The sequence below is a fragment of the Sus scrofa genome, chromosome 9 (assembly GCF_054392235.1).
Source record: "Sus scrofa isolate SSC_HxYL_T2T_F1_AM1 chromosome 9, Sscrofa_HxYL_maternal_Yorkshire_Landrace_v2.0, whole genome shotgun sequence".
NCBI lineage: Eukaryota > Metazoa > Chordata > Mammalia > Artiodactyla > Suidae > Sus > Sus scrofa.
In genome coordinates, this window is record NC_139391.1 from 70888075 (window position 1) to 71005218 (window position 117144).

Sequence of the window (117144 nt, forward strand, 5' to 3'; positions counted from 1 at the left end):
TTCTTGGCCGCCCTGTGGCATATGGAGTTCCTGGGCCAGGGATCAGATCTGAGCCACAGCTGTGACCTAGGCCACAGCTGCAGCCACACCAGAGCCTTTTATTTTTATTTATTTATTTATTTATTTTTGTCTTTTTTTTGCTATTTCTTGGGCCGCTCCCGCGGCATATGGAGGTTCCCAGGCTAGGGGTCTAATCGGAGCTGTAGCCACCGGCCTACACCAGAGCCACAGCAACTCGGGATCCGAGCCACGTCTGCGACCTACACCACAGCTCATGGCAACGCCGGATCGTTAACCTACTGAGCAAGGGCAGGGATCGAACCCGCAACCTCATGGTTCCCAGTCGGATTCGTTAACCACTGCGCCATGACGGGAACTCCAACACCAGAGCCTTTTAACCCACTGCGCTGGGCCGGGGATTGAACCTGCATCCTAGCATGGCGGAGATGATGCCGATCCCATTGTGCCACAGTTGGAGATCCAACAGATTTATTTTTACTTTATATAGGGAGACTAAATAGAAATAGCCATATAACCTTGTTGGAAGTAGGCCGCGGAAGATTACATATGAACTAAATCCTCATCTTTTTGCTTTCTAGGGCTGCACCTGAGGCATATGGAAGTTCCCAGGCTAGGGATCCAATCAGAGCTACAGCTGCCGGCCTACACCATAGCCACAGCAACGCCAGATCTGAGCCGTGTCTGTGACCTACTCCACAGGTCACAGCAACACCGGATCCTTAACCCACTGATCGAGGCCAGGGATCGAACCTGCGTCCTCATGGTGCCTAGCTGGATTTGTTTCCCCTGCGCCACAGCGGAACTCCTAAATCCTCCTCTTTCATAGTTATACATCAATAAAGATGTTTTACATGGAGAAATCTGGAAACAGCAGCATACACACATTATTTAGAGATATAGCAGCCACTCCCAGAATGAAGAGCTAGAAGACTTAGAAACAGTTGCCTCTGGGAGCAGGGCTAGAAGGAAAAGGAATGAGGTGGCACTGTCACTGGAGGCTCTTCTGTTCTACTTTATTTTTAACCGCATACATGAATTACTTGGATATAAAAATTTCAGGACATCACAAGATAGATGAACGCTTATGTGGCTGCAAATGAATTCTGGGGGCCAGATTCAAACGAATTAGACCCAAGGTCATGAAATACCTTGCAGGCAGGACAGAAAAACAACCTGGGTAAATGATGAGAGCCTTCAAGATAAGAACATGTTCTGATTTTCACAAAGAGACAGAAGGTATTTCTGGAAACTATAGACCAAATGGCTCAATATAGAATCCTGGCAAAATTCTAGCACAGATTATTAAACAGATGGCTCGGGAGGGCTTTGTGATTTATTTATTTATTTATACTCTGCCTCCTTCCAAAAAGAAAGATTTGTAGCAGCTTACAGAGATATAAACTGTCAGCTTAAAAAAAAAAAAAAAAGCACAACCTCAAAGTTGAGAATTAAGGGGTTTTTTTGGTTTTTGGTGGTTTTTTTTTTTGCCTTTTTGCCTTTTTCTAGGGTGGCACCCTCGGCATATGGAGGTTCCCAGGCTAGGGGCCTAATTGGAGCTGTAGCTGCCGGCCTACGCCACAGCCACAGCAACGCCAGATCTGAGCTGCATCTGCAACCTACACCACAGCTCATGGCAAGGCTGGATCCTTAACCCACTGAGTGAGGCCAGGGATCGAACCCGCAACCTCATGGTTCCTAGTCGGATTTGTTTCTGCTGCACCACGACGGGAACTCCAAGAGAATTATGTTTTATTTGGGGCAGAGGACAGAGCCCAGGAGGCAGCATTTCAGATAGCTCTAGTTTTTCAGATACCGCTCCAAAGAGGTGACGGGAGAAGGTCAGTATATATGTGATTTTGGTGAAGGGGGAAGCACATGCAACCGTGCACACATTTGCTGCTGGTCTCATGAAGCTTTACTACTAGTCACGAGGAGCAGATATTTATGGCCAGGGTCAGAGCAGGTATTATTAATCGGCCAGGTGAGAGGATTCCATCTAGTACTGTCAATAGGACTGTACGGTACTGAGTTTTCTTACTTCTAAAATAAATTTCCCAGGGAGTTCCCATCATGGCTCAGCGGAAACAAATCTGATTAGGATCCATGAGGATCCATGAGGACGTTGCCATGAGCTGTGGGGTCGGTCACAGATGCGGTTCAGATCTGGAGTTACTGCGGCTGTGGCAGAGGGTGGCAGCTGCAGCTCTGATTTGACCCCTAGCCAGGGAAACTCCACATGCCTCAGGGATGGTCCTAAAAAGACCAAAAAAAAAAAAAAAAAAAAATCCTACAAAAAATAAATAAAATAAAGGAGTTCTCATTGTGACTCCAACTAGAAACCTTGAGGTTATGGGTTTGATCCTTGGCCTCGATCAGTGGGTTAAGGATCTGGCATTGCTGTGAGCTGTGGTGCAGGTTGCAGATGCGGCTTGTATCCTGCATTGCGGTGGATGCGGTAGGCAGGCAGCTGTAGTTCTGATTCGACCCCTAACCTGGGAACCGCCATATGCCATGGGTGCAGCCCTAAAAAGCAAATAATAATAATAATAAATAAAAGAAAATAAATTTCCCAAGGGCTATGAGTCAGAGCCTCGGAGGGGAGAAATCCACCAAGGTAAACTCAGAAGTACTAGACACAGGTAATTGACCACAAACCCAACAATTGGATTGATTTTTAAAATTTGCATAGGATCGTGCCCATGACAGAAAAACATTTGATTCCTATGCAAACGTCCAAGAAGTCAAGAGAATCCTATAAATCATCACACGAGTCAGGTCCAGCATTGTGGGTCAGCTGTCTGCTTCTGATGTCGTCCTCTTTTTCCTTCATTCGTGCATTGTTTTAAGGTGAGTCTGAGGTCAGCAGACCTCTTTATAGACCAGTCCAGTGCAGGGGCCCATTTTATCTGGAGTCCAGTAAGTTAACTCGTGAATATATTGGAAAATGGGATACTGAGCTCCAAACAGAGGAAGAGGCTTTCCCTTTGGGCTGAATCCAGAGCCTTCTATTGGAGTCAAATTTTCCTCCTTTCTGTTTCCAAGTATTCTTTTCTGATTTTGGTGCCATTTCCTGAAAATTTAACAGAGTGTAAGTAAGGTTACAGGGAGGCTGGCAAGAGAAAAGAGGTGTTAGTTGACTGTTACCTTTTTGCAGAGCTGCTATCTTGGCGGTATGTTCTGCTAAGGAGTTCCCTTTTGCTTCCGTGGTGTCAGTCTTTGAGTGACTGGATACCTTAATGACAGCCAATGCACTGGTAGCAGAATTGCCTCCAATAATTCTGCAACTTGTCTTCCATTTTAATTTTTATCATTTTATTTTATTATTTTTGGTCATATAGAACTTCCCTCAGCATATGGAAGTTCCCAGGCTAGGGGTCATATTGGAGCTGTAGCCGCTGGCCTACGCCACAAGCCACAGCAATGCCAAATCCGAGCTGCGTCTTCGACCTACACCACAGCTCACGGCAACGCCGGATCCTTAACCCACTGAGTGAGGCCAGGAATCGAACCTGCACCCTCAAGATTGCTGGTCAGATTCGTTTTCACTGAGCCCGGACAGGAACTCCATGGTCCCATCATTAATAGGCTGTCCTGAGGATGTTAACAATCCCCTTTGTTTCCACAACGTGCCAAAATCATGTGCTACCCCCAAAGTGCAGCAACTGTCAGTGTAATTGTTAGCAAACTTCCCTTTTGCCAAATGGCAGGCTCTTGTTAGTGCTAATAATCCAGCCGGTTGGGCAGAAGCGACATTAAGCAAGGGACAATTTTCAAGGACTGTCCCTGAGAAGCAGTGGCATAACCAGCCCGCTATTTCCCACGAGGTCCTTGCAGATATGAACTGCCTGCGAATAACAGAAAATCAGGATTATTCCTGGGACTCTCTTGGAGATCAATCCTGGAAGAGAAAAGAGCGTCATTTAAAACAATGCAATCGTGTTTTTCATCGTTGAGGTCTGATTCCTTTGGTAGCAAGGTGGCTGGATGAAGCTCGAAGAGTTATACTTGGCGAGAGCAAGACAGTTTGCTGAATAATGTTGTGTGTGTTGAGAGTGTAGTAAGGTCTCCACACAGTGGGGACAAAGATAGGGAGAGGGTGACTCGTGGCTATCTCTTCTGTGGTCTGACATAGCAGAGCTGTTGCTGTGACAGCCCAGAGGCAAGGCGAGGGGCCTCTGGCTACCAAATTTAACTGTTGACTATAACATCTTGTTGGTCCTTAGTAGCCACAATGTTGCAGTCTTGGTACTCCTAGTGCAGTCTCTTTGTTTTTGTGAACTAAGAGGAAGAAGGGTAGATGATAATTTGGATGCCCCAGGACTGGTGACTTGGCCACTTTGGGGGTTTTTTGTTTGTTTTCTTTTTATAGCTGCACCTGCGACATAGGGAATTTCCTGGGCTAGGGTTGGAAACGAAGCTGCGGCTGCCAGCCCACACCACAGCCCAATCCACATGGGATCTGAGCCGCATCTGTGACCTACTCCATAGCTCATGGCAACGCTGGCTCCCTCACCCACTGAGTGAGGCCAGGGATGGAACCTGCATCCTCGTGGATACTAATCGGGTTCGCTGAGCTACAGTGGGAACTCCTAGATCAGCTTTAAATATCTGGGAAAAGTAGGTGGGGCTACTGTGGAATTACTGTTTATGCAAATTGCTGTTCATTCCAAGGAAAGGCAAAGACACTCGTCCTCAGAAGGTACAGGGCTACTAAAAAATGTGCCACAGAGATCTGTCACCGAAAAGAAGGCACCGTTTTTAGCATTGATAGATCTCAAGTTCTGTATGATTCTCCAACCCTTGCCATTAGGTTTTTTAACGAGCAGAATGGGAGTATTGCAAGGACTGGTACAAGGCACAATAAACCCTTTCTCCATGTAGGCTGATATTAAAGGTTTTTTTTTCCTTCTTTGGCCTCCTGCCTTAATGGTTATTGATGGGTATTGGGCAGGGGCTTATTCTTGTCCACAGCGATTTTAACAGGTGATGCAGAATGTATCCTTCCAATGTCAGTAGAACCAAGTGTCCATAGTTCTTTAGGTACTAAGCTTAGCAATTTGTCTTGTCCTGTATTGTTCTCATCATGGGTCACAAACATTATGTGATGGAGGAAGTCTGATTGATCTTTTAAGTCTAGAAACATTTCTCCTTTAAGCAAGAAGGAAATATGGGCTTCATAAGCTTCTAGTAAGTCTCTACCAATCAGGTGAACAGGAGCACATTCTACTAAGAAAAAAAAAAGTGTCTTTCTTTAAGTGTCTTTGTGTTTTCTCCCCTAAGTAGGATTTGAAAGGTAATGATTTAAAAGCTCTAGTAGGCATATTTAAAATCCTCTACATCTGTACTGAGGTATTACTCGAGGGATAGAGCCCTTAATTTTGGTAGGTTCAAAGCTGAGGAGGTGGTCCCTGTATCTATTAAGGTTTGTATTATTTCTCCTTGGTTTTTTTTTTTTTTTTTTTTGCCTTTTCTGGGGCTGCATCTGCGGCATATGGAGGGAGATTCCCAGGCTAGGGGTCCAAGCAGAGCTGTAGCCACCAGCCTACACCACAAGCCACAGCAACGTGGGATCCGAGCTTCGCCTGCGACCTACACCACAGCTCATGGTTGGATTCGTTAACCACTGCGCCACGATGGGATCTCCCCACGATTATTTCTCCCTGTATAATCATTTCTACTTCTCCCAGGGCGGCAGAGAGGAGCAGCCCTATTCTTGTTTTAGGTCAAACTTCTGGTCTAAAATCCAGTTCTCCTTCTTGGTTTCTCCTTCTTAACTTCCAGTTCATTTTTTTGATGCCCCGGTTTTTGGCAATAAAAGCAAATGTTACGTTTCTCCACTGGTGGGGGATAATACAGGGGATTAAACTTTGACTGGCATTGCGTATGCGATTGGCGCAATTGAAGCTTCATAATTTTTGTAGCTGTCCCCTTTGCTTTCTTTTTCATGGTTTTGAAAAGTTGGTCAGCCAGTGTAACAAGGGCGTTTGTAGGTAACGTGGATGAACCTAGATGGCGTCTTTTCACTAGAGTAGTCACATCCTCATCGAAAAAGGCAGAATTAAACAAAGGATCATTTTGGGTGATGAGAGAATGATTCGGATGTCAAGCCAGAATATTGTTTAAAAGTTTTTTTTCAGGGAGTTCCTGCTGTGGCACAGCGGAAACGAATCTGACTAGTATGCATGAGGATGTGGGTTCGATCCCTGGCCTCGATCAGTGGGTTAAGGATCTGGCGTTGCCATGAGCTGTGGTGGAGGTCAAAGACATGGCTTGGATCCTGCGTTGCTGTGGCTGTGGCGTAGGTCGGCAGCTGTGGCTCTGATTCGACCCGCAGCCTGGGAACTTCCATGTGCCATGGGTGCGGCCCTAAAAAATGGGGGAAAAAAAAGAGGAGAAGGGTAATCATAATATACCACACAACATGCTATGGATAACATTTGCAGGGAATCCTGAATGTTGCTCTAATCTCCATCGATAGAATTCTCTTGGGAGTGTGGGTTTTAGGGACAGGATGGAGGTGTCCCATGGCGGGGGGGGGGGGGGAGTGAAAAAGAGCTCAGGCTTCACAAACTTTTATGGCGGGAAGCTGGTAGACCATGCTTTAAAAAAAAAAAAGTTTTTTCATACCTTTCATAATAGCCTAGAATTGATTCATCTGGTTTTTCCTGCATTGCTAAATCTTTGTCCAGTCTATGGTTTTTGGATAAAGCTCAGCGATAATTTTGAGTAATTTCTGAGCTAATTCCTTACATTCATTGTGAGTTTGTAGACTATGTGATTCAAAACTCACTAAGGGCCTTTCCATCCTGCCTTGTCTATCCCTTCTTTTGCTTTGCTTTCAGAAACTAATAGGTGTATTAACTGATAACAATTTGAAAACCCCAGCTCCCAGGGTGCTTCCTGAGAGCTTAACTCCTCTAGGTTTTGCTCAGAGTTGCTTCAGCCCCCTCTTAAGTGTCTCAATTCTCCCAGGAGCATACAGGACACCATAAGTGCTCAGATCGCAGATGGCTAGTCCTTATTCGTGTCCTTAGCTGAGCAGGTTTTAATGAATGAATGGGTTTCCCTACGGGACCACTGCATGGCATGGGGACTCAGCCTCCATCTCGCCCATAAATTTCTTAGGAGCCTGAGAAAGCTGTAACTGACCAGGAGGAGTTTTTGTCCCTTTTCTTCAGATCCAGTGCTTTCAGTAATAACTTCACCTTTATCCCAACAAATTCTATTAAGGCAGCCAAAGTGAGGAAAAGCATCAGATCAGCCTCTTACCTAACCACTCAGCTGAGACCACTCAGTCTCTGGTATATTTCCACCATCGCTGTTCCCCGCCCCCCCCCCCAGTGTTTCCACTGAGGGAGTATTCTCTGGTATCTTTCAGCCAGGCCCCCTCCAGTATCTTTCAACTGGGGAGGGGCAGGTACCTGCTACACACCAACCAATAAAACTTAGGGTCATCAACCAATATGGGAGATCCAAGAACCAGAAGAGGCTCACCCAACTTCATCTGGACTTCCTAAGGAGGCAGATGGGCAAAAGGTGCCTCTGCTGGTACCAAGGCTCTGGTTCCTTGCAGAGTTCAGGAGAAGGACAGGATTCTGCTCTGGGTCCCTTCTTGGTCACCAAACCCATTGACTTAAATGCACAACCTAAATGTTGAGAGTTGGGTGTTCCCAATGTGGCTTAGCAGACAATGAACCCGACATATCCATGAGGATGAGGGTTCAATACCTGGCTCCCCTCCGTGGGTTAAGGATCTGGCATTGCTGTGAGCTGTGGTATAGGTCACAGATATGGCTCAGATCCCATGTTGCTGTGCCTGTGATGTAGGCCGGCAGCTGCAGCTCTGATTCAACCCTTAGCCTGGAAACTTCCAAATACCATGGGTGCGGCCCTAAAAATAAACAAACAAATAAATAAATAAAATAAAAGTGGAGAGTTAAGTTTTATTTGAGGCAGGAGTTCCCACTGTGGACCGGTGGTAATGAACCTGAGTAGTATTCATGAGGATGAGGGTTCGATTCCTGGTCCCCCTCAGTGGGTTGAGCTGTGGCGTTGCCTTGAGCTGTGGTGTGAGTTGCAGATGTGGCTCGGATCCTGCATTGCTGTGGCTGGGGTATAGGCCATCAGCTGCTGTTCCAATTTGACCCCTAGCCTAGGAACTTCTATGTGCTGCAAGTGAGAACTTGAAAAAAAAAAAAAAACAAAAGCATAAAAGTTTTATTTGGGGCAAAATGAGGACCATAGCCCAGGAGGGAGCATTTCAGAGAGCTCCAAAGAGGTAGGAGGGAACATCAGTATATATATAATTTTGGTGAAGGGGGAGGTACATGCAACCATGCACACATTTTATGCAAGTTAGCTGCTGGTCTTGTGAAGGTTACTACTAGTCACGAGGAGCAGATATCACCATGAAAGATTTTAGTGTTTTTCTAGATACGAGGAGGTGCAAGAATTGTGCTCATAATATCTTCTCCTGAAAAGATTTAACTATCTGAAGAGCTGTTCTGCCAGTTTTCCCAGGGCACAGAGTGCCTCACTCCCAATCTCCACCCTCAGCTCCTTTCAGGGGGTGTCGAGGGACAGCAGCTGCAGTTGTTCATGATTTAATCCATGTAGAGGCAGATGGCAAGTGCCAAACTCCAGTTCACAATACAATATGATATAATACAATACAATAAGACATAAAAATTTGTAATGCGAAAAGATTTTCAAAAAGTTAAACGCAGAAGTACTATACAATCCAATAAATCCTTGGGTAGGTATATACCCAAGAGAACTGAAACATGGTCACATAAAAACTTGTAAGTGAATGTTTGTAGAAGCATTTTTCATGATAGCCAAAAAGTAGAAACCCAAATGTCCATGTGGTCCATCCACATGATGGAATATTATTCAGCCATAAAAAAGGAATAAAGTATTCTAATGTGAGAGAACCTTGAAAACATTATGCTACATCAATGAAGCCAGACATAAAGGGCCACATAATTATAATATTCTGTTTATATGCAATGTCCATAGATAGAAAGTTGACCATTTGTTGACCTAGGCTGAGGGGAGGCGGGGAATGAGGAGTGACTGCTAATGGGTAAAGAGTTTCTTTTTGGGGTGATGAAAATGTTCTGGAATTAGATAGTGGTGACAGTTACAGTAGTGATGTGACTATACTAAAAACCACCGAATTTTACATTTTGAAAGAGTGAATTTTATAGGATGTGGATTATCCTTCAATTAAAAAGCATTACTATGGGGGAAAATGAGGAAAGGAGAAGAGAAAAAAGACAGAAAATAAAGAGGAATCAAGTCAGTATACAACACAAAAACCATAACATTCTATGCAGGTGATAAAAGTGGATCATGATTTTGACCATGAGCTTTCTAGCAGCTACTACAAGCTTAGAAAATAGTGTTAACTGATTGATTCCCAGAACCCATAAGATAAACATGATCTGGTTGTTCAAGGGAATCACAGCTTTTCCTGGTGGCAGATGTCCAATAAAAATCTCTCCTGTGTGTCTTTGCAGAGCCGTCCATTAGCAAAATCATCCCCACCATAACTCCAGTCACATATCTTCAAGTTGCTCAAACTAGGTATAAAACCCAATGATAATTCAATAAAGGCACTTTAATGAGGGGCCTAAGTCTTGTGGGATATGCAAGCAGCTCCTGTTGATAATAAAATGTGGGCTCGCTGGAGCAGTGGTTGTGGCTGGGCATTAGAAAGCCCAGGGGAGCTTTTGTAATATGCCAACGCAAGACACCATCACCCAGAAAGTCTGGCTTTTGTGATCTTCTGGGTTATTCTAACACACCTACAGTCCCCAAATTATGACGGTTTGATGTCTGACATTTTGACTTTACAATTTTGTGCAAGTGATATGCACTCAGTAAGAACCATACTCGGAATTTCGATTTTTTTTTTTTTTTTTTGTCTTCTGTCTTTTTTAGGGCTGCACCTGCAGTATATGGAAGTTCCCAGGCTAGGGGTCTAATCAGAGCTACAGCCCCCGGCCTATACCACAGCCACAGCAATGCCACAGCAATGCCAGATCCGAGCTGCGTCTGCGACTTACACAAGAGCTCACGGCAACGCCGGATCCTTAACCCACTGATCAAGGCCAGGGATCAAACCTGCAACCTCATGGTTCCTTGTCGGATGCGTTTCCGCTGCGCCATGACGGGAATTCCAGAATTTTGAATTTTGATCTTTTCTTGGGCTATCAATACACTGAGAAAGTATAATACCTTCTCGTAATGCTGGGCAGCAGCAGTGAGCCAAAGCTCCCAGGCAGTCACAGGACCACCGAAGTAAATAACCATTGCCACAGTTGGCAATGCCAAGTATTGACAAGGAAGTGGAGCAAATGGAACTTTAAGAGGTGTGTATACTGATACAATCACTTTGGGTAACTGGCACATCTCCTAAATCTAAACCTATAAACATGACCTGGCAGTGTCCCTTCTGGGCACGATCTCTGTAGAATGCGAGATTATGTCCACTAAAAGATATATATGTGAATGTACCCAGCAGATTTATTTATAATAGCTCCAGACTGGACACAACCTGAATGTCCCTCAATAGGAGATGGGATAAATTTTGGGGTATGCATGTAATGGACTCCTACTTAGCAATAAAAAAAAAATGAGCCACTGCCGTCAAGGACACAATGCTGAGCAAAGACCCTACTTCTTCTGGGGTGGATGCTGCAAGGGTTCTATATCCTGATTTGGATCTGTAAAAATATGTAAAAATTCAATGTGTCCACTTAAGGCTTGTGCATTTTAATGTATGTAAATCTAACCTCAAAAAAGTAAACAAAAAGTTATTTTACGTCATGTTCCTGGCGCAGAGTGGGCACTCGACAAATAGAGAAAAGGAGGCAGCAACCTCCTTGCACTGCATGCTGCTTTGACCTCTCAGGATGTAGTGCTGAGAGGCCCCTCTTTAAGAGGGTCACTGATAATCGGAGCATAATATGATGTGGAGATAGAGGTGGCCAGGGACCTAGAACACATGGCAAAGGAGGAATGGCTGAAGAAAGTGGGTAGAGGTTGAGAACAATGGGACACAGGAAGAACATGAAGAAGGGCTTCAAATAGCTGATGGCTCTCTGTAGAATGGGGAGTAGACTTTCCCTTTTAGGTTCTAGAGCAGTGATTCTCAAACTGCAGATATATCTGAACTTCCCGGAAGGCTTAAAACAGGTTCCTGAGCTGGACACCAAGATGGTCTGATTCAGCTGGTCTAGGCTAGGACCCAGAATCTGCATTTCTAACAAGTTCCTAAGTCACACTGCTACTGCTGATTCTTAGACAAACTTTGCCAGTGTAAATAAGCAAAAGGGTTTATGTGCCTTTGGGCCAAAAAGCCAAAATGATGGTGGATGTTTGCAGAAAAGTAAGGGCCTGTTTTAGGGCACCAAGCAAGGAAGTGGGAGATAAGCCTCAGATCCACTCCACTTGGTCTTTTTTTGCTGTTTTTTTGGTCATTTTGCTTTTTCTAGGGCCACACCTGCAGCACATGGAGGTTCCCAGGCTAGGGGTCGAAACAGAGCTGTAGCTGCTGGCCTACGCCAGAGCCACAGCAACATGGGATCTGAGCTGCGTCTGCAACCTACACCACAGCTCACAGCAACGCCAGATCTTTAACCCACTGAGCGAGGCCAGGGATCGAACCCGCAACCTCATGGTTCCTAGTCAGATTTGTTAACCACTGAGCCACGACAAGAACTCCACAACTTGGTCTTTGAGTTAGGGTTGTGGTTTTTGTTTTTTTGCTTTTTTTTTTTTTTTAAGGGAAACAAAAATAAACTGGGGTAAATCATCATCTGTGATATTTCTTAATTGTAGTTTGGGGAGTCAGTATGCCTGAGGTTTACGAGTCTCTGATCTAGTGATCCATGGCTTGTTAGCTCCTCTTGCCCTGCAGAAAAAAATTGAGTCTGTACATTAATGATGTTATGGACAACAACAGATTTAGTCCTCTGACTCTGGGTGATCAGTATTCAGTTAGCACAGGATTGATGTCAGAGGGGACAAGACAGGGAATAAACTTTTGTATAAAGAGGTTAATCAGGAGTTCCCGTTGTGGTGCAGTGGAAACGAATCCGACTAGGAACCATGAGGTCATGGGTTTGATTCCTGGCCTTGCTCAGTGGGTTAAAGATCTGGGTTGCCATGAGCTGTGGTGTAGGTGGAAGATGTGGCTCGGATCCTGCATTGCTGTGGTTGTGGTGTAGGCTGGCAGCCGTAGCTCCGAATGGACCCCTAGCCTGCATACCTCCATATGCCTCAGGTGCAGCCCTAAAAAGCAAAAAAAAAGAGGAGTTCCCGTCATGGCTCAGTGGTTAATGAATCTGACTAGGAACCAAGAGGTTTCATGTTCGATCCCTGGCCTTGCTCAGTGGGTTAAGGATCCATCGTTGACGTGAGCTCTGGTGTAGGTCGCAGACGCGGCTTGGATGCCACGTTGCTGTGACTCTGGCGTAGGCCAGTAGCTACAGCTCCAATTAGACCCCTAGCCTGGGAACCTCCATATGCTGTGGGAGTGGCCCTAGAAAAGACAAAAAGACAAAATAAATAAAGCAAAAAAAGAAAGAAAGAAAAAAAAAAGAGGTTAATCAGCAGAGGAACTTGGTTTTTGTGTACTAGGTTTCAATCCCTACTCCTGTTTTGACTTTCCCCAAATTATCCAAGGAATAGGGCAGCAACTGCTCTGGCTGTTTTCTGTAAAAGGGGGCAGAGTCCTGCCTCAGTGTGGGGAATGGAAACACTGTACAGAGAATTGGAATATTCCCAAGTTCCAGCTTTTCAATTTGAATCTTGCATGATTAAATTCTTAGTCCTTTGGTCCACCCATTTTGCACAAAAATTTATAGCACATTTTATACTCAGGTGACCAATTTAGAAGAAGGAAGAGGAGTGACAACCTGAACTTTTTTTTTCTTTTTTTTTTTTGTCTTTTTTTTTTTTTTTTTTCTTTTTGCTATTTCTTGGGCTGCTCCTGTGGCATATGGAGGTTCCCAGGCTAGGGGTCCAATTGGAGCTGTAGCCACCGGCCTACGCCAGAGCCACAGCAACTCGGGATCCGAGCCGCGTCTGCAACCTACACCACAGCTCACGGCAACGCCGGATCGTTAACCCACTGAGCAAGGGCAGGGACCGAACCCGCAACCTCATGATTCCTAGTTGGATTCGTCAACCACTGCGCCACGAAGGGAACTCCTTTTTTTTCTTTTTGAAACCTGAACTTTTTTTTTTTTGTTTTTCCTTTTAGGGCCACACCCAGGCATGTGGAGGTTCCCAGGCTAGGGGTCAAATCGGAGATAGAGCGAGGCCAGGGATCAAACCCATGACCTCATGGTTCCTGGTCGTATTTGTTTCCGCTGAGCCACAATGGGAACTCCTTGAAACCTGAACTTTAATAAACCTGGGAAAATAGATCTCATTTCCTGAGGAATTCAGTTTGGACTTAGTACTTCTGGGGAGACTTCTTGTAGTCAGTTGCCTGGTTTTATCTAGGTTAAGTTGTTGTGGTTTTTTGTTTGTTTGTTTGTCTTTTTAGCGCTGCACCCACAGCATACGAAATTTCCCAGGCTAGGGGTTAATTTGGAGTGGTAACCATTGGCCTACACCACAGCCACAGCAATACCAGATCAGAGGCACGTCTGCGACCTACACCACAGCTCATGGCGCCGCTGGATCCTTAACCCACTGAGCAAGGCCAGGGATTGAACTTGCATCCTCATGGATATTAGTCAGATTCATTTCCACTGAGCCACCATGGGAACTCCATGTCTAAGTAAGTTTTAACTTCAGATGTAGTATTAACATATAAATAACAGAGGCTGCTGGCCACTACACATATGGTTCTTTTTTCTACTAAAATCTAATCTAAAGGTCCATCATGTCTCTTGTAGCTGGGCCTTTTTCTGCATGAGTATGTGTGTGTGTGTGTGTGTGTGTGTGTGTACACACACACATATATATATATATTCCTCGTTACCTACGTTAAGGGAAAATGTACTAATCAGACATAATGAGCAAGCTCTGAGGTATGCTAATGGGGAAACATTTTATAGACTATACATTTTATCAATTAACCTAAATTGTCGCACAAACATTGTACATATGCTTCTAGCAGTAGACTTAAAGCAAGGAGTGATATACATTGTGACAACTGCACTAGAGAATTTTCCTTCTCTCCTGAACTTTGGGGGCAACAGTATGGTTAGAAGTAAAATAATAACTTTCAATTTTGATAGGGAGACAAACACTTGGTAAACAGTTCAACCGAACTAGTAGGATGGGCTTTACAGGCCTGGTCTGGATTCTTGGGTCACCTAGGTACCACTGCTGTCATCATCTTCTGGTGATGGTGTCATCTGGGGTCAGCTGTCCTTTCTAATGACTAGTCCAGGGCAAAGTCCTGTCTTAAATGTGAAATATGAAGTCAAGAGTCAATTCCCTTTAGTTTTACTGAGCTTGAGCTACTTAAGACTACCTATTGAAGGGTCATTTTTCTAGGTTGGAGATAGTCCTTTTCCATAGGCATAATCTCTTGGTTGCAGCACATGAGGCAACTGATCTTCATCCAAAGATAAATGGCTATGATAAGCCTCAGAAACAAACTTAAGAGTGTCCTTTTAAAAATTCAATTACAGGGAGTTCCCATCGTGGCGCAGTGGTTAACGAATCTGACTAGGAACCATGAGGTTGCGGGTTCGATCCCTGCCCCTTGCTCAGTGGGTTAAGGATCCGGCGTTGCTGTGAGCTGTGGTGTAGGTTGCAGAGAGGCTCGGATCCCGCATTGCTGTGGCTCTGGCGTAGCCGGTGGCTACAGCTCCGATTAGACCCCTAGCCTGGGAACCTCCATATGCTGCGGGAAGCGGCCCTAGAAATGGCAAAAAGACAAAAATAAATAAATAAACAAATAAATAAATAAACAAATAAATAATAAAAATTCACTTACACTTTACGATAATGTAACATACCGACAAGGAGCTATCTGGGAAGTGAGACTTAGTAAATATGGATGTCAATGAACAAAACTAGAATTTAATATCCACTGAAACATACTCCTTTTCTCTAAGTTTACCCTCATTTCTACCAAATACAGCCAAATTAAGGTGAATTTTTTGCAACCTCAAGTCAAACTTGGCTTGGTTACTTACATATATGTACTTGATCAGAAGGCTCTCATAAATTTGCTGTGGTGGAATTTTTCATAAGGAATCTCGGATTGAACTTTTTAAAAGCCTGGGAAAACGTTCTCAAGGCTGGGAAAAACATGACAAGTGTTTGTCATCAGATTCCACCAGCAATATCTATAGATTTGGGTAGTTTCCTCTCTTCTCAAATTCCCTAACGTATCTTGAGAGTCCTGCACTGGTCACCTAATAAGACTGTTGAGAACCAAAGAGTTTCCAGTTTCTAGAGGGATCAGGTAGAGGGAAAAGGTAATTATTTCAATTCTGTTTACAAAGGAATACAAACTGCTGCAAGTCAAATTAGCTTGAGAGGTGCAGACTTAAAAAAATATGCACAACTTAAAAGTTGAGAGTTCAGTTTTGTTTGCAAAATGAGGACCATAGCCCAGGAGGGAGCATTTCGGAGAGCTCTGCAATATGGCTCCCAAGAGGTAAAGGGAAATGTCAGTATATATATGATTTTGGTGAAGGGGGAGGTACATGCAACCATGCACACATGTTACACAAGTTAGCTGCTGGTCTTGTGAAGGTTGCTACTACTCACGAGAAGCAGACATCACCATGAAGGATTTTTAGTGCTTTTCTAGATATAAGGAGATGCAAGAACTGGACCCATAAAATCGTCCTCTGAAAATATTGAACTATCTGAAGAGCTGTTCTGCCAATTTTCCCAGAGCACAGAGTGCCTCACTCCTGATCTCCACCCTCAGCTCCTTTCAGGGGGTGTTGAGGGTCAGCAGCTGTAGTTGTTCATGATTTAATCCATGTAGAGGCAGATGGCAAGGTCTCAACTCCAGTTCACGGGTGAAAGTTTTCTTTATATATGGAAAACACAGATTAAAAGCTTTTTCCTTCTTCTTTTTTTTTTTTTTTTGTCTTTTTAGGGCCACACATTTGGCATATGGAGGTTCCCAGGCTAGGGGTTGAATTGGAGCTGCAGCTGCCAGCCTACACCACAGTCACAGCAATGCCAGATCCAAGCTGTGTCTGCGACCTATACCACAGCTCACAGGAACGCTGGATCCTTAAGCTACTGAGCAAGGCCAGGGATCAAACCTGAGTCTTCATGGATACTGGTCAGATTCATTTCCACTGAGCCATGATGGGAATTCCTAGCAATATTTTAGACCAAGGAAAATTTAAGAATTTATAACCATATGCATCAGACAACTCAGTCCTATGTAACTAATCCTTTTTATTAATAGTTTGAGGAAGCCATTGGGTTTTCCATTTGAATTCTTTAATTTCTTACCCACTTCAGCAGGATGATCTGAAAGTTGTCAGAAAACTATACTTGTCAAGATTTTACAAATCTTCTTAAACAGGAAGCGTTTGAGTAAAACAATAACTGTCTATGAATGACAGAAGGCTTTAAAAGGTACAGTGAAATATCTAATTACATTGCAGTTGACAAAGAAATCTGATTTTTTTTGTGGCATGATATAATGATATTATATTAAAATAACATAACATGCCAGGACATATTCAAATCTTAGAAATTTCATATAATTTCTAGAAAATTTATATTAATGACATTTAACCTATACAATATAACCAAAAGTTTATCATCACTCATTTGACAATGTTTCTCATGTAATTTAACATGTCAAATAATCCCAAATTAGTTTAACATATCTCTCTGTCAGATGCCCCAGAGGTCTTCTAAAATATTACAAAATTCGTTGGAGGTCAAAGGAACTTCAATTAGAATTTTATATTTGCAGAGTTCCCATTGTGGAGCAGGGGAAATGAATCCGACTAGGAACCATGAGGTTTCGGGTTCAATCCCTGGCCTCACTCAGTGGGTTAAGGATTCAGTGTTGCCGTGAGCTGTGGTATAGGTCACAGGTGTGGCTTGGATCCTGCATTGCTGTGGCTGTAGCTGTGGCTGGCAGCTGTATCTTTGATTTGACCCCTAGCCTGGGAACGTCCATGTGCCAAGGGTGTGGCCCTAAAAAAGACAAAAAAAAAAAAAAAAAAAAGAATTTTATATTTGGGAAATTTGTCAAAAATATTTAAACATTTTTTAAAAACTTGGTCAAATAAAATCATAGGTCATTGTGAAACAATAATTATTCACTGAGCCAAAATGATTGATAGCAAAAGATTTCAAAGGCAAATACGAAAGTTACAACAGATCACTTAAAAGGTAAAGAAACGTAGTCTGTTAGCAAAAGCAGCTCAATATTCCAAGAAAACTTTGTTCTCAACATAGGGGAAACAAATTCTAGTTGGCACCATTATACCTTTAATATCAAAATTCACTTAATCAGGGAGTTCCCATCATGGCACAGCAGAAATGAATCCAACTGGGAGCCGTGAGATTGCAGGTTCGATCCCCGGCCTAGCTCAGTGGGTTAAGGATCTGGTGTTGCTGTGAGCTGTGGTATAGGTTGCAGATTCCGCTTGGATCCTTTATTGGCTGTGGCTGTGGCGTAGGCTGGCGGCAACAGCTCTGATTAGACTGCTAGTCCAGGAACCTCCATATGCCTCAGGTGCAGCCCTAAAAAGCAATAAATAAATTTCGCTTAATCATTCCTAATCTTAGACCACACATACAGTTCTCTTCTAAAGACTTTCTTTTTCTTATTAGCCTTCGACAATTTTCTGCATCCATATTAATTTGCCCTTTATTTCCTTTCCCATTGAGAAATAATCAGGTTTAGGATAAAATTACTTTCTTTTCACTTAACAAAATGCATCTCCATTCCTTATGGCCTCTTTTTCCTTGCATACAAAGATGTTTTCCTTTAATTACATACATTAATTGAATTCTTAACCTTTAAAAACTTTAGTTTCCAGCACAAACTAAAAAGTAATGGATCATGAACTTTTTCATTAGCATTCTGTAGGTTGACAAACTTGTAAATATTATTTATGGTTTCCAAAATACACATGCTTTCCTACAGAAAATGTCTCAGTGTGGCAACAAAAATATTTATTAATAGCCCTAACTATCTTTAGTTTTTCTGTAAGAGGAAGCCTACCTTCAGTAATTAATGGTCCAGCATGTTATTTTATTTGGGAATGACCTAGATATTTAATAAACTTCCATCATTTAACTTAATTTGGCAAAACTCTAAAAGCTACCAAAAACCTGGAGAGACTATTTTTAAGTAAACATTTCTAAAACATAATTATTCTGAAAGAGGTTACCTAAAAGCTCTCATTTTAGATTTAATTTACTTATAAAAATGTTATTATATCGAGTTATTTTTCTTGCTGACAAATTTTTGTAACAAAAATAATTAGATCCCTCATAGACATAAACTAGTGGTTACCAGTGAGGAGAGGGAAGTGGGGAGGGGCAAGATAAGAGTAGGGGTTATGAAGTACAAATGACGACATACAAAATAAATACACAAGGCTATATTGTACAGCACAGGGAGTATAGCAAATATTTTATGATAACTATAAATGGAGTATAACCTTTAAAAATTGTGAATCAGTATATTCTACATCTAAAACTTACTTTATATTATAGATCAAATACACCTCAATTAAAAAAAAAAAAGGAGTTCCCGTCGTGGCGCAGTGGTTAACGAATCCGACTAGGAGCCATGAGGTTGCGGGTTCGATCCCTGGCCTTCCTCAGTGGGTTAAGGATCCAGCGTTGCTGTGAGCTGTGGTGTAGGTTGCAGATGCGGCTCAGATCCCACTTTGCTGTGGCTCTGGTGTAGGCCAGCAGCTGCAGCTCTGTTTCAGCCCCTAGCCTGGGAACCTCCATATGCCACGGGAGTGGCCCAAGGAATGGCAAAAGGACAAAAAAAAGAAAAAAAAACAACAGAAAGGAAGAAATAAGATTTCATTTGACTTTCAGTAAACCTAGGTAAAATAAAAGTATTATACTTAATGCTGATGACCCTAAAGACATGTTTATATTAATTAAACCAACAAGCTTAACTAACTTTAATAGCAGATATTAATTTAATACTGAATATTTCATGGGACACATGAACCGAAATTCATTCAGGTTAGTTTTTTTCTATAGTTCTGAGAATTTATATATAAGTGCTTAATTTCCTTTAAGCCTATTAAATAAAGCTCATTTACAAATTAACTTCGATAATACTATCCAAAGGTAAAGACCTATGTTTGTAATGCACACATAGCCCTAGAGACAGGCACAACTAGAGATCTCATAGCTTCATTCTAAATCTTTTTTTTTTTTGTCTTTTTTTTTTTGTTGTTGTTGTTGTTGCTATTTCTTGGGCCGCTCCTACGGCATATGGAGGTTCCCAGGCTAGGGGTTGAATCGGAGCTGTAGCCACCGGCCTACACCAGAGCCACAGCAACGCGGGATCCGAGCCACGTCTGCAACCTACACCACAGCTCACGGCAACGCCGGATCGTTAACCCACTGAGCAAGGGCAGGGACCGAACCCGCAACCTCATGGTTCCTAGTCAGATTCGTTAACCACTGCGCCACGACGGGAACTCCTTCATTCTAAATCTTAATGGTGAATCAGGGAGTTCCCTTCATGGCTCAGCAGAAACAAATCTGACAACGGTTCATGAGGACACAGGTTCTATCCCTGGCCTTGCTCAGTGGTTAAGGATCCAGTGTTGCCGTGAACTCTGGTGTAGGTTGCAGACGCAGCTCAGATCTGACATTGCTGTAGCTGAGGCATAGGCCAGTGGCTGCAGCTCTGATTCAGCTCCTAGCCTAGGAACCTCCATATGCCATGGGTGTGGCTCTAAAAAGGCAAAAATAAAAAATAAGAAATATAGTACAATATAAAACTTGCTAATTATAAATAACAGTTGGGATAAGTTAAGTTTAAAAGGATCTCTTGGAGTTCCTGTCGTGGCTCAGTGGTTAATGAATCAGACTAGGAACCATGAGGTTTCAGGTTCGATCCCTGACCTCAGGCTCAGTGAGTTAAGGATCCAGCGTTGCCGTGAACTGTGGTGTAGGTTGCAGACGCGGCTCAGATCCCGCATTGTTGTGGCTGTGGTGTAGGCCGGGATCCCCGGCCTTGGGCTCAGTGTAGGCTGACATCTTCGGCTCTGATTAGACCCCTAGCCTGGGACCCTCCATTTGCCTCAGGCGCAGCCCTAGAAAAGACAAAATAAATAAATTAAAAAAAAAGGATCTCTTCTCCCCTTTTCCCCCTTGGAATTGAAGGTGGTCTAGAGAAGAGTAAGAAGAAATTTCCTGAGAGCCCTGGTAGAATATTTACATCCCAAAGGCACAAGTAGAGATAAGCAAGTCCCCTCCTAAAAGGACTTGTTCCCTAGGGTCAGAATTCTGAAAAGATGATTTATCAAGTTAGCAACCCAGTTTGGGAAAGTCAAATGAGTCCCATCTTAGGCATTTTTCTCCAGAGTCTAAAGAGTCTTGTGGCACATAGTATATATATAGTTTTGCTTTAGTCATGGAACCCTAGTCATGGTCTAATTTTGCAGGATGTATCCTAAAAGGCTATTTTTTAGGAACTGAAATTTTGTTCCCCACGCCTGCCAAATAAATAGACTACTGCACCTTTAGGAGTTCCCTGATGACCTAGCAGTTAAGGATCCAGTGCTCTCACTGCTGTGGCTCAGGTTCAATCCCTGGCCTGAGAACTTCTGCATGCTACGGGCATAGCCCCCTGCCGCCCCCCCCCCCCCCAAATTCACCTTCTTTAACACAAATGTATACTCACACACCCACAAGACATGTCAAACCAGTTCCAAAAGGTTTAAAGTCAAACCCATTCCAAAAGCAACCTTAAGCTCTTTTATCAAATCCAATACCCAGCAATGGGTCTAGGAGGGCATCAACATATAAGCCTAAAAGTTTCAGAAGTTCCCTGGTGGCCTACCAGGTTAGGGAACTGGTATTGTCACTGCTGTGGCTTGGGTCACTGCTCTGGCATGGGTTGGATCCTGGGCTTTTAAATGCCACAGTAGCAGCCAAAAAAAAAAAAAAAAAAGTGTTTAGCTCACACCATTTTGCTGGCTGCTTACAAAAGACATCTTCCAATCCAAAAACCATTCGTTTGCTATAAGCCTAGAATATTGCCTAAGCTTGCTGATGCTTGGTTAAAAGGGGCATTCTCTGATTTGATCTCCAGGCCCAAATGGCCTGGGCAGCTGTTGGATCTACTAAAGCAAAGCTCTTGGAGTGGATTAGCAATGAGATCCTGCTGTGTAGTGCTGGGAACTATGTCCGGTCACTTATGATGGAGCATGATAATGTGAGAAAAAAGAATGCATACATGTATGTGTAACTGGGTCACCATGCTGTACAGTGGCAATTTGACAGAACACTGTAAACCAGACATAATAAAAAAATTACATTAAAAATAATAAAATAGGAGTTCGAGTCGTGGCTCAGTGGTTAACGAATCTGACTAGGAACCATTTGGTTGCGGGTTCCATCCCTGGCCTTGCTCAGTGGGTTAAGGATCCGGCGTTGCCGTAAGCTGTGGTGTAGGTCACAGATGAGACTCAGATCCCGAGTTGCTGTGGCTCTGGCGTAGGCTGGCAGCTACAGCTCCCGATTCGACCCCTAGCCTGGGAACCTCCATATGCCGCGGGAGCAGCCCAGGAAAAGGCAAAAAAAGACAAAAAAAAAAAATAATAATAATAATAATAATAAAATAAAACAACATCAAAGCTCTGCACTGTCAGAGGGCCAGTAGACCACAGGCAATAAATTCAGAAGAGCCTGAGAGGTCCCTTCACAGTAGCTAAAATTATAGCCTCGCCAAAGAGCTCATGTGCCAGCCACACAGAAAGCCAAACTCTGATGCCAGGTGTTTGCAGCAAAGTCAGGGCTAAGCAGGGCACCTAGATCCACTCCAACTTGGTCTTTGAGTTAAGGGTTGTTAGAGGGGAAGAAAAAGAATCTGGAATGAATCATCATCCTGCGACATTTCTTAACTGTGGTTTTGGGAGTCAGGATGCCTACGGTTTATGAGTCTCTGCTCTGGGGGGTCCACGACCCAGGGGTCTGTGAGCTCATCTTGCCCTGGAGAAACAAGCTGAGTCTGTGTGTTAACAATGCTATTAACAGCAATTTTAGTCCTCTGATTCTGGTTGATGGTATTCAGTTAGCACAGGATTTGAGGTCAGAGGGCATAAGATGGGGATTAAAGTTTTGGCTAAAGATGTGCAGCATAAACTCAGAAGAGGGACTTGGTTTGAGGGAGGCTCCGTGTTACTGGTCACTGTTCTAGTGCACACCACCAGGAGATCCGTTTATGTTCATGACAGTGATAGTAATAGTAATAATGATAAAAATTATTTATTGAAAACCTAGTATATGAGTTCCTGTGTTGTACACACTGTCTACATTTTCTCGCAGTAAAGGAGGTATGATTCACCCCATTTCAGAGAGGAGAAAACTGAGGCTCAGGGGTGTTTATTTTTTTTTGTTATTTAGTATTATTATTTTTTGCTGGTGGGTTTTTAAAATTTTTTATTACTCAAATGAATTTATCACATCTGTAGTTATATAATGATCATAACAATCCAATTTCACAGGATTTCCATGTTGCTTTTTGTAGGGCTGCACGTGAAGCCTATCACGGGCTAGGGGTTGACTCAGAGCTACTGCTGCCGGTCTGTGCCACAATCACAGCAGGGCAGGATCTGAGCTACAACGCCAGATCCCCAATGCACTGATCGAGACCAGGGATTAAATCCGCCTCCTCATGGATACTAGTCGGGTTCATAACCCACGGAGCCACAGCAGGAGCTCCCAGGCTCAGTTTTTTCACAGGTCTTACAGCTTAGACTAGATTCTTCTGGCTTCAAGTCTGAGCACGCATAAGCTGAGGTGAGTAGCTACCTGCGGGGATGCTGTAAATGAAATTCCGTTTCCGAGTGGGAAGTTAGATAACCAGACAATTTCAGGGAATCTCAAAGTTGGACTAGCTTCAATTAGCACTTTTAAGCACCACCTAAACACCAGGGGCTATGCACCATTCCCTGTGGGATACATGCAGCCACCGGTCTCTCTCTTTTTTTTTTTTTTTTTGCTTTTCAGGCCCACGCCTGTGGCATATGGAGGTTCCCAGGCGAGGAGGTGAATCGGAGCTACAGCTGCCGGCCTACACCACAGCCACAGCAACGCAGGATCTGAGCCGAATCTGTGACCTACACCACCGCTCAGGGCAACACCGGATCCTTAACCCCAGGGAGGCCAGGGATCAATCCCACATCTTCATGGATCCTTCAGTCAGGTTCGTTAACTGATGAGCCACAAAGGGAATTTCCTGATCTAACTCTTAAGATGCTTCTGGGCCGCCTCAGCTGTTCCTCCTGCCCCTCTTAGCACCTGCAATGACCACCTCCGTCACCCTCCATGCAGATGAGAACACAGCTCACCTGGCTATTTGCTAAAGAAGGCACTAACCCACCTCTACTGTTTGGGTTCATGTGTGGTAAGGTGGCCGGGTCATCTGGGTGCAATCCTTGGCACCAAGCTGTCTGCCACTCGTCCCATGCCAACGCCAGACAGAGCCTGTCAATCCACTCTCCACAGTCTGGCCAGCCAGGCAATGATGCAGAGGAGAAGACAAAATCCGGAGGTGGGGGAGGGGCAGCCTCATGCCCCAGAAAGGCCAGAGGAAGGGCAGGATGTGCTTAATGATCTTGAACTGGAGATTTCACTCTTCTGCTCCCGCCTGGCCTCCTGAGAGTCTGGGAAGCTGAGAGTAGAGGGCCCTGGGGACCAAGGGCAGGCCCATGGTCACTTAGAAGATCATGCCGAGCATGAAATCAGGCCCAAGTCCCAGGGACTCCCCTCTAGGTTGCTATAATCAGACCTTTGCTCTTTGTCCTTTTTTTTTTTTTTTTTTTTTTTTTTTAATTTAGGGCTTTCAATTCTAACAGAAACAGCAACAGAAGCAAAAATATAGATCATGAGTTTATACACTAAGGAATCTGGGCAGCTGTGATGCCTGCAAAAGAATTGTGGCGTGGGTATCTGGCTCTCAAACCACCCTGTGTTGACATTGTCCTGTTTGCTTTCTCCTCAAGTGTTTCCAGGATGTAGATCACTCATCCAGAATCCAAGACAGCAGTTGATTCATTGCTCATAAACTTCCAGGTGTAAGCAGAAGTCAGTGTAGGGCCAACACCTCCGGCAAGGAGTCAATCCCCACACAGTGTGGGGCAAACCCCAGGATCATTGCCTTGAAAGAGCTGGAGCAAACAGGTCATGAGCAAGCCCCAAGCAGAAATTCTTGGAAGAGGAGAGAAAGCTGCCTGGAGGAGGTGCCACCTGAGGCAAATGAATAGATTTCAGGCTACAGCTTGAGAACCCTTTACTCTTTGAGGTGTTTTCTGCCAGTCTGTCCCATCTTTCCGTATTTGGGGGTGGGGGCGTCTCAAACTGCTTTTCAGAGATTTCGAGAGGGCTAATTTCCTTCCAATTTACAAGAAGGGAAATCGGAGAGTGGCTAAGGGACTACCCAAGGTTTTCTTTCAAATTTAAGAATGACCACAGGGTGCCCAATCCACAGCACAAAGGAAATATAAAACAGACTCTGCCCTTGGGAAACGTGTTCCTACTGGGCATAACCTATGTAAATGAAAATAAAAAAATAATCATAAAGGTGTTAGGCAAATAATTCCGTCCCCAGCTCTTTATCTGGAACTTGCTATCTGCAAAGGCGGTCTGTAAGGCTTGGCTAGTGGTGGGGAGAGTTAGAAATATCGATAATTATAGCCCCAGTCCTTAAGAACTCACAGTTTAACTGGCTGCAGGGGAGGCAGGGTGGCCAGAACAGGAAGCTAACCATTGGTGGAATATACTAGCTGACTCTTTGAAGACTGTAGGGAGAGGGGGCTGCAGGAATTTGGAGGCTGGATAGAATTTTTCCGGGAAAGCCTGCTGGAGGAGGTGGGCAATATGATGATGATGGAAAGCAGAGGAGATAGGGAAAGAGAAGAAGAAAGAGCACGTGAGGAGTTCCTGTTGTGGCTCAGTGGTTAACGAATCCGACTAGGAACCATGAGGTGGCAGGTTCAATCCCTGGCCTTGCTCAGCAGGTTAAGGATCTGGCATTGCCGTGAGCTGTGGTGTAGGTGGCAAACACGGCTCGGATCTGGTGTTGCAATGGCCCTGGTCTAGGCCAGTGGCTGTAGCTCCGATCAGACCCCTAGCCTGGGAGCCTCTATATGCTGTGGGTGCAGCCCTAAAAAGAACCATGAGGTTGTGGGTTCAATCCCTGGCCTTGTTCAGTGGTTAAGGATCCAGTGTTGCTGCAGCCATGCTCCGAATAGACCCCTATCCTAGGAACCTCCATATGCCGTGGGTACGGCCCTAGAAAAGACCAAAAAAAAAAAAGACAAAAAAAAAAAAAGAAAAGAAAGAGCATGTAAGCACAACCTTTTCACATATTTGCCTTTCCAGATCTAGCTCAGTAACCACCTCTCCCATGAAGCCTTCCTAGGCAGAATTAGACACTTCCCCCAGACTCTCAAAGCACGCCTATTACAGGATATACCTTATTGCTTGTTTCCTTATCTGTCTCCACTCAAGGGCCCTGCACTGAAGGAAGGAAAGAGGGAGGGAGAAAGGGCGGGAAGGGGGGGAAGAGGGAGGGAGGGAGGGAAGTAAAGGAAAGAAGGACTCTGAGGAGGCTGGGTAGTGCATTCACGGTGGGGTGTCTCATTTAGTCTTTGTTTACCCTTTTTTACTTTTTACTATTTTATCAAAGTCTAACTTAACAGCGAAAGGCACATATCATAAGCATACAGCCCAAGCAATATTTACATGTTTACAGTTGTAAAGAACCCAGATCAAATTATAGACTGCTTCTAACATTCCAGACACTGTTGGGCTCTCTCACTGTACCAGAGTCCCTGCCACTGTGGCCAGAGAAGCTGAACCTGTCGGCTGATGTAACTAGCTTGAGCACCGTCTAAGAAAATTATGAAAGAATTTCAGGCATTTGGGCTGGAGAAGCCAAGGGCTGGGGTGAAGTGGTTATGTGTGTGAAGGGCTACTATGCACAAAGCAATTAGACTTGTCCTGAGGGTGGCAGTGGAGCCACAGGGAGAAGTAGTTCAGTTCCACACAAAACCCTACAGCCATGCTGGAAGCAGACCCCCCAGAAAATAAGTCAGGTCCCTATCAGTAAGAGGAATCCGTTAAGAAACTGGTGTCACCCCAGCTGTGGCATATGTTGCAGCCAGGGCTCAAATTCAATTCTTGGCCCAGGAATTTCCATATTCCCCAGGTGCAGCCCTAAAATTAAAAAAAAAAAAAAAGAATGGTACTGACAAATATTTATCAGCAATGATAGGGTGGGTAAGGATAGGGGACTCAATTGGGGATGGCACCTTGCAACTCTGAGCTTCTGTCGTTCTAGAATTCTTTGAGAGTGGCAGAGAAGACTTAATTAAATGTTTGCGGTTATTTTCTATTTTTTTCTAAATTTTTTTAGGGCCGTACCCGAGGCATGTGGAGGTTCCCAGGCTAGGGGTCAAATAGGAGCTACAGCTGTCTGCCTATGCCACAGCCACAGCAATTTGGGATCCGAGCAGCATCTGCGATCTACACCACAACTCAGGGCAACGCTGGATCCTTAACCCACTGGGCAAAGCCAGGGATTGAACCTCTGTCCTCATGGATGCTAGCCATATTCGTTTCCGCTGAGCCACAACGGGAACTCCAAATGCTTGCAGTTATGATAAATCATAACTCCCCTAGAGGATAACATTTTACTTAATTGCAAGTACTGTACTGGGTCCATCATTATCGCCACTGAATAAGTTGCTGTCATCACCATCAGAGGGACTGTGGGGCCTCCCTCCCTGGTGCTCACAGCCTAGACAGGATGGAGCAGATGCTGGGGTGCCCCTGTGAGATGAGACCAGTACCTGCGGGAGAAGCTGGTTGCTCTCACCACATGTCAAGCTGTCATAGGGACACCCATGCCCTTTCAGGGATGGTCCCCTTCATGGGCAGGTGGTCATGATGCCGTTGCTCCTGCCACTAGATCACCTTAGCAGAGATGACCCTGAAGGGCCTTTTTGCTCCGCCTCCAGGGGCCAGTGCAGGAAATGTGTCTGGCGCCCCTAGAGCAGGACCACATAGGACCCAACAGCCTGGTGGCCACCTGGGGGAAGTAACAGCCTGTGTCAGCTGCAGGTTCCTGGAAGGACTCCCAGTCTGGAGGCTAACACCCTCCCACGCCACCCCCTATCCGGCTTTTTCCAGCAAAAAAAAAAAAAAAAAAAAGGGCAATTTTCCTCAGAACCCCCCCCCCCAGAGGATTATTTCAGAATTCCTCCAGAAATTCCTCCAAGTCACTGCCCTTCCTTTCCCGCCCTCTCCCCACCCCTCCTCCGACTAGGAGGACAGGAAAGAGATGGAGTCTGGAAGAACCAGGACATCTTTCTCCATCCCGCACCTGTACGGGGCGCCGGTGAGATGCGGCAGGTGAAGACCAGCTCTCAGGCCCTTCTGTGGAGCAGAGTGATCACCTTTCTGATGAAAGCCATGACTGTTCTCCCAAGGAAAGAAAGTATGTAGATTTTGCCTTTTATTTCAAGGACAGGTGGGGCGCTGTCAGCCCCCTGAAGTCCATCTGCGAAGCCCCTAGGTTTAAGGGGAGGGGGAGGGGCTTCCTCCACCGCCCAGACGCAGGCTGGCTCGGGGTTGGGGAGGGCTTGCAGCTTCCCCAAGCCTCAGCAAAGCTCTGTGAGATCCCGCTCCGCAGCCTCTCCGTGTACTTACAGGATGTCTCAGGCTCTCAGTTTGCCCAGCTCTGAAATGGGCGCCCAGGCCCCGCCGACCCTGAGGGGGCTGGATAAGGAGGCTGGAGGGATGCGGAGCTGGGTGGGAGAAGGGGGTGGGGGTGAACAGCGGCTCCCGGTTGGTCTCCCGAAGCCGGGGGAGGGTGAAAACGTGAGTTCGGGAAGCCGAGGAGGCCGGCGCCTGGCACCGCACGAGGAAGCCGCTGGCCCGGACGCGGTGCCCACGGGCAACCCAGGCGCCCCGGGCGCTCCCTGGGCCCGAGGGCGGGGCCCCTAGCCAGGCGGCCCCTCCCCGCCCCTCCCCGCCCCTCCCCCGGCCCCGGCCTCCCCAGCTCTACCGGCCCTCCCGCTGGCGAAGCGGCACTCGGGCACCCGCGCGCGCCCGGACCAGCAGCCGCGAGCCCGCCGGCCGGGGCCATGGGCTGCGACGTCCGCGTGTCGGGGCTGCTCCGCCGCAACCTGCAACCCACGCTCACCTACTGGAGCGTCTTCTTCAGCTTCGGCCTGTGCATCGCCTTTCTGGGGCCCACGCTGCTGGACCTGCGCTGCCAGACGCACAGCTCGCTGCCCCAGATCTCCTGGGTCTTCTTCTCGCAGCAGCTCTGCCTCCTGCTGGGCAGCGCCCTCGGGGGCGTCTTCAAGAGGACGTGAGTGCCAGGCTGAGCGCCGCAGTCCCCGAGCCCCCCACCCCTCGACCCTTCCCGATCCTTCCCGCCGCCCTCTGACCCCATGGGGGCTCCGGCCACAGGCTGTCCCCAACCTCTGGCAGGCGGCGATCATCCCTCCCGGCTCAGCCAGCCGCGCTGCACCTTACCAAAGGGCTGCCTCCCCCACCCGGGCTCTCCCTGCAAAACTCTCTCCGGAGACGGAAGGTGACTTCTGGATTATTTATTTGCCCTCACTCACCCCTATGAAGGCATTAACCCAGCTCCCACTCGGCTTCTCCCACCCAAACCCCTGGGGAATGGGGTGATGGAGTTGGCGGAGGTGGGAGGGTTGCCCTCTTGCACGCTGCGGGTCTGAGGTTTGTCTTTAGCCCGTGCTGCTGGGGGCGGAATTAGGAGTGGGGTGGAAGGAGAGAGGGAGTGTCAACTCAGGGGCCGTGCCCAGTGCCAGGGCTGCCTGCGGCTGGACGGAGTGCCCTGGGGCGGGCTCCACTCAGATCCTTAGCTCCAGATCAGCTGACAGAGAGTGTCCTTTCCCGCCCCCCCCCGGGGGGGTGGCCACCGGCATGGTGGGTCCTGTGTGTTCCTGCTCCTGGGGGATCCAGGGTTCCTACCTTGGCCCCTGGAGGCAGCACCCAGAGGAGACACACAGGACCTCAGGGCTAGGTCCATGTAGGTGAGAGGATGACTCACGCATAGCTTAGTGAGGTGACCCTCCATCTCTGGTGCCAGGGTCCCCCATCTGCTTCCCCTGCCCCACCTCCCTGGCCTTTGCCTGGCCTGGCCCCCAGAGATGCCCCTCGCAGAGCCTCACTCTCCCGGCTCAAATTCGGCAGGGCCACCTCCGCAGAGCTCTTTCAAACGGCAGCAGGATTCACTCTCCTGGTGCAGCTGGGAGAACAGACCCGAAGCAGGGGGTAGATGACTTGCAAGTCGGAGGCTGCTGGAGGTTTCCCCAGTCCTAGCTCCTGGCTGGGTGGTTTCCTAGACTGCGTGGACTCAAACAAGCAGATGCCTGGGTCGAAAACCACAGTTGAGTTATCCCAGAAGCCTCTGGGGGCCATTCTGGGCCAAGGGCTCTGCCCTTTGGCTCACTGCTAGAGGCATCCATCCGTGAGGTGGGTTTTCTTCTCCACCTCACTACTAGTGCACAGGTGTCACCTATATAGACCCCATAGCGGACAGAACATGATCAATTAGGGAGTGATTATCCCCACGACCCAAATCCTCTTGCAAACCGAATAATTTTCCTCTTCAGAAGCAAGCCTCCTTGGGTACACTAGTGTCTCTGTGGGTTGGGACCGGATTGGATCTGTGGGGGACGCAGAAAATCTTACGAAAAAGCGCAAGATCCTTTCCGATCCTGCCTAGAGGTTTAATTAGAAATCTATCAGGGTGTTTTTCTGTTTTTGTTTGTAAGTATTTCGACTTGCAAAAGCTCCCTTGCCTGGAACTTTTTAGGAACATGTGTAGTGCAAGGAACAGGAAGGGGAACGAGGATAATTAGAAATGACAGGTTGGCAAGTCAGGCTTCATGAAAACAGCAGCAATACTAACCCACCTGGGCCAGCTCTAGTTTGCTTTGTGCCTCCCTCACAGCTCCTCGAGGGGCTCTGAGCAGGCAGACGAAAGGGTCTGGCTGCAGGAAACCAGCTCACAGAAGAGAAGAGTAAAGGTAGCAGTAATAACTAACTTTATGGACCATTTCCTCAAGGCCAGGCACCGTTCTTCCTTGGTATTTCACTTGTAGCGACTCCTTTAACCTTCATGACAACCCTGTAGAGTAGCCCTACTATTCCCATTTTGTGCACAAGGAAGTTGAAGCACAGGGAGGTTAAGAAACTGGCCCCAGGCCACACAGCTCTTAAGAGGCCTAGCCAGGATTTGAACCCCCACATTTGTGCCTAGAACCAGATACTTTGGAAATGCCTCTTGCTTTTTCATTCAAAAAGCAAGCTGACTTATAGTAGCTTCATTACTGCAGGGTGCAAGTTATACCCTATGCTTGTCCAGCAGTGGAGTGGCGTGAGTCACTCTGTGAAGACTTGTGAGCTGAGTATTCCTGAGCTGGCCAGGCCTCTGGGGCTCCCTGTTGGGATCTGAGGGGTGGGATGCGATAGGGGGAGTAAGTCCTGTCAGTGGTTTAGGATTAAAATCTGAACCTCGGGGGAGTTCCCTTCATGACTCAGGGGTTAATGAACCCAACTAGGATCCATGAGGACGTGGGTTCCATTCCTGGCCTGGCTCAGTGGGTTAAGAATCTGCCATTGCCATGAGCTGTGGTGTAGGTCACAGATGTGGCTCGGATCCCGCGTTGCTGTGGCTCTGGTGTAGGCCAGTGGCTACAGCTCCGATTAGATCCCTAGCCTGGGAAGCTCCATATGCTGTGGGTGCGGCCCTAGAAAAGACAAAAAGACAAAATCAATAAATAAAAAAGTGCTTTAAAAAAAAAAAAGGGAGTTCCCGTCGTGGCGCAGTGGTTAACGAATCCGACTAGGAACCATGAGGTTGCGGGTTCGGTCCCTGCCCTTGCTCAGTGGGTTAACGATCTGGCGTTGCTGTGAGCTGTGGTGTAGGTTGCAGATGCGGCTCAGATCCCGCGTTGCTGTGGCTCTGGCGTAGGCCGGTGGCTACAGCTCCGATTGGACCCCTAGCCTGGGAACCTCCATATGCCGAGGGAGCGGCCCAAGAAATAGCAACAACAACAACAACAACAACAACAACAACAACAAAAAGCATCCAGTGTTGCCATGATCTGTGGTGTAGGTTGCAGATGTGGCTCCCATCCCGTGTTGCTGCACCTGTGGTATAAGCCGGCAGCTGTAGCTCCGATCTGACCCTAGCCTGGGAATCTCACGGGTTCAGCCATAAACAAACAAACAAACAAAAACAAAAATATAAAAAAATAAAATCTGGACCTTGGGAGTTGCCTTGGTGGTGCAGCGGGTTAAGGAGCTGGTGTTGTCACTGCTGTGGCTCAGGTTGCAGCTGTGGTGCTGGTTCGATCCCTGGCCCCGGATCTTCCACAAGCTGCAGTACGGCCAAAAAAAAAAAAAAAAAAAAAAAATTTAATTAAAGAAAACAAAACAAAATCTGTACCTCAGTCCCACTCCAAGACAAAATGTCTGAAAGCACCTTTTCCTTTGGTTAAGAGCAAAGTAGACTTTGGTGGAAAAAGACATCACGGGGTGTCCTGTGTTTAGAAGGAGGTCATTACTTGGCTAGGACTGGACAGCTCATCGCAATCTTCCATCCCTCAAAGCAAACAGAACCTCCACCAGCCCTGAAACCAGCCTCTAAAGCTTGATTCCTTATGGCCTCACCACCAGTTAAAATGCTAATACCTCTGCTAGTGCTTTTCAGCTTAAGTGATTACTGCCAGTGTGCAAGGCTGGTACTGCGAGTGGGGGGTTGGTTGGACAAATCTGGATGGGAGCGCCAGCTGTTGCGAGGGTGTGGGGGAAAGTGTTGGATGACACACACGGGGGAGAAGAGAGTCAGGGCAGCGCCTCTTTCTCTAGGGTTCCTGCTCAAGTCCTGCCTACTCCTTGGCCCAGACCGAGAATCAGGGCTGAATAGGGTTTCTGATGCTTCCGCAGGGACATGCATTGGAGGGACTAAGCGTGGAGAGCCCAAGATGTTAGAGTGGGTGCAGCGGAGCGTGGAAGCCCTCTGCTCGGTGTGCGATCAGCTTTCTCTCTTTTAACGTAGATAGAGATTTTGAGGGAGGCCACCACATGCAGGCCAAGAGGGGAGAGGGGTGCAGTTAGGGCCAGAAGAATCTGGACTAGACCTTCCTTAGAAAAATCTTGCTTATTGAGAGCAGGAAACCTTTCAGAGAAGAGAAAAACCCAAAACCACCTGGTTGTCAGCAGGTATAGGTATATGCTTGGTCAAACAGCAAAAAGGAGGTGTATTTAGTCATGGGGACCAGTCTAACCTCTCTGGGCAGTTTGGGAGACCCTCCCCTTATCTCAAAGGCATCAGGGTAGATGAACAGCTTTCAGAGTTTCCCTCGTCTTTATCAGCCTCGCCTGGGCCTCTCCTCTGCATGCAAGCTGTTACCAGAAGGCTTGAGTTCTTTTCTTTCCTCTATTAATTATCTCTTTCCCTATCTTTTTTATTATTATTATTATATTTTTTATTTATTTATTTTTTTGTCTTTTTTGCCATTTCTTGGGCCGCTCCTGCGGCATATGGAGGTTCCCAGGCTAGGGGTCGAATCGGAGCCACAGCTGCTGGCCTACACCACAGCCACAGCAACGCAGGATCCGAGCCGCGTCTGTGACCTACACTACAGCTCACGGCAACACCAGATCCTTAACCCACTGAGCAAGGCCAGGGATCGAACCCCCAACCTCATGGTTCCTAGTTGGATTTGTTAACCACTGAGCCATGACGGGAACTCCCTCTTTCCCTATCTTTCTTTGCTTTCTTGATTTCCTGCAAGTCCTGTCCTCCCTACTCCCAGCTCTGACTTTCTCCTGCCCCCTGTGTGAAACCCAGTCTTCCATGCAAGCTTTCCCACACTGCGATCTGACTTACTTCCCTAGGATGCTGGCCCCCTGCAGCCGGTTCCCTTCTATGAGCCAGGCCCTGGTTGGTCTTCCATCTAGAAAGTTTCTGCCTCTCCTTCCAGCCACTTGGCCACTTTTCAGCCTGCAGCAAGCCTGGCCTAGACATGGTTCTTGCTTTAAACACCTATCTTCAGGAGTCCCCACTGTGGCTCAGCAAGTTAAGAACCCAGCTAGTATCCATGTGCATACGGGTTCGATCCCTGGCCTCGCTCAGTGGGTTAAAGATCTGGTGTTGCCACAAGCTGCGGCATAGGTCACAGATGCACCTCGGAACCAGCGTTGCTGTGGTGTAGGCTAGCAGCTGCAGCTCTGATTCGACCGTTAGCCCAAGAACTTCCATATTCCATAGATGCAGCCCTAAAAGAGGAAACAAAACAAAAAAACCATCTCTACATGGAGGTAGCCCAGCAATTCCACTGCTAAGTATATTCCTCAAAGAACCGAAAACATGACCACACAAAAACTTGTATGTGACAGAGTTCCCACTGTGGCCAGTAGGTTAATGATCCACCTTGTCTCTGTGGCAGCACTGGTTTGATCCCTGGCCCATATTCCTGCAGCTGCGGCATAGGTTGCAGCTCCAGCTCAGATTTGATCTTTAGTTCAGGAACTTCCATGTGCTGCTGGTGTGGGCAAAAAGAAAAAAAAGAAAACTAGAACATGAATGGTCATATCACCATTATTCATAATAGCCAAAAAGTGGAAACAAACCAAATGTCCATCAACGGATGGATGGGCAAACAAAATGTGGTCCATCCATACAATGGAATATTATTCAGCCATGAAAAGGAGTGAAGTACTGACTCATGCTGTTACCTGGGTGAACCTCGAAAACATTATGCTAAGTGAAAGCTTCCAGTCACAAAAGATCACATACTGTTATGATTCCATTTATGTGAAGCTCCAGAGTATGAAAATCTATAGAGACATGAGGTAGATGAGTGGTTTCCTAGGGCTGGACGTGGGGTGTGGAGAGGAATGGGGAGTGACTACTAAGGGTTAAGGGGATTCTTTCAGGGGTAATGTAAATGCTCTAAACTTAGATCACAGTGACGAGTTTATGATTCTAGATATACTAAAAAAAAAAAACCATTGAATTGTGCACTTTGAACAGATTAATTTTATGGCATGTAAATTACAGCTCTATTTTTTAATTTAAAAAAATCTCAGAGTTCCTGTGGCTCAGTGGTTAATGAACCCAACTAGCATCCATGAGGATGTGGGTTCCATTCCTGGCCTCGCTCAATGGGTTAGGGACCCAGCATTGCCGTGAGTTGTGGTGTAGGTCACAGATGTGGCTTGGATCCCTCGTTGCTGTGGGCCAGTGGCTACAGCTCCAATTAGACCCCTAGCCTGGGAACCTCCAAATGCCACAGGTATGGCCCTAAAAAGAAAAAAAAAAAAGAAAAAAAAATCTCGAAACTCATCTTATCTTTTACTTATTCAACAACTATCTCTTGGGCTGGACCCTGTTTTCAGGGTGAGTAGGACAAAGATCTCTGCTCTAATGGAGCTTACATTCTGGAGGGGCCATTTTAGCGACATGAAGGAAATAAAGCAGCAGTAGGGATGGTGAGTGACAGAGGTGGGGGTTACTTTAGCTCGGTGGTCAGGGAAGGCCTCTCTGAGCTGACACTTGAATGACAGGAAAGAGCCATGCCAGCATGGAACGGGGGGAGAGGTGTTCCAGGCAGACAGAGCTGCAAGTCTCACCAAAGTGCAAAGAGTACTCGCTCCCTGTGGGCCCAGCACCCACTGGGCTCAGGGAATATGGTCAAGCGAGGGTGCCGCCCTGACCTGAGTCTAACAGGGCAGTCTTGCCAAGGGCAGCGAACAAGCCAAGGTGTCCGTGTGGGGTGACCCAGTTGGGAGGGGGCTCTTCCCCTGCCCCCTACCCTCAGCCTGTCACCCCTTCCCTATGGCCCTGGCTTATGCTGCAGTCTCCAGCCTGCCCTCGCTCCCAGAGGGTGTCCTGTCCTAGATCCTTCTCCTCTATTGAGATGCTACCTGCCCCTTTGCAGGGCGGAGAGGGGCTTTGGGGTCGCCTCTGACTCCTCCTGGTTCTGCAGTCTGCCCCTGGGAAAGAGATCATCCAGGGGGGACAGGGGAACCTCCAAGGTAAAACCGCCAGGAGAATGCGGTGGCATGCGGCTGGCCCTGGGCAGCTTTCTTCCGCACCTCTGGGGAGTGGTGGGCAGGACGGTTGGCTGGCATCTTACTGTTTGCTCAAGCCCTTCCCCTCTTTTGAAGCCAGGCAGCGCTCCTCTCTCATCACAGAACCAGGAGGGCCCGGGCAGGTACCCACAGTGAGACAAGGAGATCACATGCGCCCTTGGGGTAGGGCAGAGCACCTGGGCAAACAGGTCAGCCATGTGCTCAAGGTCACACAGCAAACTGGCGGGACAGGCACCTCCAGCAGAGCCAGCGCAAGGCTGGGGAGGACCTGTTCCCTGCTCTCCCTCCCCATGTGCACCTTCCGTGTGGCGCTGTTAATAAGTAACTTGGACGTTTCTTGGGTTCCCCAAGGAAGGGTTCCCTAGACTGTCTGGGCTGCTCCTGGGTCTCCCCAGGCCTTGAGGGAGTGGAATCCTTCCTCTCATTGGCCTGAATTAACCTCTGAACCCAGAGCCAGTGGAGGGACGGTCAGTGACACAGGCTGGCCTTTTCCTGGATTGGGCATCGAGACTCTGGGTCCCTGTTCAGCATGGCTCGCTCTCTTCCCCCCACTCGGGGGGCCCACTTCCTGATCTGTAAAATGAGGCATAGGACTCTTAGGTCCTTGCTGCCACTCTGGCAATTCTCAGCTGGCTTCCTAGGATCATCCCAGAGGGCCTGGCAGCAGGAACAGAGGCGGGGTGCATGGAAGAGTCAGAAGCTGTCTCCAGTTCTTGGATCCTTTCTGCCGAGTATGCGTCTCTGGGTCTGGCGATGCTCTTTGGGGCAGCCCAGGGCCTGCAGGGAGGGGGTGAGCTGCAGGTGGCCAGGGGGAAGCTTCCAGTGAGTACACAAAGAGAACTGGCTGCGGAGTTCCCTTTGCGGCACAGCAAAAACGAACTCAATTAGTACGCATGAGGATGCGGGTTCGATCTCTGGCCTCGCTCAGTGGGTTAAGGATCCTGTGTTGCTGTGGCTGTGGGGTAGGCCTGCAGCTGTAGCTCTGATCCGACCCCTAGCCTGGGAACTGCCAGACGCCTCGAGAGGCAGTGCTTACTATCAGCATTTTATAGCAGAGAAACTGAGGCTCAGAAGAGCTAAGTGTAAGTGGTTTTCCCCGAGCCACCCACTGGGAAGTGGCAGAGGTGGACCCAGGCCCAGTCTTCAGTTGACAAATCCCACTACATTGCTGCCAAAGCTACATGACATTATGATTCTATAATCTTCAATTACCCACATTCCTGGAAGGGGCCTTTGACCAAACCATTAAGTGACCAAGCCAATTAGTGTATTTCAGTCTGGCTCTGGGATGTATCTAGGACTCCTTTTTTTCTTGGCAACGACATGTCATTCTAAAGAAATGTGTTCAGGCTGATCTTTGGAATGCCAAGCGACAGCCCTGCTGAAACAACTGGGTGGGCAGCCTGGGATCCAAACCCAAGGTTTGTTGTGGTACAGCTGTCCCCCTTTACTGGGAACAGGTCTCCGAGCCACTCCCATACCCGTGAACCCAGCTGACAGGCTGCAAGCTCAAAGCCCAGCCCAGGGGTTGGCAGGTGTAACAAGGAAGGGACTTCCTAGACCAGCCTCCCTCTAGCCTCTCCTTTCCTTCTGCTCTATTTTCATCCCTCCTTCCTGCCTGTCACTGGGCCTGAGAACAAAAGAGCCCCCTTTGAGCATTAAATGTCCTTCTCTGGAATAACAAGGTGAGAGGGTACCAACTAGGGGGAGGAGAGGCCAGACAGGGCTGCCCACTGGCCACCAGCCCTTCCCCAACCCCATCTCCTTATCCTCCTGCTCTTCCACTCATCACCTTTCTGGCAACCTGGCTCACTTTATTCTTTCTCTCTTTACCTCTGGCTCTGGCTCCCTCTCTCTCTGTCACCCCCATACAATCCCACGTCAGCCCCCTACCAGCCTCTAGTCTCTTTCTCCAGGCCCTGATGTATAGGGGGATAAGATAAACCTTTCTCAAGCTTTCCCATTTCACTGGCAACATCCAGCAACCCTGGATCAGACACCTCAGGGCCAAGCACAGTCCAGGCACAGGGTCCCTTCACGAAAAGGATGCAGCAGATACCCCGGGAAGCTTGAGATGGAGCCAACTGTTATTGCTGAAGCAGTTGGAACTCCTGTAACACCTGCAGAGGATCCACTTCCAGCTCCCGTTCTAGCAACTGCAGCTGTTTGCCATTGCTTCCTGAATCTGGCCTCCTGCTCCAGCCTGACTGGGTCTATGGCCCAGTGTCAGCCTTTTACACACATGCACACACACACACACATGCACGTATGCATGCACGTGCACATGCCTCCACAGCAAAGCAGTAGGGCATAAGGAACAGCAAGTCAGAAGCCCTGGGTTTGCATCCAGGATGTGTCCTCCACTTTCTCAGCCTCACTTTGCTCACAGGTCACGTGAGGCACAGTTATAAAGTCTAACACAGCATGGTCATATGCACCAAATGTTAGTTGTTATCCAGCGCCCTGTCATGTTAGTTCTCTCTTTTTTGTTGTTGTTGGTTTTGTTTTTTGTTTTTTGTTTTTTTTGTTTGTTTGTTTGTTTGTCTTTTTAGGGCTGCACCTGCAACATATGGAGGTTCCCAGGCTAGAGTTTGAATCGGAGCCACAGCTGCCAGACTACACCCCAGCCACAGCAACGCCAGATCTGAGCCTCGTCTGTGAGCTGCATCACAGTTCACGGCAACGCCAGATCCTTAACCCACTGAGCGAGGCCAGGGATCCAACCTGGGTCCTCATGGGTGCTAGTCAGATTCGTTTCTGCTGCCCCATAGTGGGAACTCCCACTTCTCTTTCGTTTTCCCCACTTTCCCACAGTTCCTGCCCATCTCAGGTCACTGATCCCGGGTCCCATTCCCTCAGGACTGTGCTGCAGGACTGATTAACCACGCTCATCCAGGGTTTTCAGGGCAGTAATGAGAATGTATTAAATGTTCAAGAGAGCATTTTTGAACTTGGGGTGCCCGTCCTTCACTGCCAAGTGGTAAGGTGGGGCCCGTGTGCTGGCTCAGTGTCAGGGGGGGACATTTGAAGGGGCGATGGGGCCACTTGTTATCCCCAAAGTCAGGCCACCCAGGAAGCTGCCTAGTCCATCTCGTGCAGGGACAGGAAGGCAAAAGAGAGAGCTGTTCTGAGAGACCTGTTGTTTTTCTCAGCCCGTGGGGGTGTGGGCATCTCCTCTGTGCCAGGACCAGTGAGACAGGCCACCAAGGAGCAGGAAGCAGAAACCCTGGAAGCGGGTGAGCTGCCCAGGCTGTCAGGGCTGGAGGCCTGCAGTGCAGGGATGGGGGCCAGGGAGCAGGGAGGGGGTGCTGGAGGGACCTGAACAGGGTTCCCTGCACGCGGCGACCCTCTTTGGTTCCTTCCTGGGGGCCGGGGTGCAGTGAGTCCCACTGCCTCCCCACCCCCAGCTCTGAGCTGGGATCAGGCAGAGGTCATGATCGGTAATCTCCACAGCAGATCAGTCTGAAAATGAGAAAATAACGCACTGCCGCTGTCAGCCGAGCCTTTCTGATAAAGGATTTAATCAAAGGACGGAGAGGAAAGGCTGAGAGCCAGTGGGATCAAAGGCGAGAACCTTTGGGAAAAGGCATCCCGAGAGGGTCTCCTGGGGGCTCTCCCTTTCCTTCGAGGAGCTGGAAACTCAGGTCTTGCCACATAAACATCAACACCTCTCCCCCCACCTCTCCAGGTCCCGAGGTGAGGCTGGAGGTGCCTGGGGCTCTCTGGCCTTTCACAATCTGAAACCGTTCCTCTACAACCTCTCCCTTCCAGAACCTTCGTGCTGCCCACTCTCCTTGCCCCCACATGAGCCTTCCAGACCAGTCCCAGAAAATACAGGGCTTCCTTCCTTTCTCCGAGAGGCTGGTTATTGGGCCGACTGTTCCCGAAAGGCCCCAACAGAGCCTTAGTTCTTCATCCCATGTTCACACATCCATGCATCCCGCCTGCCTGCTGTGGGCTCCTCGGGGGGGAGGGGACCGCTTGGCTGAGGGCCTCCCTTCTGGACAGTTGCCAAGCACAGAGTCCAATACCATTTTCCGTAGAGGGGTCACCAAATTACCCAGATACCTCGGCTGTGGGCTTTGGTTCTGGCAGCTCAGGCCTGGTGCTCGCAGAGGGCCTGGCATGTTCCATTCCTGTGTGGGGAGGGCGCACTGCAGCCCAGCTCAGGGGCCTTCCTGGGCCCCATCTCCAAGCTCCTGTGAATGGCACTGATCCCTTGAGGTGCTCAAAGCCCATTCCCCTCACACCTTCCCTGAGGGAGATGGAAATATTTTTGCACGGAATTGTTTAGAAGTGGAGTTCCCATCATGGCACAGTGGTCAACAAATCCACCTAGGAACCATGAGGTTGCGGGTTCAATCCCTGGCCATACTTAGTGGGTTAAGGAGCCAGCATTGCCGTGAGCTATGGTGTAGGTCACAGACGCGGCTCGGATCCTGCATTGCTGTGACTGTGGTATTGGCTGATGGGTCCAGCTCTGATTAGTCCCCTAGCCTGGGAACCTCCATATGCCGCAGAAGCGGCTCAAGAAAAGGCAAAAAGACAAAAAAAAAAAAAAAAAGAATTGTTTAGAAGTAAACAATTGCAAGTTTAGGTAAACGATACAAAGTAGCAGTTATGTTTTGGGAAGGGTCCATTACATGGAATCTTTTGTGGTGGATTCAACACCAGATCCTTTACCCACTGCGCCGCAAAAGAACTCCCATCACATAGTTATCTTGAGTTCCTACAACCACCCTGTGCCATAGGGATTGTTACCTGAGGAGACCGGCAAACGTCTTGCCCAGGACCCATAGTTAATAAGTGACAGAGCTTCTGTCACAGCACCCTTCCCCTTTCCACCAGAGGGTGACGGGAATGGCTCAGCTTCCCAAGGGCCACCCAGAGAGTGGGCTGGGGGCTCTTCATTCTAAGGCCCTCCTCCCCTGACCGCCCCCCTCCCTCGGCCCCTGCAGGCTGGCCCAGTCGTTATGGGCACTCTTCACCTCTTCTCTGGCCATCTCTCTGGTGTTCGCCGCCATCCCCTTCTGCCGCGACGTGAAGGTGCTGGCCTCGGTCATGGCGCTGGCAGGCCTGGCCATGGGCTGCATCGACACCGTGGCCAACATGCAGCTGGTGAGAATCTACCAAAAGGACTCTGCGGTCTTCCTCCAGGTGAGCTACAAGCAGGTGTGGGGCTGGGGGCGGGCTGGGCCCGGGGAACCTCCCTCAGCCTTCTCCCAGGGCCAAGGCAGTGACTCAGAAAAAGCAGCAGAGTCAAGTTCAGTGTGACTGCTTCCAGCTGGGCCAGCCAAGGACTTTATCTCTTTAACCTTCTTTTTTTTTTTTTTTTTTTGTCCGCTTTTTTAAGACTGCGCCCACGGCATATGGACTCCAGGTTAGGTGTCAAGTCAGAGCTACAGCTGCCAGCCTACACCACAGCCACAGCAACGCGGGATCCAAGCCGTGTCTGTGAACTACACCACAGCTCACGGCAACGCCGGATCCCTGACCCACTAAGCGAGGCCAGGGATCAAACCTACATCCTCGTGGATACCAGCCAGATTCATTTCCGCTGAGCCATGATGGGAACTCCCTCGTCTATTCATCTTTAAAGTGGGGTGACTGTCCCTGCCTGCAGGTGTCACAGAATTTAAGTGCTAATGAGAAAATGTTCTTTGTAAGTTGGAAAGGGGTGTGATGGGAGGATCAGTGGTTCCTCATGCCTCTCCTCCCTCCTTGCTCTGTTTCTCCTTCCTTCTCCTAGTCACCCAAGATTCTGGTCCAGCCCTTCCCTTTATTAAGCCCCCTTCCCTTCGGGGTGTCGACTGGTAGATGCTAACACGTGAACAGCCCCCAGCTGGGGGTTAAGATTTGAGAAAGAAGAGAGAGGGAGGGAGGGGTGGACCACTGTCATCAGGTTATTCCAGGCAGGAAGGAGGTGACAGGAGTGTCACTCCTCACCTCTCCTGCGCCTACTCCCTACTGCTCCCAGGCAGGGGCTCCCCAGGCAGGACGCAAGACTGGGGCAGGGGGTGTGAAACCTGAGCCCTGCCTCCACCCATCCCAATTCTCCTCCCTCCCCAGGTTCTCCATTTCTTTGTGGGCTTTGGAGCTCTGTTGAGCCCCCTCATCGCCGACCCCTTCCTGTCTGAGGCCAACTGCTTGCCTACCAATAGCACAGACAACAGCACCTCTGGCAGCCACCTGCTCCATACCTCCGGGGTCCTGGGTCACCACCACGCTGCGGCCCAACCTTGGTCCAACCAGACACTCCCTGGGCTGCCCTCGCAGGACGGGGCAGGGACCCGCGTGTCCTATGCCTTCTGGATCATGGCCTTGATCAATGTGAGTGGTGCTGGGGCAGGGCTGGGTGGGCACTCGTGAATCGTCACCCACATTCGTCCATGCCAGCTCCCAGTGCAGATTCGTCTGTTCCTGAGAAATGTGCCAGGGCTGAGTTGTACCTACAGGGAAGAACAAAGATGGGAAAACTGACCCCTGGGGATTCATCTGAACACAGGGGGCTGCAGGAGACCACCTCTAAGGGCCTTCATTTGTGACATCCTGGGGTTGCACTTCTCAAGGGAGGTAAAACAGTGAACAGGTTTCATGCGATGAGGTCAGGGTCAACTTCCAAGTCATTGGGGTTCCCTGGGGAACTAGCTCTTTTCCTCCAAGGTCAGATGAAGTGCTGGGACGGAGCGCTGAGGGACATGCCAGGCTCTTCTCCGGGTCCTCAGGCACTGGTGCACCTGCTGTGAGGTGGGCCCCTCTGGAGGCTGGGGGATAGACACGATGACCTCCGAGGGACCCTGCCTGCCAAGACTGCCCTGGGGGTCACCTCACTGTGACTGGCTCAGATGCCGAGGCCCTCTGTACCCCAGCTCTTGTCCTCTGCTGCTAAGTCAGGACTGACTCTGGTCTCTGGCTGGAAACCTCCTCCAGGGCCCTGCCAACCAAATTAGACCAGGGATGGGGGGGGGCACTCCCGGGAATAACAGGAGCATGCCCTGGAGGTGGGGAGTATTCCAAGTGGCCATTCGCCTGGTGCCACATTGTTTGTCACCACCCCTCCTGAGGCAGGCAGGCAGAGCCTCAGAATAATTCCGAGCAGCAGGGCAGGGGGTGTCATACCATCACTGACTCAAGGGACTGATTAGGGCTTAGCCAGAGGCTTGGCCGAGCTGGAACCCTGACTCCCAGCACAGATGCCTCCCAACGGCCCTGTGATCCCTGCTCATTTTCCCTTCGCTTTTGTAACTTGCCCTGTACCAGAAGCTTCCCCAGGGGCTCTCAAAAACGCACCCCTCTCCCTCTGCGTCTTCCCTGTTCTGCCCATCATTGTCTTGGAAACAATGCAGCTTTGGTCCTGCCCCCCAAGGGGGACCTATAAAGGCAAAGAGCACTGTCAGTACAATGTCAAGGCTGAGGCTCTGGGACCAGGAAGCAGGAAGGTCCAGCTTAAGCCTGAGATCTGTTTTCTCTTGCCCCATGAGGTACAGCCTGGAGGTACTTTGCTGCAGGATTTCCGGACTTTTTCCATTGGTTTGTGTCTGAAGATAAACAGTCCACCCCAGAAGAGAATGGGCGCATGTGCACGCACACACACACACACACACACACAAGCACACACACACGAGGCCAGGCCGCCTGGCATTCTCTGAAGTGTAAGGTGGAGCCTGCTTTCTTTAACTGGCCTCTTATAAAGATTCTGTGTGTTCCTGCCCAGAACAGCAGCCAATCCGCTGTCAGGTCCTTCCCCCCACCCACCTCCCTGGAAAGCCCGAGCTGAGGGAGCATACCTCTTTTACAGCTGTTTCCCCTTGGCCTTCACCCAGGCATTCTGCTGCCACCGGCCTCTGTGTGTGGGTTTCCTGTTTCCCCCATCAGACTGGAGGGAGGGCTTCGCCTCTGGCGTCAGCCCCAGGACTCCTGAAGGCAGGGCCATCTCCTCCGTTCAGGCCCGATCTGTGGCTCTGATGCCACTGGGGTGTGACTGATTTATTTCTAAGTGGAGGGAGGTTCCCAAGGTGCCCACTGGGAGGTGTCAGCCCAGGAGGTGGCGTTCAGGTGACTGGGGCAAGTGCCTGTGTGAGCAGGTGAGGGGGGAGGCTCCCCCAGAGCAGCACCAGGACAGGGTCCTGCCTCCTGTCTCTACCGGGCCAGCTTTACCTGCCAGCCCAGAGGAGCCTCAGTAGCCCCTGGAAACGTCCACAGGTCCCTGGACGTCCTCTCCCTCTGAAAAGGCGCTGGGATAGAGTTGCAGCAGGAAGGGCAGAGGTTAGACTTGAAGAGCTTTCTGGCAATGAGGCGGGTCAGACCCAGGCAAGCACCTGAGGGAGGTGGCGGAGGCTTCTCCAAGCAACCTCAGGAGCAGGAGGCATTTCTCGTTGCTCTGGGGAGTTCATGAAAGCCAAGCTTATATTTACAATTATTCGTGTAAATATCAGCAAACGAGACACCGGACTGTGTGTGTGTTGCTAGCAGTGTGCAATTTTCAGTCTGAAGGATTCGTCGTCTCTGTTTTCCGAGGTCAGCCTCTGTATGTCCATAAGGTACACTGTCACCCAGACAGCCCTTGACATGGAGGTAGCATGTGGAGACAGAGTCAGGAAGCCTGGGTGCCGGTCTGGCTCTGCCACCCGTCAGCTGTGAGACTGGCACTAATGCTCTCAGGTCTCTTCCAGTTGTGACAGGTTTTGACTGAGGGAGAACTTTGGGCCTCAGTTGCCCCATCTGGAAAATGGGGGTAAGGACTTAGCCTGTTTCACAGAGCTCTGCAGAATGAAAGCCAAACTCTTTGGTGAAACATCACCTGCTCTACTGGCATAAAGGAGTGTGGGGGCCATGCTCCGGGTCTGCTCAGGACAAGGAAAGGAGTTTATCTCTAAACACTTTTTTTTTTTCCTTTGGTTTTTTGCCTTTTTCTAGGGCTACTCCAGCGGCATATGGAGGTTCCCAGGCTAGGGGTCGAATCGGAGCTATAGCCACCAGCCTACACCACAGTCACAGCAATAGCAACAAGGAATCCAAGCCACATCTGCAACCTACACCACAGCTCACAGCAACGCCAGATCCTTAACCCACTGAGCAAGGCCAGGGACCGAACCCACAACCTCATGGTTCCTAGTCAGATTCATTAACCACTGAGCCACGGCAGGAACTCCTCTAAGCACTTCTTATGCCAGCAGAGGCCTGGGGTGTTTGCATATGACAAGATGTGACAAGTACCTGTGGTTAAAGTTGAGCAGCAAGGACACCAGGCTGGCCCAGGGTCAAGGCCCCCAGCCACATTAGCTGGTAGGTGGGCACTCTTGGATAAGAGCCGTCTTCTCCCAGGACCATGCAGATGTTTGCCACATGGCCGTGTGGAGGTGTATGCGGGGACCTGGGCATGGGAAGTGGGGAGCCTGATGGGAACCAGACTCTCCTGACCCTCTGCCCACCCTCAGCTCCCGGTGCCCATGGCTGTGCTGTTTCTGCTGTCCAAAGAGAGACTGCTGACCTGCTGCCCTCAGAGGAGGCCCCTGCTCCTGTCTGCAGATGAGCTCGCCCTGGAGACACAGCCTCCTGAGAAGGAAGACACTGCCTCGCTGCCCCCAAAATCTCACTCAGGTGGGGGCTCCCATGAACTCGCAGGCTCACGGCCCCAGGCTGAGGTTTCCCTGGTAAGCCCTCCCTCCCGCCCAGAGGGAGAGCATAGCGCACAGGTGGTAAAGGTTGGGGACAAACCCTTGGCACTGCTGGCCTCGGGAAGCAAGAGATGGAGCACACTGGCCGAGAGCAGGAGGCAGGTGGACCCCTGACTCCAGCCTCCATTCCGCCTAACCCCGCCTGTGTGACCACGGGCGAGGTACCTGACCTCTCTGAGCCTTGCTTCCAACAGCGCTGTGAGATGGACAGGGGCTCTTCCTACTAGACATTTAGGAGCTGGAGAAGGTGGGAGGCGTACGTGGTCTCCCACTCTGCCAAGGCTCTCGCGGCTGTTCTGACCACCGGCCACTTTTCCTGGGCATGCAGAGGGACAGAGCAGGAGCTGAGACGGGTCCTTGCTCTTCTCTCGTCTCATCCAGGCCATGAGGACCTGTTCAGCTGCTGCCAGAGGAAGAACTTCAAAGGAGCCCCTTCGTCTTTCTTCGCCATCCATGTCACAGCCGCCCTGGTCCTGTTCATGACTGATGGGTTGACGGTGAGCCTGCCCTCGGAGGGGGCCCCTAAGGGAGCCCCCCCTGGATCCCCTGAGCCTCAATCCTGGGGATGGTAAGAGAAGGGAGGAGCATCAGGTTTCTTAGAGGCCTCACCTGTGGTCCAGTTGATCCGAAAGTAATAAACCAAGTCCCGCGGAAGCCTCTCCTCAGGGTTTAATACAGCCCCTTGGAACTGTGGTCTCCTGTCTTGTTCAGTTGTTTTCATTGTCACAAACTCTGGAGATGGGGGACTCTGGTTTGATACTGAGGGTAGGCTCCCCAGATTTATTTTTAAAGGGGCAGTGCCCTGTTCACCCGAGTAGAGGTCACACCATAAAAGCTCCAGGGCACCCTGCTTCCTGGAATATGTTCCAAACCTGGGCTTTGCAAGCCATGCGGTAAACAAGTTACAGGCAGGATCTGGCCCCCGCTCTTCAGTCTGCTAGTGACCTCTGTTACACTCCTTAGTGCTTTTTTTTCCCCCAGAAATCTCTAAGGATTAGATTCAGACAGTTTTGAATGGCTGATTGATTAACTGATGGCCATTTAAGGGACTCTCCAAAGCCAGGGCCCTAAAGAACTAGATGACCTGGTGGAAAGTACTCGTGCCAGTACTGGTTGACTTCCAACTCTGTGACCTTGGGCAAGTCACTTCTCTCTGCCCTCTCAGCTGTAAAATGAGATGCCTAGACACACCTTTTTTTAGCTGTGGCTTTTTTTTTTTTGTCTTTTTAGGGCCGCACCTGAGGCATACGGAGGTTCCCAGGCTAGAGGTCTAATCAGAGCTGTAGCTGCTGGCCTATGCTAGAGCCACAGCAACACAGGATCTGAGCCACATCTGTGACCTACACCACAGCTCATGGCAATGCCAGATCCTTAATCCACTGAGCAAGGCCAGGGATTGAACCTGTAACCTCATGGATACTAGTCGGGTTCGTTAACCACCAAGCCACAACAGGAACTCCCTAGCTGCAGCACCTTTCCTTCAACAACAACAACAAAACCCTTCTGTGGCATCCTTGTAAATAAGACATGCAGCTGACTCTGCTCTGGTTGAAGTGGGGAGTAATACCTGCGTGCCCAGACTCCTCAGGGCTCCTGTGGGGACCCAGAGACACCTTTCTGGAACCCTTGGCCCCTGCAGGTACCATCTGTAAGCTGTGGCGCCCAGGTTCCACTCTCAGCTCGGGCCCATGTGTGCCATACCTCCACCCCAAGCCCACACCTAGTTGAGCCACTAGGAGCAGGACGGGTCCCCACCAGCCCACCCACACCTGCCCCAGCTGGGCCACCTCTGCCAGGGTACCCTGCACATATGCTCAGTGAGCCCTGTCTCCCCGCAGGGGGCATACTCCGCTTTCGTGTACAGTTACGCAGTGGAGAAGCCGCTGTCTGTGGGACACAAGGTGGCCGGTTACCTCCCCAGCCTCTTCTGGGGCTTCATCACCCTGGGTCGGCTCATCTCCATTCCCATCTCCTCCAGAGTGAAGCCAGCCACCATGGTTTTCGTCAATGTGGTAAGTGGCCTCCTTTCACTTCTTGGAAACTCAGAAGAGCCATTCACTCGGGCCCCACCATTGCCCCAGGACATCTGCTTGGTACTAGACTCTGCCAGTGGTGGTAGTGGGGGGTGTAGGAGCAGAGGAAGGAGAGGAGAGGGGAGGGGAGGGGAGAGATGCTGGTGGGGAAGGGAAGCAAATCTAAGGGGTGGAGCTTGCTTGCGCCATCTTGGAAATGTTCTTTCTTCTCTCTGGGCCTCTAATCTTGTGCCCATTGAAGGAAGGGCTGAAGGACATGATTGGTGCTGTGTCTGGAGCAGATCCCAGACGGCCTGCCAGGAGTAGTCAGGACCAAGTGCTGCCCTTGGTCCTGCCTTGTTCACCTTAGTGCCCAGCTGGTCAGAGCCCTGTGGCCAAGGGTGGCCAAGGATTTCCCCAGTCTTCATCTCTGGGCTGGGGCCTGGGAATTTGCATCTTGCATCTCTCCCAGGTGGCTCAAGTAGCCAGGCTGGCGTGTAGAATGGCCTTCAAGGAACTGGTCTGCTCTGGAGGCAGGAGGTCAGGGCCTGATGTGTGTCCATGTCGCCATGGATGACAAAGAGTTAGTGTAAGGTCATCTAGCCCAATCTCCAACCAGGGCTCCAATTACCTCTATAATATCCCCTCCCAGGGATCCAGGGTCTGTTTAAACACCTCCAGTGACTGGAAATGCACCACTTTTCCAGCAAGTCCCGTCCACTCTCAGAAAGTACTTGTTAGAGTTGAGTTTCTAGGGGGGTTAGGAAATAATGTTGGGGCTACAGAGGCCAAAGATCATGGGCCCCAAGAAAGGCCCTTGAATTTGGCCTTTGTGCTGGTTGATGACTTTCAAGAAGGAAATTTCCTTTCAGTGTAGATGGGAGGTCAGGAGGGTTGAATCCAAACCTCAGGAGTTGAGAATGAGGAGACCAGAAGTGGAGCTGTGATGTCTGCAAATGATTCTGAGCTGGAGGGAGTTTTGTTTGACAGGAATCAGGTGGGAAGAGTCTGTTTGAGGGCAGAGGAGGAAGGGAGGAAGCCTGTGAAGATCCCTCGTCAGAGTGAGTGAGGAAGGCCTGGGGAGGGGGCGGTTGATGGGCAGTGGGGGGTGCTAGGCTCAGTAAGAAGAGGGCCCCTGTTCAGGGGAGTTAGTGTGATGCAGGCGGGAAGCCTCTGAGGGTCCGAGAGGTGGAGCGAGGGTGCAGGTGTGCTGGTGGCCGGCCTCTGTAGCCCGGCAGGCCAGCTCTTGAGAAGAGAGTGGGTATGACTCGGGGTTTGAGAGAAAGAACTCTGGAGCCTCCATAGGAGTTGGACACTGATGAGAAACTCCCCTGGGATGCTGGTTTTTCAAAAGGAAGGTCAGATTTCTGGGTTCCAGCCTGGACGCCGTGAATCAGAATGTCCAGGGGAGGGACCTAGGCATCTCTATCATCAACAAACACCCCAGAGGTTCATATCATCAAGCAGGTTTGGGAAAACACTATCCTAGAGCAAGTGATTTCCAAATACATTAGACCTCCTGGAGGGGCTTTGGAATATACAGATTCCTGGGTCTCTACCCTAGAGATTCTGATTTGGAGGGGTGTGGAGAGGAACCTGGGTGTCTGGGTGATTTTAAAGCATTTCAGGAGTTCGCGTTATGGCTCAGTGGTTAACGAATCCAACTAGCATCCATGAGGATGGGGGTTCAATCCCTGGCCTTGCTCAGTGGGTTAAGGATCTGGCATTGCCGTGAGCTGTGGTGTGGGTCACAGATGAGGCTCGGATTCCTGGTTGCAGTGGCTGTGGCGTAGACCAGAAGCTACAGCTCCAATTAGCAGTCATCACTTGCTCTAGGATAGTGTTTTCCCAAACCTGCTTGATGATATGAACCTCTGGGGTGTCAAGCCTGGGAAAAGAAAGGAAGAAAGGAAGAAAAGAAGGAAGAAAAGAAAGCATTTCAGGTGCTTTTAGTGGTCAGCCTGTTGGGACTACAGCTAAACAGCCCTGAGCAAGCTTCCCAGTGCTGCAGCTGCCAAGTGATTCTCTCACATTCACTGCAGCTTCTTCCCAGATTCGGCTCATTTTCTTTGTTTGTTTATGGCCACACTTGCAACCTACGAAAGTTCCTGAGCTAGGGGTCAAATCGGAGCCACAGCTGCCAGCCTGCACCACAGCCACAGCAGTGCCAGATCTGAGCTGCATCCTCGACCTACGCTGTAGCTTGTGGCTACCCTGGATCCTTAACCCACTAAGTGAGGCGGGGAATCAAACCGCCATCCTCACGGACACCATGTCGGGTTCCTAACCTGCTGAGCCACAACAGGAACTCCCGCTCAGTTTATAAGTAATAGCCACCCTGTTTTTGATGTTCTCCTGGGTCCCCACAACCATCTGCTGGTTAGTGAGTACACACTCAGGGTGGGGGCAGGGGTGGGGCCTATAGGGAACTGCTGGGGTGCCAGGTTCTATAGGGTGAGGGCTCTGCCTTTAAGGAGCTTACAGTTGGCTGGGGAAGAAGATGGGCAGGGGAGAGGAAGCATGTGCCCTTGCAGGAAGGTGAGGATGAGGGGCCGGTAGGCAAGTGGGAGGCAGGCTGAGAGCCAAGCTGCGCCACAGACGGTGGCAGGGGTTGGGGGGGCGCATGCTGAGTGGGAGCAGAGTTGCTAATTCGCTGTGGGCATCCTCCATCTTCCCATCTTCCTAACATCGGAGTCAGGTGGGTTGTGTTCTTTTTAGGGCCACACCTGCAGCGTATGGAATTTCCCAGGCTAGGGGGTCGAATCCGAGCTACAGCTGCCAGCCTGCGCCACAGCCACACAAGATCTGAGCCGCGTCTGCAACCTACAGCTCACGGCAACGCCAGATCCTTAACCCACTGAGTGAGGCCAGAGATGGAACCCGAGTCCTCATGGATACTAGTCGGGTTGGCTACCACTGAGCTACGACAAGAACTCCCGAGAATCAGGTGTTTTAAAAACTTCCCAAGTCTAGAAATTTTCAGGGTGACTCTTCAAGGCTTGGTTTGTAAATGGAGTGGCCAAGTGTCTGCAGAGGAGCTCAGTGTTTCTTCAGCATCGAGGCAGGGTAGGTAGGCGGTGTGCAGAGATGTTGGGGTGGGCTCCCCTCCAAGCTTTGTCCCTGTCTCCGGCTTCCTGGGCCAATAGGACTGCGGGGAGGTGCAGTTCCCATATTTTCCACAAGGTAGCGCACTGGTCACACAGCGCTGCCCCTGGGGCCGTAGCAGAACTTGCCAAAGTCTGGAGACTGGTTTTTCCTTTCTCCGTGGCCACCCAGCTTCTCCCCCATTTCTAATCGCCTCCATCTGGGCTGCGACAGGTTGGCGTGGTGGTGACGTTCCTGGTGCTTCTCGTTTTCTCCTACAACGTCGTCTTCCTGTTCGTGGGGACAGCCAGCCTGGGCCTGTTCCTCAGTAGCACCTTTCCCAGCATGCTGGCCTACACTGAGGACATCCTGCAGTACAAAGGTGAGTGGGTGCAGAGCCAAGAACCAAGGGGCACTCCCGCCCCCAGCCCCCTCTTCCTGGGCTCTTCCAGCTAGAAGATCCCAGCTCCACCTCCTCATAGAAATAAATGCTTCCTTCCTGACTCTGGTGGGAACAGGCCCCCAAACGGGAAGGGGAAGGGAGCTGACCCCGTGGCTCCCTGCACTCAACATCATACCTGTATCATTGCTCGCAGGGGGCCCCTCTTTCCCATTTTCTTTTTCCCCAGAGTAGTGTCCGCTGACCCACTGCTGGCATTTTGTGTAACACACACATGCTAGAAATTTCAAATTCGCAGAAAAGCAAATTTGCATGGGAAAAGTTATGGCATAGGATAAGGGTTTTATAACTTGTGAGTAAAAGTACCTCCTTGCTTTGTTCTTATGGATGTTGTTTGAAACACAGAGGATTACAATGATGCCACACCGGATTTGGGGCTGTGCCTGAGCTTCTTTGATGTCAGAAACCTCTAATTGCCATCCCTTTCTGCACCCTCCCAAGTTCGTATAGGAAAGATCTTTTTATTTGAGGGAGTTCCCGTTGTGGCACAGTGGTTAATGAATCCGACTAGCAACCATGAGGTTGCAGGTTCGATCCCTGGTCTTGCTCATTGGGTTAAGGATCTGGCATTGCCGTGAGCTGTGGTGTAGGTCGCAGATGCGGCTTGGATCCCACGTTGCTGTGGCTCTGGCATAGGCCGGTGGCTGCAGCTCCGATTAGACCCCTAGCCTGGGAACCTCCATATGCCTCAGGAGCGGCCCAAGAAATGGTAAAAAAAAAAAAAAAAAAAATCCTTTTCTTTGAAATAAGCTAATTAAGGGAGTTTCTGTTGTGACGCAGTGAAAATGAATCTGACTAGTATCCATGAGGATGTGGGTCGTATCCCTGGCCTCACTCAGTGGGTCAGGGATCCGGCATTGCTGTGAGCTGTGGTGTAGTCCCAGACATGGCTCAGATCCCACATTGCTATGGTTGTGGTGTAGGTTGGCAGCTATAGCTCCAATTCGACCCCATCCTAGGAACCTTCATATGCCACAGGTGTGGCCCTAAAAAGCAAAAATAAAATAATTAAAAATAATTATGTTTTGGGAGTTCCCTGATGGCTCAGTGGTTAAGAATCCGATGTGGTCACTGCTGTGGTTTAGGTCACTGCTATGGTGTGGGTTCCATGCCTGGCCCAGGAACTTCCACATGCCATGGGCACAGCCAAAAAAAAAAGATCATGTTTTGAACATTTAAAGTTACCCTTAGAAGTAACCAGAGACACCCTAGAGTGTTGGAAAACCAGCATTAAAGATGAGTGGTTTCTTTAGAACAGGAGTGGGAGAAATTGGGATATGGGGGTGGTGGTGTGAGATCAGAACAATTAGAGCTATGGCCCACTCAGTTATCCCCTGAGTTGATCCCCAGACCTGGATGCTTGAAATTGAAGGCTAAATCCCCAAACCTCAAACAAGTAATTGAGGTAAAGAGGCAAGATTGAGATCACATGTCACATAGTATATCCCACAGACTTTTAAGTGATCAACAAATGTTAGAGTTTGGAGTTCCTAATGTGGCTCAGCAGTAACGAGCCCAACTAGTATCCAATAGGACTTGGGTTCAATCCCTGGCCTCACTCAGTGGGTTAAGGATCCAGCATTGCTGAGAGCTGTGGTGTAGGTCACAGATGTGGCTCAGTTCCAGCATTGTTGTGGCTGGATTGGACCCCTGGCCTGGGAACTTCCATATGCCACAGGTGCAGCCCTAAAATGAAAAAAAAAGTTAGTTTAATAACAATAATAATGTTATGTTGGTTCATTCTGCTGCAAATGATCACTCAAATCCATCCTCTGTTCACCATCCCTGCCTTGGTTCAGGCCTTTATCACCACTTACTGCTTGGAGTGGTTAATGGTGCCTGGCTTTTTTCTAATCACCTCCACCCCTGCCTTGGCAGGTCTTGGCTTGTCTCCTGACTCTCAGAATTGCCTCCACCAGTGGTTTCCAATGCCGGTTCCGCATTAAAATCACCTGGTGCCCCCTTGTAACAAAGCCCAATGCCTGGGCTTCCTTTCCGCAAAGTCTTGTGTAACTGGTCCAGCACGGATCACGTGGAGCGGATCGCAGCCTTCATATCTGCCTGTGGTGCTCTTTCCTTTCTTCAGCCTTCTCCCTTCCAGCTTCCCTCGGAGCCCGCATTCTGGCCTTGTTGAATTACTTGCTATTCTAATGGCACAAAAGCCCTTCCGTAGCTGCACACTTTGGCGTAGGGCGACCCCTCTGCCTGCAATGCCCTCTCTCTGCCTCCCACCCTTTACCTGCCTGCTCAGGTCCCTCCACATGCCCCCCCTCTGGGAAGCTTCCACTGGGAAGGCAGGTACCTGCCTCTCGTGTTTGTCCCACCTCAAGGCTTTTGTATCTATGTTAGCTGTGTCCTCTCCTTGCTGATGCACTCCCAGTGGGCACCCGCAAGGGACAAGGGCAAGGGCATGGGCTTTGAGGTCATCAGCAGCCCTGAAGGTCAGTCCTGCCTCCACACCTTCTGGCTTTATGCCCTTGTGCAATTCAATTTCCCCTCCCATCTTGGAACCTCCTCAGTTTTCTTATGTGCAAAATTGGGTGACAAACGCCTTCCTTTTTGGCGTGTTCTGTGCCTTGGAGGAGATGGAATGCTCTGGACTTAGCAGCCTAACTGGCTCACAGGTGCTCAGTATAAAAGTGAACTCTATTCACCTGAATGCCCTCAGGATTCAGTCCAGTACCTGATGCTTGGAAGGTAAGGAAAGGGTTTTGAATGTTTGAGTCGAATAGACAGGGGCTGCTAGTGACCAGTGTTGACGCTAGAGATAGCTTCATGGAGGGGATGGGACAGGAGCTGGCCCAGGATTTGGGAAGTCAGAAAGAGCAAGGAAAGGCATTTGGCCAGGGGTTGGGGGGGGGGTGGGTGGAGGCAGCCGTGAACACAGAGGCCAGTGTAAAGGTGAGTGAGATAAACAAGGAACTTGAAGGCCAGAAGTGATGATCTCTATTGGATTCAAAATACACTAAGTGGGATTTCCCATTGCGGCTCAGTATCCGTGAAGATGAGGGTTCGCTCCCTGGCCTCGCTCGGTGGGTTAAGGATCTAGCATTGCCATGAGATATGGTATAGGTCACAGGTGCATCTCGGTTCTTGCGTGGCTGTGGCGTAGGCTGGCAGTTGCAGCTCCAATTGGATCCCTAGCCTGGGAACCTCCATGTGCCACAGGTGTGGCCCTAAAAAGCAAAAAACAAAAAACAAAGGAACAACACTAAGTGTCTCCCATCTGTTGGCCATGGTGGTGATAACCTGCAGTAGCATATGCCACTGGGCTAAAACTCAAGGCACAGTCCTCTGATGGGCTTCCAGCCTCGTGGGGAAGCCTGGTGAACAGACGGGGGGTGGGGGTGGCCCATGAACATGAGAGTAGGGGGCAGGGGGCTGCGGGAGCCCATGGGACAGACCAGCAGCTAACCCAGGTTCAGGGAGGATGGATTCAGGAGGGAAGAGGAAGGCTATCTGAACTGGGGCTTGAAAGATGCACAAGAGTTTGCCAGACAAAGAGGAGGAGTGCCGTCGAGGAGGGAGGGAAGTCGAAGGAGAAAGTATGCAGACTCAGGAAACGGAAGAGAGGTTCTCCTGGCTGGAGGGTAGACGGTGCGTGTACAGTGTGACAGAGGAGTCTGAGCGCTCCATGGGGGTGGGTTGTAGAGGGCCCTGCGAACCCCATTCAAACTTTTGGACTTGATCCTGATAGCAGCACTGAAGGGTTTCAGGAGAGCACTGGCCCGGTTTCCAGGGTTTGCTGTGTGCCAGCGCCGCTGAGCGCTGTCACATATTGTGTCAGAGTTGTCCACACAGCAGCCTGTTCAGCATAGTCGTCCTTCCTGTTTCACAGAAGGAAACCAAGGCCCAGAGAAAGGACTGGCCTAAGGTCACATGGCCAGGAGGGGACATAGTGGGCTTGGAACTCAAGTCTGATCTGAAGGTCCGTGCCACGTTGCCAGATTGATCAGGGGTGTGGCTGGTCAGTGCAGTGCTGCCTAGCAGAGGGCTGGCCTGAGAAGATCAGGAAGTCTTTCTGGACAGGTCATTGGCAGTCAGATTGGGAAAGGCCTTGAATGCCAGGCTAAGTCACTTGGAATTTACCCTAAAGACAGTCGCGAGCAATTGAAAGTTTCAGAACAAGGAAGGAACATCATGACAGCAGAAACTTAGAGTTCCCAAAGCAAAATTAAGAAATCTCAGGAATCCAACGTCATCCACTCAGGCAGCCATACCATTTTCTAGAGACTTCCCAGAAACAATCAAATTATGCCAGTGGACTTCTGTCTCCCTACCTTTTTTCACTAAGCCAAATCCTCCTCTTTCGGTTAGGTTGTGCGACCACAGTGCTGGTGACAGGGGCAGGCATTGGCGAGATGGTCCTCCAGATGCTGGTCGGCTCGGTATGTGGGGAAACTCGGGGCGGGGGGGTGGAGGAGTCATGGGGACGTGCCCCTCCGGGCAGGTGAGAAGATGTGCCAAGCCCCCTTCTGAACCCAAGCTGCCCCTTCCCTCAGGCTCCCGCAGCAAGCGGGGCCCCACTCTGGCTGTGTCACCTGTTTCCCCCGTTTCCGAGCCAGCCTTGAAAGCTGAGCCTCCAAATGTGGGGCCGGCGGATGTGGAGGGATGCAGGGTATTATCCAAAGCAAACACAGGCCACGTCCAGCAGCAGGGCCACAAGGCTCCGTGGGAATGTTTAGCTCTCAAAAAGCCCAGGATGGGTTTGGGCTGCAGGCAGAGTTCCTTTCACCCCTCTCAACCCACCACTCCCTGCCCCGCCCTGCCCTGCCCTGCCTCGGCCCACCCTACAAAGGGCCCCGCTTTCCTGCCTGACTCCTGCCTTGATCAAGGGCCAACTCGCCCAGTTTGTTTCAAACATACCCACCTTTCCTTTGTTCATCGGGTGGGGAAAAAGATCTATTTTTTTTTACTCTGGATATTTGGTGCCCCTTTGTACAAAGGAAGATATACCGAAACTCAGAGAAATTAAGCAAATTGCCTTGGGTTGCACTATCAGGAACCAACAGAGATGATGTTCAAACCCAGGTCTTTCCATTTCTAGAGTCCCTCTAGGAGTTCCTGTCATGGCTCAGTGGTTAACGAATCCGACTAGGAACCATGAGGTTGTGGGTTCGATCCCTGGCCTTGCTCAGTAGGTTAAGGATCCAGCGTTGCCGTGAGCTGTGGTGTAGGTTGCAGACGCAGCTCGGATCCTGCATTGCTGTGGCTGTGGTATAGGCCGGCAGCTGTAGCTCCAATTCAACCCCTAGCCTGGAAACCTCCATATGCTGCAGGAGCGGCCCTAGAAAAGGCAAACACACACACACACACAAAAAAGTCCCTCTAACCACCCCTCGATTCCCCTTTCCTTCTCCTTTGCCTACTGGACAGGGGGACGAGCTCACCTATGAGACCCTCTGCGTTGAAATGATGTCATGTCTGGGATGTGCTTCCTTGTGATCTCACACAGGGAAGAAGCGAGGGTAACAAAGGAAACGTGCTAATTGCTAAAGTTGCCGATAGGTCCATGGGAATTCTATATGCTACTTTGGCATGTTTTAAACTTTCCATAATAAAAGGGTATGTGTATATATACACATACACATATATATAGTTCTATATATAGAGTTCTTTTTTAAACGGCTATAATAATTAAAAAATTTTTTTTTCAAGGTCGTCTTAGTTTATTTATTACTCAATGAATTTATCACATCTGTAGTTGTATAATGATCATCACAATCTAATTTCACGGAATTTCCATCCCACAACCCAAGCACATCTCCCCACCCCCCCAAACTATCTCCTCTGGAGACCAAAAGTTTTTCAATGTCTGTGAGTCAGCATCTGTTCTGCAAAGAAGTTCAGTCTGTCCTGTTTTCGGATTCCACATGTCAGTGAAAGCATTTGATGTTGGTGTCTCATTTCTCATTGTATGGCTGACTTCACTTAGCATGATCATTTCTAGGTCCATCCGTGTTGCTAAAAATGCTGGTATATTTCATTCATTCTATTTTTATTTTTTTTGTCTTTTTGCTATTCCTTGGGCCGCTCCTGAGGCATATGGAGGTTCCCAGGCTAGGGGTCGAATCGGAGCTGTAGCCACCGGCCTACGCCAGAGCCACAGCAACGCAGGATCTGAGCCGCGTCTGCAACCTACATCACAGCTCACGGCAATGCCGGATCCTTAACCCACTGAGCAAGGGCAGGGATCGAACTCGCCACCTCATGGTTCCTAGTCGGATTCGTTAACCACTGCGCCACGACGGGAACTCCTATTTCATTCATTTTAATATCTGAGTAATATTCCACTGTGTATATATACCACTTCTTCTTGATCCACTCCTCTGTCGATGGACATTTAGGTTGTCTCCGTGTCTTGGCTAATGCAGATAGTGCTGCAATGAACATCGGAGTACATGTGTCTTTGCGAGTCGTGGTTTTCTCTGGATAGATGCCCAGGAGTGGGATTGCTGGATCAAATGGTAGTTCTATGTTTAGTTTTCTGAGGAACCTCCATACTGTTTTCCACAGTGGTTGCACCAATTTACAATCCACCAACAGTGTAATAGGGTTCCTTTTTGTCCACACCCTCTCCAGCACTTACTGTTTGTAGACTTTTGGATGATGGCCATTCTGGCTGGTGTAAGGTGGTACCTCATAGTGGTTTTGATTTGCATTTCTCTAATAATGAGTGATGTTGAACATTTTTTCATGTGTTTTTTGGCCATCTGTATGTCTTCTTTGTAGAACTGTCTGTTTAGATCTTCTGCCCATTTTTTGATGGGGTCATTTGTTTTTTTGGTATGGAGCTGCTATAAATTTTGGAGATGAATCCCTTGTCAGTTGATTCACTTGCAAAGATTTTCTCCCATTCTGTGAGTTGTCTTTTCATCTTGTTTAGGGTTTCCTTTGCTGGGCAGAAACTTTGAAGTTTGATTACGTCCCATTTGTTTATTTTTGTTTTTACTGTCATTACTCTAAGAGGTGGATCTGAGAAGATGTTGCTGTCATTTATGTCAGAGAGTGTTTGGCCTATGTTTTCCTCTAAGAGTTTTATAGTGTCTGGTCTTCTATCTAGGTCTTTAATCCATTTGGAGTTTATTTTTGTGTATGGTGTTAGGGAGTGTTCTAATTTCATTCTTTTCCATGTGGCTGTCCAATTTTCCCAGCACCACTTACTGAACAGGCTATCCTTTCTCCATTGTATATCCTTGGCTCCTTTGTCATATATGAGTTGGCTGTAGGTGCATGGGTTTAATTCTGGGCTTTCTATCCTGTTCCACTGATCTATATTTCTGTCTTTGTGCCAGTACCATATGGTTTTGATGATTGTTGCTTTGTAGTATAGTCTCAGGTCAGGGAGCCTGATTCCTCCAGCTCCATTTTTCTTTTTCAGGATGTCTTTGGCTATTCTGGGTCTTTTGTGCTTCCAAACAAACTTTAAAATATTTTGTTCAAGTTCTGTGAAAAATGTCCTTGGTAATTCAATGGGGATTGCATTGAATCTGTATATTGCCTTAGGTAGTACAGTCATTTTGATAATATTAACTCTTCCAATCCAAGAGCATGGTATGTCTTTCCATGTATTTGTGTCATCTTTGATTTCTTTCATCAGTGTCTTACAGTTTTCAGAGTACAGGTCTTTTGTCTCTTTAGCTAGGTTTACTCCTATATTTTATTCTCTTGGATGTGATGGTAAACGGGATTGCTTCCCTAATTTCTCTTTCTGATCTTTCGTTGTTAGTGTATAGAAATGCCATTGATTTCTGTGTATTAATCTTGTATCCTGTGACTTGGCCAAATTCATGGATGAGCTCTAACAGTTTTCTGGTAGAGTCTTTAGGATTTTCTAGGTATAGTATCATGTCATCTGCAAAGAGTGATAGTTTTACTTCTTCCTTTCCAATTTGGATTCCTTTTATTTCTTTTACTTCTCTGATTGCAGTGGCTAGGACTTCCAAAACTATGTTGAAGAGTAGTGGCGAGAGCAGACATCCTTGTCTTGTTCCTATCTCAGCAGGAATTCTTTCAGCTTTTCACCATTGAGAATGATGTTAGCTGTGGGTTTGTCATATATAGCCTTTATTATGTTGAGGTAGATTCCCTCTATACCCACTGTGTGAAGGGTTTTTATCAGAAATGGGTGCTGGATTTTGTCAAAGGCTTTTTCCATGTCTATTGAGAGGATCATATGGTTTTTACTCTTTAGTTTGTTAATGTGGTGTATCACACTGATGGATTTGTGGATATTGAAGAACCCTTGCATCCCTGGAATAAATCCCACATGTTCATGATGTACAATCCTTTTAATGTATTGTTGGATGTGGCTTGCTAGCATTTTGTTGAGGATTTTTGCATTGATGTTCATCAGTGAAATTGGCCTGTAGTTTTCTTTTTTTGTGGTATCTTTGTCTGGTTTTGGTATCAGGGTGATGGTGGCCTTATAAAATGAGCTTGGGAGTATCCCTTCCTCTGCAATTTTTTGAAATGGTTTCAGAGGGAGAGGTGTTAGCTCTTCTCTAAATGTTTGATGGAATTCGTCTGTGAAGCCATCTGGTCCTGAACTTTTGTTTGTTGGAAGTTTTTTAATCACGGTTTCAATTTCAGTTCTTGTGATGGGTCCATTCATCTTTTCTATTTCATCTTGGTTTAGTCTTGGAAGATTGTGCTTTTCTAAGAATTTGTCCATTTCTTCTAGGTTTTCCGTTTTATTGGTGTAGAATTGCATGTAGTAGTCTCATGATCCTCTGTATTTCTGTGATGTCTGTTGTTACTTCTTTTTCATTTCTAATTGTATTGATTTGAGTCCTCTCTCTTTTTTTCTTGATAAGTCTGGCTAACGGTTTATCAATTTTGTTGATCTTTTCAAAGAACCAGCTTTTTGTTTCATTGATCTTTTCTATGTTTTTCTATTTCATTGATTTCTGCTCTGATCTTTATGATTTCTTTCCTTCTACTAACTTTAGGTCTTATCTGTTCTTCTCTCTGGAGCTGCTTTAGATGTAAAGTTAGCTTGTTTATTTGAGCTTTTTCTTGTTTCCTGAGGTGAGCTTGTATTGCTATAAACTTTCCTCTTAGAACGGCTTTTGTGCATCCCATAGGTTTTGGAGTGTCATATCTTCGTTGTCATTTGCTGCTAGGTATTTTTAAATTTCCTCTTTGATTTCTTCAGTGATCCCATGGTTGTTTAGTAACATGTTGTTTAGTCTCCATGTGTTTGTGTTTTTTGCAGTTTTTTTCTTGTTGTTGATTTCCAGTCGTATCTCCCACCCCCCAAACTGTCTCCTCCAGAAACCATAAGTTTTTCAATGTCTGAGTCAGCATCTGTTCTGCAAAGTTCAGTCTGTCCTTTTTTCAGATTCCACCTGTCAGTGAAAGCATTTGATGTTGGTGTCTCATTGTATGGCTGACTTCACTTTGATTTGATTTCAATTTTCTTAAAGTGACTGAAGTTGGGTTTGTAGCCCAGGATGTGATCAATCTTAGAGAATGTTCCATGTGCACTTGAGAAGAATGTGTATTCTGTTGCTTTTGGATGGAATGTCCCATAAATATCTATTAAGTCCATCTGGTTTAATGCTTCATTCAGGGCTTCTGCTTCCTTATTGATTTTCTGTCTGGTTCATCTGTCCATTGCTGTAAGTGGGGTGTTAAAGTCCCCCACTATTATTGTGTTATTGTCGATTTGTCCTTTTAAGGTTGTTAGCAGTTGCCTTATGTATTGTAGTGAACCTATGTTGGGTGCATAAATACTTAAAATTGTTATATCTCCTTCTTGGATTGATCCTTTGATCATTATGTAGTAACCTTCCTTGTCCCTTAAAATATTCATTTTAAAGACTATTTTGTCTGATATGAGTATTGCTACTCCAGCTTTCTTTTGATCACTGTTTGCATGAAATATTTTCTTCCATCCTCTCACTTTCAATTTGTATGTGTCCCTAGAAGTGAAACGGGCCTCTTGAAGACAGCATATATATGGGTCTTGTTTTTGTATTCATTCAGCCAGTCTATGTCTTTTGGTTGGGGCATTTAGTCCATTAACACTTAAGGTAATTATTGATATGTATGTTCTTATTGCCATATCATTAGTTGCTTCGGATTTGTTTTTGTTGCTCTTTTTTCTTCCCTTTTCTTGTTCTCTCCTCTTCTGGTTTGATAACTATCTTTAGTGTTGTATTTGAATTGATTTTTCTTATTTGTTTGTGGATCAAGTGTAGATTTTTGGTGTGCAGTTATTCTGAAGTTTTGATATGAGTCTATATGTATAAGAGATTATTTTAAGTTGTTGTTCTCTTAATTGCAAGTTCATCTCCAGTGTCCTGTGTTTGTACCCACCTCTTCCCATGATTTCTGATTTTGGGGGTATAATTGTGCATGGATGATTTTGTATCTTTACTGTATATATACCTTTACTGGTGAGCCTTGTCATTTGTGGAATTTTTGTTTCCTGTTGTGTCTTTTCTTTTCTGCCTAGAGAAGTTCCTTTAGTATTTGTGGTAAGGCTGGTTTAGTGTTGCTGAATTCTCTCAGCTTTTGCTTGTCTGTGAAGGTTTGGATTTCTCCTTCAAAACTGAATGAGAGCCTTGCTGGGTAGAGTAATCTTGGTTGGAGGTTTTTTCCTTCCATCATGTTAAGTATATCATGCCACTCCCTTCTGGCCTGCAGAGTTTCTGCTGAAAAATCTGCCAATAACCTTATCAGGGTTCCCTTGTATGTTACTTGTTTCTTTTCCCTAGCTGCTTTCAAGATTTTTCTCTTTGTCTTTAGTTTTGGTCAGTTTGATTAACATGTGTCTCAGTGTATTCCTCCTTGGGTTTATTTTATATGGTACTCGTTGTGCTTGCTGGATTTGAGTGAGTGGTTCCTTTCCCATGTTAGGGAAGTTTTCGGCTATTATCTCTTGGAATATTTTTTCTGTCCCCTTCTCTCTCTCTCTTCTCCTTCTGGCACACCTATAATATGGATGTTGGTGCATTTAACGTTGTCCCAGAGTTCTCTGAGACTCTCTTCATTTGTTTTCAATTTTTTTTCTCTTTTCTGTTCCACATTTGTAATTTCTTCTAATCTGTCCTCCACCTCACTTACTCGTTCTTCTGCCTCCTGTATACTTCTGTTAACTGCTTCTAGTGAATTTTTTATTTCAGTTATTGTATTTTGCATCTCTTCTTGTTTAAGTTTTATATCTTGTATCTCTTTGGTCAGTGTTTCCTGTAAGTTATCCATCTTTGCCTCCAGTTTATTTCCAATATCTTGCATCAACTTCAGCATCAGTAGTCTAAAGTCTTTTTCCTGGAGGCTGAGAATCTCCTCATCACTTAGCTGATTTTCTTGGGTTTTTTCTTTCTCCCTCATCTGAGTTATAGTTCTCTGTCTTTTCATTGTTTTTTTTTTTTGGTCTTTTTTTTTTTTTTTTTTTTGCCTTTTCTAGGGCCACTCCCACAGTATATGGAGGTTCCCAGGCTAGGGGTCCAATCAGAGCTGTAGCCACTGGCCTACGCCAGAGCCACAGAAACATGGGATCTGAGCCATGTCTGCAACATACACCACAGCTCATGGCAACGCCAGATCTTTAACCCACTGAGCAAGGCCAGGGATCGAACCCTCAACCTCATGGTTCCTAGTCAGATTTGTTAACCCCTGAGCCATGATGGGAACTCCTGTCTTTTCATTTTTATAGTTTTTGGCATGGTGACCTTTTTACAGATAATAGGGCTGTAGCCTCTCTTACTTTTGGTAGCTGCCCCCCTTGTGGCTGGAGTTGGGGGCTTGCTGTAGGCTTCCTGATGGGAGGGACTGATGCCTGCCCACTGGTAGGAGGAGCTGATTCCTATCCCTCTGGTGGGTGGAGCTTTGTCTCTGGATGGGATTACAGGGGCTGTGTGCCTGGAGGGTCTTTAGGTAGGCTGCTTACTGAGGGGCGGGGCTGTGATCCCACCTGGATTGTTGTTTGCCCTGGGGCTTCTCAGCCCTGATGGGTGGGGCCAGATTTTCCCAAAATGGCCACCTCCAGAGAAAGGTACGCTGCTGCTGAATATTCCCGAGAGCTTTGCTTTCAACGTCCTTCCCTCACAACAAGCCTCATTCACCCCTGTTTTCCCAGGATGTCCTCCAAGAACTGCAGTCAGGTTTGACCCAGATTCCTATGGAGACTTTGCTTTGCCCTGGGACCCAGTGCACATGAAAGTCTGTGTGCGCCTTTTAAGAATGGGGTCTCCGTTTCCCCCAATCCCATGGAGCTCCTGCACACAAGCCCTGCTGGCCTTCAATGCCAGATGCTCCAGGGGCTCTTTCTCCCAGTGCCAGATCCCCACACGTGAAAGTTTGATGTGGGGCTCAGAACTCTCACTCCTGGAGGTGAGTCTCTGTGAGCCAGTTAGTTTCCAGTCTGTGGAGTTTCCCACACGGGAGGTATGGGGTTGTTTATATCACGTAATCGCCCCTCCTACCTCTTGATGTGGCCTCCTCTTTGTCTTCTGGAGTAGGATATCTTTTTTAAGGTTTCCGGTCCATTTGGTTGAAGATTGCTCAGCCTTTAGTTGGGAATTTTGTTGTTTTTAGGAGAGAAGTTGAGCTCCAGTCCTTCTATTCCGCCATCTTAATCCCATCTCCCTTCTATAATTATCCTTGATATGTGGTTGTTTTCTCCCAAAGTTTCTGTCACTTCCAATTAGCCAAGCAATTCCTCCTTGTTGTCAGAATTAGGATCCCCAGTTGCTTCTTCTTGTAGTGAGTATGCTCCAACCAAGCAGGCCTTCAACTAGTTCCTGAAATATTTCAAGATGCCTCAGGGTTTTGTGTTTTTGTCCTCTTTGCAAGCAATGGTTTCCCCGGTTTTTTGCAAGGGTGGATTCTCCTCTGTGTGGCATGGGATCACTAGCATTCAGGAGATCTATAGTTCTAGAATATAGTTCTACATATATAGTTCTATATATGTAATTTTACATAGTTCTGTATATATAGTTCTATAATATAGTTCTAGATATAGTTCTAGATATATAGTTCTATGGTTCTGTAATGTATTTCTATATATAGTTCTACAATAGTTCTACAATATAGTTCTATAATATAGTTCTATATAATTCTATAATAGAACTATACTATAGTTCTAGATATAGCTCTAGATATATAGTTCTATAATTCTATAATATAGTTCTATATATAGTTCTACAATAGAGTTCTATAATATAGTTCTATATAGTTTGTTTGTTTGTTTGTTTTTTGTCTTTTTGCTATTTCTTGGGCGACTCCTGCGGCATATGGAGGTTCCCAGGCTAGGGGTCAAATCGGAGCTGTAGCCTCTGGCCTATGCCAGAGCCACAGCAACGCGGGATCCGAGCCGCGTCTGCAACCTACACCACAGCTCACGGCAACACTGGATTGTTAACCCACTGAGCAAGGGCAGGGTCCTAACCCGCAACCTCATGGTTCCTAGTCGGATTCATTAACCACTGCACCATGACAGGAACTCCTATATAGTTTTATAATATAGTTCTATAGATCTATAATACAGTTCTATAATATAGTCCTAGATATAGTTCTAGAGATATAATTCTATAATTATAATATAATTCTATGTATATAGTTCTATGTATATAATTCTATAATATAGTTCTATATAGTTTTATAATATAGTTCTATAGATCTGTAATATAGTTCTGTAATATACTTCTATAATATAGTTCTGTAATATAGTTCTATAATATAGTTCTATAATTATAATATAGTTCTATGTATATAGTTCTACAATATAGTTCTATATATATAGTTCTATAATATAGTTCTACAATATAGTTCTATATTATGGTTCTATATAGTTTTATTTTATTTTTTTATATAGTTTTATAATATAGTTCTATGGATTTATAATATAGTTCTAGATATAGTTCTAGATATACAGTTCTATAATTATATAATATAGTTCTATATATAGTTCTACAATATAGTTCTATAATATAGTTTTATGTATACATAGTTCTATATAGTTTTATAATATAGTTCTATATATAGTCCTATAATTCTATAGTATAGTTCTAGATATAGTTCTATAAAATAGTTCTATATAGTTTTATAATATAGTTCTCTATATATGGTTTTTTATATATATAGTTCCATATATAGATAGTTCTGATCAGGCCTTGAGAGTATAAAATGCCTCTGATTGGAGTTTTCAGGAAGATATGGAGATTTTCAGAAGGTTCCAGGACATAGCGCTGAAAAGGGCTGCAGAGCTCACTGGGTCCAACCCCTGCCTTACAGCAGGATTTCTTCCACCTCCAGAAACATGACCTTGAAATGAGGCCAAGACATCCCTCCTACCTGCGTTTCTGTCTGTTGGTGTGACCGGCCTCCAGTTGCCTGAAAAGTCCGCTGAGGCCCGAGAAACCCACTTCCTCCAATACATCTTCGTGTGAGGTTTTGATGGCCTGTATCTCTGTGTTTTCCCCTTTGGCAGATATTCCAGGCTCAGGGCAGCTATAGTTTCCTGGTCTGTGGCGTGATCTTTGGTTGCTTGGCTTTTACCTTCTATATCTTGCTCCTGTTTTTCCACAGGATGCACCCTGGACTCTCATCAGGTAAGGAAAGAATCCGGGTCTACACAAGAGGAGGAAAACAGGGTGGTGGGGGTGGGCGTGGGGGTGGGCGTGGGAGATACTGTGGATCTTAGCACACCATGAATGATGTTCTGTTCCAAGTCAAATGCAAGGAAATGTTTATTTTTCTGCAGCTTCCTTTTCCCCTCTTCCTGCTCTGCCCTGCGATTGTCTGCACGGGGCTTGCAGAGCAGGAGGGAAAGGGATAGGCTGACTCATGGTTTGTCCATGGGGAGAGGGGCATGGGCTGTGAACTGGCTTCCTGCATCCACCAGGCTGTGGGACCACGGGCCAAGAATCACTTTCTAGCCTGTGCAGGGCACTGAAAAACAGAGCCTGCCTCCTTGGCTGGAACTTGGCCCGGCAGCCTCCTCATTGGCCATCTCTTTGCAGTTTGGGATTTGACACTGGTCCAAATCTCTTTTCCAAAAAGTCCTTCGGGCCAAGTGACAAAGAAAAGTCCCTTCGGGGCAGAGACATCTCCTAAGAATAGTCTCGCTCCCGGAGACCCCAAACAGGGGAAGTCCCAAAGCTATTTTCATAATCCTGAGTCCTCCCTGCCTTTCCGCCCAGAGATCTCCAAGTCCCAGCAGCTGTACTAGCTGTACACGCAGCCAGGTCTCCAGAGGAAGTGCCCAGGCAGAACCTTCATCCCCTTCACACGAATCCATACTTGTCACAAAACGGCTGAAGGTCCAGTCCTGTCTCTCAGTAGGTGGCCATATGCTCCCTTTAAACATCAGTGTGGGGGCTTCCAGTCGCACCCACTACAGCCTCACACCCAAGGTGGCAGGTATCGGTGTGGTCCAGTCCAGCACTCAGCCTGGGGCCTTCAGTCAGGCTACCATTCAAGAAGATGTACTGGGGGAGTCCTAGGGGGCGTGGGATGGACTGGGAGTTTGGGATTCTAGATGCAAACTACTACATGTAGAATGGACAGATAATGAGGTCCTGCTGTACAGCACAGGGGACCATGTCCAGTCTCTTGCGACAGAATATGATGGAATATGACAAAATAATATGTATATACACGACTGGGTCACTTTGCTCTACGGCAAAAATTAGCATGACATTATAAGTCAACTATACCTCAATACAAATAAATATTTTTAAGAAGAAATATTTGGAGTTCCCATCATGACTCAGTGGTCAACGAATCTGACTAGGAACCGTGAGGTTGAGGGTTCGATCCTTGGCCTTGCTCAGTGGGTTAAGGATCTGGCATTGCTGTGACTGTGGTGTAGGCCAGAGGCTACAGCTCTGATTCGACCCCTAGCCTGGGAACCTCCATATGCCGTGGGTGCAGCCCTAAAAACAAAAGACAAAAAAAAAAAAAAAAAATTGCTGAGTAATAAGTAATACTCAATGAGTTCCCTATTCACAGGAGACAAAAAGAAATATGGATTCCCCAAGCCCTAGACACTAGTCTCAACCTACTGCCCCCACTAAGAGTTTGCCAGAACTAGTAGGTCGGCCTTTCTTGGAGCCATTGACCGGCAGAGACACAAAAAGCCTGGGTAACTCTGGGAATGCATCAGGGCCACAACTCATCAGAGCTGCTGAAACATGCTACCTGTTTTCTTCTCTTGTAGCCCCTCCCCAGGACAAACCACTTGGAATGGAAAGCCTGGAGCGCTACCAGAGGTAAAACTAGGTGAAAGAGGCAGGCGAAGACTTCTGGCCCCTCGAACAAAGGGCTGAAGAAGGCTGGGGTAGCAGCAGAGGCAACCTCTCAATGCCTCGGTTCTGATCTTCACTGACACTTGGTTGGGTAGAAGAAATTAAATTGAGTTCTGGTACCTGGGTCCTCCCTGGGCAAATCATTAGAAGCTGACCTGGCTATCCAAGCGACCACCCCCTTCCCTGGCTCAGACTTTTGGTAAGAGCGGGCCGGGATACCCACCGGGAGGGAAGAACATGGCTAGATGCTTCCCTCCATTGGCTGCCTCCTGCATGGACCACACCCTGGGTTTGAAGATCACTCTTAGTTGAAGTTTGACAAAATAAGTTGAAATTATAAAGAGCTATCTGTAGATAAATTTTAAGTTAATCAAGACAAACCCGAAGTTATTCCCTGGCATGCTCAAAGGATTTGTGTGCTTTTACTTATTAATAGGCCAAAGTCCCTCCAATTCCTGCAGCTGCTATCAGGAGTTCATCTATAATCTAAAACATGGGCAGGAAAAGTTGCATCTTGCTACCTTTGTGACATTAATTTGGTGGTATGCTGGGCTAGTGCATTCCAGCTTATAAAAGCCAATTGTTACACTTGCATTTTGAGAGCTGGTTGTTAGACACAGCCGTTATTTAACATTAAATCCTAGAAATGATTATCTTCGTTTTTAGTGGAATTTAACTACAACTCCTCAAAACTCACCACTCCCTAATTGTTTTTAAACCTATGCTCTTGAGGGTATGTGTTGTATCTGCAGGGTAGACATAAACCATGTAAAGGTGGGCTTCTGTGTGTGTCTTTCCAACTCCACTTTCAGCGTTGTTAGCGGCTTGAGATCAGCCATGGTGGGGGTATTTACACCATAGAAATTGGCAAAAGCTATAACCAGTGGCTCTATTGTCCCCCTGGAGAGCCATTTGATAAAGATACACCAGCATACCACTGCTAGCTATTCATGCTAATGGGTCCAGAAGATGCCTGGGAGGATGGAATGGATGTTCGGCTTTCCTTACTGCCTATGTAAAAGGTATAGAAATAGCATGATGACTTTCTCAAAGATATCTTACTTTACATCTTCTATGGGGCGGGGGGAACTATTTATATATTCCATGTCAAAGTTCTTTATAACACAAAGCTGGACTACTGAACAATTCAGGCTGTGCGGTATACTGAAAGCTATGTCTGTCCAGGAGTGTCACTTTCTGTCCAGGTCAGATCTGGCAGTAAGACGGAGAGAGCAGGCAAACTCAGCAGCTTGGCGGGGTAAGAGTGCCGAGACTCCTGTAAGTAGTGAAACGGCTGTTGACAGCAGCTTGTGTATTCGTTTACCTGCACTTTGTGTAAATACATGTATAAATATCCAAAACAAGTGGACCATGGTTCTCAGTAGCCTGTCCAAATGGTGTGTTTCACAGGCCCCGTACTAAAAGGTTTATCCTGGAACTGCAGGCATCGTCTTATAAGCCAGCTCCACCTGCCATCGTCATGGTACAGAGACGAGACTGGCCCTAGAGAGATCTGGTTCAAGCAACTTTTAGTTGTGTGGCCCTGGACAGATCACTGAGGCTCTTCCAGCCTTGCTTCTTTTTGTTTTTAATCTGTAAAGAGACATTTCTAAAAGAAACTTGCCCTACCTCAAAGGAATTCTGAAAGAATTAAGTGACTTTGTGTAAAGGGATTATTATATGCCTGACATAGAAATTTGCTTAACAACTGCTAGCCATTTTTATAACATCCCCATAGCAGCTTGGAGATCGTTCATATGTTTGGTACGTATTTATTGTAAATCCAACAGATCCAAATGCTTTTGAAAGCTGGTGGTCTAGGCAGCTTGGCGCGGTAAGAGTGCTGAGTTTTAACTATGTCTGTAAATACCTAAAAGTATTAGATGGCCGCCAAAATTACATGTGCATTCTAACCATAGCGAGTAACTAACCTGGGGGAATAGAAAGCAACTATATTTTTCTTGTGGTTTTTCAAGAAAACATCCTTTTTATACAGTTAGAAGAATCAATGGCTCTATCTAAGGCGGTCATGATTAATTTGTGACTATAGAAAACAAGATGGAAACAGATCTAAGAGTACCTTTCCTAAAATAAAATATTTTAAATTGAATAAGCGTGTTCTCCATTCTAAAGGACACGGAACCTTTTATATAAGCTCAGAAACAAATGACCAGGTGTTCCCTGAATACAGACCATTCTCATCCTATAGCTTCATGTGGCTGATGTTTTAGAAGAAACAAAACTCCCAGAGATGATTGAGAACCACTCTTCCCTCTTACATATAATCAAAATAAGGGAAGGCAGCTAGGTTTTACACCAGGCTTCAATAGCAGTTACACAGCAAGGAGGGCTTTTTTCCTGATCTCCTTCTTGGAGTCGCCCTGTTCCCAGATTTCCCTAGGAAATCAGCACACCTGATTCACAAAAGGAAGACACAGTGACCTAGAAATCTTTTAGAAAATTCATTTTTTTTACAACAATTTTCATTTTTTCCATTATAGCTGGTTTACAGTGTTCTCTCAATTTGCTACTGAACACAGGTGACCCAGTTACACATACACACTCTTTTTTCTCACATTATCATGCTCCATCATAAGTGACTAGACATAGTTCCCAGTGCTATATGGCAGGATCTCATTGCTTATCCATTCCAAAGGCAATAGTTTGCATCTATTAACCCCAAATTCCCAATCCATCCCACTCCCTCCCCCTTGGCAACCACAAGTCTGTTCTCCATGTCCATGATTCTTTTCTGTGGAAAGGTTCATTTGTGCCATATATTAGATTCCAGATATAAGTGATATCATATGGTATTTGTCTTTCTTTCTGACTTACTTCACTCAGTATGAGAGACTCTAGTTGCATCCATGTTGCTGCAAATGGCATTTTGTTCTTTTTTATGGCTGAGTAGTATTCTACTGTGCGTATATATACCACATCTTCCTAATCCAATCATCTGTCGATGGACATTTGGGTTGTTTCCATGTCTTGGCTGTTGTGAATAGTGCTGCAATGAACATGTGGGTGCATGTGTCTTTTTCAAGGAAAGTTTTGTCTGGATATATATATGCCCAAGAGTGGGATTGCTGTGTCATATAATAGTTCTATATATAATTTTCTAAGGCACCTCCATACTGTTTTCCATAGTGATTGTACAAATTTACATTCCCAACAGTGCATTTATTCATTTAAAAAACTTACTGACCACCTGCTGGGTTTAAGGTGCCGATCTAGGGGAAGATACAGCAGAGAATGGGATAGAAGTCCCAGCCTCACAAAGACAGGAAACAGGTAACATGTCACAGGGTGAGTGAGAAGAGTAACGTAAGGAAAGTTCAAAGCAGGAAAGGGGGCTTGGGAAGAGGGATGTCAAGAGATGCTCTGAAAGGCCTTTCTAAAGATGTACCCTTTGTGCAGAAACTGAAATGAGAGGCGAGACCTATCATCCTTGACCTCCAGTCAGCACCTACCGCAACACCCAAGGAGATCCTCTCAGGCAGGGGACACAAGTGAGAGGGCCTTTCGCTGAATATGCTTATGGTATCTGAGGAACAGTGAGCAGGCTGGTGTGGCTAAGTGCAGTCAGGAAGGGGAAGGGTGGCAGGAAATAGGTTGGAGTGGCAGCTGGGGGCAGATCATATCAGCCATGGTAGGAATATGGATTTTTTTTTGTTATGGGAGGTTGTTGGGAGAGTTGTGGGCAAGCAAGGGACACAAGCTGCTTTACAAGTAATACTTTGGTGGTTGTGTGAAGAAGAGACTAGGGGGGTGGGGTCAAAGATGAAACCAGGGACACCAGAAAGGGTACAGTTGCAATAAACTAAGAGATGATGGTGGCTTGGACAACGTTGATAAAATCAGTAGTGAAAGTGGGTTAAAGTATATTTGGAAGTCAAAAGTGACAATTTGCTGATAGATTAGGTGTAGGACATGAGATGGGCCTCAAGGATAACCCCAAGGCATTTGACTTGGGTAATGGGTATGTGATAAGGTCATTTAACACTGGACGGCAGAGGTCACTCAAAAGTTGTCTCAGGACATGTTCATTTTACGATACTCTCTTGGCTGTCAGGAAGGCTGATAGAGGGAGTTCTCTTTGTGGTACAGCAGGTTAAGGATCCAGTTTGTCACTGCAGTGGCTTGGGTTGGTGCTGTGGCGCAGGTTTGATCCCTGGCCCAGGAACGTCTACATGCCACGGGCACAGCCAAGGAAGCAAAAAAAAAAAACGGCGGCTGATAGATATAACATCTAGAGCTTCAAAGAAGAGTCAAGCCTAAAGATACAAATTTCATGGTCACCTACTTTAGAGTGTTTAAAGCTGTGGGAATGAATGAGATGATCTAGGGAGCAACTGTAGAGAGAGACTGCAGATTGAACCTTGGGGTTCTGCAAGACTGCGAAAAAACAGGATCCAGCAGATCGAAAGAGAGAAGCACTCAGAGATGCGGGAGGAAGTTCAGGAGAGAATGTGGTTTCCTGGAAGGCACGTGAAGACTATCTTAAGAAGGAGGAAGTAATCAGCGCTACCACAAGGTCCCCTGTGGATGGAGCATCTGCCAATGAATGGGTTTGGCAATATGAAGGTGACCTTGACTGGAGAGGGGTTTCTATCAAAGGATGCTGAATTCAAAACACATGACACTCCTAAAAATCAATTTGATGTCCCAGCAACCTCCTTGACACCAATGCTTGCCACCTAACTTGCACACCTGTTAGAAGTGATTGTTCCTGGAGTTCCCTGGTGGCTCAGCAGGTTAAGGTATCCGGCATTGTCACTGCTGTGATGTGGGTGCAATCCCTGGCCAGGGAACTGAAGTTCTGTATGCTATGGATGCAGCCAAAAAAAAAAAAAAAAAAAGAAAAAGAAAAATTATTGTTCCTGTTTCATTCTTCAGTATATAATGTCCGCTTATTGTAGAGTTATTCCAAAGGAAGGCAACTTCATGGACTCCCTTCAGTTACGGGGTCTATCCAACAAGCACAGTGCTTTGCGGCGACAATGTGAAATCTTATAACCGTTAATGATTATCTCCTACCTAATAACGCCAGCCCTGGAAAACTACCCAATATTAGGAGTGAGTGTATCATGACATGCGTCTATGAAACACCAAGTAATTGCAAAATAGACATTATACTTCTCCAAAGAGGATGGGTCAATGGTCAGAGGTAAGAGGTGGATGAAACAGGCTTTGTAAACGAAAAGACTTAGAGCTTTTGATGGTCTAATACGTGTTCTGACTCTCCAGGAGGTAGAGACCCCATTTCCCAAACTTATTTGCCCTCATGGGACTACTGTTCTAGTTAATACCTTTAATTACATTGGTGTAGGAGAATCCTCACAAGTGGTAATCACCCAACCGTGCTGAGCATGGCCTTACCATCCAAAAGGGGCATCTCACCAGGGCGAGTAGACTGCTGCCCACCGCAGAACAGTCTACCACTCTAACTTATTTTCACCTAGATATGAAGCAGACCACGGATTTTGCCACTGTTTTTTTGTCTTTTAGGGCCAAACCTGTGGCATATGGAGGTTCCCAGGCTAGGGGTCTAATCAGAGCTGTAGCTGCCAGCCACAGCCACAGCCACATGAGATCCGAGCCTCGTCTGTGACCTACACCACAGCTCACAGCAACGCTGGATCTCTAACCCACTGAGCAAGGCCAGGGATCGAACACGCGTCCTCTGGATGCTAGTGGGGTTCATTCACCACTGAGCCATCATGGGAACTCTGGATTTTGCCACCTCTTAACCCAACTTGTCCCTGTGCATATTTTATCAGCCCAGTTCTGAAAAGGCCTACCTTTGCTAAGTGAGTTGAAGTCTCCAGTTTCTAATCTCAAAAAATACATGAAGAAACAGGGCCTGGAGCAGAAATAAGCCACGGTTGCTGCTTACAAAGGGCTGAAACAAAAGAATTAAAACTTTGAAGCCTTTATAAAAATGTAAATCAATTTTATAAGTAAAATAAAGATTTCACATGGCAAATCATTTTTCTAGCCAGTCAGTATTCTTTTAATTCCTTTTTATATCAACAATCACTTTACAATTTCCCCTTTTTAGTACCTACCTCAACCCAGGCTTGAAGTGTTTTAATGCAGGTGCCCATCAAACAGTTGAAGGCCAGGTTTTAATGACAACTTTTGGGAAAGCTGAACTTTCCTTACCCACACTTAGCATAGATGAAAATATAATACACAGAGACTACCCCAATGGATGTGGAAGGAGGGAAGTAATCAATGCAGAAAGTCATTTTGTTAAAAATATTTATTTAAAAAAATACAATTGTCCATATCTAGTTGCACATACATCTATTAACATATCTCTATAATTTTGGACTTTAGTAAATTTGAAACAATGCTTTCTTAAAGCCAGCTTGCCGTTATACAAAGCAAATTCCTCTGTCAGTTCTTACATAAAATAGTTTAAGTGTATCATCTTTCTAAAAAGATTCATGTCATTATAGAATTTAACAATATTTTTGCATAAAACAAAGCGATAGAAAAAAAAATCACCTGATTGGTTATTCAGAGCAACCCCTTACTATGTCTGGAGATGCACTGAGTATCAACTACACTTTTTCCTCTTAAAAGCAGCATGTTATAAAGCCCTCAAAGTGCTAGAGCATTCTCTTCCTCAACCAACCTAAACTCTAAAGTTTCTTTGCTGCACATGCATGCACGTAGAGCTCAAGGCTCTGGCTACAGACACGCTGATCACCCTAAAACAACTTCCCTTAGATTCCCAACAGGTTAAGTCAGACTGCTTAGTGAGAAGATGTGGCAGTTTCTCTCCAGTTGCATCAATAACAATGTCATTTTAATAAATGTTATCAGTTACCATCATTTGAATTGCTTTCTTAGAAAAAGAAAGAAAAGCGATGTTAATACTTTGACGGTCTCTCTAATATAAATTACACTGAGATTAATCAAAACAGTTAGGAGTTCCCATTGTGGCTCAGGGGTAACGAACCTGACTAGTATCCATGAGGATGCGGGTTTGATTCCCTGGTCCCACTCAGTGGTTACAGATCCGGTGTTGCCATGAGCTGTGGTATATAAATCACAGATGCAGCTCAGATCCCGTGTGGCTGTGGCAAAGGCGGGCAGCTACAGCTCAGATTCACCCCCTAGCCTGCGAACTTCCATATGCCGCAAGTGCGGCCCTAAAAAGACCAAAAAGAAAAAAAAAATCAAGACATGTTATTAGTGACACTATAACAGTAAATGCAGTCTTTTGGGTAGGTATGCACTGGCGTATGTTAAGTATTCTATTAATCCAAAAGTAGTGGATACTAGATATTATGAGAGATAGATTTCAATAAACTAAACCGGAGGGGAAATGTACAATGAAATAATGATCTTCTCAGGTGAATGGCTCGAGGTTTGAGGAAAGCACCTTGACAAGTTCTTATTACCAGGGAGCCCAAACTCAGGCACTGATATACCAGAATACATCTCTCTGTGTTAACACCATAGCAGACATATGCTTTTTTTCTGATTTATAGATTGGGTGGGTGAAAATCAAAAGTTTAACATTAATTTTCAAGTGATGTCTACACTTGATCCACTAGAGCTCATAAAAAAATTGTTAGTCTGTTCTTCAGAACACAAAATTACATGCTTTTTTTGAAAGCCAGCTTGATTATCTGGTGAAAAGGGCATAATTCTAAGAAACCAATTTTAGTTAATTTGCCTCAAACCAAAGCCAAGCCAACGAGTAGCAAAATGACAGCACTAAGTTTCATATTTAATCTTTCCTACCCACAAAGATAAATGAAACTGCTAGAAGGTAAAAGTGAAGAAATACATTTGACTGCAATTAGGAAAGCTCTAATGGCCAAACCAAATAAACAGGTCTCGAGTAATCAAAAACTAACTATTCATTTCTATCTTTACACAGATGCATCTCAGTTAATTTCAGTAATACTGAACAGTGCAGTTCATACAATATGCTACATTATCTCATAAGCAATGAATGTAATGTACACATAAAGGCCACTGGTAATACTGCCATCAAAAACAAAAAGTATGAAATGTCTTAGAAGGGACTGTGTCCCCTACATGACAGACAAGAAGTAACAATGATTAAACAGAAAAGAAACAAAGCTGGCGAGTTCACAAAGTTGAGTAAAATCCACCAACTGCAAAGCATTAAAGGGCAAACCTTTCTACAAAGCACATCAGTAAAAGCTTGTAAATTATTTTAAAATCTCCTAGCCAAAAGAACATACCTTACAGAGCCTAGACCGGCTCACTGGGGAATCCATTTAGCCCCTCTCCAAACAGTCTTAAATTCCAGAAAACATTAACAAGGAAGAAGCCTTAAATCCCTGACCCTCAATATCCGAAAGCTGAAAACAAACAAAATCATCATTAAGTGCTTCCAGTTATTAAAAACTACAGAGTGCTAATAACGGTGCCCCCCCCCCGCCCCGCCAAAGTGCCAAGTGATTTCACATCAACCTATGGCATTCCCACCCCTGAACTCTAGGCAAGCTTGAATGATGCCACTGGCTAGAACCCAGGTCCAGCCACGGGGCACCTCCCCACCCCCACCCCGTCCAGAAGATCCCAGGCCTGTCCTCACAGGGCTCATAATCCTTGGAGGGGACAAGAACCAGAATGGGCCCTTATGGGAAACAAGGCAAAGTTGAGAAGAACATTCAGCCCAAGATACGCTGAGGTTTTCTGCTAATGCTTATTATGTACAGTTCAAAAGGATAAATGAGGCTACAAGGCCAGAATTCCTCCAGCACTATGTCTATCATGGTCAAATCTGTATTTTAGAAACACAACTTTCAGGATAATCCTCCTTGCTGAGAAACCTAGAACCCAATGTAACAAGAATTTTACACAAAGATAAATGTAGAAATTTTAAGAAAGAACATCCTTATGTGCTCAGTACCAACATGAACATAAGACAACAGTTTTAAGATGACTTTGCTTAGAGTATGTTACATGGAGCTCTGTACAGTATTTCTAAAACATTGACAAGCAATTAGTTTTTAAGGCCTATGATTCTATGTATTTAAAAAAAAAAAACTGAAATGTGCGAGGCATTAAGTTTTTAAAAAGTGGCAACTGCAAAGTGCGGCCATTTTTTTATTTTTGTTTTTTTATTTTTTTTTAAGTTCGAGTATAAAATAGCCTAGGAACCATCCTAGACTAGGATGAATATATGTTCCCTCTGAAAAATAGACTTATTTATACACATACACACAAACATATACTCAGTCAACACATCAGTATATACACACACACACACAAATATGCACTCAGCTGATAAATCAGAATGACATAAAAGAAGTGCTCTAGTCTCCCAATTAAATATTTTAGAATAAAAATTTTAACCTCATAAAACTTCCTGATGTATATTATACTCAAAAGATTAAAGTTTAGGAGACTTACACTGTTTGATTGTATCCTTCAGAAATACTCTTGTTAAAGGTTTCATTTAAAATGATGTTAAGGAGTTCCCGTCGTGGCTCAGCGGTTAACCAACCCAAATAGTATCCATGAGGAGGCGGGTTCGATCCCTGGCCTTGCTCAGTGGGCTGAGGATCCAGCGCTGCTGTGGCTATGGTGTAGGCTGGCAGCTACAGCTCTGAATGGACCCCTGGCGTGAGAACCTCCATATGCCGCGGGTGCGGCCCTAAAAAGCCAAAAGCAAAAAAAAAAAATAAAATGATATTAATAACAACAGCTTGAATTTCCTGGCTTCTATAGAAAGCGTAGATCCGACATTCCCTCTCACAAACCACTCCGGGTTCCATTTCACAATGGCTAAGTGTGCAAGGCAGCACCCTGGAAATCACTATTTTCTGGTAGGCTATCAATCTATCACAAGTTCTTTTCCAGAAAAGCAGCTTAAAGAAACTGGCAGAGTCAAATGGAACATTTACACTCCACATCAACAGCTCACCTTTCCGATCTGCTCAGCTTGCAGGTAAAAACATGACATGTAGCCTCACAGATTCCACCAAATACGAGAAATGAAATCAAACCACCTTCTTGCTTAATACACCACCGCCCACAAGAATTCTAGATTCTAAGATTAAAACTTCAACGTCGACAAGCAGAGTTCTGATGACAGAGAGGAGTCACAGGGCACCTTGTTTCAGGTAGAACACCAGCAGCATTACAAGTAACAAGACACTTACTTGTTGACCCCAGACCAAAAAGAAAATTAATCAAACATTTTCCATCCAACTCATTCTCTGGTCAGAGTACCTGCTCACGACAGCTATGGCTGGTCTCTGCTTCACTACTGTGAACTGAACAATTACCGCCTCGATTCCATTTCTGCCCTTCAGGTCACAGTCTGTACACCTGGTGAGGCGTCAAGCTCTCCTGCGTGGTCCTTCACTCTGAGCTCCAGGCTTCTGCACAGAGACCTGCACTAGTCACCATACTTGTTGACACACCTAAAAGTGGCACCTCACCACAATTCTACATTTCTGGTACGGGTAAATAATACATTTCATACAGTAAATGAAGTGATAGACAGAACAGGCCCATCAAGAAAGTATTTCTTCAGATGCCAAAATTTACAAATTAAAAAAATTAAAACTTCTTAATGCAGCAAGAAATGAAGGTTGTTACATATTTTAACATAAAGCAACTTGAAATAGTTCTGAAATTGTTGGTAAAATATAACATTAATAAGGTCAAAAAAAAAGTTGGTGAACAGCAAATAAAAGAGAAGTTATAAAGTCACACCTAATATGAAAAGGAAAGAGATGACAAGCTATCAAAAATCATATGCGTAAAGCTCTGGAAAATACTTGGTAATGGGCTATTTGGCAAGTGATGAAAAAGAATTAGTATGAAGCTTCAGAAAGTTAGATGACAAGCTTTCCTGAAAAATTCCTATATCTCTTCCAGAGATTTTACATAAAAGTCAGATCAAACATGGAAAGGATTTCCCCATATTAACAACCAAAGCATCTACATTTTTGTTTTTCAAGATTAGACTGAGAATACCTTGATCAGTGAGGGGTCTTCAAAATAGAGTACACACTGTGAAGGGCAGGGCACAAGACAATCTACTGGGTACAGGAAGAAGATACCAGAATATCTACTCAAGACATATTTTTATGCTGCCCTTATTTTCTGTTTTGCATATATCTTATAATGTACATATGACTTTAGCATAGCAATATATAACTTAGCATACAGCATATGAATTTGCAAAAGGGATTTATGTTCAAAACCTTTTATTGATCAAGATGAGTGTTCAGAAAGGTTGGAGACTGCTTTTCCGAAATGTCAGTGAGTGCCTCTAATGTGCATAAATTCACTAGCAACACAAGAAACGGCCTTGGAGAATTTTAGAATCATAGCACAAATCCTGGGATCAGGATGAAACAATGTCCTTAGACTGAACATCATACAATGCCAGCTGGGAAGGATAATCTCAACAGCCTGCAGTGACAGCTCCCAAATTCCAAGCCTCTGATTTGTATTCCCCTCCAAGCCTAAGTGACACATCATACAGAGAAAACTAGAAATTGTGCCGTGTGAAAAGATTCAATGGTCAGTCCTGCCTTTTTTGATCTCTAACATAATATGCAAATCTTTAAGGAATTCTTTGGGTGTAAAGAAAAATTCAGTGTAAAAAAACAAAAAAAAAAATCCAGTACCTTTTACTACATAGTTTCCTGGGCATATTTTTCCCATCAAAATCTAAAAAAAAATTACTATTCCTGTATTTTAACCACCAAAATGTAGAAAAATTAAACCTATACTTTAATTCTAAAAAGCTTAAAGGTGACCTTTTGAGGGTTTCTGGATTCTTCCATCATGTATAAATTTTTTTTATATCAATGGAAGTTTCCACCTTTGTTTGAACACACAAAATATGCCATGAGGGATATTACATCACGAAAGCATTGTGACAAACCAAAGAGAAAAAATTATTTTAGAAATTATGTGAGGGAATTCCTGTGGTGGCTCAGTGGAAATGAATATGACTAGCATCCATGCAGATGCAGGTTCGATCCCTGGCCTTGCTCAGTGGGTTAAGGATCCAGCATGGCCATGAGCTGTGGTGTAGGTGGCAGACATGGCTCGGATCCTGTGCTGCTGTGGCTGTGGTGCAAGCTGGCAGCTAAAGCTCCGGTTCGACCCCCTTGCCTGGGAACCTCCATATGCTATGGGTGCAGCCCTTGAAAGAAAGAAAAGAAAAAAAAATTATGTGAAAATCCACCCTAGTGTGGAATAAATGTAGTGGTCTGTTGGCTGAGTGTGTGTGGCTCTGAGCCAACATCCCTTCTCAACTCCAAGGTTTAAAATCAGCCACAAGGGAGTAACTTACATCATGGAAATCAGCAAATACTACAATTTAAGGCCTCTTTTTCCCTTTCGACAGCCTGGCTGTTAAACATTTCCCAGCATACAACTTACTAGCTATTGGAGAGAGCAAACGAAAAGTTAAGCTAATCATAGCAGAAGTCTCAAAAACTCATTCAACCTGCTCCCCTATCTTAACTTGGGTACGTTTGCCCACCAGCATTCATCCTGGCCAAGTGACTAGTGATGGATAGCGGCTACAGCTAGGCCAAATATAATTCCCTCCAGTGAATACTGATTTTAAGTGGCATGTCACCTTCTGATGCAAAGAACTCCTCTATGGATGTTCAAATAACTACAAAGCAGAGACTTTTCCAGGAAGGAGGTAGTTTACAAATAGAACCATCTGCCTCAAACATTTGTGCTACGGTTGTAGTTTCATTTTTTAAAAAGTGAACACACACATACACACAAACACACACGCCAGATTCCCCAGAATAGTTGATCTCAAAGAGAAAGCAGATCATCATCAACCTCCCAGGCCCGCACCTCTCAGAGACTCCCGGGAGAGGTTTATAGGCAGAGGACTCACTCAAACTGGCTCCTAGGAAGTTGCTTTGACTGAGTTTTAAAGGTGCCTTTGGTTCCCAGGCACCCCTGTGCTGACACAGTTAATTAGCAAAGATATTATCTGTGACAACAAACCAATGGCTTTTCTCCTCTGATTCAAAGATACTTTTTGTGCTTTCAAAATTGAAAATATCTAGTTCAATCAAGCCATCAATATTTCCTTATTTAATGTACAAAATGTGAATTAACCTAATAAGACTATTCCAAAGTGCTGCAGAGCAAGCTAATTTCAAAGAGGCATGCAAACTAAATGATTCGATGTGGGAAAAAAATCCAGGATGTCTGTTCCCCGTCACTACTGAACACTACCTTTCAACACTATTATTGCACATCTCAGGAACAGAACTTCTCAGCTGATAACCACAACTGAACCAGTAACAGGTCTCCAAAGCTACAAATATAAAGGCAGCTCCCTGAATACTGTCCCTCTGCTACTAGTGAACTAGCGTAGACGTCTATTAGAGTTTCTCTACACTGTACACAGCAAATTTAAAGTGACTTTTATACACCGGGAAAATGTTGGTTTATAGCAGTGTCGAGTCCTGACTCCCTCATTCCATTTGGTTCAGGTGGTTCAATTATAGGAACTATTTCTGGGGCTGAAAGACTAGTTTAATGGCCAGGGGGGTAGTGGTGGTGACAGTGGCAGGATATCATCTAATCCTGGACTTTGAAGCCAAATTTTTCAAAAGACTCCACTGTGATGGGAGGACATTATGGTAACATTTTATGAATGTGGAAGAGACGAAGGCCTAAATGTTTCACCACTAATCTGAATAATCCAATCCCACTTATGATCATTTCCAAAGCAACTCTCTTCCTCCTTCATTAAAAAAAAATTTTTTTTCAAAGAAATACGCTCATCTTTACCTCACTACAGATTTGGAGGCTTCACTTTGCATTTCATCTTCCTAATTACATCATTCAAACCATCACAACCTCTAACATCCTTAAATTTAAAAGGATAAATATACAGACTAGAAAATGGGATAAAATGAACAGAAAACAGGGTCCTTCACACTGGGTATCTTATAACTGGGAAAAGCCCTGCATGTTGTTTCAAGTTATTCAACCCCATCTTTTTGACCCAGAGATGCCTCAAAATTTCCAAGCCCAGGTTCATCCCCCTACAGGCCATCATTTACCATGCTGCATTGCATGGGTGCAGATGACATTTCTGTGCCAGATATGGGGTCCCATATTCTCACTGGTTGTTCCAAACACTGCCTTAAGCCCCAGGGTTTACAAATCTTTCTATGTGGGAACAAACTAGCTCCAAGCTCTGTTGACAGGCTCAGACAAGATCACACTTATGGCTAAAAGACCCACCCTGAATAAATGTAAAGACCATGCCTATTTGTGGAGTTGCTCACATACGTTGCAGTTCACCACAAAACAGAACCTCCCCAATAGTCCTACCCCAGTCTTAGGCAGTGTCAAGAGGATGATTCTTTTTCCTCCACTGCTTATGCACATCTCAGGTTTACTATTCAACAGAGCACACTTAGGTCCTAAAGATATGGCCAATTTCATTCACCTAATATTTCTTTATAGAATATGCTCAAAGCATAATTTTTTTTTTCCCTAGCCTAAGGTCCCAATAAGGCAGAGGAGTAACTTTGTTCATCATTGCTCTTACGAAGCATAGCTAGCTGCTAAACCCCACCAAAAATGTCTTTAACACAAAGTTCAAAATATTTTTTAAACAGAAAAAGAGGGAGGTGGAGTTTGGACTCCAATTAAGGCATTTGCATACACAGTCTAACTTGAGTCCCATTCAAAGGGAATCCTACAAAAGCATTTTAATGGGAGCGGCAGAAATCCCAAGAGTCTATTATCAGCAGTGTGGAAGTATCGATCGCTCACTTTAAATGTAATCATGTTGAGTATCTCTCTGTTTCTTTATTCCTTGGCTCTCTCATTCCACAAGTGCATAGGTTATGTTTTCTGTAGATCTGGGGAAAATGGGCCAGGGGTGGAAGGTCCATCCAGGCCAGACAGAGTGAATGGCCCATGACTGTTCAGCACAGAAGGAAACTGAGAAAGAAAATAAAACACATCACCATCCTATTATGCAACCTCAAATTTTACTTCCTATCCCTATTATATTCCCTGAGGCAGAACACGACAGCCACCTGCAGTGGCTCAGAGGACAAAGGCAGCAATTGTTTATCATAGAAAAATATGATGTCACAAACACTTTAAAGAAAAACACTGTTTGTCTTACATGTTAAATATTAACACTTTCGGAGTTCCTGTTGTGGCTCAGCGGGTTAAGGACCTGATATTGTCTCTGTGAGGATGCAGATTCAATCCCTTGCCCGCCTCAGTGGATTCAGGATTGGCTGTTGCTGTAAACTGTGGCATAGGCTGCAACTGCAGCTCTGATTCAATCCCCGACCCTGGAAACTTCCATTTGCCACAGGAGCGGCAGCCATAAATATATATATATATATATATATATATATATATATATATAAACACTCTCCAGCCTAATAGAAATAACAAAGCTATACCTTCCTTCAGATGCTAGGGTACACAGGTTTACATCTGACTTCAAATGAAGGTTTTAGAAAGTGCCATAAATGACAGCAGGCACTACAGAGTATAATTTAATTATAAAGCAAATCACTGTCAAAAAGAGGTCCAGAATGAGATGCCCATCTCTTAACCCTATTTATAATTGGTGCAAACAGTTACAGAGTGCTCGTTCCTGAAAAGGGCTCCTCATCACATGTTCTGAGAGTCCAGGCTGAAGCTACATGAGCACTATGACTTTCAACAACTCAATTATCTGTGAGAGGCAAAGAAAAATATGGAAAAGAAATATGGAAAATTCTCAACACTTTTCTAGTCAATAATTTAGACGTTTTGCCAAAAGAATTCAGAAGTAGAAAGATTTTTATTTATTTATTTAAATGCCCACAAAATATGAACGTTCCCAGGTCAGGGATCAAACCTGCGCCAAAGCAGTGAACCAAGGCACTACAGAGACAATGCTGGATCCTTAACCTGCTGCACCACAGGAGAACTCCTATTTTCTTTTTTTCCCTTACCATTTCATTTGTTCTTGGAAAGTTATATACAAAAATCTAAGAAAATCTCTCAGGGAGTTACCCTTGAATAAGTAAATGAATCAACTTCAGGAAAGACTTTCAGTTATAAACCATTGATATTTTGGGCAAAATAATGGTTTAAAGTTGTGAGACCTTTCCTAAGGTCTTGGTTAAAAGGTAATATAATGTTCATTTTTTTAAATACATACTCAAAATGTTGATGAATATCAATTCTGAGTGAGGGGGAAATGGGGATATTTGATACACGATTCTCAAGTTTTCTCTATTTGGGGTGGGGGGACACACTTGCTTATGCAGAAGTTCCCGGGCCAGGGATCAAGCCCAACCACAGCAGTAACAACACTGAATCCTTCATCACTAGGCCATGAGGGAACTCTATTTTTTAAAAATTCTCAGTTAAAAAGGGAAACCTATCTGCAAAGGTCCCTCCTAAAATATATATATATGTGTGTGTGTGTGTGTGTGTGGACACACACACATATTTTGGGGGGGGGGTGGAAAAGAGGAGTTCTAGCATTTAGAATGACCAAAAAAATTGGGTGGACTCAAAATCCACTATAGTCTTGTACAATTCTTGGTCCAATTCAAATGTATGGAAAAGGAAACTCTGCCGTGAATGTTTACCTGAGTTGTTTACTGGCCAGAAAATTAACACTTAGGAATTCAAAAATAAATCTAAAGAATGTTTATTAAGCAGAAGTTTTACAACCATTAAACTGAAGAGCAGGAGTTCCTGCTATGGTGCTGGGGGTTAAGACTCTGGAGGCAGAGTTCAAACCCCTAGCCCAGCACAGTGGGTTAAAGGATCCGGTGTTGCCACAGCTGCAGCATAGGTGGCAGCTGTGTATCTGATTCAATCCCTGGCCTGGGATCTTCCATATGCCGTGGGTGTGGCCAGAAAAAAAAACAAAAAACAAAGACTGAAAAGCAGATTTTGCCTTTTTGCCTCTTTCTTCATTTACTTCACCCCAATTACAAAAGATGAGCTTTATGTAATTTACCTGGAAGAGTGTGTTAGCACCTTGCAGTCTGGCTGGACTCAGGGGAGCAACGGGGCTGAGAGTGCTCCAAAAGTGGATGCTGGAGAGCAAGGGGCTCGGAGTCAGTAAGATAGGGGTCTGTAATATACAAAATAAAGATACAACTCAATGGTTTATCAGGATTATGCTTTATCCTTGCAATAAACACTCACAGCCCTGAACCCAGATATTGTCCTATTCTCCACTCCAAATATCCCCGAGTCTCAAATTTTACCACAGGCAAAACCTCAGAAATCACTTTTGCAACCCAGGAAAGACAAAGGTCAAAATATTTCCTCTCTCGTTTTTGTAGGGTCTTTTTCAAATAGAAAAAAAAAAAAAAAAAAAAACACAATCTGGACTCAGGTATGGAGAAATTATGGTCACAAACATATTTTCCCCTTAATAATGAGATCTAGGAGTAAACTAACTATTTAAACATTATAAGAGACAGGCAATTTAAGAAATATCTAATGTAACTATGCAACCTTGTTACTCACCATCACCCCCATTTTTCTTAAGGTCCTCAAGGATCTGTTGAGATTATGACTATTGTTTTATAAGACCCCACCCCCCAAAAAAGAGAAAAACTATATACTTACTTTCTTTAGGAGAAAATGGAAAAACCAAAACATTTATTTACTTGTAGAACAAGTACTCCAAACTTTTTATTTGGACAATCCTAATTGAAAGGAGGAAGCAGGTCATATACAACCTCCCTAAGGTTATATACATAGCAGAATGAGAAGTGAGGTTATAAACTCTGGATTTGTTTAAAGAGGTGAGTAAAAACCAAAAACGAAAGAAAGCCTTCAAAGGAAAGAAAGCATTACCTGTGAAAAAAGTGCTGGCGTAAGAGAAGCTGTCGGGAGAGATGGGCTTAGTATTCCCAGTGGGCTTGGATCACTGCCTGTGATCACGAGGGTGGGTGCCAGCTCTAACCCCTTGGGTTTCTTGGACCTTGATGAATTATTTGTTTTGTCCTTTTCTGGCAAAGCAGAATCCTGGTCTTTAGGCTCCAGGGACAAGTTCTCTGAAAGTTCCACTGGCTGGGAAGCCACGGACTCCATGTCTGTGTCCATGTCGGGGTTGGAACTCAGCGGTGGTGAAGGTGTTCCAGGAGCCTCCTGCAAGGGGGATCCAGACAAACTAGGAGGTGCGGTGGTAAAGGCGGCGGTTACACTGGATGCAGAAGTTGGGGCTTCCAGGGAAGACAGTTTGGGGGAGGCCAAAGTCTCCAACGCTTGGATCGTTTCCTCTGAAGATGGAGAAATGCTGGGGCCGGTTGAAATGGTGGCAGCAAAGGGTTCAACTGGTGGCTTTTTGGAAGGTGTTGTTACAAATTTGATAACAGATGGCGTTGGCTCCTGAGGAGATTTTTTCTCTGCCAACTTCTCAGCTGGATTCTCAACCTTTATAGATTTGAAAAGCTTCCTGCTGGAGGAGTTCAAAGAGTTGAGAGTAAATGAAGAATATAAGCCAGAGTGGATGTAGTCATTGCGGCTAGAGGTCTTGGCACCAGGCTGCAGCGGCTTCTCTTTCCCTCCGTTCTCCACGTCTCTGGAACTGTTGCTGCTGAGTTCAGCGATGCCCAGAGCTTCACAGTCTCCCTCAACCCTGCCCACTGTCATCGGATCCATGCTCAGAATCTCCGGGTAGGAGACAAACTTGTACACAAACTTCTGACCATTCACTTTCTTAATGATGTTCTGGAGATAAACAAGATAAGCATTCTTATACTTTCTGATAAATTTACCCCCACGGTTCATGAAAAGACCGACCTAACGCGGCTCTCTATCTGACAGGTAGTCTACTCGAATACTTCAAAATCGTCCAAATGTATCTAGCCATCACAAACACAGTTCCTACTATTATGGAGTACAAGTTAAAAAACATCTAAATGTCCTATAAATAACTGAAAATGATATGTTACATAAAAGTGGAAAGATTTTAATTGCTCAACCCTGTCAACCACATATCTGTACACAGCCAAAAATCGCTGAACTATGGAGTTCCCATTGTGGCTTAGCGGTAACGAACCCAACTAGCATCCATGAGTATGCAGGTTTGATCCCTGGCCTCGCTCAGTGGGTTAAGGAGCCGGCATTACCGTGAGCTGTGGTGCAGGTCACAGATGCGGCTCAGATCCCATGTTGCTGTGGCTGTGGCACAGGCTGGCAGCTGTAGCTCTGATTCGACCCCTAGGCTGGGAACTTCCACATGCCCCACCTGCGGCCCTAAAAAGCAAACAAAACAAAACACTGAACTGCAATCTCAAATGACCCCAATGATACAAGCCATTCACACCCTGAGGAAGCAAAAAGGAATTGAGAACATTACTTGTGCTTAGGACGCTTCCTTCAGAAACTCCCTTTGTTTCTCACCTCCCCTCTCCATACAGGAAAGCGGGTGCAATCAACCACTCCAACGTGAAAGAAATTAAGATCCCAGCTTCTCATTCTAATTCTATCCATCTGAACCATTTATTTTACCTCCATGCCCAAGAATGTATTCAAAATAATAAGAAATTAGACAAAAATAAGTAAATTTTCACTAAAAAATCAAATCTAGGTATTAAGAGCTATTCTTTAAGAAATTAATCTATGTTCTAGGGTTAAATTAAAAAGTAAGAATTATGGAGTTCCTGTTGTGGCTCAGCGGAAACAAATCTGACTAGTATCCATGAGGACGCAGGTTCGATCCCTGGCCTTGCTCAGTGGTTAAGGATCCAGCATTGCTGTGAGCTGCAGTGTAGGTTGCAGACACAGCTCGGATCCTGCATTGCTGTGGCTGTGGCATAGGCCAGTGGCTATAGCTCTGATTCGATCCCTAGCCTGGGAACCTCCATATGCCGCAGTATGGCCCTAAAAATACAAAAAAAAAAAAAAAAAAAAAAAAAGAGGAAGAATTAAGTAAAGCTAAAAAACAAGTAAATATGAGGCAATTTAAATATGAGATAATTTCCGGAGTTCCTGTTGTGGCGCAGTAGTTAACAAATCCAACTAGGAACCATGAGGTTTTCGGGTTCAATCCCTGGCCTTGCTCAGTGGGTTAAGGATCCGGCATTGCCCTGAGCTGTGGTGTAGGTCACAGACGCGGCTCCGATCCTGTGTTGCTGTGGCTCTGGTGTAGGCCGTCGGCTACAGCTCCAATTGGACCCCTAGCCTGGGAACCTCCACATGCCGCGGGAAGCGGCCCTAGAAAAGGCAAAAAGACAAAATAATAAATACATAAATATAATTTCCAAGTAAATTATGACACGGGCAAGAGTTTATTTATCTTTAAGAACCTCAAATTTCCTTTTCTTCATTCCAACTCTAACCTTTTTTTCCTTTTTGGCCACCCTGAAGCATATGGAGTTCCCGGATCATGGATCAGATCTGCACTGCCATTGTGATCCTTTAACCCACTAAACCAGGTTGGGGATGGACCTTGTGCCCCGGCACTGTGGAGACACCACCAATCCCATCGCCCCACAATGGGAACTCCGTATACTCATTTCTTCTTTAAAAACGACTCCGATTAGGAATAAAATATGCACAATGGGAGTGGGCTACTGAATCAGAATTTGCAGAAATACAGCTGGAACATTCAGATCTTTCATTCTAATTCCGAACTACTCTAGCTATAAAATAAACTGGATTAAAATAAACCAGAACAGTAATCATTTCAGTTTTTACAAATATCACATCATGATGCTGTGTACCCCAAACTAATATAATTGTAAATATCAATTATACCTCAGTTTTTCAAAAACTTCTTTAAATAAATAAATAAGCCAGGGCATGAGTACCTCGAACCTCAACAGAAGGAACAATTCTTGTTTTGAGGTGGATGTGTATTACCTTCACATAATAGTATCTGAGGGCTCGGCTGAGTTTGTCATAATTCATATTGGGCTTGTTCTTTCGAATCCCCCAGAGACGAGCCACCTCTTCTGCCTGCAAAAGCTTGAACTCCCCATTATTAGAGGTCCAGCAGATCATGTGATCATTCTGAGGCTCCTTTAGGAGCTGAAGGAGGAACTGCCACAGGGTGATAGCACTGTCCATAGCAATGAGCTGAAAGAGGCATCAGAGAAGATACTCAGTTAACAGCCAATAGTGTATACATCAGGCAGTTTCAAGTATTAACTGCATCACTTCATTTCATCTCCACAGAAATCCTATAAGAGAGATACTACTGCAGCCTCATTTTACATGCAAAAAAGCTGATCCATAAGAGTAAAGTAACTTGTCCAAGATCATGCAAGTAAATGGTGAAGCTGAGATTTAAACCCAGGCAATCTGGGGGGAGTTCCCATCGTGGCTCAGTGGTTAACGAATCTGACTAGGAACCAAGAAGTTGTGGGTTCGATCCCTGGCCTTGATCAGTGGGTTAAGGACCCAGCATTGCCGTGAGCTGTGTGATGCAGGTTGCAGACGCAGCTCAGATCCCTGTGACTCTGGCTGTGGCGTAGGCCGGCGGCTACAGCTCCGATTAGACCCCCTGGCCTGGGAACCTCCATATGCCATGGGAGTGGCCCTAGAAAAAGACAAAAGACAAATAAAATAAAATAAAATAAAAATAAACCCAGGCAATCTGGATCCAGAGTTGAAACTTTTAAGCACACCACTCTGCTTAAGGAAAGTCTTACTGAGAGATAAAGCTAGCTCTATAAATTATAGGAGCAGACGGATCAAGGCCAATCAATAAGATTATAATTGTCATTAAGTTTTATCTTAAAAACTCTTTGTCCTATTCTCTGAGGAGACTATCTTTTCAGTATCCATCTAAACTAGCCCAGCTCTCGTATTTGCCAGAACATGTATGTGTGTGTCTTCAGGAGGTCCGGAGGGAGAGGAAATAACCAACTTTTGCTCTGCAGGTATTTCTCCTCCAAACAGTTTCCACTGGCATAAATGTAATTTACACATAAGTTGGCAGCACTAAAAATTCAGCAAAATGTTTCTTAATTTACAAATTACAAGTCACCATCCCATACACAGGGATTCCATCTGTGTAGACTGCTCTTTTATTTGAATAGCAACCTTTAATTGACTAGAAAGATCTGAACTGAAATTTTTTTTTTTTTTTTTTTTTTTTTAAGGGCCGCACCCAGGGCATATGGAAGTGCCCAAGCTAGGGGTGGAATGGGAGCTGCAACTACTGGCCTACACCACAGCCACAGCAAAGCTGGATCCAGGCCACGTCTGCGACCTACATCCTAGCTCACAGAAATGCCAAAGGATCCTTAACCCACTGAGCAAGGCCACGGATCAAACCTGCATCCTCACAGATGCTAGTCGGGTGCGTGACCGCTGAGCCATGCATGACAGGAATGTCCTGAAAATTTTTCAATATCTCAAGTTTTAGGATCTTCCTATTTAGCGCAGATCGATACTATTGATGTGTGGGGCCAGATAACTCTTTGTTCCTGGAGGCTGTCCCATGCTTTGTAGTTTGCCTAACAACATCCCTGGCCTTTAGCCACTAGGTGCCAGTAGCACCTCCTGCCCAGTTTGGCAATCAAAATGTCGCCAGATGTTGCCAAATGTTCTCCTGGGGGACATCATCATCCCTGTGAGCAACCACTGGTTTAGGCAATGGAGCAGCAAGGAAATGTTTCTCACAGTTATTTTCCTCACAAAAACTTCAAAACACCTTGTTTATAAGGAAACATTCTCTAGGGCAGAAACTCTGGCCAAATATATATAAGCATATCCTAAGAAGTCTATGATGGCAACTTCACACACACACACAAAAAGAACTTTCCTTTCTTTATCTCAGTGGATCAGAACAGGACTTGAAAGTTAATCAAATTTATTCTGTTAAAATACTATAAAAACAGGAGTTCCCTTGGGGGCACAGTGGGTTAAAGATCTGGCGTTGTCCCTGCCGTAGCTTAGGTCACTGCTGTGACATGGATTTGATCCCTGGCCCGGTAACTTTTGCATGCCATGGGCACGGCCAAAAAGAATACTATAGAAACAGGTAAACAGGAGTACATTAAAATTTAAAACTCTGTGTTGCAAATAATACCATCAAGTGAGAAGACAATCCTTGGAATGGGAGAAAGTACTTTTAAATAATAAAGGACTTCCATCAAAAAGAATATAAAGAATTCTTAAAATTAAAAAGGTGAAAAGGAGGTCCCATCATGGCTCAACAGAAACGAATCTGACCAGTGTCCATGAGGACACAGGTTCAATCCCTGGCCTCCCTCAGTTGGGAAGGATCTGGTGTTGCCACGAGCTGTGGTGTAGGTCACAGACGTGGCTCCGGTCTGCCATTGCTGTTGCTGTGGTGTAGGCTGGTGGCTACAGCTCTGATTCAACCCCTAGCCTGGGAACCTCCGTATGCCACTCATGTGGCCCTGAAAAAAAGGCAGGAAAAAAGGGAAAATATTAAAGAATAGAAAGGAGGAGGTGCCTCCCACAGTTAGAGTTAATGGAGAAACAGGCCATGAATCCAAGTATCTGTAGTCACAGTTGAGTACCCTGTTCATTAGGGAAACCACATCTCTAGGTGGATAAAAGCATTCACATCACCAGTGGGTTGTAAAGAAGTATTACATTATTAGATACTAAGGGATAATAATATGCAAACATGAAGTGCTACTTTAGTGGGAAATAACCATGCCCACTAGGAATCATACTTTTCCACAGCCTCACTTCAGCTGGGTTAAAATAGTGGTTTTATATTATGTCCATCAAGTATTGGGGGGGAGGAGTTCCCTGTCATTTCTCTGAATTTACCAGAGGCTTTTCTTCTGATGATGCCTGTTCATGGCAAGTTACTTTTTAACTACATGTTTCCCATTTAAACAATTATTTGTTAGTCTAAATCTGTTACAACTACTCCCTAGCAAATTTCGGCTTACCCAAAGAACTCAAATCTCTACATTTCCAGACATCTTCCTATCAAGAATGCTTACAACAGTGTGAATAGGTGAAAGATGATGATGATGACTGGATTAGGAAGATGTGGTATATATACACAATGGAATACTACGCAGCCATAAAAAGAACGACATAATGCCATTTGCAGCAACATGGATGGAACTAGAGCTCTCATACTGAGTGAAATAAGTCAGAAAGACCAAGACAAATACCATATGATATCACTTATAACTGGAATCTAATACACAGCACAAATGAACCTTTCCACAGAAAAGAAAATCATGGACTTGGAGAATAGACTTGTGGTTGCCCGGGGGGAGAAGGAGGGAGTGGAAGCGATCGGGGGAGCTTGGGGTTAACGGATGCAAACTACTGCTCTTGGAATGGATTTAAATGAGATCCTGCTGTGTAGCACTGAGAACTATGTCTAGATACTTACATCGCAACAGAACAAAGGGAGGAAAAAAAATGTATACATGTAACTTGGTCCCCATGCTATACAGTGGAAAAAATATATAAAATTAAAAAAAAAAGAATGCTTATAGCAGTGTGAATAGGTGAAAGATGATGATGATGACGATGCCAGAAGGAGGGGGAAGTGGGGGAGTCAGAAAGAAAAAAGGAAAGACAGAGAACTGGAATCTCAAGACCATTACAAATGTGGTGCCTATAATTCCATCTATTTTTGGAAACATTCACCAAACCAAATCCTAGAATCTTAATGCCTCTCAGGGACATAATGCTTGAGCCCTACACGTTTATAATGACTAAGCTATACACGCACAAAGACAGAAATCACCATCGACATCTCCACGGTGAACACCCAAGTGCTATGCGGAGCAAATAGGAAGTGTTCCCAGGGTGGTGAGGGGTTAACTTTCACCACCACCCCCTTTGGTTATTAGGAGAGAGCATGGACTGAGCCACATGCTGGCGGAGCTGCTGGACATTGCAGGGCAGAACCTAACTGTGGAAAACACCGAAGCTTCTTTACAGCGCGTACTGGGATTAAACAATTGTTGTGAAAGAAAAAGGGCACTGTGGATTTTGGACTGAAGTACTGGAAAAGGAATTTTCTTCGGGGAGAAACTAACAAAGAGACAAAATTGACATTTTCAGTGGGTACTTTAAAGAAATATTCTACTCATTCAATTTTGATATTGATTTATTGGCTTTGACTGAAAATAAATCTGACTGACCACAAATAACAAATGCTGGAGAGGATGTGGAGAAAAGGGAACCCTCCTGCACTGCTGGTAGGAATGTAAACTGGTACAACCACTATGGAAAACAGTATGGAGGTACCTTAGAAAATTATATATAGAACTATCTTATGACCCAGCAATCCCACTCTTGGGCATATATCCAGACAAAACTTTCCTTGAAAAAGATACCTGCACCCCTGTGTTCATTGCAGCACTATTCACAACAGCCAAGACAGGGAAACAACCTAAATGTCCATCGACAGATGACTGGATTAGGAAGATGTGGTATCTATACGCAATGGAATACTACTCAGCCATAAAAAAGAACAAAATAAGGCCATTTGCAGCCAACATGGATGGAACTAGAGACTCCCATACTAAGTGAAGTAAGTCAGAAAGAGAAAGAAATACCATATGATATCACTTATATTGGGAATCTAATATATGGCACAAATGAACCTTTCCACAGAAATTGAAATCATGGACTTGGAGAACAGACTTGTGGTTGCCAAGAGGGAGGGGGAGGGACTGGGAGGGAATGGGAATTTGGGGTTAATAGATGCAAACTATTGCCTTTGGAATGGATAAGCAATGGGATCCTGCTGTATAACACTGGGAATTATATCTGGTCACTTGTGATGGAGCACGATAATGTGAGAAAAAAGAACGTATACATGTATGTGTGACTGGGTCACCCTGCTGTGCAGTAGAAAATTGACAGAACACTGTAAATTAGCTATAATGGAAAAAAAAATTATAAAAAGTGGGGGGGAAAAAAAAGAAAGAGTGGTGAACCACTGGGCATATAGTTAAGTAGAACCTCTTCATTTTAGTTCCTACAAGTGTGCTATTAAGATGGAATTTCTTAGCCATAAAAGAGATTTCCTCAGCCATAAAAAAATAAAAGGAAAAAAGTTACAGAAAACAATTATTTAAAAATACAAAGGTGAAAAAAAGTAAAAAAATACACTTTTATTTTTGTTATCTTCAGTCAAAAAAACCCCAAATCCTTTATTTTTCTTCTCACAAAAATCTCAGTGTTTCTACAATTACAGTATTTTCCCCCAAAGTTACATTTTTAAAAGTGTTTTTAGAAGTATAATGTGGGAGAGAAATACTTAACTGATCCAAAAGAAGGAAACTGATTCTTCAGAGGTTAAATGTGGAAAATACAACTGATTCTAACATAACGCTTCAAAGATAGGAGATTAATCCCTGTGCTAAAATGAAAGGACCATGCTGAGGAATTCACTAGGGAAAGGAAGTCTCTATTAAATGAAACCTTTTCCACCCTAAACATGTTTACAATACACATAGCCTAGTTGCTGTGGTGACCCCACAGCCCAACTATTTTTCAGAAACAGTAGCTAAGACCCAAAAAATACATGTCTCCAAATTCAGAAGGTTGCTTCAATAAAACAACCAATTATGACATGTATCAAGACTAATTTTGAGGTAAAACCATCGTCGTTGTCAAAAAGTACCTTGTGTATCCTACACTAACAGAATATTAAAAGTGTACTGTTACCATTAAACTTAAAAACAGTAGTTCCCTAAATGGATTCCACTTAACGCAGTTTTAATGTTGAAATAAAAGTCAAGAGAGAGTTCCTGAGAAGGGAAGATAGAACCACAATACGTTGTAACTAAAACACTACCGACACTCTTAAATAGTGCAGCACCAAGTTTTCCACGCAGTGGGGCGGTAAGTGGGAGATGGCAAAGGGGGAGGGAGGACCTGATCCACCAACCAAAGAGATGCGCGAACCGTTCTGATTCGGAATAAAACTCCAGGGTCTTTACTTAAATGCCCCGAACTTCAAACAGTGATAGCCTGGGAAAAAGCCAACTCTATCTTTCCACTACTTCAATCAAGACTGCCCCTTCTTTCCCGCCAAGGCCAGTTAATATTCAGCTCTTAAAAGACAGTTCCGAAGAATGAAGAAGCCACCAGCCTTGCGGCAGCTGTATATTAATCGGAAAGTAAAGGGGGAGGAGGTTTGCTGGAGAGAAGCAGTTAAAGAAATGAAACTTGACACCGGATGAACAGCGAGCTTGGGGAGAGGAAGAGACGCGGATGACCGTGTGCCCCCGAGGAGATCAAAGTCCCGGGGAAGAGCCGCAACCTCACCGTGCCTGGGTAAGCACTGAATTACCGTACTTTCACTTTCCAACTTCCTGTCACTACAGAAAGTCAGAATCGCTCCCCTGTTGCCCTCCCCCCGCCCCAAGGAAAAAAAACAAAAAAACAAAAAAAGCAACCCACTGCCACCTTTTTAACCAGAGGACCTCGCGGGACCAAATAAGGGGCGAAGAGAACGGGGCGCTGCCGCGTCCACCTGCGCGCCTCTGGGCTGGGGCCACTGGAGCGGGCAGGGCGGGCTGGGGGCGGGTCCCCAGGGGAGCGCGCGCCTCAACCCCGCTCCCGCCCCCGCCCGCTCGCTTCCTGTTGTGTCGCGAGCCCCTCGCCCCCGCCCGCGCTCTCTGCGGTTGGAGGCAGCGGCCGCGAGACCCAGACGGGGGCTCGGGGTAAATGAGGCGCGCGAGGCTGGCCGCTCACCGAGGCCGCGCGCGTGGCTCCCTCCGAGTCTCCGCCTCGAACACGATGCTCTTCTCCGCCCGCCGCCTCCTCCTCACGCTGGGAACTCGAAGACGGCGCAGCAGCCGCTGCGACTCTCGCGGCAGAGCCGGAGAAGGCGGCGGCGGCCGAGCAGAGCCCGCCGGGTGTCCGCAGCCTCCCGCATCTCCTGTAGCCGCCGCCGCACCCGCCGCGGCGTCTCGCGCCCCGCCCTCCCCGCCCCCGCACGCGGCGGCGGCGTGGGTCGTCGAGGCCGCTACTCGCCGGGCGCGCGCTTGGGGCGTTCTCGCCGCTGCCGGGCTTGCCTGTAGCTCCGCGGCCGCCGCCACTCTCAAACCCCCCCGAGTAGCGTCTGGGCCCCTCCCGGACGCCGGAGCCGCCGCGCGTCACTTCCGGGGGCGGGAAGGGAGGGGCGGGCTGCAGAGGGGCGCTGCCAGCCGCCCCCGCCCCCTTTCCGGGTTTGGGGGGCCGGGGTGCGGGTATAGGCATTGCGAGGGCGCCGCCTGGGGTTCCCTGCTTTGCACTGTCCGCCGGTCTTCTAAACAGTTGCTAAGTATTTGCCGAGGCGCGCGACCCGAACTTTCGCTGGGAAAGCTCGTTCTGGCGTTGGAGTCAAGAGACATTCAGTCGTAGCTCCACTTCTCACTAACTTGGCAATCTTAAGCAACTTTCTTTAACTCCAAACGGTTTCATCATATGTAAAATGGAGAGAACCCAATCTCTTAGGGTTTAATGATTAAAAGAGATAAAGTACATAGGTGACTTCTCAGAGTGTCCAGCGCATAGGTTCTCATTAAGTACAATTCTTAAGAAACCAGGTCACACTTGATAAGAGAAACTCCTTGAAGAATTTATCAACAGAAGGTGGAGACAGCTAAACAAAACCTCCAAGAAATGGATTACATATCCCATTTAACAGGAAATCAAGGACAGACCAAAGTCTTAGACTCTGTTTTTCCTGGTCATGTACTAGCTGTGTGTCCTGCAGTGAATTGCTTAACCTCTCTGAACCTCAGTCCCCTTATGTAAAACGGAAATAACGTGCGGCATTGCTGAGAAAATGTGATTTTATTTTACCTGGCACATAGTGGACACCCAATAAATAGTGACGTCATTTATTTTGCCTCCTCCTCATTCCCACAATTGAATTCGTGGTGAAATTAGTTGACCTCACTGAGTGAAATGGGATCCTATCATCCCTTTGAAGGCTTTTGGAAAAGAGTCATCACTTCCTTTCATTTCCAACCTCCTCCACCATAATACAGAGTAATTGTGATACACAGTTATTCGTGGAAAAGCAACGGCCCTCTGAAGATGTTAACCCTTCTAAAATAATTTTACCCAAGGATCGTAAACTTATTTTCATTAAGATGTGTTTTAAAAGGAACACGAAATATCTGAAAAGCACTAGCAGTTTTGGCCCCTGCTACAAGTTTTTTCCTTGCAACAACTTCCATTTTAGAAACCAAAAGGAAATAATATGATTTGGGGGGGGGGGGAGCACGCCTTTGGCTTACAGAAGTTCCTGGGCCAGGGATCAAACCTGAGCCACAGCAGTGGCCGGAGCTGCAGCAGTGACAACACCAGATCCTTAACCCACTGAACCACCAGGGAACTCCAGAAATAAGAATTTTTAAGGTAGACTTTTTAAGATGCACCCAATAGAAACATTTGTTTATAGGAAGATTTTATTTTAAAGCCAGTTAAAGATTTTGGAACAGCTAAGCATTCAGAGCTTCTCTGCAGACTACCCTGCTGTGCCCAAACTAGCAGTAAACATCTGATTTAGCCTCAGGGTCTGTAGTTGTATCATAACCCTGTAGACTGGGCTGACAGTATTGTCAATTCTGAGGTGTTTTTGGAAAAGGGCCTACTTTGGGAGTTCCTAAATTAGTCATAGCAAGTCTGTGTGCTTTCAAATTGATTGGGTTTTCTGTTTTGTCTTGTTTGTTTTTTAAACACACTGTATGTTGACAGCAGAGAAACTAGAAGAAAAGTGGATTTCAGAGGAGTGCATTGAAATTAAAAAGTCCATTAATGTGCCTGGTTTTCCCACTCAGGATTCTGTAAATATAGAATCTCTCTCCATGGTTCCTCACACAACAGATGGTTCTGTTTTTGCAAACTCCATGGCATGTATGTTGGTCAACCAAAAAGACTGTGCTTTTTTGCTATCTTGTTTGGTCATTTTCCCAGCAAATAGATGAATTCCCATTCTTAGCCTTCGCTACCCAGGGCTATCTCACATAAAATTTGTACAGGGTTTTTTTTTTTTTTTTTTTTTTTTTGGTCTTTTTGCCATTTCTTAGGCTGCTCCTGTGGCATATGGAGGTTCCCAGGCTAGGGGTTGAATCAGAGCTATAGCCGCCGGCCTATTCCAGAGCCACAGCAACTCGGGATCCAAGCTGCTTCTGCAACCTACACCACAGCTCACGGCAACGCCGGATCCTTTACCCACTGAGCAAGGCCAGGGACGGAACCCGCAACCTCGTGGTTCCTAGTCGGGTTCGTTAACCACTGAGCCACGACGGAAACTCCTAAAATTTGTAGATTTTATTGACTGTTTACACACATGTTTTCTGCCTGATCTGCCCTAGATTGTGTGTTTAACCTTTACAGTTGTCCCAGCCCAGCCACCCCAGTGCCCCTAATTTACTTACATTTCTTTTTTAAAAATGTTTTGCTATAGTTGATTTACAGTGTTCTGACATTTTCTGCTGTACAGCAAAGTGATCCAGCTATATATACATATATTCTTTTTCTCACATTATCCTCCATCACATTCCATCACAAGTGATTAGTTATATAGTTCCCTGTGTGGTTGCATTTCTTACCCCAATAAGAAGTTATGTTCATTTCCTCTTAAGGCAACTTCCCCTTCCCTCTCTTCTACTTCACTGCCTCATCTTTACCCCAAGTTAGTACAGTCATCTCTCTGTATCCAGGGGTTCCATGTTCACAGATTTAACTAATCGAGGATCAAAAATACTAGAAAAAAAATTCCAGAATTTTCCAAAGAGCCAAACTTGACTCTGCTGCATGCCAACTATTTACTAAGCATTTACATTGTATTAAGTATTATAAATAATCTAGACATGATTTAAAGTATACCAGTGGGGAGTTCCCATAGTGGCTCAGTGGAAACAAACCCGACTAGGAACCATAAGGTTGTGGGTTCACTCCCTGACCTCACTCAGTGGGTTAAGGATCCGGTGCTGCCGTGAGCTGTGGTGTAGGTCACAGATGTGGCTGGGATCTGGTGTTGCTGTGGCTGTGGTATAAGCCGGCAGCTATAGTTCTGATTCAACCCCTAGCCTGGGAACCTCCGTATGCCACAAGTACAGCCCTAAAAAGCAGTGAAAGAAAAGAAAAATAAAGTATACCAGAGCATATGTGTGTGTAAATATAACACCATTTTATACATGGGACTTGAGCATCCTCAGATTTTGGTATCCTGGTGCGGGGCAGGTGCTGGAAGCAACCCTCCACAGATACCAAGGGGTGACTGGATCCCTTTTTCCTAAAGACAGTTCATGGACTCTGATTCACGGAGCAAGCATGGAGCCATCCCATTGCCTGGTGTGTCTTTCAGGCAATGTCTTACAGCACATGAAATAGAGAGGAGATAACCTTTAAGTCAAAGGAAGCAGCATAACCCCAGGTGGGAACAGACGTGAGGCAAGTTGCACCACCACTGAGATGAAAGAAGAAAACCCAGGGAACTCTCAGTTCTAGCCTTTCAGTCTCTGAATACTCAAAGCTTGATCCTCCGGAGGAAATCCTCCTGCTGAAATCCTAGGGAAGTAATATCCTTATTTTTTGGGGGGCCTCACTTTGAACATTTTCAAAAATAAAGTCTGGAGTTCTCTTGTGATGCAGCAGGTTAAGGATTTGGCATTGTCGCTGCTGTGGTGAGGGTTTGATCCCTGGCCTAGAAACTTCCACATGCCGCAGGGGTGGCCAAAAAAAAAAGAATGAATGCGTATCGTTGGAGTTCCGCTGCGGCACAGGCACAGTGGGTTAAGGATCTGGTGTTATCTCTGCAAAGGCTTGGGTCCTTGCTGAGACGCGGGATAGATCCCCAGCCCAGCACAAAGGGTTAAGGATCAGGCATTTCGGAAGCTGTGGTGTAGGTCACAGCTGTCACTCAGATTTAGTCCCTGGCTCAGAAACGTCCATAAGCCGTGGGTGCAGCCAAAAAAAAGAAAAGAAAAGAAAAAAAAAGAGAAAGAAAGAAAGGAAAAGAAATAATGAATAAAAGAAAGCCATACCTCTCCCTTCTAGACTGTGGTATAGAAGAGTAAAAGAAAAAGATGGTGGATCAAACTCTGCTTCGAACTCTTGTTAAATGACCCCATAGGTACTGCCTTTGTCGGGATTGAAATCTTCGAGGAAAATTTATCTTTAAAAATAAAATGCATGTTAGCCATCTGTTGAGCTTGGGGGTGTTTGCTTAGCCTATCAAGGGCCTAAAATTCACCAAAGACCAGCAGCGAGATGATGGTTAGAAATGTCTTTTCACTAAGATGGTTTTTTTCCCCAATAATAAGACATCATCAGAGAATATTCAAGATCCAGAGAAAAATCCATGAAAAAGTCTTTGAACAAGGTGCTTGTGGCCTCTAGACTGTGGAAAGCTCCTGGCAACATCTCGCAGCCCCAGCTGTAATCTCCACCGACACACGGTTTGTCAGAGAGAACATGACGAGACATGAGTTATTGCAGTTACCTGCCTGAGGCATAGCAACTACCTAAGACATTTGATGGCCCGCCATAAACATACCTCAGGAATAATTTCATGTCATTTTCATTTTTGGAATCTACGCCCAGTCCACCTTTTTTTCTCCTCCACAAATATTTTTCACCAAAAATAGTTTTATTGGTCTTCGATAAATGTACTTTTTTCTCAGCTTATGAAAATTGATGTGGGGTGTCTTCTAGAGAAAGACGAGGAAACTTCATTCCTAACTGCCCTTTAGAAAAAGATATAACTTAATTGACAAAAGCTCATGAAATCCACCTTGTGTGGAACTGGACAAGATTCTGGGTGATTTAGGAGTTCCCTGATAGCCTAGCAGGTTAAGGCATCCCACATTGTCACTGCTGTGGCTTGGGTCACTGCTGGGGCATGGGTTCTATCCCTGGTTCTGGAATGTGGGAGCTGCCAAAAATACATATGTAGGAGTTACCGTGGAGGCTCAAGCAGAAACAAATCTAACTAGTATCCATGAGGACAGAGGTTCGATCCTTGGTCTCACTTAATGGGTTAAGGATCCGGCATTGCCATGAACTGTGGTGTGGGTTATAGATGCAGTTCAGATCCCATGTTGCTGTGGCTGTGGTGTGGATCATCAGCTGTAGCTCTGATTCGATCCCTAGCCTGGGAACCTCCATATGCTGAGGGTGCGGCTCTAAAAAAAAAAAAAATATATATATATATATATACACATATATATATATATTTTTTCTGGGTAGTTTGTCCAACTCCTTGTAGGATGTATCTTGCTCTGAATTTTAAACTAGAAGTTTTGTTTTCTCTCTTGTATGTGTTATAACTGGTTGGAAAATGTTGCTCTTTCAATTAATTCAGGAGCCACCAATACTATTACTCAGCATAATACTATGCTGTTGACTGTAGAAGAAACTCAAAGAGGCTTTGTTCTTTTTTCTAGGAACTTTCAATCTTGGACCGGTCCCACTGACACCCTCGGAGACAGTCATTACTATCGGTGGCTTGCATTGTTTTTAGATTCTCTCACATTATCTCTTTTGATCCTGTAGACATAGACAAACAATTCAGCGATGGATCCAGAGATGGTGGAAAAAGCAAAGTCAGGCTGACAAATGAAGGGGTAAGCGCTGCTGTAAACAGGGAGCCTTGTGGTGAGGAGGGCTTAGGAGAGGGAGTGAAATTACCACCTCCCACCGCATTAAGGAACATTTCCTGAAAGGGGTGGAGCCTGAAAGACTTGGTGCTAATTCAAAAATGGTGATGCCAGCTTTTTTCTTCCTTACTTTATTTATCCAGCTGCAAAACAAAATGGGTTTTGCTGTGCCGGAGACCTTAGCTTGTGCGTTGTATACCCAGTTCAGAAGTGTGACGCAGCCTCTGGCTTCCCCCTCTCAAGGGAAGGAAATTTGAATTCTGTCTGGACTCACCCTGTGAAGCAGGCAAAGTGCTGGGTCTGTAGGGCATTTATTCTCCCCTCTTTCTCGGCTCCTCCTCTTTTCTAAGAAAAGGCAGCTGCGATGCATGTAAACTGCTCAAAAGTCTAGGAATCAAATTCCAAGCGGAGAGCCCTTAAGTAGAAGGAGAACAGGGGCTTCTGCTCATGATGGAAAAGAGTCCAAAGGCAAGGTTTCATGGAGCAGAATTCTGATTAGATTTTTTTTGAATTGTCCCCCCCCCCCCAACAAACACTATATCTTTGCTTACTCCCCACCTCCCATCCCAGCCCTGAGTGAGGCCAGAGATTGAACCTGCATCCTCATGGATGCTAGTCAGATTCATTTTCGACTAGGATCCATGAGGATATGGGTTCAATCCCTGGCCTCGCTCAGTGGGTTAAGGATCGGGCGTTGCTGTGAGCTGTGGTGTAGGTCGCAGACGTGGCACAGATCCCATGTGGCTGTGGCTGTGGTGTAGGCCTACAGCTACAGCCCCAGTTGGACCCATAGCCTGGGAACCTCCATATGCCACAGGTTCAGCCCTAAAAAGCAAAAAAATACACTAAATAAGTAAATAAATACCTGTAGTGGCTCAGTGGTTGGCAAATCCGACTGGGAACCGTGAGGTTGCGGGTTCGCTCCCTGGCCTTGCTCAGTGGGTTAAGGATCTGGCTTTGCCTTGAGCTGTGGTGTAGGTTGCAGAAGCAGCTCGGATCCTGCCTTGCGGTGGCTCTGGTGTAGGCCGGCAGCTACAGCTCTGATTAGACTCCTAGCCTGGAAACCTCCATATGCCGCAGGAGTGGCCCTAGAAAAGGCAAAAAGACAATAAAATAAAATAAAATAACATAAAATAATTTTTTTCAACCCCACCTGTGGCCTGTGGAAGTTTCCAGGTGAGGGATCGAACCCTTGCCACAAGAGTGACCTGAGCTGCAGCAGTGACAATGCCAGATTCTTCACTACCAGCCACCAGGGAACTCCAAAACCTTCTACTAGGAATGCCTTCTCCCCTGCTCTGCCTCACCTGGCTGTCTTCTACTTTAGGTCTCTGCTCAGATGTCACTGGCTCTGGGAGTCCCTCTAAACCCCTAGACTGGGCCTGTGACCTCCAGGCTCCCATTGTGTCCAACATTGACCCTGTCAGTGACACTCACCTCACTGACCTGAAATTTCTTTCTTTTTTTTTTTTTTTTGTCTTTTTGCTATTTCTTGGGCCGCTCCCACGGCATATGGAGGTTCCCAGGCTAGGGGTCAAATCAGAGCTGTAGCTGCCAGCCTATGCCAGAGCCACAGCAATGCAGGATCCGAGCTGCATCTGCGTCCTATACCACAGCTCACGGCAACGCCGGATCCTTAACCCACTAAGCAAGGGCAGGGAACAAACCCACAACCTCATGGCTCCTAGTCGAATTCGTTAACCGCTGCGCCATGATGGGAACTCCCCTGAAATTTCTTCTTTGTCTCTTCAACCCTTTGTACCAGGTCCGCTTTGCAGCCCAGCTCCTCCCAGCATGGTCCCTACCCTGGGAGCTACTTAATACATGTTCACAGAATGACTCAGTCTTCCGGGCGAAGGGCACGAACATGCCTGATGCAGAGAGGTGTTCAAGCCACCCTTCAGCTATCAGCCTATCTCTTCCCTTCCTTTCCATATCAACCTTCAAAAAAGTAATGGTTTGGCGTTCTCGTCATGGCTCAGCAGCTACGAATCTGACTAGCATCCATGAGGAGGTAGGTTTGATCCCTGGCCTTGCTCAGTGGGTTAAGGATCTGGCATTGCTGTGGCATAGGCCAGCAGCTACAGCTCCCATTGGACCCCTAGCCTGGGAACTTTCATATGCGCGGCGGCAGCCCTGAAAAGCAGAAAAGGAAAAAAAAAAAAAAAAGTAATGGTTTATATTTGCCACCTACACTTTCTCACCTTCCACTCACTCTTCAAACCACTAGCTGTCTACTGGTCCCACCATTGACGCTTCCCCAGTGAAGGCTACAGCCATCCTAATTGCCAGACCTCACCTCCTCTTTCTAGGCATCATCCTGTTCTCCATTCTTCAGGTGAATTCAGGAGTTCCCACTAAGGTGCAATGGAAAGAGCAGCATCTCTGCAGCGCCAGGGTACAGGTTCGATCCCTGGCCTGGCACAGTGGGTTAAAGGATCCGGTGTTGCCACAGGTGCAACATAGGTCACAGCTGCAGCTCAGAGCTGATCCCTGGCCGAGGAACTCCATATGCCTTGGGGTGGCCAAAAAAAAAAAAAAAAAAAGACTAATTCAGGCATCACCTCCTTAGGTAAACACACCCCCGACCTCCAAAGCAGGCTTAGATGTCCCCTCCTGGTACCTTCCCCCAAACACAGTTCCCTCTTGGCTTCCATGATTATTCTTCCATCTCTCTGGCCGGTTTTTGTCTCTTTGGGGGCTTGTGTCCCGCCAGCTCTGAAGTATGGGCTCTGTCCTTACCCCAGAGTTCTGTCTTTGAGCTATTGCCCCTCAACACACTCCCCACAAGGGACCTCATTCTCTCCAAGGCTTGGTTCACCCCCCCAAATGCTAATGACCCGTAATCTTTATCTTGGACCCCTACTTCTGCCCTGAACCCTGGATCCCCTTCCAATTTCCTACAGGGTTTTTCTTCACCTGGATATTTTCATAGACCCCACCACCCTGGCCCCGTCTCAGAATATACAACTTGAATGGATTACCTGTACCTGCCACACCTCCCTAGATTCTCCTTCCCAATTTCAGTTGAAAGCATTACCCAGACATTTCAGTCGTCTCTAACAATTCCTTCTTCCTCACCCTCCACAGACAACCTGGTCGCCATGGTCTATTGTGCCTGATGTCTGGAATACCTCGCTTCTGCCCCCTCCTCATACCTTTCCCAGAGGCTCTCACCATCTCTTGCTAGGACTATTGCAGTAGCCTTCTAACTTCTCTCTCAGTGTCCAAGCATTCCAGCCCATCTTCTGCAAGCCCACAAGGAAAATCACTGAAACCCGCTCTTGATTATATCATTCATCCGCTTGAGAGTGTCCAGTGGTTGATTTCTCTGCTGCTTCCAGGAGAAAGTCCAAACTCTGGCCTGACAGGCCTGTGAAGAGCAAGGTTTAAAGACCAGATCATCCTTCAATGTGGCCTATTTTGATTACTGACCCTGTACAGCCTAGCCCTCTTTCAGCCTAATCTCCAGCCTTACACACTAGAGCCCCGCCCCCGGCCCCATCCCCGCCCCTGCAAACACATCAAGCACATCCAGGACTCCAACCTTTGTGTATGTAGCTCCTTCAACCTGGAATGTACCCTCCATCCCATAGAATTCCTTAAAGGCAAAGAGCGTCAATCATCTCTGTACATCCAGCATCTCCTAGCCTAGTACCTCGTACATAATAGGAACTCAGTCATTTATTTATTTATTTATTTATTTATTTTTGCCCATGACTGTGGCATAAAGAAGTTCCCAGGCTAGGGATTGAATCCAAGCCACAACAGTAACCCGAGCCACAGTAGTGACACCACCAAGTCCTTAACCACTAGACCACCAGGGAACTCCTGGACTTAGTAAACTCTGAATGAGGAGCTCTGACTTTAAAGAAGGCCCAGCTCAAGACACATGTACTCCAATGTTCACTGCAACACTATTTACAATAGCCAAGACATGGAAACAACCTAAATGTCAATCAACAGAGGAGTGGATCAAGAAGATGTAGTACATATACACCATGGAATATTACTCAGCCATTAAAAAGAACAAAATACCGGCATTCTTAGCAACATGGATGGACCTAGAAAGTATCATGCTAAGTGAAGTCAGCCATAAAATGAGACACCAACATCAAATGCTTTCACTGACATGTGAAATCTGAAAAAAGGACAGATTGAACTTCTTTGCAGAGCAGATGCTGACTCACAGACACTGAAAAACTTATGGTCTCCGGAGGAGACAGTTTGGGGGGGTGGGGGGATGTGCTTGGGCTGTGGGATGGAAATCCTGTGAAATCAGATTGTGATGATCATTATACAACTACAGCTGTGATAAATTCACTTGAGTAATAAAAAAAAAAAAAGAAGGCCCAGCTCTCAAATGCTGTTTCTCCTGATCTGTGCCCACTTTGACTCCAATTAGATGTGATTGTTCCCTCCAGCCTTCATCACTTAAATATATCATGAGTTCCTGCTAAGTACCAGGCACCGTGCTAACAGAGAGGGCCACAAGAAACTCCAGTCTAGGATAATAGATGGACAAACATTTAGAACACTGAGATAAGTGCTGTGACAGGGTCCTTCTGTCATATGCCTTTCCTGTAGAGAAACTAACATGAAAAGCCAAATCATGGCCATCATGCAAACTGGTGAGCACAGAGTCTGGGCAGAGGGAGTGGGCTGAATGAGTCAAATGTTCCATGATGTCTTAGTCCATTCAAGCTGCTATAACAAAATACCACAGACCGCACAGCTTATAAACAACAGAAATTGATTTCTCACAGTTCTGAAGGCTGGGAAGCCCAAGATCGAGGCAGCAGCCTGATCCCACTCTGGTGAGACCCTGATTCCCAGGTCGAAACCAACACCTTCTCTCTGTGTTCTCACAGAACCCATGCCACAGCCGTGACCTGAGCAGTGACAACACCAGATCCTTAACCCACTAGGCTACCAGGCAGTCCCAGAACAGCTCTTTAAAAAGCTGAAGAGGATTTCCCGTCGTGGCTCTGTGGTTAATGAACCTGACTAACATCCATGAGGACACGGGTTCCATCCCTGGCCTCGCTCAGTGAGTTAAGGATCCAGCATTGCCATGAGCTGTACTGTAGGTCACAGACACAGCTCGGATCCTGCATTGCTGTGGCTCTGGCTAGCCTGGCAGCTGTAGCTCTGATATGACCCCTAGCCTGGGAACCACCACATGCCGTGGATGCAGCCCTAAAAAGACAAAAAAAAAAACAAAAAACAAAACAAAACAAAAAAAGCTGAAGAATGTTCCAAAATCCCCTGGGGAGTCTCTTTCCCTTACTAACCAAACCCCCATTTCCTTCACACCTTCATCACGTGGTGGGATTTCAAGTTTCTCTACCATCTTGCCCACTGCCCTTGCTCTAAATAGGAAGGACAGTTATAATACTGGCCAGATCGGCCCAACACGGCTTTCTCTCTCAAGCTGCTGAACCAAAGAGGAAACTCTCTCAGAAGCTTCTTGCAAGCAAAAAGCAAAGTTACACAGGTCTGAAAATAGGCTCCAAACACCCTCCACCCACTCTACCCTTGACACGTTCCAATGTAGCCAGAAGGCAGACGCATGCACACAAAGTGTTATTTTTAAAAAGATGCAAGCATTACTGCTAGAAGCTGTATTTTCAGAAATTGCCTGCGAGCTCACTGAAATTAAGGATCGCGCCAGCTCCAGCCATGCCTTCCCCCAGATGTGCAAAGTCTCAGCTTCCCAGCACCACAGCAGTCTGGGCCAGCTCTCGAGGTCACAAGGAGGTGAGGTCTGTGGGCCGGCCCTGCCCCTCCTCTACCCCACCTCCCACTGTCCCAAATGGGATTTAACAAAGTATTATATAGTGCTTACTCTGCATCAGGCACTATTTTTTTTTTTTTTTTTTTTTTTTTTTTTTTTTGCTTTTTAGGGCCACACCCATAGCATATGGAGGTTCCCGGGCTAGAGGTCTAATTGGAGCTGTAGCCACTGGCTATGCCACAGCCACAGCAATGCCAGATCCGAGCTTCGACTTCCACCTACACCACAGCTCACGGCAGCGCTGGATCCTTAATGCCCTGAGCGAGGCCAGGGATGGAACCTGCAACCTCACGGTTCCTAGTCTGATGTGTTTCTGCTGCGCCACGATGGGAACTCCTCTCCTCCTTTCACATTCAAGAACCAAACGATGCCCATTGAGCAGGGCTCTCTCCTGTCCATCTCTGAAACTCATTTACCAAAGACCTCCAGGAGGCTAGGAACTAACTATACCTACCTTTTCACAGTGTACCCGTGTCTTCCCCCTAAAAAAGTGCTCTTCAGAAAACATTTCGTCAGGCCATTTATAGTCTCTTATGAATTCAGATCAGTATGTTATTTTCCCAGGGATATTTGCATTTTAAATATTATTTCTAGGAGTTCCCTGGTGGCTTGGTGGGTTAAGGATGTGCTTGTGGCTTGGGTCACTCCTGTGGCATAGGCAATCCCTGGCCCAGGAATTTCCGCACGCTGCAGCCATGGCCAAAAATATGTTTTAAGTATTTTTTTTTAAAAAGTATTGTTGGAGTTCCTGTTGTGGCTCAGCAGTTTAAGGACCCAGCGTTGTCTCTGTGAGGATGCAGTTTCGATCCCTAGCCATGCCCATGGGTTAAGGATTCGGCACTGCCACAAGCTGCGGTGTAATTTGCAGATGCAGCTGATTTGACCCCTGGCCCAGGAGATTCCATATGCTGCTGGTCTGGCCATAAAAAGAAGAACAAAAAATTTAAAAATAAAAAGCACTATTTCTAAATCTGGTTTCCAGTTAAGGAGCATCCCAGCATCAGCTAGGTAGTGAACACAGTAGGAGGAGTGTGCCATGGGAAGAAACTTCCTTCTCGGGCTTAAGTTTCGTCATCCATAAACTGAGGGAGGAGCTTGAGCCCCAGCTCTGGCATCTATGAGTCAATGATTTACCTGCTGTTAGTAAAACGTTCATCTATTAGTGACAGTTCTCCAGAAAAACAGAACCAATCCGATTTATGTACAGAGAAAGAGTCATCATAAAAAGCTGGCTCACACAGTTGGTCATAAAGAGATGTTTAGGAGTTCCCATGTGGCTCAATGGGTTAAGGTTCAGCGTTGTCACTGCACTGGCTCAGATCAGTGCTGTGGTGCAGGTTTGATCCCTTGTCTGGGAACTTCTGCATGCTGTGCATGTGGCCAAAAAAAAAAAAAAAAGAGGAAGATGTTTATACTTTTGTTCATTGGAGTACCGATATTAGGTTTTTAAAAATAATTTGATGACAGGAAAGGAGTATGTGTGATTATTTTACTTTTTGATGTTTAAGGGATGTTATGTGCAAATTCAGCCGACTGTAATCATGTGATTTTGCTATTGCTTTTGGCTAACTCCTGTTCTGGAAATGCCATTTTTTTTTAAACAAGGCATATACTTTTTAAGATAGTTGCTACGAATGTGTAAATTTAAATTTCTGAATTAAAGTGATATTATTACAAGTGGAGTTAAAAAAAAAATTGGCTCACAATTTTTCATGGAGGCTAACAAGTCCCAAGATCTGCAGGGGGAGTTGGTGAGCTGGAGACCCAGGAGAGCTGGCAGTGCGAGTTCCCAGTCCGAGTCAGGGCCTGAGGACCAGGTGGTGTAGCTGCAGGCTGAAGGCCGGCAGCCTCAGGTCTCAGGAAGGGCCGAAGTTTCAGTTCAAGGCCAAAGGCAGGAAAGGGTTGAATTCGAGGGGATTCAGGAAGAAGGAGCTCTGTCTTACTCAGAGGAGGGTCGGCCTTTTTGGTTTATGGGCCTTCAACTGATAGGATGAGGCCCACCTAATTTGCTTCACTCCATCTACTAATTTAAATGTTAATCTCATCCCCAATCACCTTCACGACACACCCATAATAATATTTGACCCTGCGGCCCAGTCAAGTTGATACATGAAATTAACCATCACACTCATAGAAGTGGATGATGGTCACTCGAAAGGCCTGGCCCCGGTTGTGAACAAGAGAGTGCTTTGAACCCACGGACACAAAGGCAAGGTCATTCTTGGTTTTTCATTCCAGCTCTTCCTGCTGCCCGCCCCCCAATTTCTTTCCACTCCCACTTCACAACTTTAGGTTTTCTTTTTTTCCATTAAGAAAATCTTAGGGAGTTCCCGTCGTGGCTCAGTGGTTAACGAATCCGACTACAAACCATGAGGTTGTAGGTTCGATCCCTGGCCTTGCTCAGTGGGTTAAGGATCCGGCGTTGCCGTGAGCTGTGGTGTGGGTCGCAGACGCGGCTCAGATCCCGTGCTGCTGTGGCTCTGGTGTAGGCCGGTGGCTACAGCTCCAATTCGACCCCTAGCCTGGGAACCTCCATGTGCCACAGGAGCGGCCCTAGAAAAGGCAAAAGGACAAAAAAAAAAAAAAAAAAGAAAGAAAAAGAAAATTGTACAAGCATTTTAAGGAAAATATTATCCATAAACGTCATAGACATTAATAAATTCAATGAAATATTTCCTTCTATAGCATACTGAAATAAAAGCCACAAACTCTTTCCAAAAAAAAAAAAAAAAACCACGAAACCACTCACACCTATTACTAAAGCAAGTCTAAAGGTCAAAAAGAAATACCACAGTAAGGAGTTCCCCTTGTGGTGCAGCAGGTTAAGTATCGCTGTTGTCACCGCAGCAGCTTGGGTCACTGCTGTGGTGCAGGTTAGATCTCTGGCCTGGGAACATCTGCAGACCGTGAGTGCGGCCAAAAAAAAAACTACAATAAACTGTGAAAAGGCAAAACACAGCCTTCATCTTCAGTCCTACCACCTGATACTGGAAGCAGGGGTGTTGAGGTAAGGTTGTCCACTTGCTTAAAACTAAGATGGTTTTCATTTGCCCATTCAATTTGTTTGCTCAGTAATTTATTTACTCAAGCAAGCAAATGTATTGAGCACCTACTATGTGTAGCTGCAGATCTAGGTAAGGGGCAACACAACAATGAATAAGATGCTTTTGCCCTGGAAAAACTTGATGGGAGAACAGATTGCAAATGCCTGCTTGGGCTTCCCATCTCTTTTAGCATCCTTTCTCCGGGGAAGCCTTCTCTGATCCCCCCCCACCAGGACTCATCCCAGACTGGGTCAGCGCCCCTCTGTGTACTTCCCTGGCCCTGTGCCCGTCACCATAGCACTGTCACACATTCTATAATTGCTTCTGAGTATCTCCAAATGCCTCACTGGCTGGGGACCTCCAAGAGGGCAGGGGCTGCTCCTATCTTTTCACCCTCCACACCTCCAGCCCATGACAGCTGCTTAAAAAGTGCTTGTGACCCAGACAAAACTATAATTTGAAAAGATACCTGCACCCCTATGTTCATAGCAGCACTATTCACAACAGCCAAGACATGGAAACAACCTAAAAGTCCATCGACAGATGAAGGGATAAAGAAGTGGTATATATGTCACACACACCATGGAATATTACTCAGCCATGAAAAGAATGAAATAATGTCATTTTCAGCAACATTGATGGACTTAGAGATTATCATACTAGGTGAAGTTAAGTTGGAAAGAGAAAGACAAATACCATATGATATCACTTATATGTGGAATCTAAAATATGACTCAGATGAACATACTTATGAAACAGACCCACTGAATAGAGAACAGACGTGGGGTTGCCAAGGGGGAGGGTAAAGGTGGAGGAGGGAGTGGGAGTTTGGAGTTGGCAGATGCAAACTATTATATGGAGGATGCATAAACAACAAGGTCCTACTCTATAGCACAGGGAGCTATGTTCAATATCCTGTGATAAACTACAGTGGAAAAGAATATGTAATAGAATATGTATATGCAGAACTAAGTCACTTTGCTGTACAGCAGAAATTCCCATTGTAAATCAACCATACTTCAACAAAAAAAATTTTAAGCGTTTGTGGAAAGAATTGGTAGATGACGACATCAAGTGTTTGTGCAAAGTACACGAGCAGCACAGTAGCAGTATATCATGGGAAAACAGAGGAGGAAGTGATTAACTTTGGGGCACCAGAGAAGGGGATGTTTAAGCTGAGGGTTGGCAAAGACGGCACTTCCTGGACCCAGGGGGCTTTCCCCAAGGCAAGTAAAGGGCAAAGGCAACAAGGCTCCTGGGAGCAAAGTTTGGTTGAGCAATGAGAGAAACGCACGGTGGCTGAAGCAGGGTTTGAGGGGCTAAGGGAATGGGGGTGGCAATGAAGGGGATGAAGAGGTGGACAGAGCCACATATGAAGGAAACACCTGCACCCCTGCCACCCAAGTGGGAGCGATCAGCCCAGTGCATTGGGAAACAAACTCAGGCTGCAGGACCAGCAGAGACCTAACAGACCGGCAGTCAGGGTGCCTGGAGATTCGAGAAAGCAGATGGCTAGGTTGAGGTTCCAGTCTAAGAGAGGGATGACATGACAGTGGCAGTGACATTCGCAGTGGGGCAGTCCACACCAGGGATGTTTCAGATGTAGACTCAATAAGACGTGGTGGGTTTCTTTATGACTAATGCAGGAAGCCTGAGAAAATGTATGCGCGATCGATGGAAGCGCTCATGTATTTTGAAAGTGTTCATTAAGTCAAAAACACTCGGAACGGGTTTCACAGCAGGAAACAATCTTTGTCCCTATTTAACATCCTCCTAGCAGTGGTTTCTCCCAGCTCTCCCTTGTTCTCCTCTGTGTTGTTGGCACTTGTCAAACTGTCTTGTACTGTTAGAAATAAATTTTCAGGGAGTTCCCATTGTGGCTCAGCGGTTAATGGACCTGAGCAGCATCCATGAGGACGTGGGTCAAATCCCTGGCCTTGCTCAGTGGGTTAAGGATCCAGTGTTGCTGTGAGCTGTGATGTAGGTTGAAGACATGGCTTGGATCCCTCATTGCTGTGGCTCTGGCAGAGGCCAGCAGCTACAGCTCTGATTGGACCCCTTAGCCCTGGAACCTCCATATGCCCAGGGTGCAGCCCTAAAAAGACAAAAAGTAAGAAGAGAAATAACTTTTCATTTGAATGTGTCTTATTTTTCCATGGGGAAATCTGTGAACTCACAGAGAGCAAGGATCATGTTTGATCCATCTTCATAACCCCTCAGTTGTATGTTCCACGGTGCCTCATACCTATCAGGTGTGCAGTGAACAGTCATGGTTGATTGGCTGGTGTGTTGGTGCATATCAGAAGGTGGGGAGATGGGTCAAAAGTCCTCCACATTAAAATATATATATATGTATGTGTGTGTGTATATATATATATATATATATATATATATATATATAAACCTTTTCATTTTGGAAATAATACTAGATTTACAGAAAAGCTGCAAAGATGATGCAGAGGCTCCCTACCTACTCCTCACCACCTTATAAAACTGGTGATGGGGAGTTCCCATCGTGGTGCAGTGGAAACGAATCTGACCAGTATCCATGAGGATGTGGGTTTGATCCCTGGCTTCACTCAGTGGGTCGGGCATCCAGCGTTGGATGAACTGTAGGTCACAGACACGGCTCAGATCTGGTGTTGCTGTGGCCATGGCACAGGCCGGCGGCTGTAGCTCTGATTCAATCCCTAGCCTGGGAACTTCCATATAGTGTGCGGGTGGCCCTAAAAAGCAACAAATAAAATAAAATAGGTCAGAGCCCTGAGTCAGTGTGCCCTTAGACAAGTCACATCATCGTAGCAGGCCTCCGTTGTGTCACTGGTGAGAGAAGGATGACAGAGTCTCCCTACGCACATGGAGAAAAAACTGAGAAGGGGCTAGCCTGGGAGGCCCTCACTGGCAGACCCACATCGTGCTTCCCTGGAGCCTGCATCCTCTCCAGAATGGAGGGCAGAAGGCTTCACCCCATCTGCCTCCTCACAGCCCCATCTGAGCTGCTGGTGATTGCCACAGCCCCAGGGCTCATGTAGGGTTCAGCATATAAGAAGGTAGACAGGACAACTATGGAAAACAGTATGGAGGTACCTTAGAAAACTACATATAGAACTACCTTATGACCCAGCAATCCCACTCTTGGGCATATATCCAGACAAAACTTTCCTTGAAAGTTCATGTTCATTGCAGCACTATTCACAGGGAAACAACCTAAATGTCCATCGACAGATGACTGGATTAGGAAGATGTGGTATCTATACACAATGGAATACTACTCAGCCATAAAAAAAGAACAAAATAAGGCCATTTGCAGCCAACATGGATGGAACTAGAGACTCCCATACTAAATGAAGTAAGTCAGAAAGAGAAAGACAAATACCATATGATATCGCTTATATCTAGAATCTAATACTTGGCACATATGAAACTTTACACAGAAAAGAAAAGCATAGATATGGAAAACAGACTTGTGGTTGCCAAGGGGGAGGGGGAGGTAGTGGGAAGGACAGGGAATTTGGGGTTAATAGATGCAAACTGTTGCATTTGGAGTGGATAAGCAATGAGATCCTGATGTATATAGCACTGGGAACTGTCTAGTCACTTGTAATGGAGCATGATGGAGGATAATGTGAGAAAAAGAATGTATATATATGTGTGGGACTGGGTCACTTTGCTGAATAGTAGAAAATTGACAGAACACTGGAAACCAACTATAATGGGAAAAATAAAAGTCATTAATAAAAAAATTTTAGGAGTTCCCGTCATGGTGCAGTGGTTAACAAATCCGACTAGGAACCATGAGGTTGCGGGTTCGGTCCCTGGCCTTGCTCAGTGGGTTAAGGATCCGGCGTTGCTGTGAGCTGTGATGTAGGTTGCAGACATGACTCGGATCCTGCGTTGCTGTGGCTCTGGCGTAGGCTGATGGCTACAGCTCCGATTGGACCCCTGGCCTGGGAACCTCCATATGCCGAGGGAGCAGCCCAAGAAATAGCAAAAAGACAAAAAAAAAAAAAAAAAAAAAAAAAAAAAGAAGGTTGACAGGGAGTTCCCTGGTGGTCTAGTGGTTAGGGCTTGGTGCTTTCCCTGCTGCAGCCCAGGTTCAATTCCTGGTCTGGAACTGAGATCGCATTATCAAGCTGCTGCACCCTGTGGCCAAAAAATGAAGGGCAGAAAAAAGAAGGTAGACGAATATTATTTGATGAAAAGGAAGGAAGAAGAGAGCATGGGCTGGGGAACCAGGGACTGGAAAGTGCTAAGCAGTCTCCTGTGAAGTGCTAAACACAGGCACAGAACCCCGGAGTGTGAAGTCTAGAGCTGTGTCTTTAGAGATGAGAAAAAGAATGCACACAGGTATGTGTGACTGGGTCACCTTGCTGTGCAGTAGAAAAGTGAGAGAACACTGTAAATCAGCTATAATGGAAAAAATAAAAATTATGATAAAAAAATAAAAAATTGAAATAATTATTAAAAATAATAAAAAAGAATAAAATGCTGAACAAGGTGCCTACAACTAGTAAAAATAATAATAAAAAATAAAATAAAATAGAGATGATCCATTAACCCCCCTCACTGTAGACACACATAATTGGATGACCTGTTGAAGGTCAATGGCTAGAAAGGGGCAGACTGAGGTCAAGTGACCCGGTCGCCAGGGCTCACCAAGCTCCCTGCTAATGTGCATGGAGATCCAATGTCAGTGTTGGGTGTCAGAAAGTTCCAACTCTGAACAGCCCTCCAGCCAACAGTGACAAAACTGCCAGGCTGCTGTAATCAAATCTGCTCCTGGAAACCAAGGGCTTTTTCCCCAGCAGCAAAAGAAGTAACCTGAGACCCCAGCTGCCCATCTACTGGATGTCTCCCCTCCCCCAACTCTACCTGCTCCCCCTTCTTGCTGTAGCTGACTCTGCAGGGAGAGGCACCCCAGGCCAGAAAGGAAGAGCCCAGGCCTGAATGTATAAAGAATAGGGCACTGCCCATCTAACCCCACCACAGCCCCTCTTTCTCCAATTCCTGGGCTCAAACCATAAGCCAGGACCCAGGGCTCCATCCCCTTCTGGGAGATGGGCAGGATCCAGCATGATGAGGGCAGAGAGTGCTGTGAAAAAGCCTGACCCTTCTTCTCTCCACCACAAAAAAAAAAAAAAAAAACAACCCTATTTTTCCCTCCTCTAAATTCTATTCATATCTTTGGCTCATGTTCTGCATTTTCCACTTACATCCTGCCTGATACATCTATGTAATTTGATTCACACCTGCTTATCCTTTTCCATCCCAATTAAATGGTCATTAAGGGCATTGGCCAGATGGCACTTGTCTGAAACCCACATGGAAAGGACCCTGTAAATGTTAGCTGTCATGTCTTTGCAGTTTCCTCCTCCTTTCCAGAGTTTGCTTTCTTCCTGCTTCTTTCCTCTCCTTCTGTTTTTCTTAGCAAGTTGGCATTTCTCTGAGGAATGTACTTTAAAACCTGAGGAACTACCAACACAAGGCCCCACAGCCTGAGAGCCAGTTTAGCTAGTCCCAAATACTGAAAAGTTGTGCTAGAAAAAGGCCCTCTGAAATTAAGAAAACAATTCCATTTAAAACTGCATCAAAAAGAATAAATACTTAATACTTAGGAATAAATCTAACCACAGAGGTAAATGACTTGTGCTCAGAGAACTATGATGTTGTAGAAAGAAACTGAAGCCAACAGTAGTTGCCATTATGGCTCAACAGTCATGAACCTGACTAGGATCCATGAGGGATGTCGGTTCGATCCCTGGCCTTGCTCAGTGGGTTAAGGATCTAGCATTGCCATGAGCTGTGGTGTAGTTTGCAGACGTGGCTAGGATCCTGTGTTGCTATGACTGTGGTGGAGGTATAGATTCAATTCAACCCTTAGTCTGGGAACTTCCACATGATGTGAGTGTGGCCCTAAAAAAAAAAAAAGAAAGAAATTGAAGATGAGAAAACAAAGGAAAGATACACCAACCATGCTCCTGGACTGGAATAATTAACATTGTTAAAATGGCCATACTCTCTAGGGCAATCCAGAGATTCAATCCACCCTTATCAAAATACCAATGGCATTTGTCACAGAACTAGAATGAGTAATTTTAAAATTTGTATGGAAACACAAACGATCCCAAATAGCCAAAAGCAATCTTGAGAAAGAAGAACAAAGCTGGAGGTATCATGCTCCCAGACTTCAATCTACAGTGTAAAGCTACGGTCATCAAAACAGTATGGTACTGGCACAAAAACAGACACACAGATCAATGGAACAGGATAGAGAGCCCAGAAATAAACTCAGACATATTAATTTATGACACATCAATTAATCCATAATAAAGGAGGCAAGAATATATAATGGGAAAGATAGCCTTTCCAACAAATAGTGTTGGGAAAACTGGACAGCAAAAGAATCAGACTGGACTACTGTCTCGTACCACATATAAAAATAAACTCAAAATGAATTAAAGACTCAAATGTAATACCTGAAACCATAAAACTCCTGAAAGAAAACATAGACAATAAGCTCTTTGACACTGGTCTTAGCAAGAGGGTTTTTTTTTTTTTTTTTTGTCTTTTTAGGGCGCCACCTGCAACATATGGAGGTTCCCAGGCTAGGGGTCGAATCAGAGATGTAGCTGCTGGCCTATACCACAGCCACAGCAACTCAGGATCCGAGCCGTCTGCAACCTACACCACATCTCCGAGGCAATGCCAGATCCTTAATCCACTGAGCGAGGCCAGGGAACCTATGTCCTCATGGATGCTAGTCAGATTCGTTTCTACTGAGCCACAGTGGGAACTCCAACATTTTTAAAAATATGTCTCCTCAGGCAAGGGAAACAAAAGCAAAAATAAACAAATGGTTCTATGTTAAACTAAAAGGCTTTTGCACAGCAAAGGAAACTATCACCAAAATGAAAGCCAGGAGTTCCTGTTGTAGCATAGTGGAAATGCATATGACTAGGAACGATGAACTTGCAGGTTTGATCCCTGGCCTCACTCAGTGGGTTAATGATCTGGCATTGCTGTGAGCTGTGGTGTAGACTGGCTCCAATTCTACCCTTAGCCTGGGAACCTCCAATGACGCAGCGGGAACCTCCAATGATGCGGCTCGGATCTGTCATTGCTGTGGCTGGGGTGTAGGCTGGCTCCAATTCGACCCTTAGCCTGGGAACCTCCATATGCCACAGGTGTGGCCCTGAAAAGCAAAAAACAAAAAAAAATTTTTTTAATAAATTAAAAATTTTTTAATTTTTTAAAAATGACAAGCCAGCCTACCAAATGGGAGAAGATATTAGTAAATGACATATCTAAGGGGATAAAATACACAAGAACTCACACAACTCAACATCAAGAAAACAACCTATTTTTTTTTTTTTTTTTTTTTTTTTTTTTTTTTTTTTTTTTTTTTATTTTATTATTTTATTTTTTTTTTGTCTTTTTGCTATTTCTTTGTGCTGCTTCTGTGGCATATGGAGGTTCCCAGGCTAGGGGTCTAATCAGAGCTGTAGCCGCTGGCCTTCGCCAGAGCCACAGCAACACGGGATCCGAGCCGAGTCTGCAACCTACACCACAGCTCACGGCAACGCCGGATCGTTAACCCACTGAGCAAGGGCAGGGACCGAACCCACAACCTCATGGTTCCTAGTCGGATTCGTTAACCACTGCGCCACGACGGGAACTCCTTTTTTTTTTTTTTTTGGCTGCACCCATAGCATGCAGAAGTTCAAAGGCCAGGGATTGAACCCACCTCACAGCAGCAACCTAGGCTGCTGCAGTGGGAACATCAGATCCTTAACTGGCTGAGCCACACAGAAACTCCTAAACTGATTTAAAAATGGACGACGCCCTCTGGTGGTCTAATGGTTAGGAGTAGATGCTCTCACCACCACAAGCTGGGTTTGA

At 45.9% G+C, this 117144-nt stretch overlaps 2 protein-coding genes and 1 long non-coding RNA gene across 8 annotated transcripts; 2 read left to right on the forward strand and 1 right to left on the reverse strand.

The window, feature by feature from the left end:
• Nucleotides 1-27526: 27526 nt before the first annotated feature.
• On the forward strand, nucleotides 27527-68948 carry MFSD4A (major facilitator superfamily domain containing 4A). Of its 2 annotated transcripts, XM_084976855.1 has the most exons (11): nucleotides 27527-27697; nucleotides 28427-28576; nucleotides 40305-40503; nucleotides 41416-41676; nucleotides 44784-44946; nucleotides 45405-45520; nucleotides 46862-47035; nucleotides 50354-50501; nucleotides 54897-54967; nucleotides 65020-65140; nucleotides 66751-68948. In XM_084976855.1, the coding sequence occupies exons 3-11, from the start codon at nucleotides 40408-40410 to the stop codon at nucleotides 66804-66806; spliced, it is 1206 nt and encodes a 401-aa protein (XP_084832981.1). In that variant the 5' UTR covers nucleotides 27527-27697; nucleotides 28427-28576; nucleotides 40305-40407; the 3' UTR covers nucleotides 66807-68948. The 2 variants fall into 2 exon arrangements, with proteins under 2 accessions (XP_084832981.1, XP_003357442.1); XM_003357394.5 differs by lacking the exon at nucleotides 27527-27697 and having other exon boundaries at nucleotides 28292-28576.
• A 4140-nt stretch (nucleotides 68949-73088) lies between these two features.
• ELK4 (ETS transcription factor ELK4) lies at nucleotides 73089-94861 on the reverse strand. 4 transcript variants are annotated; one of them, XR_014815650.1, is made up of 6 exons: nucleotides 94502-94861; nucleotides 87701-87916; nucleotides 84689-85564; nucleotides 83838-83954; nucleotides 81626-81796; nucleotides 73089-75189 (listed from the first exon to the last, which is right to left on the reverse strand). XR_014815650.1 is itself a non-coding variant. In XM_003357396.5 (5 exons), the coding sequence occupies exons 2-5, from the start codon at nucleotides 87905-87907 to the stop codon at nucleotides 81698-81700; spliced, it is 1299 nt and encodes a 432-aa protein (XP_003357444.1). In that variant the 5' UTR covers nucleotides 87908-87916; nucleotides 94502-94861; the 3' UTR covers nucleotides 73089-81697. The 4 variants fall into 4 exon arrangements, 2 of the variants coding, with proteins under 2 accessions (XP_003357444.1, XP_005667593.1); XR_014815651.1 differs by having other exon boundaries at nucleotides 94214-94536; XM_003357396.5 differs by having other exon boundaries at nucleotides 73089-81796.
• LOC106504941 (uncharacterized) lies at nucleotides 94035-104754 on the forward strand. Of its 2 annotated transcripts, none has more exons than XR_001298900.3 (4): nucleotides 94035-94081; nucleotides 100192-100371; nucleotides 102170-102418; nucleotides 103495-104754. It is a non-coding gene; the product is annotated as an uncharacterized LOC106504941 (long non-coding RNA). The 2 variants fall into 2 exon arrangements; XR_014815652.1 differs by having other exon boundaries at nucleotides 100301-100371.
• Nucleotides 104755-117144: the final 12390 nt, after the last annotated feature.

Bases quoted from the DNA above. Each gene is read 5' to 3' on its own strand.
- MFSD4A (XM_003357394.5), top strand. From the start codon at position 28,347: ATGGGCTGCGACGTCCGCGTGTCGGGGCTGCTCCGCCGCAACCTGCAA. The intron at 47,036-50,353 runs GTAAGTGGCCTC...GGGCTGCGACAG, and splicing joins CCATGGTTTTCGTCAATGTG to GTTGGCGTGGTGGTGACGTT. The intron at 50,502-54,896 runs GTGAGTGGGTGC...TCTTTCGGTTAG, and splicing joins GGACATCCTGCAGTACAAAG to GTTGTGCGACCACAGTGCTG.
- ELK4 (XM_003357396.5), bottom strand. From the start codon at position 87,907: ATGGACAGTGCTATCACCCTGTGGCAGTTCCTCCTTCAGCTCCTAAAG. The intron at 83,955-84,688 runs GTAATGCTTTCT...TGTATATTACAG, and splicing joins CGCCAGCACTTTTTTCACAG to ACCCCTATCTTACTGACTCC. The intron at 81,797-83,837 runs GTAAATTACATA...TTTCTTTCTCAG, and splicing joins GTGCTAACACACTCTTCCAG to TTTCCTTCTGTGCTGAACAG.